Genomic DNA, 113,320 nt, shown 5'->3' on the forward strand with positions numbered 1-113,320 from the left:
AGGCCAAATCAAATGGAAACAATTCAGCTATGACAGGAAATATCTTCTCCATTTAAAGAGGGCATACATCCAGTAAATGACTTTGTAACTTTACTTCATCCTCTTCATTTACATAGGACGTACATTAAGTAACCAATGAAAACCTCTAGAGGGCATTTAAACCCCAGAAAATTCTTAAACAGGTCTCTTGAGTCCGTATGCTCCACTGGCTCCCACCTGTGGAGTGTACTTTCGTTTTCAATAAATCTCTGCTTTTGTTAAGCTTCATTCTTTCCTTGCTTTGTTTGTGCACTTTGTCCAATTCTTTGTTCAAGATGCCAAGAACCTGCACACCTTCAACAGTTAACAGCCCACAGGCAGTAGTTTGCGACTGTAGTAGAGAATGCACAGGAATTTCCATTGAAAATCATTTTTTAAGCCAGTTACGGTGGTTCACGCCTATCATCCCAGCACTTTGGGAGGCCAAGGCGGGTGGATCACTTGAGGTCAGGAGTTCGAGACCAGCCTGGCTAACATGGCAAAACCCCTGTCTAGACCAAAAATACAACAGTAGTTGGGCGTGGTGGCCCGTGCCTGTAATCCCAGCTGTTTGGGAGGCTGCGACACGAGAATCTCGAACCCGGGAGGCAGAGGTTGCGGTGAGCCGAGATCGCGCCACTGCACTCCAGCCTGGGTGACAGAGCGAGACTCCATTTCAAAAAAAGAAAAGAAAAAATCATTGTTCCCTGTGGGCACGGTATAATTAGGATATAATTGTTTCTGGCCACAGATCACATCCCTTCTGGTTAAGTCCAGAAGAATCTGGCAATACGGAGGGCAACCAGGCCAGAAGGCGTTGTAACTGCCTACGATTGACCAACCCTAACGCGGGAGGCGGGACGACGGTCACTGATTTGCCAGCGTGACTCCGGTCTGCGATTGGCCAGTGCCGTCCTGGGCGTGTCGGTAGAACGGGGCTGCGACGGTTTCCCATAGGCTGGTACAGAAAGGGGCGGGGAAACAAGAGTGCAACGTTACCAATGGGCATGCGGGACGTAACGCAATTCTTTTTTCCGATTGGTCCGTGAAGCTCGGGAGGTCGTTGGGAGAGCGACCTTGGGGTAGAACGCCTGCCTTTTATTGGTCAATACTCTTCAGGGCGGGCAATGTGGCTCCCCGAGGCTGCCTGCGATTGGTGAACGCGGCGCGGCTCGGGGCGGACCTGCGGACTGAAGATCCTTATGCGATTGGCCGGGACGCCGGAGGGGCGGGCAATTTGGGATCGACAGTGACTCGCGACTGGTCGGCGCGGCGAGAGCAGAGCGGCGCGCCGGTTCCTTGGCTCCCGAGGGCGATGGCGCCGGGTGGCTGGCGCCGGCTGCGCCGCCTGTTATCCGCGGGGCAGCTTCTATTCCAGGGCCGCGCGCTGCTCGTCACTAACACGCTGGGCTGCGGCGCGCTCATGGCGGCAGGTGATGGCGTGCGCCAGTCCTGGGAGATCCGCGCCCGGCCCGGCCAGGTTTTCGACCCACGGCGCTCCGGTGAGGACGCCACGCTGCTTAGCCCTTCACCCCGGGCGACCTTTGATCCCGACACCCGACTGCGGGCCGTGACCCCTGACCCGTGGCCTCAGTCCCCCGCAGGACCCTTGCACTGACCGCACCTCTCCCCGGGTGTCTGTCTCCCCGCAGCCCTGGGTCTCCATCACCTCCCAACCCCCGGAGGTCTCTGCCCACTACCTAGGAGCCTCTGGAGCCGCGCCTCCTGGTGGGGCTTGTAGTAGAAGAATGCACGGGTGGCCTCTTCCGGTTTTCCCGGTGAGGCTGAGGCTCCGGGATGTCATTGGGCTTACCCAGGTCTTAGCCAGGGAGGGAGGGAATGGACTGGGGAATTTGCCGGCCCGACTCAGCCCCCTGACTTACACTCTTATAGCGAGCATGTTTGCGGTGGGCTGCAGCATGGGTCCCTTCCTTCACTACTGGTACTTGTCGCTGGATCGCCTATTCCCTGCGTCTGGCCTCCGAGGCTTCCCAAATGTCCTCAAGAAGGTCCTCGTGGATCAGCTGGTAGCCTCTCCCTTGCTGGGCGTCTGGTACTTCTTGGGTAAGGAGCCTCCTAAGCCTAGGCTTTGCCTCTCATAGGTCGGGAGGGGTGAAGCCAGCTTTGTGTTAAGAAGGATGCAGAGGTGCATTTCCAATGTGCCCCCTGTTTGGGTGGCCCTGGACTAGGAGCCAGGTCACAGCGGGGACAGGAGAGACTCGGCCGATGTGAACGCTGGCGAGTGTAGGAGGGACGAGGACAGTATCTGTTGGGGCCGCCCTGGGCGGGAGGTTGAGAGCATTTCCCAAAGAAGGGGACCACACTCAGTTGAGACATAAAGAGGGAACCAGCGGGCAGAGGGAACAGCTAATGCAAAGGCTCTGAGGCCTGAAGGAAGAGAAATTGAGGCTAGACTTCATGGGGTGCAAGCGTGCCAGCCCTAGGCTCGGTAAAGACAGCGGTATTAATAGAGGAGTCTCTCATTCTCCACCTCCCAGCCCGGCTTCCTGGTCTGTGATGGAAAAGTAACACAACTGCCTCAACTTCAGGGTGTCTCCATTGGGGCACGTGTTTATATGTTTATAACCTCTCTCCCTCTCACTGGGACTGACTTGCTCTGTTTTGTCCCTACACCAGCTACCCTAATTCTCTGTCCATCCCATCTGAAAGTCCCTGTCCCTCTGCCTGGGGTGGACGGCGCGGGCTCTCGGGGACCCAACCCTGCCCTCTCCATCGTCAGCCCATTTTGTCATCTCAACAGTACTTCCTGGCCTCTAACACTCTCATTTCTTGGTTTCCTTCCCAGGCCTTGGCTGCCTGGAGGGTCAGACAGTGGGTGAGAGCTGCCAGGAGCTGCGGGAGAAGTTCTGGGAATTCTACAAGGTGGGAGCACCTGCCCCTTGCACATGTCCGGCCCCGCCCCCTCATGGCCGCCCCGCCCCCGCCCAGCTCTGGCCCCGCCCCTCATGCCCTACCTCTCCCCGCAGGCAGACTGGTGCGTGTGGCCTGCTGCGCAGTTCGTGAACTTCCTCTTCGTGCCCCCCCAATTTCGAGTCACCTACATCAACGGCCTGACGCTGGGCTGGGACACGTACCTGTCCTACTTGAAGTACCGGGTGAGTGTGGAAGGCATACCAGGCACCCAGGGGACTCCCCAGGGGGCTACACGTGTGAGCTCCAAGTGGCAGTGTAGCCAGCCACCCTGGAGGGTAGGAGTCTCCTGTGCTCCTGACAACCCATACCCAACAGTGGGCTGGCGGAGAGCTCCTCACTAGCAGTTAAGACCCAGCCGTGGCTGAGCGCCATGGCTCCGGCCTGTAATCCCAGCACTTTGGGAGGCCGAAGCGGGTGGATCGCCTGAGATTGGAGTTAGAGAGCAGACTGGGCGATATGGTGAAACCCCTTCTCTACTAAAAATACAAAAAATTAGTAGTACGCACCTGTAATCAGTTACTTGAGAGGCTGAGGCAGGAGAATCGCTTGAACCCAGGAGGCAGAGGCTGCAGTGAGCCGAGATCATGCCACTGCACTCCAGCCTAGGTGACAGAGCGAGACTCCGTTTCAAAAAAAAAAAGACCCAGGCCGGGCGCGGTGGCTCACGCCTGTAATCCCAGCACTTTGGGAGGCCGAGGCGGGTGGATCACGAGGTCAGGAGATCGAGACCGTCCTGGCTAACACGGTGAAACCCCGTCTCTACTAAAAATACAAAAACAAAATTAGCCGGGCGTGGTGGCGGGCGCCTGTAGTCCCAGCTACTCCGGAAGCTGAGGCCGGGGAATGGCGTGAACCCGGGCGGCGGAGCTTGCAGTGAGACGAAATCGCGCCACTGCACTCCAGCCTGGGCGACAGTTCGAGACTCCGTCTCAAAAAAAAAAAAAAAAAAAAGACCCAACCCTTCTCTGCTGTCTGATGTGACCTCAGCCCAGACAGGGAGGGATGAGCCAGGCTTCTGACCAGATGCCTTGTCTTGTGTGGACAGAGCCCAGTTCCTCTGACACCCCCAGGCTGTGTGGCCCTGGACACCCGAGCAGACTGAACTGTCTGCTTCCTGGACCGGATGCAAGACTGACTCCTGGCAGACCACCCCCTCTACCAGAAGGGGAATGGGTTCCTGCAGCAAGCTCGGGTCCTGGGCCACATCCCAGCACCACTCCAGCTCCCAGGCATTGGGCTGAGCTGCCCTTTCCAAGCTCACTTCTGGGACTCAGTTTCCCCAACCGGAACACACCCGTGAAGATGGATGATCATCCCCTAGCCCTTCTCAGCAGGAACCTCATGCGACCTGTGACCAAGATGTCCCATCCTCAGTACAGGGCCCACCCTGCCAACCAGTCTCAAGCACCAGCCCCTCAACACTGCCATCCACCTGGCTCTGGGCCAAGCCACTAATCCAGAGCTCCCTCAGGTCCTGGGACTAAGGCGGGGACATGACCGATCCCCTCAGAGCAGGCTCAGGCCCGGAGTTGGCCCCCAAAAGTTTCACATAGGGCCAGGCAGCCTCTGTGTTTCTTTCCCTGGTCGTGAACTGTGGAAATGCCATTAAATTCTCTCTATAATGTAACAAACTGCTGGCTGGGCGCAGTGGTTCCCACCTGTAATCTCAGCCTTTCACGAGGCTGAGGTGGAAGGATTGCTTGAGGCCAGGTGTTCGAGACCAGCCTGGGCAACATAGCAAGACCCTATCTCTATTTATATTGAAAAATAAAAATAACAAAAGAAAATGCTGTGGATGATCAAAACCAGGGTGGGCAGGGCCCGGTGCTCACAGGGACACACATGGTCCATTCGCTTTATTGGGTGTGTGTAGTGTTGTCATGACATCTCCTAAGGAACTGGGGGGCACGTTTGACACTCATGAGGTCAGAACAGGTCCGGTGGGCGGGAGGGTCCCAGGGTGGTGAATACCCACAGCACACCCCCCCACCAAAAGAGAAAACGGGGAGAGGAGCCTGGCAGGCCAGACTCTGACCCCCATGGTCCGCACAGGGAAACCCCCAACAGCAGCCTCGGCCCACCGCGGCAGAGCCGAGGGGCTGGCAGGCCTGGCCACCTCCCATTGCCCGATCAGCCTGCTTTAGGGTGTCATCTGGCCCCTCTTCACAACTGACAACTGTGGATGGGGGTGAATTTAAAAAAAAGGCGGGGGGGTTCAGGAGGGTGAGCAGTGAGTTCACGGGGCCACGAGACACCACGGTTGAGTGGGGAAAGGGCTATATGTACAGGATGGGCAGGGATTGGGGTGGGCAGGGGAGCCTGGGCCCCTGGGGGACATCTTCAATAAATAAATAAATAGCTACAATAATAAATAAGGGTGACGGGCTAAGTCAGGAGCAGGGGTCTTGTGCCCATGGCTGGTAGGGGCCGGGTCAGGCCCGGGTAGTTGGGGGAAGGTGGGGAAGACAGGGAAGAGGGGAAAGGGGGTGGGGTGGCTCTCAGCAGGCACAGTCCTGGTGCGGTGGCACCTGCTGGTCACTGAGTTGTGGGCCCTGCTTGGCGCCTGTGACCGCAGGGTCCGCCGTGTCCAACGACTCGGACATCTTCTCGCAGATGACGTCCACCAGGCGCTCAAAGGTCTGCTTGACGTTAATGTTGTCCTTGGCGCTTGCCTCAAAGAACTCGAACCCTGTGGTCAGGGAAGGCAGGGATGAGGACCCTGGCCACACCCTATGCCAACTCCCAGAGATGCTTCTCTGAGGAAAGGGAACACCTGGAGATTCCCAGTGCCAAGCAACTTATTGAAGGTACTGACAAATCCCGCAGAGAAGCAACTTATTGAAGGTACTGACAAATCCCGCAGAGAAGCAACGTGGAACTGGGTCAGCTCTGCATTTCCTGCCTTTTTTTTTTTTTTTTTTTTTGAGACAGGGCCTTGCTGTGTTGCCCAGGATGGAGTACGGTGGCGTGATCATAGCTCACTGCAGTCTCGACCTCCTGGGCTCAAGTGATCCTCCACCTCCACCTCTCAAAGTGCTGGGATTATAGGTGTGAGCCAGCGCACCTGGCCTCCTGCCCTTCCTTCCTAAAACTGTGTCTCGTTGTCCTTAGGGACCTGGCAAGACATGCCCTGCAGCATCCAGCCCAGCCCCATGCACTGGCCCTGGAAGGCTCTGACACTCAAATCCAGCTGTGACCTCCCCCTGGTCACACACCCTCTGTGACTCCCTATTGCCCTCCAAGGAGTCCCAGCCTCTCAGCACATGGTTGAGGCCCTCTATGATCGGCCACATTTCCTCCAGCTGACTCTCATATTCCAGTCTTGTGAAATTATTACCAAAGCACACAGGATCTTTCTCACTGCAAGCCTTTGCCCAAGCTATTTCCTCTGCCTGAAAGATCCTTCTTCACTACCCACCACTCCAGGAAGCCTGGCTCCTCTCATGTGCTCCTCCCATCCAGGTCCCTCCCTCCACCTCAGGGGTCCCTCGAAGCACCCCTAGATGCCTCTTGAGCCCAGCAACATCCAACAAAGCGTTGGACGGTGAGTGTCAGAATAAATCCTTAAACTTTCTGCATGGCGAACTCCTACACATCCCTCAGGATCCAATTCAAATGGCTCCTGGATGAAGGCTAGTTTGCAGAAAGTGTGAATTACCTGGCTTAGCTGTAAGACCTTGGGTGTGTGCCCTCCCCTCTCTTAGTGTCCTTTTTCTAGATTTGTGGGTCTCCGGCCCAGCTGGGCACTCACCAAGGTGGTCAGCTAGCTGCCGGCCACGTTCTGATGACACCACCCGCTCATCCTCCATGTCACACTTGTTTCCTACCAGCAGCACCTGGGCATTGTCCCACGAGTAGGTCTTGATCTGGGTGGACCTATAGGAGGCAGCAATGGGGGCAGGTTAGGGCTTGGAGGATCCCAGCTCCACCCTGACGGGCTGATGTGGAGCCTGTGTCCTTGTCCGAGGAAGAAAGACCCAGAAGCTTGGCCCTCCATCCTCCCAACCATCCCTTCCCCCAGTATGCCCCTTGTTCACCCCACTCCAGCCCCCGGCTGACACATTACTGTTTTTGTGTTTTGGGGTTCTTTGTGAGATAGAGTCTGGGTCTGTTGCCCAGGCTGGGGTATCTGCCTGCCTTCGCTTCTCAAAATTTCTTGAGCCACCCAGCCCAGAAATTTTCTTTTTTTGAGATAGAGTCTTGCTCTGTCGCTCAGGCTGGAGTGCAGTGGCGCGATCTAGGCTCACTGCAATCTCCGCCTCCCAGGTTGAAGTGATTCTCCTGCCTCAGCCTCCTAAGTAGCTGGGATTACAGGCATGAGCCACCATGCCTGGGTAATTTTTTGTGCTTTTAGTAGAGACAGGGTTTCACTATGTTGGCCAGGATGGACTTGAACTCCTGAGCTCAAGATCTACCCACCTCGGCCTCTCAAGGTGCTGGGATTATAGGCATGAGCCACTGTGCCCAGCCCAGAAATTTTTTTTTTTAAAGTTATTACTTCTGAGCAGAAAATTGAAATATTTGCAATCTCTAACCTATGCCAACTCTCCTTTTTTTTTTTTTTTTTTTTTTTTTTTTTTTTTTTTTTTTTTGAGACAGAGTTTTGCTCTTGTTGCCCAGGCTGGAGCACAATGGCACAATCTTGGCTCACTGCAACCTCCACCTCCCGGGTTCGAGTGATTCTCCTGCCTCAGGCTCCCAAGTAGCTGGGATTACAGTTGTGCGCCACCACATCTGGCTAATTTTCGCATTCTTTAGTAGAGATGGGGTTTCTCCATGTTGATCAGGCTGGTCTCGAACTCCCGACCTCAGGTGATCCACCTGCCTCAGCCTCCCAAAGTGCTGGGATTATAGGTGTGAGCCACCATGCCTGGCCATGCCAACTCTCCTTATAGTCTCTATATTCTTCACCCTACACTTGCAGATATTTTTTTCTATATGGTTATAGTTTTACTTTTCCATCTGACATCCTTCTCTGACCCCTACGTTTTATTTATTATTTTTTGAAGAAAGTTTGGCTCAGAGACAATGGCCCCAGAATGAGTGCGGAAAGCCAGAAGCGATGGCTCACGCCTGTAATCCCAGCACTTTGGGAGGCCAAGGTGGGCAGATCACTTGAGCCAAGGAGTTCAAGACCAGCCTGGGCAACATGAGGAAACCCCATCTCAACTAAAAATACAAAAAAATTAGCCAGGTGTGGTGGTATACACCTGTAGTCCCAGCTACTTGGGAGGCTGAGGCAGGAGGATCACTTGAGCCCAGGAGGTCGAGGCTGCAGTGAGCCCTGATTGTGCCACTGCACTCCAGCCTGGGTGACAGAATAAAACCCTCTCTCAAAGAAAAGAAAAGAAAAGAAAGAAAACCCTCTTTCAAAGAAAAGAAAAAAAAAAAGAGCAAGTGGGGTACACTCACCAGTCCTGCACTGCATTGAAGGATTCCTCATTGGTGATGTCATACATGAGGATGAAGCCCATAGCGCCCCGGTAGTAGGCGGTGGTGATGGTCCGGTACCGCTCTTGCCCTGCTGTGTCCTAGGGAGGAAGAGATGAAGGTCAGAGAGGACCCGCACATAAGGCCCTCGAAGAGGAAATGAGCTCTGATATCATCCAGTTCAGCCCCCTGGGAGAAGCAGGAGCTTGCCCAGGGGCACAAAGTGTCAGGAAGAGCAGGTTGGGTCACCAGTGCTCAGAATATATGAGTGCTCCATTATTCCAGAGTCATTCACCAAACGTACTGTGCCAGGTGCTGTGGCTCACACCTGTAATCCCAGCACTATGGGAGGCTGAAGTGGGCAGATGGCTTGAACCCAGGAGTTCCAGACCAGCCTGGGCAACATAGCAAGACCCCATCTCTACAAAAAATACAAAAATTAACAGGGTGTGGTGGCTCACACCTGTAGTCCCAGCTACTCAAGAGGCTCAGGTGAGAGGGCTGCTTGAGCCCAGGAGGCAGAGGTTGCAGTGAGGTGAGATCGCGTCACTGCAGTTCAGCCTGGGTGACAGAGTGAAACCCTGTCTCAAAAAACAAACAGGGGGCCAGGTGCGGTGGTGGTTCATGCCTGTAATCCCAGCACTTTGGGAGGCCAAGGTGGGTGGATCACCTGAGGTCAGGAGTTCAAGACCAGCCTGGCCAACATGGTGAAACTCTGTCTCTACTAAAAATATAAAAATTAGCTGGGCGTGGTGGCATGCACCTGTAATCCCAGCTACTCAAGAGGCTGAGACAGGAGAATTGCTTGAACTCAGGAAGCAGAGGTTGCAGTGAGCCGAGATCGCACCGTTGCACTCCACCCTGGGTGACAAGAGCAAGACTCTGTCTCAAAACAACAATAACAACAACAACAACAACAACAAAACCGGGGGCCAGGCATGGTGGCTCATGCTTGTAATCCCAGCACTTTGGGAGGCCAAGACAGGCGGATCACTTGTGGTCAGGAGTTCAAGACTAGCCTGGCCAACACAGCAAAACCCTGTCTCTACTAAAAATACAAAAAAAAATTAGCTGGGCATGGTGGTGAGCCCCTGTAATCCCAGCTACTCAGGAGGCTGAGGCAGGAGAATCACTTGAACCCGGGAGGCAGAGGTTTCAGTGAGCCAAGATTGCGCTACTGCACTCCAGCCTGAGTGACAGAGCAAAAACTCTGTCTCAAAACACAAATAAACAAACATGGACTGGGCACTGATCTTTTCCATACCCTGAACTGGACACTGGGGACACAGTTGTTAACAAGATGGGCAGAAATCCCTTCCCTTGCTAAGTGACACCCAGTGTGGGAAATAGAAAATAACGGTATACATGTATCCTATATTGGAGAGTGACAAGGACCAAGGAGAAAAATCAAGCCAGATGAAGATGGAGAGAATTTAACTCCATCTTCCTAACTTCCTAACTTCCATTAGGTTTAAAAACTAAAGGAAGCTGACACTTGCCTGTACTCCCAGCTACTTGGGAAGCTGAGGCGGGAGGATTGCTTGAGCCCAGGAGTTCAAATCCAGTCTGGGCAACAGAGTGAGACTCTGTCTCTTAAAACTAACAAGGCCAGGTGGGGTGGCTCATGCCTGTAATCTTAGCACTTTGAGAGGCTGAGGTGGGAGGATCGCTTGAGCCCAGGAGTTCAAGACCAGCCTGAGCAGACATAGCCAGACCCTGTCTCTACAAAAAAGAAAAAAATCAGCAGGCGTGGTGGTAGGCGCCCGTGGTCCTAGCTACTCAGGAGGCTCAGGTGGAAGAATGGTTTGAGCCTGGGAAGTCAAGGCTGTGGAGAGCCATGATCACGCAACAGCATTCCAGCCTAGGTGACACAGCAAGACCACCCTGTCTCAAAAAACAAACAAAAAAAGAGAATGGGGACCAAGATCCAGCTGAAACCTCATACATGGAAGAACTTGAAGATGGGGAAACTGAGGGACCAGGATTAGGCGCTTATGGGAGAATGCAGGTGCTGTTTCTGCCCCTGGTACACAGTGGGCACCTGATAAATGCCCAGTGTGTAAGTGAATGACTCCAGTCGGGAAAGAGATAGACGAGGTTGGGGCTGCTTTTCCAAGGACAGGAATCCAACCGAGCCGGGCGGGAGCCCTCCACCTGGGACCCACCCAGATCTGCAGCTTGATCCTCTTGTCGTTGCGATAGATGGTCTTGACCTTGAAGTCGATACCCACGGTGCTGACGAAGGCAGGCGTGAACGAGTCGTCAGCATAGCGGAAGAGGAAGGACGTCTTGCCCACGCTGCTGTTGCCGATGATGAGAATCTTGAACATGTAGTCGAAGTTCTGATCCGAGGACTCCTTCTGCCCATAGCGCGAGTCTGTGGCGGATGCCATCTGGGGATACCGGGTGTAGCAGAGCCGTGAGGGGGGCTCTCTCCATCCTCATGTGCCCAAGCCCAGGCAGAAGATGGCAAGGGCTCCAGAAAACGGCCGGTGCACGGAGAACACCCTTATCCCATCAGGAACCCCAGTATTAATTGGTGGTGCCCCCAGCAGAGGGCAGCCTGTGACCTTGAAATCCTGGGCGTTTCAGAGGAGGGGCTTAGAGGGTCGCCGATGGGGACACCCCAGCAGCCCCCTCCAAGGGGCAGGTGTCCCAGGTGGGGCTGTAACCCTAAACCCAGGGCTGAGCCCGGAGGGGGTGACTGCGGCTGGCTCCACCCCCCATCAATCTTTCATGGTCCTCAGAACCCGATCGCGCGGCCCCACGTGCACCGCGTGCATGGTCCCTCGAGGACGCTCATCTGCAGCCCCCGCTCCCCACAAACCTCCAGGCCGGAGAGCTCCGGCCAAGGCAGCTGCATCATATGATACAGGCGGGGCATGCACACGCTCACGTGCACACAGCCTCTAACACGCTCATCCGTACATACAGGAGTGTGTGAACGCACTGGGGTGCACAGGACAAAGACACAGACACCTGTTTGCACACCGACTCGCCTACAGAAATGTGCAAACCACCCGTGCGCACAGGCCCCTCCACCCATGCAGGCGTGTGCACATCACCCACACGGACACGGATCCCCGTGCTTGTATGCACGGGCCATACATGCACAGGTGGTCCACACGTCTTTCTCCACGCGCGTGCAACACGCACACACTTAGGCCCAGACCCCAACGGGGTCACACGAGCATATCCAGGTACACAAGCAAAGGTGCACACAGACCCGCTGACACAGGCAGGCGCGCACACGCGTGTGCACACCACGCGCACGCGCACGCAAAAGCCTCCCGCGCGCACAGCTTCCCGCAAGGAGCTCGGCTCCCCTCCCCCTCCGCCGCAGAGCAGGAGGGTTGGGGGGTTAGTGGTGAGGATCAGGCAGGAGTGGGGCGCCCGGGCCCTACCCATTCCCAGCCTCGCGACCGCCGCATCCTTCCCCCCATTCAACCCTAGTCAACCTCGTCCCCCACCTCCATCAGCCCATCAGTCAAATGAAGGTTATGCAGGTGCTCGGAGCCTGAGCACACCCGGCTGCCCAAGAACTCACCTTGCCCTGCACCGATGCAACGGCGACCCTAGCGGCGGTGACTTTTTTGGCTATGGCGGTGAAAGGACCCCTATGCGTTGATGTGGGGCTGCGCGGCGGCGTCGGCAGCAGCGGCTCAGGCCCCTGCAGTCCTCGGTGACGTCCTGCAAAGGGAGGGGCGGAGCCTCACATGTAGATAAGTCCGTGACGCCAAACGGAGGCGGAGCCGCGCGGAGAGATGTGGCCCATTGACGCACGCAGAGCCAGATGGGGCGGGGCTCCCGAGCAGATTGACGTGCAAATGGGGCGGGGCCTAGCGTGTGCATCCAGTAGGGGCGGGAGCGGCGCGGGGCCCGACTCCGCCTCTCGTCCGCCTCCTGTCCGCCTCGAGGAGGCGGGGCCCCTCAGCGTTCTCTCACTGGCTTAAGCCCTCGAGCGACGGGCGGAATAGCCAATCAGAGATTGTCTACCCCCTCCTCTTGTCCAATGGTGGCATCTGGGAGATTGAAGGGCCGAGAGGCTGAGGCCTTGGCTGAGCTCCGGTCTTCGAGGGGCGGTTCCCTTACCCGCCCGCACCCACCCCAGGTAGGGGGCTCTTGAGGCCACCGTCTAGTCCAAGGTTCTGTGACCCCTGTTAAATGCCCCTGACTCCCAATTGCAGAAAAGAAAAACCGAGGCCCAAGAGATGTTTTATGCCCTCACATATATGGGGTTCAAAGTAAATACAAAAGAATAAACAGGGGTGAAGAGGGACCCCCGTCCCATTCCCGAGGCGTAAGACCCCCCACTGAGGGAGGGGCTAGTAAAGACTCCACCCCTCCCCCGTTTCTGAGGTTTGAAAAGAAAGAAGTAGAGGTCAAGAGAGCCTTCCCTCCCCACCATTCCCAGAAAAGGAGGAAGGGACTGATGGACTCTCTGGGAACCCCCTCCCCTCCCTGCGCCTCGTCATCAAGAGTCAAATTCGAAGAAAAGGTTTAGCAGGGACAGAGAAGCGACCTGTCCCGGAAACCCCTTAAAGCCTGCGGTAAATGCCCCGGGAAACAGGGAGGGCACGAGCTGAAACCTCCAGCTCTTCAATGCTCGGATTCAAAGACCCGGGGGCTGGGAGACCCCCTCCCTCCATCCTGGGAAAGCAAAACTCAGAGAATGGAGGCTTTTGGGAGCTAAAATGGTCCATCTTTTATTCCTCCAAATCTTTAGGGAAAGAAGTCAGAATTTGGGGAGGGGGGAGGAGCCCGAAACCCCAGCCCCCACTTTGGGTCTCCTGCGCCCTCTACTCCAGCTTTCAAACCCTCCAGGGGTGTGTGGCCCCCAGGAGAGTCCTGATCCCCTAGATTCTCCCCCACCCCTCCCAGTAGGCGGGGCTGGAGCGTGTGGGGGGGGGGGGGGTGACTCGTCCTGTTTATAAAAAGCTCGCCAGCTGCGGAGGCGCCGAGAGACCAGAATAACTTAGCGCCTCGAGGCCCAGCCGCCGCCAACCCCGTCCCCAGCCCGCCCCCAGTGCCCTGGGAGTACTGGGACGCCCACCCCCACGTCCCCGCACCGTTTACATTTGGGAAATTTATTTTTTCTTTTTAGGGTAACAGGTTTGCTCCCTCCTCCCCCACTCGGACTATAAAAGTATCACCAATCCACTGCAGAGAAATTGGGAAAATTCAGAAAAACAAAAAATAAAATAAAAAGAAATCCACCTCCCATTCTCCCCGCCCTCCGCGCCCACGCGGCAGTCCGTGCTCTGTGGGGGGCTCCAGGGCAGCTGGTCCAGGCCCTGGCCTGCCTCCCCCTTGGAGGGGAGGAGGTTTTTCGGTTGCTCAGCTCGCTGATCGCCCAAAGGCACGCTTCCTACATGGGTTGCTCTCTCGGAAATACCTCCTGCCTTTTTTCCCCAGGAAGAGAAAAGTGAGCCACGAGAATGTGCAGAAGCTTCTGTCACTGACTTAGTATTTTAAAGTAAAAATAGCCTGGTGCGGCGGCTTACGCCTGTAATCCCACCACTTTGGGAGACCAAGGCGGGAGGATCGCTTGAGCCCAGGAATTGGAAACCAGCCTGAGTAACATAGGGAGGCCCCATCTCTACAAAAAATTTAAAAATTAGCTGGATGTGGTGTCGCGTGCTTGTGGACCCAACTACTCCCGAGGCTGAAGTAGGAGAATCACTTGAGCCCAGGAGGTCGAGGCTGTGGGAAACCGTATCGTGCCACTGCACTCCAGCCTGGACGACAGAGTGAGACCCTGTCTCAAAAAATTAATTACTTAATTTAAATTTAAAAAGAATGCAAGCCCTTGATTGTCCAGAGCAGCGTTGGGCTCTGGAATTAGAAATGGTTGAGCTGGGGGAGGGGCTGCCGGCTTGGGGCATTTTCTTTGTGGCAGGGGAGACAGAGCTGGTGGGAGAATGGGCTAGGCTTCCAGGCCGGCCCCACTCAGAGGAAAGTCCAGAGGCTTCCCCACAGCCCCACCCTATCGTCTACACTAGACAAATAAAAATAAAAATGTGGCCAGGTGCGGTGGCTTATGCCTGTAATACCAGCACTTTGGGAGGCCGAGGCAGGAGGATCACTCCTTGACCTTGAGGTCAGGAGTTGGAGACCAGCCTGGCCAACATAGTGAAACCCCATCTCTGCTAAAAATACAAAAATTAGCCCGGTGTGGTGGTGCCTGTCCCAGGAGGCTGCTCAGGAGGCTCAGTCATGAGAATCGCATGAACCAGGGAGGCGGAGGTTGCAGTGAGCTGAGATCACGCCACCACTGCATGCCAGCCTGTGTGATAGAAGGAGACTCTGTCTCAAGAAAAAAACAAAAAAAGTATCCCAGATATGGGTCCAGGGGCAACTTCTCAGGCAAGAAGACACTAACTTAAAACCCAATGGGGGGCCAGGCGCTGTGGCTCACGCCTGTAATCCCAGCACTTTGGGAGGCCGAGGTGGGTGGATCACCTGAGGTCAGAAGTTCAAGACCAGTCTGGTCAACATGGTGAAACCCCATTTCTACTAAATATTAGCCGGGCATGGTGGCGGTCGCCTGTAATCCCAGCTACTCGGGAGGCTGAGGCAGGAGAATTGCTTGAACCCGGGAGGCAGAGGTTGCAGTGAGCCAAGATTGCGCCATTGTCCTCCAGCCTGGGCAACGAGAGTGAAACTTCGTCTAAAACAAAAACAAAAACAAAAACCCAATGGGTGAGGCTGGGGGCTGAGGGAGAAGCATTCCAGGTAGTGGGAACAGCTTGTTTGAAGGCCCTATGGTGGGACCAGGCTTGCAGTGTGGCCAGAGTAGATGCAGTCAGTAAGGGGAGAGGGACAAATGCCTTTGGCCCAAACTGAAGGGGAACATATGAATATTCATTTATAAGAAATATGAATATTCTAGGGCCGGGTGCAGTGGCTCACGCCTGTAATCCCAGAACTTTGGGAGGCCGAGGCAGGCGGATCATGAGGTCAGGAGTTCAAGACCAGCCTGGCCAACATGGTGAAAACCCCGTTTCTACTAAAAATACAAAAATTAGCTGGGCATGGTGGTGGGCAGCTGTAATCCCAGCTACTCAGGAGACTGAGGCAGGAGAATCATTTGAACCTGGGAGGCGGAGGTTGCAGTGAGCTGAGATCACACCATTGCACTCCCGCCTGGGCAACAAGGCGAGACTCAAAGAAAGAAAGAAAGAGAAAGGGAAAAGAAAAGAAAAGAAAGACAGAGAAAGAAAGAAAAGAAAAGAAAGAAAAAAATATGAATATCTTTTTTTTTTTTTTTTGAGATGGAGTCTCGCTCTGTCACCCAGGCTAGAGTGCAGTGGCCCGATCTCGGCTCACTGCAAGCTCCGCCTCCTGGGTTCAGGCCATTCTCCTGCCTCAGCCTCCCAAGTAGCTGGGACTACAGGCGCCTGCAACCACGCCCGGCTAATTTTTTGTATTTTTAGTAGAGACGGGGTTTCACTGTTAGCCAGGACAGTCTCGATCTCCTGACCTCGTGATCCGCCCACCTCGGCCTCCCAAAGTGCTGGGATTACAGACGTGAGCCACCGCGCCCGGCCAAAAATATGAATATCTTATAACAGATGGAGAAAAAACTGGAGGGAAATAAGTCAACATACTGCAGATAATCTATGGGTGGAGATACAGCAGAATTTTATTTCCTTCTTTATACATTTCCATTATTTCCAAATTTTTTACAGCGAACCTGTTATTACTTTGTAAGCAGACTGGGGGGAAAAATCTTGAAAAAAAAATTCCCTAAATGTCTGCTTTTTAAAAGTCTGGAAGGAAATGCACCAAGTTCGTGAACCCGGATGACTTTTAGTTCTGGCACTGTGGAATTTTATCATTAACTGTGATGAGATGAATTCTGAGTGGTTATAATATTTATGAACGAAGCCAGCTGCTCTGGAAGCCGAGGGCGGCTGTGATGACGCCTGTATCTTGTATAAATATTCAGGCACGCGAAGAGGGAAGCAGAGGGGAGCGATGGATACTGAGGCTTCCGGAGGCGGGGATCGAACCCTAGGCTTGAGCATGGTGCTGCCCAGTCCGCTCGGAGGGCCGACCAGCAGGACGAGCTCTTCCCGGCGAGGTGCGGTAAGTGGGACCACGAGGGCTGGAGGATGCCGCTCCTCCGACCCACCCCCCAACCCCCGACAAGCGCGCCCCGCCGTGTCTCCCACGCCCGCCACCAGGGGGCGCCGCTGGCTAACATTGGGCGCCCAGATGCTTGACTTTGAGCTGGCAAGAGGACCTCTCTGCGCCTCAGTTTCCTCATCAGTGAAATGGCCAGGACACTCAATTTGGTCAATCGAATGTCTTAAGATGTAAAGATTTTATTTAACCCCAGATAAATGCTCAGAACCCCAAATGTCTAGGATATTTCAGGGAGGTCACAGACAACAACCCCCCACACCCAGTCCGAGTTTATCCAAGTACTAGGATCAGGTTACAGAGGGGAAACTGAGGCCCAGAAGGGGCTATGATGGCAAGAAAGCCTCAGGGGCCTCCCTCCCTCTAGGGGGAGTCTGAGGCAGTTTCAGGAATCAGGAGACTTAGAGACCTGCTAGAGAGGGAAAATTGTGTTTTTGTTGCTGTCCTAGGGAAGGAGGAACATGTAGGGGACCCAGCATGGAGTTCTGAGGACAGAGAAGCAGGGGGCTCCTACATCCAGAGACACCGAAGACAGAAAATAAACCGACTTAAAGCAACAATTGGTGCATAGGTTCAATCAGTCTTCAGAGACATGCTGGGCACAGAGCCCCCTCTTTTTGTTGTTGTTGTTGTTGCCCAGGCTGGAGTGCAGTGGTGCGACCTCAGCTCACCGCAACCTCCACCTCCCAGGTTCAAGCGATTCTCCTGCCTCAGCCTCTCAAGTAGCTGGGATTACAGGCGCCTGCCACCATGCCCGGCTAATTTTTTTTTTTTTTTTTTTTTGAGACAGAGTCTTGCTCTGTCACCCAGGCTGGAGTGCAATGGCACGATCTCAGCTTACTGCAAGCCCTGCCTCTTGGGTTCAAGCGATTCTCCTGCCTCAGCCTCCCGAGTAGCTGGGATTACAGGTGCCCACCACCATGCCCAGCTAATTTGTGTATTTTTAGTAGAAATGGGGTTTCACCGTGTTGGCCAGGCTGGTCTTGAACTCCTGACCTCGTGATCCGCCAGCCTTGGCCTCCCAAAGTTCTGGGATTACAGGCGTGAGCCGCCGCGCCCAGCCTCTAATTTTTTGTATATTTAGTAGAGACAGGGTTTCACTATGTTGGCCAGGCTGATCTCAAACTCCTGATCTCAGGCGATCCACCCCCACTCAGCCTCCCAAAGTGCTAGGATTACAGGCATGAGCCACCTGGCCCAGCTTTTTTTTTTTTTTTTTTTTTTTTTGAGACAGTGCTTGCTCTGTCACCCAGGCTGGAGTGCAGTGGCATGATCTTGGCTCACTGCAACCTCCACCTCCTGAGTTCAAGTGATTCTCCTGCCTCAGCCTCCCGAGTAGCTGGGATTACAGGCGCCCGCCACCACGCCCAGCAAATTTTTGTATTTTTAGTAGAGATGGGGTTTCACCATGTTGGCCAAGCTGATCTCGAACTCCTAACCTCAGGTGATCCACCTGCCTCGGCCTCCCAAAGTGCTGGGATTATAGGCATGGGCCACTGTGCTCGGCCTCAGAGCCCCCTCTCTTTCCTTTCCTTCTCTTTTCTTTTTATTTTTAGGCAGGATCTTGCTTTGTTGCCCAGGCTGGAGTGCAGTGATGCAATCATAGCTCTCTTCAGCCTCCAACTCCTGGGCTCAAGCGATCCTCTTTGTCTCAACCTTCTGAGTAGCTAGGACTACAGGTGCACACCACCATGCCTGGCTAATTTTTTTTTTTTTTTTTCAGAGACTGGGTGGGGGGTCTTGCTATGTTGTCCAGGCTGGTCTCAAACTCCTGGGCTTAAGCAGTCCTCCCACCTCAGCCTCCCAAAGTGCTGGGATTACAGGCATAAGCCACCATGCCTTGCCCACTCCCTCTTTTCTGCTCCTCTTCCTGCCTCCTACCGCAGTTTCGGAAACAAAACTGGGTATGAATGAAGCTTTGGTGCTGAAAATTTCCCCATTTACATTTCCATGCTCTTGCAGAGAGCCGCTTGGTAGAGGAAGATGGGGAGATGCCTTTGGGATGGTCTCCTGACTCCCCACCCCTTGTGCAGGGCTACTACAGAGGCATAAAGCTGGCACGAAGTAGATGGGCACTAAATATTTGATAAAGAAGGAAATAATTAAGTGACAGATGTGGCTCAAGAGTGACCACTGGAGAGGGTGGACTAGAGGCTCCAGCAGACGGCACCTCTCCTCACAGGGATAGAAGCCCAGGAGAAAGACACCAAGGGCATTGTAAGAGGCTGCCCCTTAGAGAGCTCTTTTAGGCAAGTCTGGGGTCAGAGTGGACCCCAGCCAGGTGCCTCCAATTAGACCCTGGGAGCCACCTATAACTAAAAGCTTGATTGTCTCCCTCAATGGGTGGGAAAGTGAAGCAGGAGCCACATGGAGCCTCTTCCTGGAAAGTCTGCCTGCCAAGAGCCAAAGGGCTTTACCATCCACTGCCCCTGCAGTTCACGCAGGGCTGGCCCTAAGTCCTCTGGTTGTCGAGGGGTAAGTCCCCAGGGTCTGGGCCGGCTTCAGGGGACAGGAGTTCAGTGTCAGGCAACTCCAAGGCCTCTTTGTCTAAAGCTGTCTCTTCCCCCTCCTCTTCCTCTTCTTCCTCCTCATCCTCTTCCTCTGCCTCCTCCAGAGTCAGTTCAAACTGGAATCTGTCAGGCCCGTCCCGCTTGGGGTTGGTGAGGTCTGAGGGACTTCGGGGGATCTTGCTCTGGTACCACTCTCGATTGTCCTCCAGCGTGTCCAGCAGGTCCTGTGCGTCTGGGTGGACCAGGTCAGCCCAAGTCTCCCACAGTGGGTGGGCGATGTAGTCAATGAAACCCACCTGTGGCGGGGGGTGGGGCAGGTAGGCATTTGGTAAGTCACAGTGAACCCTAGACTCGATCCAGCCTCCAGATCTTTAGCCAAGTTGTTCCCTCTGCCTGGAATGCCGCTTCCCAACTCCTGCTCATCCTTCAAAACCCTTTTCAAATAACTCATTCTCTAGAATGCCTCCCTTAACCCTTCTGGCCTCCTCCAACCCCAACCCTGACCCCACGGGGCTGAATGTACATGTCCCCCAGACTGGAAGCCCCTCCAGGGTCCCGCATGTAACCTAAAACAGACGTTTCCAAACCCCAGAAGTGCATGTCCCTCTCCCTGAAACCCAGAGAGAATGGATCCTAGGTCTAACTCGGCCCAGACAGCACCCTTCGGCCACACTCCCTGGCTAGCCAGCCAGGGCCAAACCAGGGCTCGTGGGGTTGGCTCAGCCCCGCCCTTTTACTTCCTCCCAGTGTCTACCGGCTCAGCCCAGTCCCCTGCCAACCTGGGACTTCTCCACTGAGGCTGTGTGCTTGTCACACATGGGACTGATGTCCAGGCCCGACTCACGCTCGCGGTCTCCCTGCTGGAAGAACTCGGCCATGATGCGGTCCGTCCACTGGCGGTACAGGGGCAGCGGCTTGGTGGGGTTGCTCAGATCAGCACAGTGCACCAGGTTCTGCAAGACCTACAGAGATCGAGGCTTGGGAGGGCACTGGCGGGGCCCAGCCACACCTAGACCTGCCACCTCCACAGACAGGCTTGGTTGCCATGGACACATTCATCTTATAGGTGGGGAAACTGAGGCCTGAGACTTGAAGAAGTGGTTAAGGGACAGGCATGTGACTCTTGCCATTTCTTCAAGTTTGGCATCCAGTCGGCACTTCATAAATGAAGCTAAATGAGAACTGCAAAAATGGAGGCCCTCTCCAATTTTTTTTTTTTTTTTTTTTTAAATGAGATAGGGTCTCACTCAGTGACCCTGGCTGGAGTGCATGGCAAGATCTTGGCTCACTGCATCCTCTGCCTCCCAGGCTCAAATGATCCTCCCACCCCAGCCTCCCGAGTAACTGGAACTATAGGCATGTGCCACCATGCCCGGCTAATTTTTGTATTTTTGTAGAGACGGGCTGTTGCCCAGGCTGGGCTGTAAACCCTGAGCTCAAGTGATCCACCCATCTCGGCCTCTCAAAGTGCTGGGATTACAGGTGTGAGCCACTGAGCCCAGGTTTTTTTTTTTTTTTTTTTTTTTTTAAGAGACAGGGTCTCACTCAGTTGCCCAGGCTGGAGTGCAATGGTGCGATCACAGCTCACTGCAGCCTCTAACCTCTGGCCTCAAGCAATCCTCATACCTTGGCCTCCCAAAGTGCTGGGATTACAGGCATGAGCCACTGCGCCCAGCCTTCACTCTAAATGTGTAAGAAGCCTGGCTAAAATTGTTTTTGTTTGTTTGTTTTGGTTTGGTTTTTTGAGATGGAGTCTTGCTCTGTCACCCAGGCTGGAGTGCAATGGGGCAATTTCGGCTCACTGCAACCTCCACCTCCCGGGTTCAAGCAATTCTCTGCCTCAGCCTCCCGAGTAGCTGAGATTACAGGTGCCCACCACCACACCCAGCTAATTTTTGTATTTTTAGTAGAGACAGGGTTTCACCATCTTGGCCAGGCTGGTCTTGAACTCCTGACCTCGTGATCTGCCCGCCTCGGCCTCCCAAAGTGCTGGAATTACAGGCGTGAGCCACTGCATCCAGCTGCTAAAGTTGTTTTTAAAGTAAAACCGGCTGGGCGCGGTGGCTCATGCCTGTAATCCCAGCACTTTGGGAGGCCGAGGTGGGCGCATCTCAATCTCATGGAGATTGAGACCATGGTGAAACCCCGTCTCTACTAAAAATACAAAAAAAATTAGCTGGGCGCGGTGCCGGGCACCTGTAGTCCCAGCTACTCGGGAGGCTGAGGCAGGAGGATGGCGTGAACCTGGGAGGCAGAGCTTGCAGTGAGCCAAGATGGCGCCACTGCACTCCAGCCTGGGCGACAGAGTGAGACTCTGTCTCAATAAATAAATAAATAAATAAGTAAATAAATAATAAAGTAAAACCAAAATTTAAAAAGGAAGCCCCAGGGCCCATCCAGCTACACACCTGGATTCGGTCGGAATAGTTGTCCAGGAGGAGGACACCGAGGCTTGTCACTTTCTTGGTCTCCACCATGGTCTTGAGGTCGGCCAGGAGGTTCATGTGTTTGGACATGTCTGTGGCCAGCACCTGGGGGCAGGCAAGGGAAGGTGACAGGCACGAGGACCCTGCCCACCCCGACCCTCACTCCCAACTCCCAGATGCCACTCTGGCTCAGACTCAGCCCTCTGGGCCTCAGCATACTCATCTGTGAAATGGAAGGATGCAACTGCATTCACTGCAAACTCTGCTCAAAAGAGGGGCTCAGTCAGGGGCCCCTATTGGGAGGTTGTTTGGGTTGGCCATGAATTCCACATGTGTGACAGGGTGTAGGGGGGAGGTGATCAAACCTGTGCACCTGGGACTTGTCAGACAGAGTCTCCCACAGTGGGTGGGCAATGTAGTCAGTGAAACCCACCTGTGGGGTGGGTGGGGCAGGAAGGCATTCGTTGAGTCACAGCAAACCCTAGAACCAATCCAGCCTCCAGATCTTTAGCCACGTTGTTCCCTCTGCCTGGAATGCCGCTTCCCAACTCCTACTCATCCTTCAAAGCCCTTTTCAAATAACCCATCCTCAGGCCGGGCGCGGTGGCTCACGTCTGTAATGCCAGCACTTTGGGAGGCCGAGGCAGGCGGATCACGAGGTCAGGAGATCGAGACCATCCTGGCTAACATGGTGAAAACCCCTCTCTACTAAAAATACAAAAAGTTAGCCAGGCATGGCGGTGGGCACCGGTAGTCCCAGCTACTCGGAAGGCCGAGGCAGGAGAATGGCATGAACCCGGGAGGCGGAGCTTGCAGTGAGCCGAGATCGTGCCACTGCACTCCAGCCTGGGCGACAGAGCAAGACTCCGTCTCAAAAAAAAAATAATAATAATAACCCATCCTCTAGGATGCCTCTGTTGACCCTTCTGGCCTCCTCCAACCCCAACTGTGACCCCACAGGGCTGGTTAGGGGCTAAGGTGACTTGTGCCTGAGGACGGTGGGGAGGATGAGTTCTGTGCAAAGGGGCTGGAAGAGTTGGGTACATGGGAGGGACCTAAAAGCGGTGGCTGTGGCTGGAAGAAGTGAGCTCAAGAGAAAGGGAGGCAAGATTGAGGAGACCGAGGGCCTCCGGCAGCTGGGGGAGCTTGTCCAGAGGCTATGGGAGCCACAGGGGAGTTTGCAGCTCACTGTGGGGAGGGATGTGACTTCATACCCCTCAAACTTCCATGTAGCCACCATGTGCCCTGGAGGGCTATTTCTAGGCACAGATGTTTAAAAACCAGATTAACCCAGCCGGGCACTGTGGTTCACACCTGTAATCCCAACACTTTGGGAGGCAGAGGTGGGTGGATTACGAGAGGTCAGAAGTTCAAGACCAGCATGGCCAACATGGTGAAACCCCATCTCCACTAAAAATACAAAAAATTAGCCGGGTGTGGTGGTGGGCGCCTGTAATCCCAGCTACTCAGAGGCTGAAGCAGGAGAATCGCTTGAACCCAGGAGGCAGAGGTTGCAGTGAGCCAGGATCACACCATTGCATTCCAGCCTGAGCGACAGAGCAAGACTCCATTTCAAAAAAAAAAAAAACTTAACCCACCCGTGTGGACTCAGCCCAGCCAGGAGTGACTCAGATGTGGTTCACAGGCTTCTCTGAGAATCAGACAAAAGTCTCAAAACTTCTCCTCAAATCTCTCATCTGTCCCAAATGCTGTCTCCCCACCCTGTGGGTACCCACCACTCAAGACCTCAACTCCACCTCACCAAACGTTTAGCTCTTTCTCACTCCAAGCCTTGGCTTTCTCTAAGCCCTCCCTCCCATGGGGTTCCCTCTGCTGAGAACACAGCCTTCCTCATTTTGCACACCCTGGCTTCAATGTTCCCTCTCCAGGAAGCCCTTTCTGACCTCTTTGGCTGGTCTGGGTTCCGAAAGCACCTTGAACCTTCCTCCTCACAGCTCTGCCTGCAGGTCCCTAGTCAAGGGTTAGAATTTCATAACAGCCGGAACTGTCTTTGCACAGATCAAGCACACAATAGGTGCTCAATAAATGCTTAAGTGAATGAATGAGGCACAAGACCCCAAAACTTACTGATGTGCCCCTACCTAAAAAAGAAAAAAAAAATCAAATGGATAGATGTGCATAATTTTTTTTTTTTTTTTTTTTGAGACGGAGTCTTGCTCTGTTGCCAGGCTGGAATGCAGTGTGCGATCTCCGCTCACTGCAATCTCCGCCTCCCGGGTTCAAATGATTCTCCTGACTCAGCCTCCCGAGTAGCTGGGACTACAGGTGCATGCCACCACACCCAGCTAATTTTTGTATTTTTAGTAGAGACAGGGTTTCACCATGTTGGCCAGGATGGTCTTGATCTCTTGACCTCATGATCCGCCTGCCTCGGCCTCCCAAAATGTTGGGATTACAGGCCTGAGCCACCATGACCGGCTGCTTAATTTTTTGTCTTTCTTTTTTTTGAGACAGAGTCTCACTCTGTTGCTGAGGCTGGAGTGCCGTGGTGCAATCTCCACTCACTGCCACCTCCACCTCCTGGGTTCAAGCGATTCTCCTGCCTCAGCCTCCCAAGTAGCTGGGATCACAGGTGCCCGCCACCAGGCCCGGCTAATTTTTGTATTTTTAGTAAATACAGGGGTTTCACCATGTTGATCAGGCTGGTCTCAAACTCTTGACCTCAAGTGATCCGCCCGCCTCAGCCCCCCAAAGTGCTGGGATTACAGGCGTGAGCCACCATGCCCAGCCCAGATGTGCTTAATTTAAGGCTTAGCAAAAGTTGCACCTGAGACCCCAGAAACGGTTTTCACATCGCCTGTGTACAGCCAGAATCTGCTGGGCCCACCAGAGGGCCTGGGGTTTGGGCAGTCACTGGCCCCAATTTTTTTTTTTTTTTGAGATGGAGTCTCACTCTGTTGCTGAGACTGGAGTGCAGTGGCGCGATCTCTGCTCACTAGCTCACTTCAGCCTCCACCTCCAGGGTTCTAGCAATTCTCCTACCTCAGTCTCCCGAGTAGCTGGGATGACAGGTATGCACCACCACACCCATCTAATTTTTGTATTTTTAGTAGAGATGAGGTTTCACCATGTTGGTCAGGCTGGTCTCGAACTCCTGACCTCAGGTGATCCGCCCACCTCTGCTTCCCAAAGTGTTAGGATTACAGGCATGAGCCACCGCCCCTGGCCCCACTGTTCCGTTTCACAGATGAGGAAGCTCAGACAGAGTGAGGACATGCCTGGGTCTGGATGAACCGCCGGCCATGCCAATATCACCCCACCTTGCTGTCTGCAGATGAGAAGGATGCCCCGCTCCCCTCTGCCCCTCCCGCCCCGCTTACTGCCCTGGCCTTACCATGTCAATGACCATCCTGCGCAGACTCAGTCGCTGCTTGGCACTGAGGTTCTGGAAGATATTGCAGTTCTCTGCCTGCAGCAGTTTGAAGCCTACAGCCAGGTGGTGGTTCTCCAGCACCGAGGCGTCGTTGTACATAAGCGCCAGCTCTGAGTCTGTGAGGGTATGGGACTGAGAGCCCCAAGATCCACCCACCCCACCCACTCTACCCAAAAGCAGCTTTTGGAAATCCTTAGCAAACTCCTACCCATGCATTGAAGGCCCAACTCTAGCATGCCCTCCTGTAAGAAACCGTCCAGGTCCCTGGCCCTTCCCTGACTGCAGGGCTAGGGGTGTCTGTGTTTGGCTCTGCCTACCCAAGACTGGGAAGGCTCCTCACGGACCCACTATGGCCAGAGACAGTGAGTACTCAGTAATGTTTTTTTTTTTTTCTTTTTTAGAGACAGGGTCTTGCTGTCACCCAGGCTGGAGCGCAGTGGTGCAATCACGGCTCCCTGCAGCCTCAACCTCCTGGCCTCAAGTGATCCTCCCATCTCAGCCTCCTGAGTAGTTGGGATTACAAGTGTGTGCCACCACACTTGGCTAATTTTTGTTATTTTTTGAGAGACAGGGTCTCACAGTCTTGCCCAGGCTGGTCTCAAACTCCTGGCTTCAAGCAATCCTCCCACCTCGGCCTCCCACAGTGTTGGGATTACAGGTGTGAGCCATGGCGCCCAGTCTCTCAGTGCTGGTTAAATAAACAACTGCGTCTTTGTCTTATTGGACTCTAGGTCCTTTGAGCGAGGGGCCTCCACTCTCACCCCCAGCACTCCAGGGCTTGTACACAAAAGGTGCCCAATAATTGCCTGTCAACTGAGTTTTTCAGATTCCTCATAGGATCCTAAACTTTAAGATCTTGGTGGAACTGGCCGGGCGTGGTGGCTCGTGCCTGTAATCCCAGCACTTTGGGAGGCTGAGGCAGGCAGATCGCTTGAGGCCAGGAGTTTGAGACCAGCCTGGGCAACATAGTGAAACCCTGTCTCTACGAAAAATACAAAAATTAGCCAGGCATGGTAGTGTGCACCTGTAATCCCAGCTACTCAGGAGGCTGAGGCTAGAGAATCGCTTGAACCTGGGAGGTAGAGGTTGCAGTGAGCCGAAATCGTGCCACTGTACTCCAGCCTGGGTGACAGAGCAAGATCCTGTCTTTAAAAATAAATAAATAAAGGTCTTGGTGGAACCAGATCAGCTCTGCCACAGCTCATTATTCTGTCATTTATTGGCACCTACTGTGTACCCAGACCTGCTCCAAGACCCTGAAGGGAGGGAAAACTGTCGCAGTCATTTCATAGACAGGGAGACTGGGCTCAGGGCAGATGGGAACCCCCTGAGATCACCTGGTGGACAGGGTGGAGGCAGGGTCCGCCTCCCCTCCTGCACCCACTTCCCACTCCTACTTACTGGTGTTAATCAGAAACTGGTTGGAGACCCCAGGATGGTCCACATCATGGATGGCACTTGCAAAGAGGGCAGCCAGGATTTCCAAGTCTGTGAACACAGCCTGAGCAGGCAGAGGGCACAGGCGGTGAGGGGCTGGTTCTCTGGGCCCTGCACCCCCACGCCTGCCTGCAGTTGTGGCGCCATACCTGGAGGGCGGGCGTAGCCAGCAGCACATGCGTGGACTGGGCCACGTCGGCGGCATGTAGGCTGTTGTGATAGGCTACACTGGCGTGGTAGTGACCCTCCAGCATCAGCAGGTAGGTGGCCAGTGTGTCTGCTGGGATCTGGAATGTCTTCAGCAGGTCCCGCTCCTGGTCCATCACAGATCCTGGCTCAGGGCCTTGGCCTTGGGGCTGTAGCACACGCTGTTCCTACCCCTCTCTTCTGAACTCCTATCCATGCCTCAAGCTCCTGCTCCTCTGAGATGCCCTCTCTGCTCTCCTGAACTCCTCCACTCTGTGTTATTTGGTGGTCCATCCCTGACCCTACAGGACTGGGGGTGTCTGTGTCCAGCTCTTCTCTCCAGATTTCTCTCCTCTTCAGGGCCAGGGGCCGGGCCAGGGCTGAGGCTTCTGGACAACGAACTGTTCATCTGAGTGAACTCCTATTCATCCTTCAATACCCTGCTCAAATTATCCCCTTCAGAAATGTCAGGGAGGATTTGAAAAATGAGTGTCCCTGAGGTCTGTGGTAGGAAGCGGTGAAGGAAACCCCAGGAGTTTTTCCTTGGAAGCCAAGGGCAGGGTAGGTACCTGAAAAATGCTGAATATGATAGCTGTGAGGGGCCGGTTCCCACTTAGCTCCGCCACCTTGAACACATCAAGTCCCCACTTGTTGGTGTCTTCTAGCTCCTAAGATGTGAAGAACTGAAGCTTAATTAACCCCACCCCAACTTCCCCAGACTCTAGAGCCTCCATCCTCCCACCCCAGGTTCCACAGTGAGCCCCAACTGCCCAGCATATAGGTGGGCAAACAGGCCCAAGATAGGGCATCCAGACAGAGCCAGGGACCAAACCTTGATCTTGGCATTGTGGTTGGGGACCCACCTTGGCCAGCTGCTCCTCCTGGTCAGTCTGGACCCCAAAGCGTGGGACAGTGGCTGAGGAGAGGCTGGCACTCTGGCAGAGCCCACGTAGGCCACTGATCCGGGACATGGGCTGTGGGGCCTCCTCAGCTGTCACCTTGGGCAGCTCCACCTCAGTCTGCTGGTCTGTGGATGGGCCAGGGTGAGGCTCAGAGAAGCCGATTTCACCTGCTGGGGCCTGGCCTCAGGACCTGAACTTTGCCAAACCCCAGGATCAACCTATTTCCCTTTCTACAGGAACCAAAGTAAGTTCGGAGTAAAGACCCTGTCGGCCGGACGCGGTAGCTCGCGCCTGTAATCCCAGTGCTTTGGGAGGTCGAGGTGGGCGGATCGAGACCAGTCTGAGCAACATGGTGAAACCCCATCGCTACTAAAAATACAAAAATTAGCCAGGTATGGTGGCGGGCACCTGTAACCCCAGCTACTCGGGAGGCTGAGGCAGAAGAATTGCTTGAACCCAGGAGGCGGAGGTTGCACAGTGGCTGAGATTGCACCACTGCACTCCCGCCTGGGCAACAAAGTGAAACTGCATCAAAAAAAAAAAAGATCCTGTCTTGCCTGTAGCTACCTACCCCTCTCCTCTGTTCACAGCTGATCTCAGTAAACCCTTCTGCTAGGCTTGGCCCCTGGGTGCCTGGGGCTCAGCATTTTCCCCCAAACAGCCTAGTGTCCTTTCCATCTCCCAAGCTGGAGTCTGGTTCCCTCCATCTCCTCCTAGGCAAATTTCTACTCATGCTTCAAAACCCTAGCTTTAATGTCCCCTGCTCCTGGAAGTTCCCCTTGTTCCTCCCTCTGATCCAGCCCTGACTCATGGGGCTGAAGGTGTCTGTGTCTGGCTGTATCTCCCCCAGACTGAGGTCTATCATAGAAATCTTTCTTTCTCTTGTTTCTTAGTACTCCTATAATATCGTCCAGGCAGTGACTCAACAAAGCTCACCCAGGAAGGTCCGGGAGATGTACTGGGACACCTGGTTCCCAGAGCGGCTGGTTTCGGACAGGTGGGTCAACTCCCGGTTCAGGATCCGCTTGAACTGGGGCGGAGGGAAGGTGAAGACCGTGATGATGGGGCACCGTGGGCGGAGGCAGGTGAGCTCAGCGATCTGCACCACCTCACCTTGTTGGAGGCCATCTCCCCCACCGAGTGCCGGGTCTGCAGCGTCTCCAACTGATCCAGGCACCAGTCCAGCTCGTCTAGCGTCTCCAATGCCAGCTTCTGCCCCGTGTCCTCTGGGAGCCGAGGCAGTCAGGGGCCTGCCCAACCCCCGCTCAGGGACCCCATGCCTCTCACGCCTTCGTCTCTGCATCTGGACCCTGAAACTGTTCCCACGGGGGCCACCCAGGACTCCTGGACCCCAGTTCCAGATGTGTCCCCCGAGTGCCTGTGTGACCATGAGATCTCTGGGCCTCAGCCTCCTCATCTGTAATATGAGTGTGGTGGGGTCCATCCCCGAGGGCGTTATTGTTTCTTTTTGCAGGGGCGGGGCTACAATTAGCCCCAGTCTAAGGGGCTCATGGAATGGGGAGATCACTATGGAAAGGAAGCTCCCAGCTGTCCTCAGCGGGGGAGGGAAGGAACAGGTACTTTACCTGCAGGCGGAGGGGGCTGATTGCTGGATGAAGGGTTTCCGACGGGTCCCTGCCTGCGGTACAGCAGCCTCAGGCGTGGCTGCTCCGCCCATCTCGCCCCGCCCCCAAGTCCACCAGGCCCCGCCCCTCAAACCCACCTGGAGGCTCCGGAGCCCCAGCCTCAATTTGCAGCCCGCTTTCCGCCAGGCCCCGCCCCGCCCCTCCCACCTTGTCTCTGCCGGCCCCGCCCCTGCCCCGCCCCGCCCTCTACCTACTTGGCTGCTCCTAGGCATTGCAGGCGGGCAAGGGCCGCCACGTTGCTCCGAACGGTCCGCAGACTGGCCAGGACCTGTTGGGAGGAGGTGGTAGGCGATGGGAAGGAGAGGCCGGATCCGGAGGGGGGTCAGGGCAGGGAGGGCGGGGGACACCCACCTGGGCAAAGGGCGTCACAATCATGTCCTCTCCATGTCTGCGAGGAGACGGGCCATCAGGGAGAGCTCTCTCCCATCTTCCAGCTTTTACCCACACCATATGCCCTCAGCTGAGGGGGTCCTGCTCTCAGGACTTCTCCTCCAGGCGCCTTCTTAGTCCCTGGGGTCCCCTCATGCAACTCTCCCTGAAACCCAGCACAGCCCCTCCAACCATTCGCTCACTTTATCGGCATCTCATAAATGGGGAAACTGAGTCCCAGGGGCAAGTAGGTATTTCCCTTTTCATTATGCCCACTAGGAAGCTCAAATCAAAGTATTTCTTCATTTGCCACTAACTGGCCTTAATGTGGTTTTTTTTTGGAGGCAGAGTCTTGCTCTTTCTCCCAGGCTGGAGTGCGGTGGTGCCATCTCGGCTCACTGCAACCTCTGCCTCCTGGGTTCAAGCGATTCTCGTGCCTCAGCCTCCTGAGTAGCTGGGACTACAGGCGTGAGCCACCACACCTGGCTAATTTTTGTATTTTTTAGGTGTGACAGGGTTTCACCATGTTGGCCAGGCTGGTCCTGAACACCTGACCTCAGGTGATCCGCCCACCGTGGCCTCCCAAAGTGTTGGGATTACAGGCGTGAGCCACTGTGCCCAGCCAACCTTAATGTTTTTGGATTACCACCCCTACCCCAGCAAAAGGCCAAGTTCTCTACACACTTGATTGAATAAATGAGCTGTCTGGCAAACTCCTACTTAAACTTCAAAACCTTCCTTAAATGGCTATTTGAAGGAGCTTGCTGAATAGAGGAACAAAGGAAGGAGGGAGGGTAGAGGCGGTGTCATCCCACCAGCCCCAGACTCACAGGTCGCTGGCCACAGAGGAGTTCCGAGACATGGCCTTGGGCGAGAGTTCATAGTCGCTATCTGAGCGGTACAGGAAGGACTCGCGCCGCTGGCTGTGCGGGACTGGAGCCTGCATAACCCGGCCCAGGCCAGGGCTGGACTGAGGGTCCAGGGCCCTCCTCCCGCACGAGAGCCCATTTTCCAGGTCAAAGCTGAAAGGAGAGAAGGCATGGTCAGAGACGAGGGTCATGACAACTGGGTGCCGGGTCGTGGCCACCTTGCCTGGTGCGTCCTCCCTGGGGCTGCTTGGCAGTCAGGCAAGTGTGGTTTCCAGCCTTTTCACCTGCCCCTAGCTACACCCTCAGGAACCCTGTACCCCTCACACTTTGGTCTTTGAGTCTACCCTGGACTCCAGGACCTCAGTTCCAGATCTTCCTCAAAGTGGCTGTGTGGCCATGGACAGGTACTGACTTTCTCTGGACTTCAACCACCCTGTTTCTTTTATTTTTTTTCTCTTTTTTTCTTTCTCGTTCTTTCTTTCTCTCTCTCTCGCTGTACCTTTCTTTCTTTTCTTTCTTTTTTTTTTTTTTTCTGACAGGGCCCCACTTTGTCACCCAGGCTGCAGTGCAGTGGTGTGATCCTAGCTCACTGCAGCCTCAATCTCCTAAGCTCAAGCATCCTCCAGCCTCAGCCTCCTGAGTAGCTGAGACTACAGGAGCATGCCCCAACACTCGGCTATTTTTTAAATTTTTTGTAGAGACCAGGTCTCACTATTTTGCCCAGGCTGGTCTTGAACTCCTGGCCTCAAACAATCCTCCCACCTCCGCCTCCCGAAGTGCTGGGATTACAGGAGTGAGCCACCACACCCGGCCTCCCCGTTTCTTTTTTTTCTGTTTTTTGGGGTTTTTTTGAGATGAAATATCGCTCTGTTGCCTGCACTGGAGTGCAGTTGTCCACGCTGGAGTGCAGTGGGGGCACGATCTCGGCTCACTGCAACCTCCACCTCCTGGGTTCAAGCAATTTTCTTGCCTCAGCCTCCCAAGTAGCTGGGATTACAGGTGCGCACCACCACGCCCGGCTAATTTTTTTTTCTTTTTTTTTTGAGACAGAGTGTCACTCTTGTTGCCCAAGCTGGAGTGCAATGGCATAATCTTAGCTCACTGCAACCTCTACCTCCTGGGTTCAAGCGATTCTCCTGCCTCAGCCTCCCGAGGAGCTGGGATTACAGGCGTGTGCCACCACGCCCAGCTAATTTTATATTTTTAGTAGAGACGGGGTTTCTCCATGTCGGTCAGGCTGGTCTGGGATTCCCGACCTCAGGTGATCCGCCCGCCTTGGCCTCCCAAAGTGCTGGGATTACAGGCTTGAGCCACTGTGCCCGGCCAAATTTTTGTATTTTTACTAGAGATGGGGTTTCACCGTGTTGGCCAGGCTGCTCTTGAACTCCTGACCTCGTGATCTGCCCGCCTCGGCCTACCAAAGTACTGGGATTACAGGCATGAGCCACCGTACCCGGCCTCCCCTGTTTCTAACATGTGCTTGATGTAGCCCATCCCTGAGAGCTCTTTGAGGGGGTTACAACCGAACATCCAAAGACTGCGACTGGATGACCATATTGCAAAGGGACAAACTGAGATCTAGCTCACATGGTGGACACGTGGACTGGAAACAGCTTCTTGGGCTCTTCTACCTGGAGGAGGCCGGGGTTCTGCCTAGCTCCTGCGTGCGCCTTAGTCTAGAGAGACCCCACTCCCAGCCACCTTGACCACACCCTTGGCTACCTGCCACGCCCCCAGCGTTCCAGGCTCCACCCTCAGCCCATAAGGCTCCAGCCCACGGCCGTCGACCACGCCCCCAGCTAGGCGGGTCCTGCTGTAGGCTCCCCCACTCCTCCACTTCATCTTCACCCTGAACGTTCCGCCTGTTCTCTTCCACCTCCGGGTCTTTGCACAGACCGTGCTCTCTGCCCGGAGCAGCCTCCTCCCTCTCCACACTACCTGTCCCGTTCTACCCTCAAACCCTGTCTTTCCTTCTGGCCACACCCTCTTGCCCCTCCTCTTTGGGGTCAGAGGTCACAGAAAGGGCGTAGGGCAAGAACTGGGGCGCTAGAGAAGGCGGTGACCTGGAGGTGGGGTTTTCAAGAAGGGCAGGCGGAAGCGGCACCGACAGGAAGACAACGGGGACCGCCCGAGACTCGCTCCTGGCCGAGGGCCAGTGTCCGGCTGGTCCCAGCCATGACTTTTGGGTCAAAGGTCATCGTATCCCCGTCCACGAGCTGGGTTGGCACCCCCGCGTAGGCTCAGATCTGGGTAGAGGTGGGGGATTTGGCAGCATTCGGTCCAAGTATGACCGGGTCTGAGTTGGGTTTGATCACGTCGAATTGGACTTGGTCTCGAAGAGTTCGTTCGATGAGTTCGGGAGAATTCGGCTACGTCCGATTGAGCTCGGGAGAGTTCGGATAAGTTCGAGCTTGCTCGCCTAAGTCCGGTTACGCTCGGTCTGCTTCGAACAAGTCCGGGTGACGCTCGGGCCGGGTCGGGCATGTTCGGTCACGTCCGGCTACACGGGGGCTAGTTCGGGCATCTCCGACTAAGACCGGCCGCGCTCGGCCTGTTCCGTCCGACTCCAGCGGGTTTAGCAGCACCGGGATGAACCCCATGGCCAGCCGAGGGGGCGGGGCTTCTTAACCCTTCCTTGGCCAGTCTGGGGTGCGCCGTGGGCGCTGTGGCGCAATGGGAGACGCTCTTAGGGGCGGACTGGAGGCGGCGGATAACCCAGATCTGCCCCTCGAGGGGGAGGCATGCGGATCGCGACCCCCTACCCCTCTCTCAGCTCTCCCCAAGGGTTCCAGAAAAGCTCGTCTATGGACAAATAGGGAAACTGAGGCCAGGAGCGGCCACAGGGCGTGCAAATCCGGATCCTGGGCGCGGAGGGTTAAGAGCTGGGCCCGGGTTTTCTTGGGGCGGGGGAGGCTGTTTTTCTTTCTGCTCTAAACTTAGCCGGGAGCGGCGGGGTCAGGCTGTGGTTCCATGACGCGGGCGGTGCGGGGGTAGGGCCCCCCGGCTGTGGGAACAGCGCGGCTGCCCATTGGCCAGGGGGGTAAACTGAGCCAGGGAGACTCGGACTTGGGTTCGGGTCCGGCCTGCGCGGGGCCCGCCCTCGTTCATCCTCACTTCTGAGTACCCGCGACGCGCCCTCGACGTCCCTGCGCTCTCTCTAGCGCCTTCAAAAGGGAACGTGCTTCACTAGTGTTTGGTGCCCCGAGGTCGCTCTCCAGGACACGGAACCCCCACTCTCCCACTCCCTGGTTGAAATGGAACCACCAGGAACCACGGTCATACCTTCTCCCTCCAACCCCAGCTATGACCTTGCAGAGGGACCTCCCCTCTCAGCCTTTGGGTACCAAACTTACCAAGTGGGTGCCAATTCGGCGCGGACCAAGCGCAGGATGCCAGCCACAGTCGGCGCCCACAAGCGCCACTCCAAACCCCAGCCTTGCCCCCATCCCTCCCCACGAGGTCACAGTCGTTTCTGGAAAGGCAGGGATTCGAACCCAGAGGGGTGGACCGAGTGCTTAGAGGATGCAGCGCAAGCAGCTGCCGGGCGCAGGCGCGCGCTCAGCCTGGGACTCCCGCACGCCCTGCCTCGAAAACCCCCTCAATTCAGGTCTTCCTCCGTGGACACCCAGAGTTCATTGTGAGGCCCCCAGGGCATCTCTTTGCTGGCACTGGGACAGGATGCTGGTGGGAGGGGGCACCAAGGGGAGGAGTGCCCCTTCCCCCTCTTCCCACTGCCAGGACGCACAGCCTGCCTGCCCCAGGCCGGCGAGGGTCAGGAGGAGACGTGAGCCTCAGCCCGTCCCACTCTGGGCCTCACAGCTGGAAGGAGACAGACGGCTGGTCCCCTGGGCCTATATCCAGGCGGCGGGTGGAGACAGGCAGAGACAGAGAGAGACAGAGTCACCAACTGCGAGACAAAAGTAGGGTAGGGTAGGGTAGAGGGAGAGAGATACAGAGAAAGCGAGGGAGAGGCAGAGCGTCCATGCCCTGACTCTGGCCCCGGCCCCAGCTGTCCCTGCCCTTGTCCCTGTCCCTGCCCTTCCCACCTCCACACCGGGCGTCCCGGTGACCCCGCCAGGCCCTCTGTCCAGCCTCACCACAGCGGATGGGCCACCGTGAAGCGCCGCTGCAGGCGGATGCTCTGATTCACCAAAAGCTTCCTGAAGAGCCCGGGGGAGCCGCGCGGGGATCCCCGAGGGGAGCCGGGTCCCGGGACCGGGGCGGGCGCGGGGGGGCCCTGCATCGCCAGGACTGCGTGGAGGCTGGACCGAGCGCCGGCTGCGCGGGACCTTTTCTGGACAGCTGCGGGGGCGGGGCCCAGCGGGGAGGGGGCAAAGGGCGCATCGGCCCCGCCTCGCGGCCGGCGGCTCCCTGACGACCCCCGGGACAAACGGGGAAACTGAGGCACAGAGTCAGACGCAACTCTCTGCTCCTTTCTTTTTTTTTTTTTTTTTTTTTTGAGACAGGATCTCGCTGTGTTGCCCAGGCTGGAGTTCAGTGGCACAGTCCTAGCTCATTGCAGCCTCAACCTCCTGGGCTCAAGGGATCCTCCTACCTCAGCCTCCCGAGTAGCCGGGACTACAGATGCACACCACCACGCCCGGGCTAATGTATTTTCTGGAGAGATGGGGGGGGGGGTCTCCTTATGTTGCCCAGGCTGGCCTCGAACTCCCGGACTCAAGTGATCCTCCTGCCTCAGCCTCGCAAAGTGCTGGGATTATAGGTGTGAGCCATTGCGCCTGGCCCAACTGCACTTCTTTAGGGGGCTGCCCCTAAGATCTCAGAGCCTGGATCTTACTCAGCCTTCCTCTGTACGCCCCTGGTTAGTGCAGCTTGCTGGGCCAATAACTGCTAAAAAGTGTAGAATGAGGGAGTCAGAAAGCAAGGTGCCCAGAGAAACAGCTGTCCTGCCTTCCATTATTGAGGGCATCACCGAGGTATAGAGTTTGCCAATGTCCGATCCCACGCAATGTTTCTAATCCTCCTCCGCCCATTTTCCAGATGGAGAAACTGAGGCCCAGCACCACCAAACAGCGCACCAGAAACTACAAACCCTTAATCCTTTGCCAAGTGGGGAAACTGAGGCTTCCATGGAAGCGGTCATGGTCATGGGTCTTTGTTGCAGAAAGCGAGACCCAAACTCAGGTCCCCGTCTCCCAGCACCCCTCCACGCGAGTCCCCACGTGATCCCCCACCTGCTCTGACATTCCCCAGGCCCTGTCTCTGGATGCCTTCACCTCTCCTGCTGTCTCCTCCTAGACAAACATCCGCACATCACCTCTGCCAAGTCTTCTGTCCTGCGAAGCCTCAGCCGCCCACCCCTGCCCTCTGAGGGACCTCACTGTCCCAGGACTGGGGGGGGCCTCTGGTGTCTGGGAGGATTCCCAGAGTCTGTACCAGGTGCTCTACCCTTGGAATGCTGGAGTCAGGCTGGCCTTGTTCCACTTTACAGAAAAGGAAACCAAGGCTTAGCATGTGTCACACAAGGAGGAGGGACCTAGAAACAGCCATGTCACAGGCAGAGGCCCAGGGGACCTCCCAGCAACTGAGGCCTGATCGTGCCCCTTGCTGGGCCTTCCCCCCCGGGGTGGCTGCCTCAGTCTTGGTGTCCCCAGACATGGTACCCATGTTTCTGGCAGTCCTGGAGAAGCCCGTTGATCAGGGATCCCATAGGAGATCCTGAGGCAACCATGCTATGGCCAGATACATGAGAGTCTCCCCATTCTACAGATGAGAAAACAGTGGCTCAGAGGAGGAGTCACACAGCCCAGAAAGACAGAGAGCCTCAGGTATCTGGCCAGGAAGCCCCCCTAACCCCCGCAGTCTTGCAACCAGACACCTGGTGGGAACCAGACCTCGCTGTCCCCAAGACAAAAATACCATCGTTGTCTGCTGGGGCCAGACCTAATTATAGCCATCCCTAGGGGACACAGGCTGCTAGGATTGGCCTTGTGGGGACACTGGAGCCAAGGTCTCAGCAGTCTTGACACCACCTCCCCGCCACTGTGAGAGAAGTGACAATAGTTACATGTCCCCAAGGAGAAACCGAGGCACAGAGATTCAGCCCCTCCCCCAAAATCACAGACATAAAATAGGAGGCTAAGACTAAACAAAATGATATAAACTGAGTGCTTCAAAAACATGCAGCACTCAGCCAACAGCAGTGAAGGGAAAAGTCAATGGATTTTCAGACGAAACCTACAAAGTGTGGACTACTATTCCCATTTCAAGGATGGGGTTACTGAGGCACAGAGAGGCACAGTAATTTGCCTAAGGACACACAGCCATAAGGTGCAAGACTGGGGTCATCTGCACCCGGGCAGGCGGTGTTCTTCCCAGCCTGGGTCCTCCCGCACTGGATGCGTTAACTCATTTCATCCCCTCTGTAGTCCCAGGGGCGAGTCTCACATTAATATTTTATCAATAGTTTTACTATTAATGTTTCATTCATATATTTAATTTTAAATATTTTATTAACAGTTCTAACAGGAAGGTGTTAATTAATAGCTGTTTGGATGGAGAAAGAGTCACTGCAAGGGGTGGCCACAGAGCCAGGACTCAGCATTCAGAGCCTGGCTCCTACCTGGCCCTGGGAGGCTCTCCAAGCCCCGCTGGGTAAGGGACAAAAGCTGAAAGAGGTTTGGACAGAAGCACCCCTACCCTGACTCCATCCCTGCATTACTGCATCTCCTGTAGAGGTGCCCAGTAGTCTCTGGTGCCTCTATTATTTTATTTTATTTTATTTACGTATTATTATTATTTTTTGAGACAGAGTTTTGCTCCTGTTGCCCAGGCTGGAGTGCAATGGCGCAATCTTGGCTCACTGAAACCTCTGCTTCCTGGGTTCAAGCAATTCTCCTGCCTCAGCCTCCCAAGTAGCTGGGATTACAGGCATGTGCCACCATGCCAAGCTAATTTTTTTTTTTTTTTTTTTTTTTTGTATTTAGTAGAGACGAGGTTTCACTATATTGGTCAGGCTGGTCTGGAACTCCTGACTTCAGGTGATCACCTGCCTCGGCCTCCCAAAGTGCTGGGATTACAGGCGTGAGCTACTGTCCCCGGTCTTACTTTTTTGAGACACAGTTTCACTCTGTCGCCCAGGGTGGAGTGCAGTCGTCCAATCTTGGCTCACTGCAACCTCCACCTCCCGGGTTCAAGCGATTCGCCTGCCTCAACCTCCCAAGTAGCTGGGATTACAGGCATCTGCCGCCATGCCCAGCTAATTTGGTATTTTTAGTAGAGACAAGGTTTCACCATGTTGGCCAGGCTGGTCTTGAACTCCTGACCTCAGGTGATCCGCCTGCCTCAGTCTCCCAAAGTACTGGGATTTGAGCCACTGTGCCCATTCTGATGCCTTTAGCACACCACTGCCTCAATTTCCCCCATTTGAATGTCCCTTCTCTGGGCAGGCACTTTTCTCCACTGCCCACCAAGTGGCCCCAGAGAGATTTTTTAAATGGGTGTTTTTGCCCATTTTACAGATGACTGAACTGAGACGTGGAGAGAGGAGATGACTTGCCCAAGTCCCCACGGAGGAGTCAAGCAGAATGAGCAGGATGGGGGCCGAGTCACATGTGTAGATGCTCAAATGGGTCAAATCACACACTCCTTTGCTGCAGACCCTCCCATGGCCCCCTCATTGCCCTCAGATCTGAATTCACACCTCCCCAGAGGTCCCATGTGGCCCATCCCCACCTCACTTCTCTTGACTTACACTGTTCCAGTCTCTCCCCACTCCTCACTGTTCCCTGAATCAGCCAGGCTTATTTCCACCCCATGGCCCTTACCTGAATGCTTGTCGCCTGCTGATGCTTTGTCTTTTGGGTTACAGTTAGAGAGTCACCTCCTCCGAGAAGCCCTCCCTGACTAGCCAGGTAAATGCCTCAGAGCACCCTCCAGCCATAGGTACAACTTCACATTTATTGTCATGATTATTTGCCTGTGAGTCTCTGGAGAGCAAGGCCAGGTCTGCCTTGTTCCCTGCTGTTCCCTCAGTACTTGGCACTTAGTAGATGCTTAGTAAATGCTTGTAGCGGCCAGGTGTGGTGGCTCATGCCTGCAATCCCAGCACTCTGGGAGGCCACGGTGTGGGATCACTTGAGTTCAAGAGTTTGAGACCAGTCTGGCCAACATGGCGAAACTGTCTCTACTAAAAATACAAATATTAGCCAGGTGTGGTGGTGGGCACCTGTAATCCCAGCTACTGGGGAGGCTGAGGTAGGAGAATCACTTGAATCCAGGAGGCAGAGGTTGCAGTGAGACAAGATTGTGCCACTGCACCCATCCTGGGCAACAGAGTGAGAGACTCCATCTAAAAAATAATAAATAAATAAATAAATAAATGCTTGTAGCATAAACAGAGAGCCTCTCCTTCCATCCTCCAGCCACACTGATCCGTTTTCAGCTCCTCACATGCCTGATCCTCTTGAGTCTGAGGCTTTACACATTCTGTTCCTTCTACTTAGAATACCCTTCTTGCACTCACCCTAGCTGACCTCTTTCCTCCTGCAGGCTAAGCTCAAATGTCACTTCTCCCAAGCAGTCCTCCCTGACTCCCACCCCACTGCTGGGTCTGGAGCCTCCTCTGGGCTTGTTCTCTGATCTTTCCCCATCAACCTGTGCCTTCTCCACCTGGTATGAGTGTCTCCACCATCAGCCTTAGGGGACACAGCTTCTTGTCCATGGTTGTGTCTCCAACACAGGGCCTGCCATCCAGTAGGTGCTTAAATGCCTTGTCAGCAAAATGCTTAGACCCTCCCATACCCCTGTGATCCATCTGGGGCTGTGGGGAAGCACATTCCCCCAACAGTTTCTAGGGCTGGGTAAAGAGCCACAAGCTGGGGACCCAGTGTGTACCAGGCTCAAACACAGAATAGTCATCTCTCTGATGAGGAAGCTGAGGCTCCGGGAGGCACCACGGCTTGCTCAATACCACACAGCAGGTTGGCCTTGGGGCCTGGCCTTGAACTCAGTTTCTCTGGGCTTCCCCCTGGGGTGAACCCCTACCCTCATATCAGCACAGAGAAGCACAGTGGGCCACATTGCATGCTCATCCACATATGTGTGACTGCAGTGCATACGATGCGCAGAACGACGTGTGTGTGCACACACACGTGCACAGGGACACTCAATCCACCGCTCCTGCCTCCCAGAGCCAAGCGGGGGCTTCCCCTAGAAGAGCTCATACCAAGGCTCTGTTTGTTCTTTCTTGAAAATGGAAAATCATGAGTCACCAGAAGGGATGGGGCAGGAGGAACTAGAAGCCGGGGCGGGAGAAGGGGCTCCTGGGTCACCTGAGAACAGCTCCAACCCCTCTGGGCTGTGGGAACCATCTACCCCAGATGCCTCCCAGGCTGCTGGAGGGCCAGGCTGGGGGCCAGAGGCCAGGCTTGCTGATGGAGTCAGAAGCCAGTGGCCCCTAGGGGGTCCATGCACCAGGACGCAAGAAAGCCAAGCTCCAGAGCAGGGAAGCAACCCATCCAAGGCCACCCAGCCTGGACTGAAACCTGGGACTCTGGTCCTGCTGACTTGGTTCCCCCTCCAACCTAAGGAGGGCTTGGAGTTCCTGGACCCTCCTCCCTGGCCCTGGAGCCTCCACCTGGTAGCTGGAGACCCTCATGTAGGGCCCCCTGAGGATTCTACATTACCTTTCTATGAGTCTCTTCTGTCTCTGTCCTAACCCCACCCCACTCAACTTACACGAAACAGGAGAAGCAGCCCCTCCTTACTTAAGTGAAAGAAACTTCCTGTGCACGAGCTTCCCAAGGGACTTCTCTTCCTCCTACAGGGGAGCAGGGTGGGGTGAGGGAGTGGGGGCGGGGGAGGTAGCAAGAGAAGGCTCCTCCCCCCAACACTGGTGGCAGCCTGCCCTGGCTCTTATATATCTATGATATATTAAACAGGCCGGGTGCTGTGTCTCACACATGTAATCCTAGTACTTTGAGAGACTAAGGCGGGAGGATCACTTGAGGCCAAGAATTCAAAACCAGCCTGGGTAACATGGCAAAACCCCGTCTCTAGCAAAAATACAAAAATTAGCCAGGCGTTGTGATATGCACCTGTAGTCCCAGCTACTCGAGACTGAGGTGGGAGGATCGCTTGAGCTGGGAGGCGGAAGTTGCAGTGAGCCATGATCAAGACACTGCACTTCTACCTGGGCAACAGAATGAGACTCTGTCTCAAAAATAAAAACGTGTGTGTGTGTGTGCGCGTCTCTGTGTGTGTGTATTTATATCCAAGCACCCCAGGGTTACCTCGGGTGCTTGAGGTGGTCACAAACTTCCCCCACAGGCCTGCGGACATTCCACAATCCCGAAAACCTTCGGACCCCCAGCTGTGTTAGCACAAGGACAGTCACTCAGCCACACACCTACAGGCACCACAAGGGGAGACACACCGGCACACCCACAACTACCTGGGACACATGGAATCATACCCAAGCATGAACGTACAGGAGCACCCCAAACACATCTGGTCACCCCAGTCTCACGCGCGCGCGCACACACACACACACACACACACACACACACACACACACTCTTTCAGTCCCAACCGCACGTGGGCACACCCGGTCACACAGACCCACAAGCCATGATGACACCAGCACCCTCAGCTCCACCCCTACATAGAAATAGCTTTTTCCTTCCAGGCGCCAGCCTCAACCAAGCAGCAGAGACCCCCGCCCCCTGGAGAAGCAAGGACCCTCCCCCACTCCCGCCAGGCCCCGCGCGCCCCTCCCCCGCGCTGCAGGAGGCCCCTGCCCCAGCCACCTACCGCCTGCAGGAGGAAACGGGCCAGGAGAGCCGAGACTTCCTGAGCTCGGGCCGCGGGCTCAGGTCGCTCTCGCGGCAGCCCGCGGACTTGTCCGGATCCGAATAGAAGCGCTGTTGGATGCGGATGGGGCGCCGGGGTTGCCGCCACAGGTGCTTCGGGGCTCTGGTCATGCTGTGGCGGCCGCGAGAGCGACTCAACCTGCTGCACGCCTCTGCCCCTTCGCCGACCCCCAGGTTCTCCATGCTCCAGAGAAAGGGGTCTGGGATAGCAGAGAGCAGGACTCGTCCCCGTGAGCGGGCGCCGGGGAGCGTCTGCTCCCGGGTCCGGCCCAGGGCCGGGAGTGGAGGCGACAGCGAGGAGCTGTCCGCGCCGGAGGTGCTGAAGCGGTAGAAGGTGGAACAGGGGCTCAAGGTGGGGCCGACACCGAGGAGCTGTCGATGCCCAGATGGTGCTGAAGGGTAGAACAGGGGAGAAGAACCTGGCGAGGGGGTGTTGAAGCTAGGGGCTTAAGAGACCCCCCCTCCACCAGCCCCGAAAACTGTCTGCCGTCCCCTATAGCGCTGCATGGAAAAGAACCAAGACAAGGACTTGGAGTGGAGAAGACAGAAATTGTCCACTGATCGCTGCTAAATGGAGGGCAGGGAGACAGGGTCTCAGGAGACCCCCGGAGCCGAGACGCTGTGCCTCGCACCGTGTTGAAAGAGAAAAAGGTAGCTTTGGGTTCTCCGGGTGGATGAGACAGCGAAGAGCTGTCCGCGACCTGATGGTGCTGAAGGCAGGGGAGGGAGACCGGGGTTCAGGAGCACCCCCAGACCAGGGCGTCATCCGCCCAGAAGGTGCTGAAACATGAGCAGTGACGGTCCCTCAACCTTCCCCAGCAACAATGGCAACAAGGAGTCTGGAAGCAGTCAAGGTTCTGGTCTTCGGAGGTACGTACAGATAGCAGTCTTTCTGCCAAGCCCAGGAAGGTAGGCTCCGCGGTTCAGCCCCAGAAGGGGTCTCTTTGGAGCCCTAAAACCTCCACCCATGCCAGGCAGGGATATGAGAAGGACAGGGAAATTGGCAAGGCTGTGACGGGGCTCCCATGTCTGGGATGGGCACACAGAGGCTACCTCTGGCCAGAGCTCCAAACAGCTACCAGTAGGGATGTGCAAAGAGGGGAATTCAGATCTCTCTAAGAAACATCCTAGTTCTGCTTCTAAGACCCTCCCCACCCCAAAGCCATGCTGCAGCTGAATTGGGGGAGGACTGGCAGAAAACCCACCTTTTGTAGAAGCTCAGGACAGGCAGGAGGAGTATCTATGAGACTCTCGTGCTTTTAAAGCCACACCAACACTCAGACCCTCAGTGGAAATGGCAGGATCTCATTCGCCCTGAGAAAGGCCCAGGCCCCACCTCACAGCCACGATTCCTGCCCTCAAACCCCAGGCCTGCCCCTCCCTCCCAGTTCTGGAAACTCAAGTCCCCACCCACCAGGCATCTTAGTCTCAGGGGTAATTTCCTGGGAAGTGCAAGGATGAGTGAGAACATTTTCCATCATGGTTAACTGAAGTAGGCATGAACAGCAGCAGGGCTGGGTGGGTGAATGTGGTGCAGAAAGAGGTGAGATTTTGTACTCCCAGGGTCATGACTTGGTGGAGGCCTCCTGTGGGCTCTGGGCTTGGGCAGGGAGGCATTTAAGGCCATTAGGGTGCCTCTTGCTGCATCAGATTTGGGAAGAGCCCCGATGTTTTTGGAAGTCTCAGAAGCACTCAACAATGTCTTTCCCATGGAGACCATCTCCCAGTGACCCCAGCCATGTCCCCAGGTTGGAGAAAAGGAAAACATTTGGGCCAGGATGTCAGACAGACTGAATTCAAGCCCCAGTACCATCATGTCTTGCTGTGTGATGCATGACAAATGACTCCCTCTCTGTTCTATGCTTGGGTGGTTCAGTCCCTGTTCTCCACCCCCCCACCACCCCCAAGAACTGACTGTGGGAGACAACTTGGCTCAATGGTGAGGGACATGGTCACTGGCTGGCTCTGTCACTTCCCCTCCCAAAGCCTTTTTTTTTTTAAATATTCTGGAAAAGAGGAATAATAATGGTGTCTCCAACTCTTGGCATCATTGCAAGGACTAAAAGTGATGCCAGATGTAAAGGGTCTGAGACCAGGAACTGTGTATACCGGTGCCCCCTCTCCCCAGCTCCTGCTAGCATCCACCAACAACTGGTGTGTCTAGTTTGTTTGTTTGTTTGTTTGAGATGGAGTCTCACTGTGTCACCCAGGCTGGAGTGCAATGGTGCAATCTCAGCTCACTGCAACCTCTGCCTCCCAGGTTCAAGTGATTATCCTGCCCCAGTCTCCCAAGTAGCTGGGATTACAAGCACTAGCCACCACACCCAGCTAATTTTTGTATTTTTAGTAGAGACGCAGTTTCCCCATCTTGTCCAGGCTGGTCTCGAACTCCTGACCTCAGGTGATCCACCCGCCTCGGCCTCCAAAAGTGCTGGGATTACAGGCGTGAGCTACCACGCCCAGCCCCGGTGGTGTGTCTGCTTTGTAAATGTCATCCAAATCTCCTCACTTCTCTCCAGCCCATGGCTCCCACCCTGGTCCAAGCACCAGTATCTCCTGCCCAGACACTGCCCACGCCTCCTTCCTAGTCTCCTTGGTCTCCTTCCATTCCTATCCCTGACACTCAATGCTCCACAACAGCAACCACGGGGAATTTTTTAATGCCAATATTGACCAACTCTCTCTCTGGAAAACACACCTCTCACTCTCCAGGGCACCCCCATGAGGTCTGATGTGTGGTTTCAGCTCCTGCCTGCTTCCCGGGGCTCCCCTCCCACCCTCCAGCCACAATGATCTGTTTTCAGCTCCTGACACACCTGATCCTCTTGAGTCTGAGGCTTTATACATTCTGTTCCTTCTGCTTGGAATGCCCTTCCCTGCACTCCCACTGGTTGACTTCTCTTCATCCCTCAGGCTAAGGATTTGTTTTGCTGTTTTTTGTTTGTTTGTTTGTTTGTTTTGTTTGTTTTGAGACAGAGTCACCCAGGCTGGAGTGCAGTGGTGCGATCTCAGCTCACTGCAAGCTCTGCCTCCCGGGTTCACGCCATTCTCCTGCCTCAGCCTCCTGAGTAGCTGGGACTACAGGCACCCGCCACCACGCCCGGCTAATTTTTTTGTATTTTTAGTAGAGACGGAGTTTCACCATGTTAGCCAGGATGGTCTTGATCTCCTGACCTCGTGATCCACCCACCTCGGCCTCCCAAAGTGCTGGGATTACAGGAGTGAGCCACCGCACCCAGCCTGTTTTTATTTTTTTAAGACGGTGTCTTGCTCTGTCACCCAGGCTGGAGTGCAGTGGTGCAACCTCGGCTCACTGCAACCTCCACCTCCCGGGTTCAAACAATTCTGCTCCTGAGTAGCTGGGACTACAGGTGCGCTCCACAACTAATTTTTGTATTTTTAGTAGAGACAGGGTTTCACCATGTTGACCAGGCTGGTCTCGAACTCCTGATCTCAAGTGACGGACCGGCCTTGGCCTCCCAAAGTGCTGGGATTACAGGCATCAGCCACCATACCCAGGCCCTCAGGCTAAGTTTAAATGCCACTTCTCCCAGGTAATCCTCCCTGAGTCCCCTCCATGCGAGGTCAGGAGCCTCCTCTGGGCTCCTCTGGTCTTCTCCATCACAGCATGATTACTTTGTCTTGTCTCTGCCTGGTATGATCTGACTCCACCATCAGCCTGTGGGCACCTCCTTGTGCATGGCTGTGTGCCCGCTGTGTGCCCACTGTGTGCCCAGTACAGGGCCTGGCACACAGTGGGTGCTAACTTAATAAATGCTTTCTGGATAAGGTCAAGAAGGGTTCAGATGGACGAACTGCTCTTCCTCTCCTGGGGCCGGCCCCTTTAATCCCCATCAGCCTTCTCACCTATCTGGGACCACGCTGTCTTTTCTCTGTCCCTTAAGCCTCAGTGGTGAACACCACATGGGTACTGGGCTCGACCTCTCCAGGTGGCACAAGGTGGCCCAGCAGCGATGGCAGCAATGGGGTCCCCGAGAAGCCTCTCCGGATGATACCACCACCAAGGGGGCTCACAGGGGCCAAGCCAGAATCCACCAACTCCCAGACCCACTGGAAGAAACCAGAAAGACACGAGCAAGTTCTTGGTCATGGGACCTCTCTAGGACCCTGAAATGCCCTCACCCAGACACCTGGACTGGCCCAGAGAGCTGTATCTCAGTCCTACTCTCCTGAATGAATTTACCTCTCTGAGCTTCAGTTTCTTCATCTGTGAAGTAGGGATCTCAAACGTGGGGGGATATAAATAGTGCCTGGTCCGGGCCAGGCGCTGTGGCTCGTGCCTGTAATCCCAGCACGTGAGCCACTGTGCCCGGCCGAGACCCTGTCTCTAAAAATAAAAATAAATAAAACAGTATGTTTATTTTTATAACATATTATATGCTATATAATGCTATTTATTATAATGCTATGCACCATAATGATATTCTACCATATATTTTTTCTTACATTTGAGATCCCAATATATTATTTATTAAAATATAAAAGTAAGGCCCAGCACAATGGCTCATGCCTGTAATCCCAATACTTTAGGAGGCCAAGGAAGGTGGATCACAAGGTCAGGAGTTCGAGACCAGCCTGGCCAATATAGTGAAATCCCGTCTCTACTAAAAATACGAAAATTAGCCGGGTGTGGTGGCACGCGCCCGTAGTCCCAGCTACTCAGGAGGCTGAGGCAGGAGAATCACTTGAACCCGGGAGGCGGAGGTTGCAGTGAGTGGAGACCACACCATTGCACTCCAGCCTGGGTGACAGAGCAAGACCCTGTCTCAAAAAAAAAAAAAAAAGTAAAACAATAAAACATGCAGTAAATAAGCAAATGAATAATAACGATAGTACTAATGGCTAACATTTTCCACACAATCACCGCGTATAAATGCTGTTCCAATAGTACATGGATGGGCTCATGAAGGCATAATGAAGCCATTTAGCACCATTATTTCCATTTAACAAAGGAGGAAATGAAGGCTCAGAGGTTAAGTAACTAGAGCCCAAGGTTGCAATTCGTAAATAAAAGCAATTCTGAGCTTCAGTGCTGAGTTCCTTGAAGGAAGGACTGAATGGGAGAAACTAAATGAGATGCTGTTTCCAAGCAGGCTCTGGGTAAATGCTGGATACATTTTAAGAACAGGCAGAATCAGGCTGAACGGATGCGTTGGGAGTGTGAGCTCTTCAGTGCAACAGATCTGGGTTCAATCCAGGCCACATGGTCTAGGGCAAGCGGGCCTCAGTTTGCCCATCTGGGAAATGGAGACGAAAGTGGTACGAATCCCTCAGAGGTGTTGATGATCAAACAATGGGAGCCACGTGCATCAGACACAGGCTGTGTGCTGTCCGCGGTGCTAACCCCAGAATGGGGCACAAAACTGGAACTCACAGCTTTGGGGTAAGGGGATCAGAGAAGACAAATGTGGAGATGGGAGAGGTGGGGTTCAAAGAGATGGCCCAGTCTTCCCCTACTGTCCTCCTGAGCCTCACCAATGAGCCTATCTCCACCACCAGTCTGAGCATTAAAACTGGGAAACTGGCCAGGTGCGGTAGCTCACGCCTGTAATCCCAGCACTTTGGGAGGCTGAGGCAGGCAGATCGCTTAAGGTCAGGAGTTCGAGACCAGCCTGACCAACATGGTAAAACCCTGTCTCTACTAAAATACAAAAATTAGCCGAGCATGGTGCTTTGCACCTATAATCCCAGCTACTCGGGAGGCTGAGGAAGGAGAATTGATTGAACCCAGGAGGTGGAGGTTGCCTCCTGGGTTCACACCATTCTCCTGCCTCAGCTTCCCAAGTAGCTGGGACTACAGGCACCCGCCACCATGCCTGGCTAATTTTTTTGTATTTTTAGTTGAGACGGGGTTTCACCGTGTTAGTCAGGATGGTCTTGATCTCCTGACCTCATGATCCACCTGCCTTGGCCTCCCAAAGTGCTAGGATTACAGGCATGAGCCTGCAGTGGAAAGATCTGGGCAACAGATCTGGGCAACAGCACTCAGGCTGGAGTGCAATGATGTTGTCTCCGCTCACTGTAACCTCTGCCTCCTGGGTTCAAGTGATTCTCCTGCCTCAGCCTCCCGAGTAGCTGGGACTACAGACACATAGTCCCCATCTCAAAAAATAAAAAAGTAAAAATAAAAACAAAAAAGCTGGGAATCTGCCAGGCATGGTGGCTCATGCCTGTAGTCCCAGCACGTTGGGAGGCTGAGGCCAAAAGTGAGTTCAAAACCAGCATGGGCACCCTGTCGCTACAAAACATTTTATAAATTAGCCCGGTGTGGTGGTACATGTGCCTGTAGTTCCAGCTCCCAAGGAGGCTGAGGCAGGAGGATTGCTTGAGCCCAGGAGGTTGAGACTGCAGTGAGCTATGATTGTGCCACTGCTCTTCAGCCTGGCTTACAAAGGGAAACTGTCAAAAAAAAAATGGGGCTGGGCACGGTGGCTCATGCCTATAATCCCAGCACTTTGGGAAGCCAAGGTGGGTGGATCATGAGGTCAAGAGATTGAGACCAGCCCAGCCAACATGCTGAAACCCCATCTCTACTGAAAATACAAAAATTAGCTGGGCCTGGTGGTGCGCACCTGTAGTCCCAGCTACTTGGCAGGCTGAGGCAGGAGAATCACTTGAACTCGGGAGGCAGAGGTTGCAGTGAGCCGAGATCATGCCACTGCACTCCAGCCTGGTGACACAGCAAGACTACGTCTCAAAAAAAAAAAAAAAAAAAAAAATGGGGAAACTGAGGTCCAAGACCATGCCACTAATCAGGACCAGAGCTAGGGCAAAGTGGGGTGGGAGGTAGAGGGTGAGGAGAATGGATGTGAGTTGAACTTGAATTTCTGTGTGTGTAAGGGATGCAGCATAGCTCATTTCCTTGCCTATGAGTTGGGGGTCCTCTGACTCTCATGTTGTGGAGGAAGACATCAAAGCTTGGAGAGAAAATGACCTGCTTGCTGGAAGTCACACAGCTGGGGGCTTGAGCCACGCTCAGATCTCATCCTTCTAGGACTGTTCCCCACATTGGAGCACAACTCGTCCCCACCCTCTCCCAGGGGCACCTGAATTTGAAGGCGGAAATGCAAGTGCTTTACAAGAGGCCTCCCTCGGGAGAGTTCCTGGTAGCTGGGAGGGTGTATCGGGAAGGAAGAGGGTGGGGTGTGTGGGGACAGTGAGCACCTCCCAAATGGGAGGCCCCTGAGATGTCAGCTGCTCATTTTCTTTTTTCTTTTCTTTCTTTCTTTCTTTTTTCTTTCTTTCTTTCTTTCTTTTTTCTTTCCTTTTTTTTTTTTTTTTTTGAGATGGAGTCTCACTCTGTCTCCTAGGCTGGAGTGCAGTGGCGCAATCTCGGCTCACTGCAAGCTCCGCCTCCTGGGTTCACACCATTCTCCTGCCTCAGCTTCCCAAGTAGCTGGGACTACAGGCACCCGCCACCATGCCTGGCTAATTTTTTTGTATTTTTAGTTGAGACGGGGTTTCACCGTGTTAGTCAGGATGGTCTTGATCTCCTGACCTCATGATCCACCTGCCTTGGCCTCCCAAAGTGCTAGGATTACAGGCATGAGCCGCCGTGCTCGGCCAAGACAGGGTCTTCCTCTGTCACCCAGGCTGGAGTGTTCAGTGGTGCAGTCTTAACTCACTGCAGCCTTGACCTCCCAAGCTCAAGGATCCTCCTACCGCAGCCTCTCAAGTAGCTGAGATTACAGTCACATACCACAACTCCCAGCTAATTTTTGTATTTTTTGTAGGGACAGGATCTCACTATGCTGCCCAGGCTGGTCTTGAAATCCTGGGCTCAAGCGATCCACAAGCCTCAGCCTCCCAAAGTGCTGGGATTCCAGGCTTGAGCCATGGCGCCAGGCTTGTCTGCCCATTTTCCTGCTGGGAAAACAAGGTTCCAGATGGGAGAACTCCCTGCACACATTTCCATTTGTTCACGTATTCATTGAACACATGCAAAAAAATAGTTCACCTCGTGTTAGGAAGAAAAGAAAACTGGACAAGGGTCTGGGAATGAGGGAGTGGGTCATGTTGCTGGGGTGAGTTAGGGAATTTTCTGAGGAGGTGACTTTGAGCTGAGGCCTGAAAGAGGAGAACGAGCTGGCCAGGAGAAAGCTAGGGGAACAGCATACCAGGCAGAAGGAACAGCATCTGCAAAGGCCCGGAGGTGGCAACAAGTTGGTAGGTTTAAGGAATGGGAGTTGGTAAGCCAGGCACTGTGGCTCACGCCTGTAATTCCAGCACTTTGGGAGGCCGAGGCAGGCAGATCACCTGAGGTCAGTAATTCAAGACGAGCCTGGCCAACATGGTGAAACCCTTGTCTCTACAAAAATACAAAAATTACCTGGGTGTGGTGTTGCGTGCCTGTAAGCCCAGCTACTTGGGAGGCTGAGGGAAGTTAATTGTTTATGCCCGGGAGGCGAAGGCTGCAGTGAGCCGAGGTTGCACTGTTGCACTCTAGCCTGGGCAACAAAGGGAGACTCTATCTCAAAAAAAAAAAAAGCCGGGCACAGTGGCTCACACCTGTAATCCCAGCATTTTGGGAGGCCGAGGCAGGCGGATTGCCTGAGTTCAGAAGTTCGAGACCAACCTGGCCAGCATAGTGAAACCCTGTCTCTACTAAAAATACAAAAAAATTAGCCAGGCGTAGTGGCATGGGGCAGTAATCCCAGCTACTTGGGAAGCTGACATAAGGGAATTGCTTGAACCAGGGAGGCGGAGGTTTCGGTGAGCCGAGATCGCGCCACTGCACTCCAGCCTGGGCCACAGAGCAAGACTTTCACCTCAAAAAAAAAAAAAAAGAATGGGAATTGGGAGCCAAGGGACAGGGTGGAGGGAAGTTCGTTGCTTCAGGCGCTGGGTGAGGACTTGGGATTTGATTCTGGGAGAATGTTGAGGTTTTGAGGAATGTGATCTACTTGGGGATTATAGGAAGCCTGCTGTGGCCGATTTGGGGAACAGGGCCTATCCCTGGGGCAGAGGCTAGACCAGTGGCCAGGTGAGATATGGACCAAAGCAGGGCCTGTGAGTGGATCTGAGATATGTTTTGGGGGCTGAAAGACAGGCCATAGCCACGGGGTGTGAGAAAGAGAAGATTCAAGGGTGCCTGGTGAATTTTTTTTTTTTTTTTTTTTTTTTTTGAGATAGAGTTTCGCTCTTGTTGCCCAGGCTGTAGTGCAATGGCACAGTCTCACTGCAACCTCTGTCTCCTATTTTCAAGCAATTCTCCTGCCTCAGACTCCCGAGTAGCTGGAATTACAGGCGCCCACCACCAAGCCCAATTAATTGTATTTTTAGTAGAGACAGGATTTCGCCATGTTGGCCAGGCTGGTCTCGAACTCCTGACCTCAGGGGATCCACCCACCTTAGCCTCCCAAAGCGCTAAGATTACAGGCGTGAGCCACCACACCCGGCCGTGACTGGTGATTATTAAGCATGATTACTTGTTTTTCAGAAAGCCAGGAGTCACACAGTTACCTGGGGAATGGGGCTGCCATTACTTGCATGGGGAAAATTGGGGGGAAGCACCAGGCTTTGGGTAGGTTGCAATTTCCCTGGAGCATCACATGAGTCCCAGATGGAGCCAGTGGAGGCGGCTGAATGTTTAGATCTGGAATTATGGGGGACCTGGCTCAACTGAAGGTGAAACAGACCCAACAGGTCTGGGGGCAGTTGCCAGCATCTGGCTGTTGGTCAGATGCGGGGGTGCTCCCCAGAGCCCTGATTCCTGGGACCCAGCCGGCTATCCCTCCCCCATCTGGAGTGGAATGGGGTAAGGATGGGGCTCCCAGGGACTAGGGATGGGGTATAGGGGGGTGTCCTCTGGTCTCAGCCGCAGCACACATCAACCTGCCACTCCTGATTTTTTATCTTTTATTTTTGAGACAAAGTCTTGCTCTGTTGGCCAGGCTGGAGTGCAGTGGTGCCATCTCGGCTCACTCCAACCTCCAAATCCCTGTTTCATATGATTCTCCCACCTCATCCTCCTGAGTAGCTGGGATTACAGGTGCCCACCATGATGCCAGGCTAATCTTTATTTTATTTTATTTTATTTTATTTTTAGTAGAGACGGGGTTTCACCCTGTTGGCCAGGCTGGTCTCTAACTCCTGGCCTCAAGTAATCCACCCACCTCGGCCTAAAGTGCTGGGATTACAGGCATGAACTGCTGTACCTGGCCCTGCTACTCCTGATTAATTGCCCTCCTCATTAAGAAGCTGGGATGGGGATGGAGGGCCTGATGGGGGGCTCCTGGGTGGGAAAGGCCCTCGTAGGAGACCCAGAGCTCCCTCCCCTTTGTTTTTTGTTTTTGTTTTTGAGACGACGTCTCACTCTGTCACCCAGGCTGGAGTGCAGTGGCACAGTCACAGCTCACTGCAGCCTCAGCCCCCTGGGATCAAGCAATCCTCCCACCTCAGCCTCCCAAAGTTCTGAGATTACATGCGAGTGCCACCACACCCAGCTGAGAGCTCCCTTTTGTTGTTGTTGGGTTTTTTTGTTGTTGTTGTTGTTTGTTTTGTTTTGTTTTGTTTTGTTTTGTTTTTTGAGACAGGGTTTCGCCCTTGTCGCCCAGGCTGGAGTGCAATGACGCGATCTTGGCTCACCGCAACCTCCGCCTCCTGGGTTCAAGCGATCCCCCTGCCTCAGCCTCCCGAGTAGCTGGGATTACAGTCATGCACCACCACACCCAGGTAATTTTGTATTGTTAGTAGAGACGGGGTTTCTCCATGTCGATCAGGCTGGTCTCAAACTCACGACCTCAGGTGATCCACCTGCCTCGGCCTCCCACACTGCTAGGATTATAGGCATGAGCCACAGTGATCAGCCTTTTTTCTTCTTTTTCTTTCTTTCTTTCTTTTTTTTTTTCTGTTGAGATGGAGTCTCATTCTGTCGCCCAGGCTGGAGTGCAGTGGCGCGATATTGTCTCACTGCAACCCCTGCCTCCCAGGTTCAGGTGAGCTTCCTGCCTCAGCATCCCTAGTAGCTGGGACTGCAGGTGCGTGCCACCACGCACTGCTAATTTTTTGTATTTGTGGTAGAAACAGGGTTTTACCATGTTGGCCAGGATGGTCTCGATCTCTTGACCTCATAATCCGCCTGCCTTGGCCTCCCAAAGTGCTGGGATTACAAGCATGAGCCACTGTGCCCAGCCTGTTGTTGGTTTTTTGTTTGTTTGTTTGTTTGTTTGAGACAGAGTCTCACTCTGTTGCCCAGGCTGGAGTGCAGTGGCACAATCTCGGCTCACTGCAACCTCCACCTCCTCGGTTCAAGCAATTCTCCTGCCTCAGCCTCTCAGGTAGCTAGGATTACAGGTGCCTGTCACAACACCCAGCTTATTTTTTGTATTTTTAGTAGAGACAGGGTTTCTCCATGTTGGCGAGGCTGGTCTCGAACTCCTGTCCTCAGGTGATCCACCTGCCTCATCCTCCCAGAGTGCTGGGATTACATGTGTGAGCCACCGTGCCTGGCCGCTTTGCTGTTCCTTAAACCTGCCTCGGGGCCTTTGCACGTGCTGTGCCACCTGCCGGGAACACCCTTCCCCCGGCTGTTAAAATGGCTAGCTGCTTGTTTCCATCCATACTTCAGCTAAAATGTCAACTCCCCGGAGAAGGCCCTCCTGCCCAGCTCGAGCAGTCTCATGAACACTCACCCACCCCCACATTTTCTCTTTTTTCTTGCCTTAACATCTGTCTCATGAGCCCTGTCATTTCGGGGCCTGTCACTGCAGTTCTGTGTCCTACACACTCAGCATGTGGCTTGGCACACAGTGGGTGCCCAAGTGCAGGTGAAATGACTGATTCTGTGAGCTGAGTGTGGGAGAGGTCATCAGAAGGTCCTTTATTTATTTATTATTATCATTATTTTTTGAGATGGAGTCTCATTCTGTTGCCCAGGCTGGAGTGCAGTGGTGCAATCTCAGCTTACTGCAAACTTCACCTCCCAGGTTCAAACGATTCTACTGCCTCAGCCTCCCAAGTAGGTGGGATTACAGGCACCTGCCACCGTGCCCAGCTAATTTTTTTTTTTTTTTTGAGACAGTCTTACTCTGTCTCCCAGGCTGGAGTGCAGTGGTATGATCTCGACTCACTGCAACCTCCGCCTCCCAGATTCAAGCAATTCTTCTGCCTCAGCCTCCAAGTAGCTGGACTACAGGCATGAGCCACCATGCCCGGCTAATTTTTTTGTATTTTTAGTAGAGACGGGGTTTCTCCATGTTGGCCAGGTTGGTCTTGAACTCCTGACCTCAAGTGATCCGCCTGCTTCGCCCTCCCAAAGTGCTAGGATTGCAGGCAAGAGCCACCGCGCCTGGCCAGCTCTGGGTATTTCTCAGTAGCGGGTCTCTGGGATCTCCCCCTGCATGGCCTGGGCCACCCCCACCCCCTACTCACCTCGCTCAGCAGGAAGAAGAGTGTTGTCCTACTGTGCCTCATGCTGCTGGCATCTGTGGCCCTGCGGAGATGGTTGTGAGACCTCCAGACCACTGGGAGCCCAGGTACGGCCCTGTGGGGCACCCCCTAGACAGGAGCTCACTCCCACACTCTCTGCACCCTCCCTTGAACCCCAAGGACATTAAATCAAGGTGGCATGGACCACATCACAGGCACCAGCGTGAGACACCCGCCCGGACTTTGCAGTGGTCCCCATCCAGGGACAGCAGCCAGGTGCCCAAAACCCCTCCCCACACCTGTCCAGGTTCAGCAGCCTGGGTGGGGGCATCAGGACTGGCGAAACAAGGTCTCCCGGTCCCAGACACATGGGAGACCCATTCAGTTCCCAGAGTGGCTCTGATGGTTTCAGGGGGATTACGAGACCCCAGCCCCTCTCCTGAGACCCCCTCAAGCTCAAGAATAAGCTTGCTCCAGGAGACCCAGGCATGTCTGGCACTTACCCCCACTGCGGAGTCCTGCCTGGGTCCCATGACCTCCTGGGTAGTGAGGGAAGGAGGGGAGAAAATGACCTGGCCAAGAGGGAGGCCCAGGGCTCCCTCAACACCCACTCAGCAGAGCCCCTTAACTGTCTGGGCACCAGGCCAGGACATAATCCACACACTTTCCTTGGGTGAGGCTCCCAGTGGGTGGAGGGCAGAGTGTCCAAGAGGGCCTGAGGGGACAAGAGAGAGTGGCCAAGAGGGTGGCCGGGCATGGAGGGGGAGGGGCAGGGGAGGGCAGAGGAAGGAGGGGGGAAGGAGGGAAGGGAGGCGTAAGAGTGAGGAGGCTGGGTGAGAGGTGTTAAGATTAATTGTTCATGTGTTTGCATATGATAGCGTGAGAGAGAGGGCTCGAAGGAAGATGGTGGTAGGGGAGGAGCAGCTCTGGGAATGGGGGGATTTTATCAACTCAGAGTCTAGGATATCTGCTTCCAAGCAGAGCCCATGGGGTGTGGCCTAAGGAGCTTGGGGGCTCCAGGAAAGCTGCTGGCTGCGCTGTGCCGCCCCAGGCAGATCAAAGACCTTCTCTGGTCATTGGCTGGGCGCAGTGGCTCACACCTGTAATCCCAGCAATTTGGGAGGCCGAGGCGGGTGGATCACAAGATCAGGAGATCGAGACCGTCCTGGCCAACATGGTGAAGCTCCGTCTCTACTAAAAATACAAAAAATTAGCCAGGCGTGGTGGCAGGTGCCTGTAGTCCCAGCTACTCGGGAGGCTGAGGCAGGAGAATGACGTGAACCCGGGAGGCGGAGCTTGCAATGAGCTGAGATCGCACCACTGCACTCCAGCCTGGGCGACAGGGTGAGACTCCACCTAAAAAAAAAAAAACAACCCTCTCTGGTTGACCCCCTATCCACAAACTGTTGGGGCTGCAGATGCAGCTGGAAATGGGGCTCCCAGGAGGGTGATGGGGTGGGGTGGGAGGTGGGAGGGGGCTGTGGCCAGGGGAAAGGGGCTAATGTGTGAGGCTGTTGGCCTCCAGCACTGCTGTAAGTTAATGTTTCACCAGCATCGCCAGCTGCACAGGAGGCCCTGACAGCGTCTCCCCTCCAAAGATCATCAAAGCATGACCCAGCCTCAAGCCAGCGTTTGTCCCTCTGTGCTGGGTGACCTTGACCCCGTGGCTTCCCTGAATGTCCATTTCACAGCCAGCCCTGAGGGGGCAGCTCCAGGCTGGAGTCGGGAAGACGGCTTGGGGACACCTCCCAGGACAAGGCACACGACTCACACCCAGCACTGAGCCTCGGTGTCCCCATTCTGATAGAAAAGTCTGGACAGGGGCCAGGCACGGTGGCTCACGCTTGTAATCCCAGCACTTTGGGAGGCTGAAATGGGTGGATCACTTGAGGCCAGAAGTTTAAGACCATATTACCATATTAGCCTGGTTAATATGATAAAAATACAAAAATTAGCTGGGCATGGTGGCACACACCTGTAGTCCCAGCTACTCAGGAGGCTGAGGCACAAGAATGGCTTGAGGCCAGGTGCTGTGGCTCATGCCTGTAATCCCAGCACTTTGGGAGGCCAAGGTGGGTGGGTCACCTGAGGTCAGGAGTTCAAGACTAGCCTGACCAACATGGTGAAACCCCATCTCTACTGAAAATACAAAACATTAGCTGGGTGTGGTGGCAGGTGCCTGTAATCCCAGCTACTTGGGAGGCTGAGGCAGGAGAATCGTGTGAACCCAGGAGGCAGAGGCTGCAGTGAGCTGAGATCGTGCCACTGCACTCCAGTGTGGGCAACAAGAGCGAAACTCTGTCTTATTAAAAAAAAAAAAAAAAAAGAATGGCTTGAACCCAGGAGTCAGAGGCTGCAGCGAGCCAAGATTGCACTACTGCATTCCAGCCTAGGTGACAGAGGGAGACTGTCTCAAAAAAGAAAAAAAGAGAGAGAGATGGGGTTTTGCCATTTTGCCCAATTTGGTCTCAAACTACCAAGCTCAAGCAATTCACCCGCCTCAGCTTCTCAAAGTGCTGAGATTACAGTGGTAAGCCACCATGCCCGGCACCCCCAGTTTTGTTTGTTTGTTTTGAGACAGGGTCTCACTCTGTCGCCCAGACTGGAGTGCAGTTGTGCAATCTCAGCTCACCGCAACCTCTGACTCCCAGGCTCAACCAATTCTCCTGCCTCAGCCTCCCTAGTAGCTGGGATTACAGGCACACACCACCACAAAAATTAGCCTGGCTAATTTTTGTATTTTTAGTAAAGATGGGGTTTCACCATGTTGACCAGGCTGGTCTTGAACTCCTGACCTCAAATGATCCACCTACCTTGGCCTTCCAAAGTGCTGGGATTACAGGTGTAAGCCACCACACCTGGCCCTATTTTTTTTTTTTTTTTTTTTTTTTTTTTTTGAGACGCAGTCTTGCTGTGTCGCCCAGGCTGGAGTGCAGTAGCGCGATCTCGGCTCACTGCAAGCTCCACCTCCCGGGTTCACACCATTCTCCTGCCTCAGCCTCCTTGAGTAGCTGGGACTACAGGCGCCTGCCACCACACCCGGCTAATTTTTTGTATTTTTAGTAGAGATGGGGTTTCACCGTGTTAGCCAGATGGTCTCGATCTCCTGACCTCGTGATCCGCCCGCCTCGGCCTCCCAAAGTGCTGGGATTACAGGCGTGAGCCACCACACCTGGCCGCCTTTTTTTTTTTTTTAATTAGCAAGGCATACTGTCGTGCCCTTGTAGTCCCAGCTCCTCAGGAGGCTGAGGCAGGAGGATCACTTGAGCCTGGGAGGTTGAGGCTGCAGTGAGCCAAGACTGCACCATTGCATTCCAGCCTGGGCAACAGAGCAAGATCCTATCCCAAAGCAAAAAAAAAAAAAAAGTTACCTCCTCAAAGAGGCCTCCCTACCTTCTCAGCAAACCTGGACACCGCAGGTTGGTTTGGCCACAGTCTCAATCTGTGACTCCATGGCCTTCCATGCCACGTGCAGAGATCTCGTGTGATCTCCTGATTCTTTTTCTTTCTATTTTTTTTGAGATGGAGTCTTGCTCTGTTGCCCAGGCTAGAGTACAGTGGGGCGATCTCAGCTCACTGCAACCTCCGCCTCCCCGGTTCAAGCGATTCTCTGCCTCAGCCTCCTGAATAGCTGGGATTACAGGCACCCGCCACCACGCTCAGCTAATTTTTGTATTTTTAGTAGAGACAGTTTCGCCATGTTAGCCAGGCTGGTCTCAAACTCCTGAGCTCAGGAGATCTGCCCGCCTTGGCCTCCCAAAGTGCTGGGATTATAGGTGTGAACCACCGCACCCAGCCAAGTGATCTCCTGATTCTTATCTGTCCCTGCACCTTGAGTGTGTGGATCCCCTGAAAGTAAAGACATGGTCCCCACTGTGACCCCAGCACAGAGCCCAGCACATAGTAGGTGCTCAGTTAATGTTTGTCACACGAGTCCATAACTCAGGAGGCCTTGGATGAATGGTAAGGGCTTTATTTCCTCAGGTTCTGCTCCTCCCCAGGGACCCCAGCCGCATCCATGCCCCCATCTCTGTTGGCTCCTCAGGGCTCACTCCTGGAGGTGGTGGGCAAAGGACAATCTGTCATTCACGGATCCCTGAGGAAGGAACACACAGGGAAGCATTCAGACACCAACAGGCTCTGAAGCCCAGGCTGGTCCTGCTTGGGACGGCAGCTCCCCCAACCCTGCTTTGGCCCCAGGGCTGAGCCCGCAGCCCAGCCCTACCTTACCATGGACACCTCGTCCAGGTTCTCAAACTTGGACTCATCCCGGTGACAAAATCTCACAGCCATGACCACAGACCCGATGAGCAAAAGAGACACCAGCAAACACACGACCACCACCACGCTCGGGTTCCTGTGTAACTCACGGGGCCTAGTGTCACCTGGAGCTGGGGAAAGGAGCTCAGAGTCAGCACTGGGCCCTATTCCCCACAAGCCTAAGACACCCACCAGGGCCCAGAGCCTTTTAAATCTGTTCTCAGGAAGCTGACCTCTCTTCCCTCTCCAGTTGAGGCTGCCACTTTTTAATCATTTATTTTAGAGACAGGGTCTCACTCTGTCACCCAGGCTGGAGTGCAGTAGTGCGATCACAGCTCACTGCAGCCTCTATCTCCTGGGCTCAAGCAATCCTCCCACCTCAGCCTCCCAAGTAGCTAGGATTACAGGCATGCACCACCATGCCCAGCCAATATTTTTTTTTTTTTTTTTGAGACAGAGTCTCGCTCTGTCATGCAGGCTGGAGTGCAGTGACGTTATCTCAGCTTACTACGACCTCCATCTCCGAGGATCTAGTGATCCTCTTACCTCAGCCTCCCCAGTAGCTGAGACTACAAGTGTGTGCCACCACACCCAGCTAATTTGTGTATATTTAGTAGAGATGGAGTTTCACCATGTTGCCCAGGCTGGTCTTGAACTCATTGGCTCAGGTGATCCACCAGCCTCGGCCTCCCAAAGTTCTGGGATTACAGGTGTGAGCCACTGAGCCCAGCCTAATTTTTAAATTTTATTTAATTAATTACTTTATTTATTTTTGAGATGGAGTCTTTTTTTTTTCTTTTTTCCAGAGGTGGAGTCTTGCTCTCTCTCCCAGGCTGGAGTGCAGTGGTTCAATGTGGGCTCACTCCAACCTCTGCCTCCTGGGTTCAAATTATTTTCCTGCCTCAGCCTCCCAAGTAGCCCAGATTACAGGCACCCGTCACCATGCCTGGCTAATTTTTGTATTTTTAGTAGAGACGGGGTTTCCCCACGTTGGCCAGGCTGGTCTTGAACTCCTGACCTCAGGTGATCCTCCCGCCTTGGCCTCCCAAAGTGCTGGGATTACAGATGTGAGCCACCACGCCCAGCCATTTTTATTTTTATTTATTTATTTATTTATTTGTTTATTTATTTATTTATTTATTTGAGACAGAGTCTCACTCTGCCACCCAGGCTGGAGTGCAGTGGCACGATCTCAGCTCACTGCAATCTCTGCCACCTGGGTTCAAGCGATTCTCCTGCCTCAGCCTCCCGAGTAGCTGAGATTACAGGCGTCTGCCACCACGCCTGGCTAATTTTTGTAGTTTTAGTAGAGACGGGGTTTCACCATTTTGGCCAGGCTGGTCTTGAACTCTTGACCTCGTGATACACCCTCTCCCTGCCCACCCCCCCGGCCTCCCAAAGTGCTGGGATTACAGGCTTGAGCCACCGCGCCCCGCCATTTTTAGATTTTTTTGTAGACACAAAGTCCTGCTATTTTGCCCAGGCCCAAATACATAACGTATAACCTGTCTCCCCACCACAGCAAGTATTAGTTTCTCTCTTTGCCCATCGCTGCGTGCCCAGCCGTGACATACACTAGGCACTTAATAAATGCGCATAGCATGAAGGGCTTTAGACAATGGAGCAGAGACAGGAAGCCCTTCCTAGAGCATTCTCGGGGCTGTACCTCCCCCTGGTGGTCAGTTTCCAAACTGCAGCCTGTTACACCCGCCACCTCCCTACAAACACCCAAATCTCTTAATACTCACCTGGGCCAGGGGGCTCCAAGTTCTGGTCAGTGGAGGTCAAGGGCTCCGTTCTGGGGCTGTGGGAAGTGGGGCTCCAGTGCAAGGTCAGGGATTCGGAACTGGGGATGGTGGAATGGGAAGAGGGGGTGAGCTCTGCACTGGGGGAGCCAGAACTAGGGTGCGTGATTATCTCTGGTTGTGGGGAGGAGGGAATCATCCTTGAATCTGTGGAGCTGGGGCTCGGCTGGATGGTAGGGGTTGTCCCTGAATTTGAGGGACTGAGGTGGGTTATGGAGTCTGTCTCCAAACTCATGGTGCTGGAGTAGGATTTGAGGGGTTCCCCTGAACTGTGGGTGCTGTGGGCGAAGGGAGAAGAAATCAGAGAGCTGAGAGGTGATGTCTCCATACTGTTCTCTGAGGTCACAATATCTGGAAAGAAAAACATCATTGGAAACTGGGCGCGGTGGCTCACGCCTGTAATTCCAGCACTTTGAGAGGTCAAGGTGAGAGCATCACTTGAACCCAGAAATTAGAGACCAGCCTGGGCAACATAGCGAGACCTTCTCTCTCTCTCTCTCTCTTTTTTTTTTTTTTCTTTTTTTGAGATGGCGTCTCGCTCTGTCACCCAGGCTGGAGAGCAGCGGTGCGATCTCGGCTCACTGCAACCTCCACCTCCTGGGTACAAGCAATTCTTCTGCCTCAGCCTCCCAAGTATCTGGGATTACAGGCGTGCATCACCACGCGTGGCTAATTTTTGCATTTTTAGTTTCACTGTGCTGGCCAGATTGGTCTCGAACTTCTGACCTCAGGTGATCCATATGCCTTGGCCTCCCAAAGTGCTGGGATTACAGGCAAAAGCCATCGTGCCCAGCCTTTTCATTTTTATTTTTAATTAATTAATTTTTTTGTCCAGATCATAGGGAGACCTGAAAGATTTAGGACACCATGTGAGCACTAAGTGGAAAACTGAAGCTCCCCCTCAAATTCGTGCTCCTGGTCTGAAGTCCCACAGCCCGGGTTCAAGTGCAGATCAGCGTTTCCAGTCCTCTTGGCTGAGAGCTCTATAAGTCCTTTGGATATGGGAAGTGACTGCATCCCAGGCAGTGCTGGGTAGCTCCTTTAAATTTTCTGGGACTCAGTTTTCTTTTCTGTAAAATGGAATTCATGTGGAGTTGGTGCCTCTGACAGTTCATCAGTCAGGTTCATAGTGGGTGTACGCAAGCCAGGTGCTCCCAGCTACTGGGGAGGCTGAGGCGGGAGGATTGCCTGACCCCAGGAATTCAAGGCTGTAGTGCGCCATGATTGCGCCACTGCACTCCCGCCTGGGAGACATAACGAGACCTTGTCTCTACAAAAAAAAAATAAAACAAAAATTAGCCAGGCATGGTGGTGCATGCCTAGTCCCAGCTACTCAGGAGGTTGAGGTGGGAGGATCGCTTGGGTCCAGGAGTAAAGGCTGCAGTAAGCCATGATCATGCCACTGAACTCCAGCCTGGGCAACAGAGTGAGACTCCGTCTCAAAAAAAAAAAAGAAAAAAAAAAAACCCACAATAGAATAGAAACACAGTGGGTGCACAGTGACACTCAACTATAAAGATCCACCTATGAGCTCAGAGAGGATCAGCCCTAATTTTCTCCAGGTACCCCTAGGCTAACCTCAACTTTAATGGAAGACACAAAGACACAGGCGCTGGGAACATGTCTCTGGAACCCACCCTTCTGCGTGTTGGTCCAGCCACTTCGTGGTTCCCATCCCATCCCAGGCATGGAGTCCAGGGACCAGGCTGAGGGCGGGTAAGCAGTTCATGAGCCACCTCCCACAACGACTTCCCACCCAGTTCCAGGTGACTGGGCCTCTTAGGCACTTACAAGTTCATTCATCAACTCTCTGCTCCACCCATCCACTCTGCTCTGGGCCAAACTTTGTGCTTCCTCCTTGACTCACCCTAGGCAGCAGAAATGCGGAAATAACACACAGCACTGGCCCTGAGAGGGGGCTGGGTCCACATGCCACCCTCCCCAGATCTCTGTGTAGCCCCCCAGGCCCTGTGGGGTTGACAGCTGAGTATAGAAGAGGCATGGAACTCAGGCTGGACTTCATCCCCATTTGACAGATGAGAAACTGAGGCTCAGAGTAGCAGAGGGTCTGGCCTGAGGTGACTGGGGAGCTGGGCAGAAGGCCCCTCAAGGACCTTTGTCTTCTGTTTCTGCTGAAATGAAGATGATTCAGAGGCCATAGTGGACCCCAAGCCAAGTCAGAATTCTGGTGAGCTGAGTGCTTAGTGAACTGAGGAAAAGCTGCGGACTTGAAAAAGGAAGAGTTGGAGGACACAAGCCCTGCTGAGTGCCTGGCACTGAGTAGGCACTGGTGAGCTGCTGAAGAGTTGACCGGAAGGTAAAAATAAAGCTGTTTCTAGGCACTGTGCTGGGTGTTTACTTTTCCCAGAGTCTTCTAGACTGGGAGGCTCACATGAGCCTAATCTGGGTCTGGGACAAGCTGGACTGAGCCTCAGTTTCCTGAGCTATGAAATGGGGATAAAAGTGGTGCCTTCTGAATGAAACCCTTCCCTGCAATGAGCATTTCAGCAGCCATGGTGGCCTCTGCTCTGCTATTACAGGTCTGTGAGGTAGGACACCGGTCAGAGAGTGACGACATAGTGGCAGGTAAAGGGCAGAAAAAGGGAATGCGAGAAGCTCAAGGCTCCTCCCCTCCACCCTAGGCACTGTCTTATAGGAGAGCAAGAGGGAATTAAGTCAGACACCCAGAAGAACTTCTCATGGGAACCACAGATGTTTGATGACCAGGAAGTGAGTCCCTGTTCCCTGGAACCCCCATGGCCCTGCGGTCTTCACCATTCTCTCTTTGGGGATTGGCTAAAAGGAACAGATTTGAAAAGGAGCCCCAAAGTAGGTGTGAGGCCATCTGTGGCCTCCAGCAGGTTCAGGGCTCACTGGAATTGCAGAACCCACAGCCCCAGGGCTTGGGAGCAGCGGTGCCTCATCTGTCCTCACAGCTGCTCCGTTTGTTTCTGGGGGAAAGGGCAGCCTTCCTCGGAGGGCTGGCGGACCAGCGTGGCCTGAGGGAGGGGTCCAGAAGCCAGGTGTGTGACTGGGCTGTGCGTCCCCCACCCCCACCCTTCCACTTTCTGGAAGCTGAGCCTCCCTTTTACCAGCTCTTACCTGTAAAGGAAGTAGTACTGTAATTCCCATCAGCTTTCAGCAGCAGCACCAGCACCAAAAGCAGAAGTGGCAGCAGCTGGGGGCATGCCATTCCTGTGCCGGGAGGGTTTGCCACCGGCTCTGCACAGGTGTGTGGCCAGGTGTGTGCCCAGGTGCCAGCTCCTTGCACCTGCGCGTGCGCTCCCTGCTGGCGGAGCGCGGGGCTGTGCAGGGGCGAGGCGCAGGTGGGGCTTCAGGGTGTGGGACCTCCCCGGGGCGCTCCTGTTCCCCCGGGTGCGGTTCTCGCCCTCTTCACCTGGACTCCACCCCTTCTAAACACGACGACCCAGAAGCTCTCAAAGCCAGTCATCCACTAAAGACACCCTGCCCCTGCCGTCCTCTTTCCCGCTGCTCCTGGCTCCACAGCTGCCCAAACCCCTGCTGTCACTCCCTCTGCCGCTCCTCCAGCAGGTTGCCCACTCTGGGAGCACCAATTACTCCCACCTCCCTCCTATCCCTGAACCCACAGGGCTGGGGATGTCCTTGTTCTCCTCTGTCCTCGTCCTCCTCTGTCCTCTGTCTCACCCAGACTGGGGCCTTTTGGGGACATGACTGGAACCTTCTAACCTTCTAGCATTTCTGTTATGGATTTTTCTTTCTTTTATTCTTTTTTTTTTGAGACGGAGTCTTGCTCTGTCACCCAGACTGGAGTGCAGCGATGCAATCTCGGCTCACTGCAACCTCTGCCTCCCGGGTTCAAGTAATTCTCCTGCCTCAGCCTCCTGAGTAGCTGGCGCCCGCTACCAGGCCTGGCTAATTTTTGTATTTTTTAGTAAAGACAGGGTTTCACCATGTTGGACAGGCTGGTCTCGAACTCCTGACCTCAAGTGATCCACCCGCCTCGGCCTCCCAAAGTGCTGGGATTACAGGCATAAGCCACCGTGCCCAGCCCCCAATTTTTCTTTTTTTTTAAGAGACGGGGTCTCACTCTGTCGCCCAGGCAGGAGCGCAGTGGCACAATCACAGCTCACTGCATTCTCGAACTCCCGGATTCAAGCAACCTCCCGCCTCATCCTCCCAAGTAGCTGCGATTACAGGCGTGTACCACCATGCCCGGCTAATTTTTTTTTTTTTTGAGACTGAGTTTAGCTCTTGTTGCCCAGGCTGGAGTGCAATGGCACAATCTTGGCTCACCACAACCTCCGCCTCCCGGGTCCAAGTGATTCTCCTGCCTCAGCCTCCTGAGTAGCTGGGATTACAGGCATGTGCCACCGTGCCTGGCCTTTTTTTGTTGTATTTTTTTTTAGTACAGATGGAGTTTTATCATGTTGGCCAGGCTGATAGCTCTAACTCCTGACCTCAGGTGACCCACTCGTCTTGGTTTCCCGAAGTGCTGGGATTACAGGCATGAGCCACCACACCCAGTCATCCTGTAGGATTTTTTAGGGGTGAGGGACTTGAGGTGAGTGCTCTGGGCCGGGTCCCAGGCACATTTCTAGAGTGCACTGGGGACAGTTTCCATCTGGGACGGGCTGGACACCACCCCACTACCTGTACGTGGATATGGCAGGGGCACAGCTGAGACCACATTGGCAGTGCCTGACCTCCAGGAAAGATTTGGATCCCCATGCTGGCCACAGACCCCAGATGCATACTGCATGGTTGGAAACTTCAGAGTTCTCTTCCCTCTGGGATGTTCCAGATTCCCCTACTATACACAAGCCACTTCCATTAACCCAGAACACATCACCCAAGATCTAGGCTGTGGAGGACTTTATTCATTAGACCCAGAGAGCCATGAGTGCCTCCCACGAAGTCCCCACTGCAGGGATCCAGGGTCCTAGATGCCGGGCCAATGCGTGTACCGTGAGCTGTCCCAGGGGTCTGCTGGTCCCAAGAGCGCCTCTGTGTTCTTCAGACAGCTCCGGGTATGGTGACCTCGCCAGGTGGCTTGAACCATCTTCGCTGCCATTTGCTGCTGCCTCATCTGCCGGCGGATCTTAAAGCCCCTCCAGGCGGACTGGATGGCTGTGGCCGCTTTGTCCTGGCGATGCGGCTGCCTGGGACTCAGGGCAGCCTGCTGGTAGGCGGAGGACAAAGACACTGCCCCGGGGCCCCCAGCGCCCCGGCCCATGCCCTGCACCACGCGGGTGGGCTGGGTGCGTCCACAGGTATGACAGGTGCGAGGGCTGGAGCCCACTAGCATCACCACACTGGGCGGGCTCCCGATCCTGGAGCTCAGGGAGTGGCAGACGCCGCAAGCATGTGCCTGGCAGGACTGGAAGCAGCGATGGTCAGATACTGTCCTGGCTCTGCCATCCTGGAACCAGCTTCGGTCAGACATGACCTCGGCCCGGCCGCCCAGCTCCACCCACGTGACGGAGTGGAGCATCTGCCGGTGCCGGGCTTGGTCCCGGCGGGTGCTGTAGCCGCGCCAGGCAGCCTGGATGATTGTGGTGGCTCTGCAGAGGTGTGCCAGGTTCCGCCGCACACGGTAGCCACGCCAAGTAGCTTGGATGACCGTGGCCCCCCGGTGCCACACCCGGATCCTGCGACGCGCCAGGTAGCCACGGACGCCTGCCTGGATAGTGGTCACTGCAAGGATGCGGATCTCCTCTACAGCCTGCATGGACATCGTCGGCTCCCCGGACCACCTGGGATGCACCACCGCCTTGTTGCGCCGGGTGTCCCAGGGCGCAGCACCCCTGGCTGGCTCCCACGCGCGGTTCCACGATTGGCCACTAGCCACACCAGTGTCCGCGGGGCCCTGGAGTATAGTGGAGTTCAGGGATGCCTTATGATTAACGGCAGGATTCTGGGGGCTATAGGAGTCCTGCAATCCCCACGGTGACTCCTGGTTAAAAAGGGGCGGCAGGGAATCACTCGGGGAAGACTCGTAGCCTAGAGACACCCTCCGAACTCCCGGGGCCCCGGGAGGAATGGCCAAGGAGTGTGTCATCTCCCCAGTGCGGATGACGGGCCTTACCTCTGCAGAGGGCCTATGGGTGGAGTTTGCACCACCTCGGGCTGAGGCCTGGGATGGTTGTCTTTGCACATACTGGAAGGGCCTAACCCTGGCCACAGAACTTTCTAGCAGTTCTGGAACAATCCTACCATGCACGGATCTGTAGGAATTTTTAGGGCCCATGGAGTCCCAGCGGCTGCTCTGAGCCAGGTTTACAGACACTGTTTTCTGGAGTGGATTGGGGACAGCTTCTGTCTGGAAGGGACTGGACGATGCCCTTCTAGCCGAGGATGGATGTGGTGGAACATGTGAGACCATGCTGGCAGTCCCTGACCTCTGAGGAAGACTAGGATTCCCCATCCTGCCCACAGACACTGAAAGCCATCTGAAATCCTCAGTACTGCCACGGGCCAGCTGGGGTGATCCTGAGACTACATTAGAAGCCACTGTACCCTGAGAGTGATTTTGGGGTATGACGTGAATGACAGACCCCTGTTGATAAACTGAGGGGGTCTTAGTGGCTAAACCCGGGGCCTGGAAAGGGACAGGGACCATGCCACTAGCATGGCTGGGAGCCGCCTCCCTGAACAATGGTGTTTGGCCTTGGGGAAGAGACCCTTTCTCAGATAGGGACCTATGATCACGGCCCCCATCAGGTCCCAGAGGACTGGGGTACATCCACGGGGTTGCGCCAATGACCCTGGCTTTGCTGGTTAGGTCATTGGATCCACTTGATCCTGACACTTGGGACACAGCCTCATCCAATTCTCCTAGCTCGGCTTGGTCCCCTGTGGCCCCAGATGGCATTATCCCAGCATCTTGGCTCAATTGTAAGGGTCTTGATAGAACCGTGGGCACTCGGTGTAGACTCCTCACTGTGCCACTAGCTGCCGGGGCTGAGGAGTGACCTGGAGCCAGGCTGGTGGTGTGGGGCATCTGCAAGGGGGCTATAGGCCTCTCCCCAGCCAGGGCTTTGAGGAAAGGAGAGGCAGTGATGTCAATCACCATGGACCCCTTGGAGCAGCTCTGAGCCACACTAGAGGCCCCCATCATTGGCACAGAACCAAGGGGGACAACTGGGCTCACCCCACTCACTACCGAACCTGGGAGCAAGTTTGGAGCAGCTAAGCTATCGGAGGGTCTTACAGATAGACTCGGCTTCTTTCTGTCTGCCATCAGACTGGGAGCCACCCAACTGGACTCAGAGCCTGCGGGAAGGCTCTGACCCATGCCTCGGATGGCGGACCCCGGGGGAAGGCTGGAGGTTATGCCACCAGGCAGAGCGCCTGGGACTGCACCCGTGCTCATCTTACTGGCTATAAAATCCCCTGCCGCACCACAACCAGCTCTGCTCTTCAGAGAGTCCTGCGGAATCACATCTCTCTGCTGGTAACTGGGTGGGACCATGGGTGCCTCAGAAGGGTGCCAGCGGTCTATGTTTTTTGGAATAACCACACTGATCTGGGAGCTGCTGGGGCCAACGCTGTTCAGGGAAAGATTAGACTGAGTCATGGCCAGTCTGTTGGGCGCTGAAGCCAGAGAGGGGCTGGGGGCCATCCCTGTGGTTCCAGAGGGATGTGTCAAAGGGCCACCTGCCTCTAAGACCTGGGATGCAAGGGAAGCCACACCATTGGGCACCTGACATTGACTTTGGCCCATGCCAGTTGCTATGGTTCTCCGGGGGAGACTCCCAGCTAAGCCAGGAGACGTGGTCCCCTGAGACCCACTGAGGAACATAGCACCAGCCAAGGGCTCCTGGGGATGGCTTGTAGCCACACCCCTGAACAGAGGCGTGATTCGCTGGCCTACACAACAGGCCTCCTCATCAGCATGAGAGAAATGTGGTGTTGAAACACTAACCACAGAGGGTGGACACACATGCCTTCCACCAACCCTGGGTGGATGATGGAACCCAAAGGACACGTCGTTGAACTTGAAGTCCGGGGGGCTGGATACCATCTCACTAACCATCAGAGGTTCTTCACATAGGTTCACCCCAGTACCCAGGGAAGGCTGGTTCGGACCCTGGTCCATACTTCCAGCCACAGAGGGATATGGTACACCCGGGCTAACTGAAACAAACGCTGATGGGTGACACAGACACGGGGCTACTGAGTCCACCCTTGAACACTGCAGATTTGAATCCAGCCTAGAGCCCCAGCATGGCTCATTGAGGCCATGACATGTACCACTGACCACAGATGGCTGGGATCGGCTTGGGGCCAACCTAGTGTCCGGAGGTGACTGAGCCAGGCTTAGGGCTTCCGTGTGGGCCATAGATGGTGGGAATAGGCTGGGGGCTATGGCTGGCTCGGCTAGGCTGGAGGCTAGGGTACAGGATGAATATGTCTTGCCTGGGCTGGAGACCACAGATGGTTGGGCTTGCCTTGCGGATACTGCAGTGGTCTGAGATGGGTGGGCTAGGCTGGGGCCCATCCCACTGGCCAAATATGGATGAGCTAGGCTTGGAGACAACCCATGGGGTCCTGACGGGTGGGCTAGGCTTGGAGACACACCAATGGCTTGAGATGGCTGGGCTGGGCTTAAGGACACCACACAGGTCATAGGTCGGTGGGCTAGCCTTGAAGACATCCCTGTGGCTTGAGACGGCTGGGCTAGGCTTGGGGATATACCACAGGCCATAGGTTGATGAGCTGGTCTTAAGGGCATTGCAGTGGCTTGAGATAGCTGGGCAAGACTTGGGGACACCTCACTGGGCATAGATCGATGAACTTGGCTTGGGGACACTCTACAGGTCATAGATGCATGAGCTCGGCTAGGGGACATCCTGCTGGTTATAGATGCGTGAGGTTGGCTTGGGGACACCCTGGAGACCATTGGTGGGTAATCTTGTCTAGGGGACATCCCACTGGCTTGAGATGGCTGGGCTAGGCTTGAGGAAATGCTACTGGCCACAGATTGATAGGCTACACTTGGGGACACCCCAGTGGCCTGAGATGGCCAGGTCAAGCTTGGGGATTCCCCAGTGGCCTGAGGAGGCTGGACCAGGCTTGGAGACTCCCGAATGGCCATAGATGGGTGAGCTAGGCTTGGGGACACTCCAATGGTATGAAATGGCATGGCTAGGCTTGGGGACACTCCAATGGTCTGAGATGACATGGCTAGGCTTGGGGACACTCTGATGGTCAGAGATGGCTGGGTCAGGCTTGGAGACTCCCCAGTGGGCTGAGATGGGTAGGCTGGGCTTGGGGACATCTCGGTGGGCTGAGATGGGTAGGCTGAGCTTGGGGACTCACCAGTGACCACAGATGGGTCGCCTGGGCTTGGGGACACCTCAGTGGGCTGATATGGGTAGCCTGGGCTTGGGGACACCTCAGTGGCCATAGATAGGTAGCCTGAGCTTGGGGACACCTCAGTGGGCTGAGATGAGTAGTCTGGGCTTGGGGACATCTCAGTGGCCATAGATAGGTAGCCTGAGCTTGGGGACACCTCAGTGGGCTGATATGGGTAGCCTGGGCTTCGGGACACCTCAGTGGGCTGATATGGGTAGCCTGGGCTTGGGGACACCTCAGTGGCCATAGATAGGTAGCCTGAGCTTGGGGACACCTCAGTGGGCTGAGATGAGTAGTCTGGGCTTGGGGACATCTCAGTGGCCATAGATAGGTAGCCTGAGCTTGGGGACACCTCAGTGGGCTGATATGGGTAGCCTGGGCTTGGGGACACCTCAGTGGCCATAGATAGGTAGCCTGAGCTTGGGAACACCTCAGTGGGCTGATATGGGTAGCCTGGGCTTGGGGACACCTCAGTGGCCATAGATAGGTAGCCTGGGCTTGGGGACATCTCAGTGGCCATAGATAGGTAGCCTGAGCTTGGGGACACCTCAGTGGGCTGATATGGGTAGCCTGGGCTTGGGGACACCTCAGTGGGCTGATATGGGTAGCCTGGGCTTGGGGACAACTCAGTGGCCATAGATATGTAGCCTGAACTTGGGGACACCTCAGTGGGCTGAGATGAGTAGTCTGGGCTTGGGGACACCTCAGTAGCCATAGATAGGTAGCCTGAGCTTGGGGACACCTCAGTGGGCTGATATGGGTAGCCTGGGCTTGGGGACACCTCAGTGGCCATAGATAGGTAGCCTGAGCTTGGGGACACCTCAGTGGGCTGATATGGGTAGCCTGGGCTTGGGGATATCTCAGTGGGCTGATATGTGTAGGTTGGGTTTGGGGACACCTCAGTGGCCACAGATGGGTATCCTGGGCTTGGGGACATCTCAATGGCCATAGATATGTAGCCTGGGTTTGGGGGCACCTCAGTGGGCTGATATGAGTAGGCTGCGCTTGGGGACACCTCAGTGAGCTGATATGGGTGGGCTGAGCTTAGGGATACCTCAGTGGGCTGAAATGGCTGGGCCAGGGTTGGGTACTCTCCAATGGCCTGAGATGGGTAGGTTGGACTTGGGGACACCTCAGTGGGCTGAAATGGCTGGGCCAGGGTTGGGTACTCCCCAACAGCCTGAGATGGGTAGTCTGGACTTGGAGACACCCCAAAGGCTTGAGATGGCTGGGCCAGGTTTGAGGTTACCCCAGGGGCTTGAGATGGCTGGGCTAGGCTTGAAGGCTCCCCACTGTCCATAGATGGCTGGGCTAAGTTTTGGGACCCCCAGTTAGCCATTGATTGGTGACCTTGGTCTGAGGCCACTCCAAAGGTCCTTGATGGGTGTCCTCGGCTTGGGGACCTCCTAGTCACCACAGATGGCTGTGCTGGTCTTGGTATCACTCTATTAGGCACAGAGGAGTGTGGTAGCCTTGGGGTCACCCAATTACCCATAGATGGGCAGGTTAGCCTTGGGGACACCTTACTGGATGCTATATGCTGGGATAGGCTTGGGGCCAGCCTATTGAGCCCTGATGCCTGGCCTAGGTTTGGGGCTACCCTACTGGCCAGTGTAGCCTGGGACACAATTGGGGCCAAGCTCTTAGCCACAGATGGTGGCTTATATGCAGTGGAGACCACAGTACCTAAAGATAGAGTCCTCCTCAGCTCTGTCTTGACGGTTGCCTGGGACACCTCAATCAGATTCACAGAGCTCTTGCCTAAGGAGAACTTGTGGATCTCAGCCTCTGAGCCCCATTGAACATGCAAGGCCAAGCAGTTAGACACTGAGCTGTGTTGGAAAATGGGCACTTTCTCCGAGGCTGGAGTGGGCCGGTAGGGGAAGTGTAGGCTCATGTACCTATAGCCAGTTTCAGTCTCTTGCGTATCCTTAAACCTCTGGAGTGTCCTCATGGACTCCGGAGGAAAAAGGGACTTCACCGCAAGGTCCCCTTCTAAATTGCCTTCCCATGACTCATCTATCTTGTTGACAGCAGGCAGGCTGGCCACAGACATAGTGGAAAGGCTGAGGGAACTAGAGCTTTGCAGAGAGCTTTCGGAATTGTTCTCCTGCCTGTAGGTCACAAAGCCCTGGGAGAAGCTCCTGGCCAGGTCACTGTCTCGATCCTGTGGCAAACCACCTACTGGCTCACCGAGGATGGATGGCTGGTGGTCTGTTGCTAGCTTCTGGGGGCAGAGCAGGGCAGACACAGAACCCTGTGTTCGATTCCTCCCCTGTCCACAGACAGATGTCTTGGGACGAACTTGAGCCAACGCACTGCCGGGGGAAGCTTGAAACAGACCATGAGTCTTGGATGCCTGAGTTTTGGTCACCATGGTGACTTGCAAGGGACTTGGGGCCCCCTTGTCTATCACCTCCCTAGTACCCAGGGAGGCCTGTTTGTGATTTGGGGGCTGATACCTCCTCCCCAGGCTCTCCTTGGAAGCCCTGGATGCCTGCTGCTGGCCTCTGGCCACTGAGGGTTGGTAGAGAACAGGATGTACCCCTGAGGACTGACACCAAGGCGGGGCCCCACAGTCTGGGTAAGGCTGGTGAACATGGGCAGCCCTCCCACCACCCACGCTGCAAGGAAGCCTACCCGAGGCCACCCTGCCCTCCCCGGTCGATGGATGAGAGACCACCCTGCTGACCACATGTGGCCTGTGGCAGCTCGGGGCCGTGCCATAGGTCACGGAGGGCTGGTTCATGCTTGGGCCCACACAGTTGGCAATGAGAGGCTGCCACAGACTCAGGGGTGGCTGCACGTGGGACAGCTTGAGCAAACTGGGGCCCTCCCCACTCCCCTCGGGGTTAAAATCTGATGCCAATGCGCCAGGCTCTAGGGTCGGGCGTGCTTTTTCCTTCCGGAACTTGGGGCTCAAATCCAGGTTTGAGGAGAAGTCCCTGCTGGACTCCATCTCCCGGGACAGCATGGGATACAGGCCAGTGATCAGGGGGCCCTGGTGAATGCTGGTGATGACGCTGCCCATCACGGAGGCTCCCACAGTGACCACAGATAAGCAGGGTGACTCCCACAAGATGGCCCCATCCCCCATCTCCTCCAAGGGCCCGGCAGGTTGGCCCATGGTGAAGCAACCCCAGATCCCAACCTGGGAATCCCTGACCTTGCTGGTCTGTGGTCTCACAGGGCCCAGGGAGGGCCCCCATGCGGCCGATGGACTCCTCCTGCAGGCCACCTCTGCCGGGGCCGGCGTCTTAGTCACCCCGCTTCCTGTTGATTTCAAGGTGGCCTTGGGGAGGATGGTTCCAGTCCTCAGGGCCACCCGACACCAAGACTGGCTTAGGAGAGCACCCAGCTCACCCTGACACAGGGCCTGGCTCAGAGCCGCCCACTCCTCCTCTGTCAAAGCCTTGCTAAGCACCTCGGCCAATTTACCCTGCGTGACCTTGGTGAGTTCCGCCCGCAGCTCGCCCCGAGACAGGGCTCGGGACAGGGTCAGGCGCAGCTCACTCCAGGACAGCGCCTTCACCAGCGCCATGCTCAGCATGCTCTGGGGCAGGGCTTTGGTGACAGTGGCACCCAGGACCTCCTTGGACAGGGCCTGGTTCAGAGCTGCCCAGACTTCTCCCTGGGAGAGGGCTTTGGCCAACAGAGTGCAGAGATCCTCCTGGGATGCCAGCACACCAGCTACTTCAGCACACAAGGAGGCCAGCAGGGAGCCTACCGTGTCCTCCTGGCAGGGCACCACCTGGCCGGGCATTGATGGCTGGGCATGTGTGGCTCTGCTGTCTCCCCAGGACTCAACATTGCATGTGGAATGTCCGGTGGGTGCCATCAGCGGCACCAGCATACCCTGGACCTCACAGACTGCCGGGCATGGTCCCCCCTGAGTGGTCTTCCCCGGCACGTGTCTGTGGGGCTGTGGCTGGGTCCGTCTGTCCTCTGGCTTGGCCCAGGGTGGGGTGCTGAGGCCACCGAGGTGCTGGCAGGCGTGGTTGGACACCTTGGACCCTGTTAGGAGCACCTGGGAGTGGGTGTTGCTGCTGAGATCAGCAGCCTGGTGCACTGGGATGAGGCACTTGGTTATGTCTGTGATCGGCTGTCCCCGGGACTGCGTCTTGTTCAGACAAGTGGCTAGAGGCGCTTGGGATTGGACCTTCATGGCACCTGTGGCCAGATGTGCCTGGGAATGCATCTTGCTCAGACAGGTGACCAGATGGGCCAGGGATGGGGTCTTGGTCAGCTCAGTGGGCAAATGTCCCTGAGATGAGGCCTTGGTCAGCGGGGCGGCCAGTGGTCTCTGGGACAGGCAGGGTGGATGTCTCTGGGATGAGGCCTTGGTCAGTGGGGCAGCCGGCTGTCCCCGGGGCAGGGTGACAGCCGTGTCCACGGGCACATACATGTGAGGTGGCTTGTCCCCTTCCTCAGCAACTTTTGTCCAGGATGGAGCCCCAGCCATTTCCACTGCCACACTGGTCTTAAATGCCATGTCTTTTTTCACCTGTTTCTGGGGGCCAGTCTTGATTTTTTCGGCTTCCAAAGGAAGCTTAGCTGGAGCCCTGGGGACCCCAGTTCCCGGATGTGGTTGGGCCAGGCACCTGATCTTCCCCTCAGCCAAATAGGAGGCAGATGAGGCTTTCACCACCTCTGCAGCCTGCTTCACATTCACGGTGGCCTTGGCCTTGGATGGGTTCTCATGGATGGAGCCTGGGGTATCGGGAGTTCCGGCTGCTACCGCCGCTTGGGGTGGAGCCTTGACATTTGCCGCTGTTGGAGAGGCCAGACACAGAGTCTTGAGGATGGTGGCCACTGAGCGTAACTGGGCTGGGGTCTTGGTTATCATGGCTGCCAGGCGAGTTTGGGGTGAGGGCTTGGTCACCCCAACTGGGCTCATCTGGGATGAAGTCTTGGACATTGTGGCTGCCAGACATGTTTGCAATGGGTTTCTGGCTGGGGTGGCGACCGGGTGCGTATGGGATGGGGTCTTTGCCATCACAGGCCCTGGGCATACCTGGGGCAGGCTCTTCACGATGGAGGCCAGAAGGGAAACCTGAGGTTGGTTCTTTGCCGTAATGGTCACAGGGCATGTCTGCCTTGGGGTGCCAGTTCTGGAGGCTGTGGGGTGCACCTGGATCTTGGTCATTGTGGGCATGGGGTATGTGTGAGGTGCAGTTTTGGTCACTGTGGGCCCCGGATACATCTGGGCTGGGGTCTTGGTTACTGTTACTTTGGGAACTGGGCTAGTCTTGGGTGGGGTGGTGGTCGTCGTGGACGCTGGATATGTCTGTGGCAGGGTCACGGAGACCACTGGGTATGTCTGGAGTAAAGTCTTGGTGATCATGGGCCCTGGACATATCTGGAAGGGGGCTTTGGCTTTGGGGGTCTCTGCTTTCACAGGGCCCTGGGTTTGGGCTCTGGATGGTCCTGTAACTGCCTGGTCATACCTTCTGGACAATGGTGTCTCCGGAGCCCCGGCTTTGTTGGTCCGGGCAGTTACACGTTTGGTCTTCACTGAGTCACCCTCTATGTGGACGAGGCAGGTGCTTCTGATGGTTCTGGTCAGCAGGCATGGCTGGCATTTTGCATCCAGACTCACTGGGCAGGGAAATCTGATGGTGACCGTCTGGTGTGGCAGGAAGGCCAGCCCCCGGACTCCGGCAGCATGAGGAACCTGCACGCACGGCTCTGGGGTACCCTGAGCTGCTGGGGGCTGTAGGAGGGGCGACAACTGGGGTCTGCAGAGGACCAGATTGTCACAGGAAGGGAACTGGGTCTCCTTGTTCACCATGATGGGCGGGGACAGAAGGCGGTTCTCTTCCGGATGCTGGAAGCGCACCTGCTGTGGGGCGTGATAAGGAATGTCCCCCTCCTCCGCCCTCATTTTCTTTACCAACGGCTTGCTGGAGTGAAGGATGTGTCTCTTGTTGAAGCGCTGCCAGGCCTCCTGGATGGCCTTGGCCGCCATCATCTGGGAAATCAGCTTCTGCCGGAGCCAATAGCCCCTCCAGTTGGCTTGGATGAGCGTGGCTGCGCGGGCGTGCATCATGTCCATCTCGTCTACCAGGATGTTCTTGAAGGCCTGGCTCTCGACCACAGCCCGGAGGCGTGGGATGCGGCGGGACGCCGTCTTGGCTTCGGCAGCCTGTTGCGGAAGATGCTCCTTGGACTTGAGGCCCTCGTGCTGGGGCTGTGGAGGCGCTTTCTCCATTTTGTCCGGGAGACTAGGGGTGGGCGGGGGCTGAAGGATGCACTGCCCACTGGGTGACAACTGGCTTGTGAACTGTAGCTGGGCGGCCGGCTGCATTGCCTTGATTACCGGACAGGTCAGCTCTGCCTGTGGGGGCGGCAGGGGGTGGTCAGAGTGTAGCAGGTCCTGCAGACAAGAGGTCTCCTGGCTGGGGTGGACACTGGCCCCCCAGACCCAGATCTTCTTGCTCCTGGCACCTTGCGATCTTCCGCCTCCCTTTTTCCATCCGTCCCTCTCCCAAGTGGCCTTTGCCAACCTTATATCCACCTCTCATCATCCTACGGCCACTTCATCTTGGCACACAGTGCATGACACCTGAATGCATGACCGCTTACCTGCTTTTCTTTTTTCTTTTCTTTTTTTTTTTTTTTGGAGGCAGAGTTTCGCTCTTGTTGCCCAGGCTGGAGTACAATGCTGTGATCTTGGCTCACCACAACCTCCGCCTCCTGGGTTCAAGCGATTCTCCTGCCTCAGCCTCCCAAGTAGCTGGGATTACAGGTGCACGCCACCATGCCTGGCTACTTTTCTGTATTTTTAGAAGAGACGGGGTTTCACCATGTTGGCCAGGCTGGTCTCAAACTCCTGACCTCAGGTGATCCACCTGCCTCAGCCTCCCAAAGTGCTGGGATTACAGGTGTGAGCCACCGTGCCCGGCCTGCTTTTCAAACTTTATCTTGGATGTACCCCGGGTTTAGCACTGATCACAATGTTTTGGAAATTTCCTGTTTGCCTGTGTGTGTGTGTGTGTGTGTGTGTTTGAAAAAGAGAGAGAGAGAAGTGTGGTGGGGGAGATTATTTGCCTCTCCCCATTGACTGTGAATCCTAGAAGACAGAGTCATTTCTGTGTCCCCATCTCAGTCATAGGGCTTGGTTCCAAGCTGTGAATGGGTAGGTATCGGGTGGGTGGGCATCTTGACTGATAAATGGTGAGTGGATTGGAAGTTGGATGGACAGAACGATACAGGACTAGATACTGAATGGATGAATCAGTCGATGAGTGAATGGTAGATGGGTTGGAAAGACAGATGAAGGTTTGGATGAATAGGTAAATAAAGTGTTAAAGGCAAATTGGCCAGGTGCGGTGGCTCACGTCTGTCATTCCAGCACTTTGGGAGGCCAAGGTGGGCAGACTTCTTGGGGTCAGGAGTTCGAGGCCAGCCGGGCCAACATGGTGAAACCCATCTCTACTAAAAATACAGAAAAGTAGGCCGGGCACAGTGGTTCATGCCTGTAATCCCAGCATTTTGGGAGGCTGAGATGAGCGGATCACAAGGTCAGGAGTTCGAGACCAGCCTGGCTAACATGGTGAAACCCCATCTCTACTAAAAATACAAAAATTAGCTCGGCATGGTGGCACGTGCCTGTAATCCCAGCTACTCAGGAGGCTGAGGCAGGAGAATTGTTTGAACCTGGTAGGCAGAGGTTGCAGTAAGCCGAGATCATGCCACCTCACTCCAGCCTGGGTGACAGAGCAAGACTCTGTCTCAAAAAAAAAAAAAAAAGAGCCAGGTATGGTGGCATGTGCCTGTAGTCCCAGCTAGTCGGGAGGCTGAGGCAGGAGAATTGCTTGAACCCGGGAGGAGGAGGTTGCAGTGAGCCAAGATCGCGCCATCACACTCCAGCCTGGGCAACAAAAGTGAAACTCCGTGTCAAATAAAAGGAAAGAAGGAAGGAAGGAAGGAAGGAAGGGAGGGAGGGAGGGAGGGAGGGAGGGAGGGAGGAAGGGAAATTAAAGAGAGCTGGAGAGACTGGTGAAGAGATAACCCAACAAGAGGTAGACTGATGGGTGGATGGGTGGGTGGGTGGATTTAGGGGATGGATAGGTAAATGGCATATGGAAGGATGGAAAGAAGGAAGAAAAAGTGGTGACTGTGGCTTTCAGAAGTAACTAGGATGCAGAGAGAGCTGGGACACTGTCAAGCCACCCTGATGCATAGCCTGGAGCACAGCACACTTGGTTTGGCAGAAGCCCCTCTCTTCAGGTTGGACTAGCCAGACCCCTTGCCCATAGACCAACTTCTTACCTTGAAGGGTCATAGATTTGGAGGAGTAGCAGGAGAAGAAGGTGCAATCTCAGAAGCCAGCCTGCAAGAGGAGGCAGCCTTCAGCCTTTCATCCATGCAATATGCAGCAACACTGCCGTGGGCTGGCTCAAGACCAACACAAAAAGAAATGTTAAAAGCAAAAACACTAAATTCTAAAATTTCTAAATTCTAAAAACGCTAAATTCTAGAAAAGAAAAGAAATGTGCAAAGATGAGGAAATTTATTCCAGTGTTATTTTGTAGCTAGAAATCAAACAAAACAACTGGAAATAACCAAAACAGTGATTAGTAGAGGTTCTGCTACAAATGAATACAGAAGTATGTTCAGGGATGTTTAACACTGCATTGCTTAGCAGAGGAAAAACTGGAAGAAACCAAAATTATCAATGAAGACAGGCTTAAATTAATCATACAAGGGCATGATATCCAGGCATCAGAAATGGTGTCCAGGCTGAGCACAGTGGTTCTTGCCTGCAATCCCAGCACTTTGGGAGGCCAAGATGGGAGGATCACTTGAGGACAGGAGTTTGAGACCAGCCTGGGAAACTAAGCAAGAACTGTCTCTTTAAAAAAAAAAAAAAAAAAAAAAAAAAAAAAATTGGCCGGGCGCAGCTCATGCCTGTAATTCCAGCACTCCGGGAGGCTGAGGAGGGTGGATCACCTGAAGTCAGGAGTTCCAGACCAGCCTGGCCAACATGGTAAAACCCCGTCTCTACTAAAAATACAAGAAATTAGCCAGGCATAGTGGTCGACACCTGTAATTCCAGCTACTCAGGAGGCTGAGGCAGGAGAATATCTTGAACCCGGGAGGCAGAGATTTCAGTGAGCCGAGATCGTGCCATTGTACTCCATCTGGGGCAACAAGAGCAAAACTCTGTCTCAAAAAAAAAAAAAAAAAAAAAAAAAACTGGCCGGGCACAGTGGCTCATGTCTGTAACCCCAGCAATTTGGAAGGCCAAGGTGGGTAGGTCACTTGAGGCCGGGAGTTCCAGACCAGCCTGGGCAACATGGTAAAAGCCGTCTCTACTAAAAATATAAAAATTAGCCAAGCATGGTGACATGCACCTGTAGTCCCAGCTACTCGGGAGGCTGAGACAGGAAGATCATTTGAGGCCAGGAGGTTGAGACTGCGGTAAGCTATGATGGCACCACTGCAATCAAGCCTGAGCGACAGAATGAGACCCTATCTCTTTTTTGTTTTTAAAACAGAGTCCCACCCTTTTGCCCAGGCTGGAGTGCAGTGTCACAATCTCGGCTCACTGCAACCTCTGCTTCCCGGGTTCAAGAGATTCTTGTGCCTCACCCTCCCAAGTAGCTGGGATGACAAGTGCAAGCCACGGTGCCTGGCTGAGACCCTGTCTCAAAAAAAAAAAAAAAAAAAAAAAAAAGATTGTGATTAAAGAGTAAGTATAAGATAAAAGGAAGCCTGGGAGGCCGGGCATGGTGGCTCACATCTGTCATCCCAGCACTTTGGGAGGCCAAGGCAGGTGGATCACAAGGTCAGGAGTTCGAGAACAGCCTGGCCAACATGGTGAAACCCCATCTCTACTAAAAATACAAAAATTAGCCAGGCACGGTGGCACGCACCTGTAATCCCAGCTACTTCGGAGGCTGAAGGAGGAGAATCACTTGAACCCAGGAGATGGAGATTGCAGTGAGCCGAGATCATGCAACTGCACTCCAGCCTGGGCGACAGAGTGAGACTCTGTCTCACAAAAAAAAAAACAACAAAAACCAGGTGCGGTGGCTCACGCCTGTAATCCCAGTACTTTGGGAGGCCGAGGTGGGTGGGTCACGTGAGGTCAGGAGTTCAAGACCAGCCTGGCCAACATGGTGAAACTCTCTGCTAAAAATACAAAAATTAGCCAGGCATGACGGTAGGTGCCTGTAATCCCAGCTACTTAGGAGGCTGAAGCGGGAGAATCTCTTGAACCCGGTAGGCGAAGGTTGCAGTGAGCTGAGATCATACCATTGCACACCAGCCTGGGTGACTGAGCGAAATTCAGTCTCAAAAAAAAAAAAAAGATAAAATGAAACTCTATGTGGTGCTTTAGGGCTGAGGGAGTATCCCCAAAAAAGAGGCAAATTTGGAGAACATTCAGATTTCCTTGCAGAAAGTATGATCCCGCCTAACAAGTTAACGGAGATAATTGCTGGATCGGCCAAGCCAGAGCTGGTCTGGAGTTGCAGAACAAGCAAAAGGCCCACCCTCCAGGGTGCAGATGTGGGAACAGGTTATCAACAGTTGGTGCTGTGGATGTGCACTGGAAACATAAGTGTTGTTGGGGCAGGAGGCCTTCAATGTGTATGGGCCACCGTGGGGGCTCTGTTCTTTTATTATTTTATTTATTTATGATTTTTGAGACAGAGTCTCACTCTGTCACCCAGGCTGGAGTGCAGTGGCACGCACCATCTTGGCTCACTGCAATCTCCGCCTCCGGGGTTCAAGCGATTCTCCTGCCTCAGCCTCCCGAGTAGCTGGGATTACAGGCATGAACCACCACACCCAGCTAATTTTGTTTTGTTTTGTTTTTGGAGGGATGGAGTTTCACCATGTTGGCCAGGCTGGTCTCAAACTCCTGATCTCAGGTGATTCACCTGCCTCGGCCCCCAAAGTGCTGCCACCGCGCCTGGCCTTTTTTTTTTTTTTTTTTCTTTTGAGTTTCGTTCTTGTCGCCAAGGCTGGAGTGCAGTGGCGCGATCTCCTTTACTGCAACCTCCTCCTCTTGGGTTCAAGCGATTCTCCTGCCTTGGCCTCCTGAGTAGCTGGGATTACAGGCACCCGCCACCACACCTAGCTAATTTTTGTATTTTTAGTACAGATGGGGTTTCATCATATTGGTCAGGCTGGTCTCAAATTCCTGACCTCGGGTGATCCACCCACCTTGGCCTCCCAAAGCGCTGGGATTACAGGCATGAGCCACCGCGCCCGGCCTTAGGGGCTCTGTTTTTTGTGTGTGTTGAGAGGGCTGCAGAAAGGTTTTCACCAGATCAAGACTGCAAAGTCACAGGACCACGTTCTGGACCCAGGGCTCGGGCAGGCTTCACCTGGTGTCTTCACACCTCTATCCCTAATGCCTCACCAGCGCCCTCTATTGAGAATTCTTAGCATTGTGCTCACTTTTTTTTTTTTTTTTTTTTTTTTGAGACGGAGTCTCGCTCTGTCTCCCAGGCTGGAGTGCTCTGGCACGATCTCGGCTCACTGCAAGCTCCACCTCCCGGGTTCACGCCATTCTCCTGCCTCAGCCTCCTGAGTAGCTGGGACTACAGGCGTCTGCCACCACGCCCAGTTAATATTTTGTATTTTTAGTAGAGACGGGGTTTCACCGTGTTAGCCAGGATGGTCTCGATCTCCTGACCTCATGATTCGCCCACCTTGGCCTCCCAAAGTGCTGGGATTACAGGCGTGAGCCACCGCATCCGGCCAAGCATTGTGCTCACTTTAAAGGAGACATAACGAAAGAAATTCCTTTGTTTATCACATATTGAAAGGGTCCATTCGGAGACAAGAGGCAATGCATGGATAATTGACACACATATATTTATTATTTTTATTTTTTTGAGACGGACGGAATCTTGCTCTGTTGCCCAGGCTGAAGTGCAGTGGCACGATCTCGGCTCACTGCAACCTCCACCTCCCGGATCAAAGTGATTCTCCTGTCTCAGCCTCTCGAGTAGCTGGGATTACAGGCACTTGCCACCACACTTGGCTAACTTTTGTATTTTTAGTAGAGATGGGGTTTCACCATGTTGGCCAGACTGGTCTCGAACCCCTGACCTCAAGTGATCCGCCCGCCTCGGCCTCCCAAAGTGCTGGGATTACAGGCATGAGTCACCATGCCTGGCCTAATTATTATTATTATTTTTGAGACGGAGTTTTGCTTTTGTTACCCAGGCTGGAGTGTAATGGCACCATCTTGGCTCACTGCAACCTCTGCCTCTGGGTTCAAGCGATTCTCCTGCCTTAGCCTCCCAAGTAGCTAGGATTACAGGCATGCGCCACCACACCTGACTAATTTTGTATTTTTAGTAGAAACGGGGTTTCTCCATGTTGGTCAGGCTGGTCTTGAACTCCTGACCACAGGTAATCTGCCTGCCTCAGCTTCCCAAAGTGCTGGAATTACAGGCATGAGCCACCTCACCCGGCCTAATTTTTGAATTTTTAGTAGAGATGGGGTTTGACCATATTGGTCAGGCTGGTCTCGAACTCCTGACGCAGAAGAATCACTTGAACCCGGGAGACAGCAGCTTTGGGAGCTGAATGGGCCCATTCCAGGGGCTGAGGTTTCATCAACCAAACGGTGCAGCTCTTTAGAGGAACTCAACCAGAAGGGGTGAGAAACAGGATTGTGGGGGATGAGAAGAACGAACAGGGGCCCCCTGGACAGAGAAGCCGAGCGACTGGCTCGGTAATTTTGAGTAAACCCCTCTGAGCCTCAATTTCCCTATCTGTCACAAGACGTAAGATCACCATCCTCAGGTTGCCAAAGAGACACAACAGGCTCGGCTGGGTGCAGTGGCTCCTGCCCGTAATCCAAGCACTTTGGGGGACCAAGGTGGGAGGATCGCTGGAGCCCAAGAGTTTGAAAACAGCCTGGGTAACATGTCTCTATTTATTTAAAATAATAATAATAAAGAGACATAACAGGCTTTCCAGGATGTCCCCCATCACAGGTGAACAAATCCACCATCAAGGCTTTAGAGGTCCCTCGAGCCCCTGCTCTGAGGGGCCAAGGAGCTGACCCATCATTTGCAGTCACCCAGAAGGGCTCTAAAGGCACTGGGGGCCAGAGGAGAATGACAGGGTCCCCCACGAACCCTCGCAAACAAGCCCTCCACCAGCCCCACTCACCCGCCCCCGAAGCCACCAGCCCCACTCACCCGCCCCCAAAGCCACCAGCCCCACTCACCTGCCCCTGAAGCTGAACCCAGCAGTCTGAACGACCAGTCTTGGAGCCCTGGTGCCGCAGCAGCTTTGTGACTCAAAGCCGAGTTCTGGCCAATCCCTGGCAGCTCTTAGGGGGCGGGGATTCTAGAGGGCACAGCCAGAGGTTGGGGAACAGGATGCAGGGCAGGGCAGGGCAGAGCCAAAGGTCATGGTGGTTGCTACCTACACCGGCTCATCCTGAGTACAAAGGGTTCTCAGCACAGAGGGAATCCCAAATCTCCCCCTCCATGTACCTAGAGGCAGCTTCAGTCTTTCATCCCATGGGCATTTTCTGAGCACCTACTATATGCTGGAATTTGCCCCAGGTCTGGGGATACAAACAACTGAAAGAATTTGGGGGTGTAAAATGGCTAGATGGGAAGGAACCAAAAAGGGGGTACAACGGGCCAGTCAGGGTTCTCATCGACATCTTGGGTCTGGCTCTGAAACTGCGGGCTCCTTGGGGTGGGGCCGGACTTGACATCTCTTGGGATCCCCACTGGGCCCGGCAAAAGTGGGTACTGACCCTGAGCCGCAGCACTGTAACGGGAAGTCAGGCCGCTGTCCTGGGTCACCTCCTGGGGCTGGGCTGGGGCCCAGCATGAGTCACCGCTGGCTGGGCCGAGGCTGACACGCACCTTGGACTCAGTGCAGCTGGCTCCAGCCAAAGCCAGCCTGGCCCAGAAGCCTCCGCCTGGGGAGCCGCTGGGGGTTGCCGGGACAAGAACCAGCAGGGGTGCCTGGCCTCCCTCTGCAGAGATCACCCCCTCCAAAACCTTCTCTATACTGTGGCTGTGACTTTGGACAAAATCAGGGACATGGCACATGGCAGTTGGATGGGGTTTAAATCCTTTGTCTGTTTTTTGAGATTGAGTCTCGCTCTGCTGCCCAGGGTGGAGTGCAGTGGTACGATCTCGGCTCACTGCAACCTCCACCTCCCCGGGTTCAAGCAATTCTTGTGCCTCAGCCTCCTGAGTAGCTGGGACTACAGGTGCACGCTATGGCGCCCAGCTGATTTATGTAGTTTTAGTAGAGATAGGATTTCACCATGTTGGCCAAGCTGGTCTCAAACTCCTGACCTCAAGTGATCCGCCTGCTGCGGCCTCCCAAAGTGCTGGGATTACAGGCGTGAGCCACTGCGCCCAGCTCATCCTTTGGATGTTTCATCAGAACAGGTCCCTTCAGTGCTGTCAACGAGCTAAACACAAACTGGGAGTTTTCAGGGCAATTGGAGGCTGTAGGAGCCCAGTAAGGTGCTGGCCTAGCCTGAGGGTTACTGGGGACAGGCTTCCGAAGACTGTGCAGCTGAGGCTGGGAGGTGGCGCTCAGCTGGATGACTGGGGGAAGAGTGGCTGGTACAGAACTACAGCTGCAGCCGTGCAAAGACCCTGAGGCCAGGAAGGGAGGATATTGGGAATTTGGGTAGAGAGGCTCCTGAAAGGAAACACTGGCCAGCCCAGGGACTGGTGCAGTCAGGACATTTTCCAAAAAGTTTTCAAGTAAGGAGTCAGATCTGTGATTTAGAAAAAACCCTTCACATCACAGCTCATGCGTGCTTGACTCCCCCATCAGACTGGAGGGCTGGCCTCCTGGGAGTATGCAACAACTAGGTGTCAATAAAGGCTGAGGAGGCTGGGCGCGATGGCTCACACCTATAATCCCAGCACTTTGGGAGGCCAAGGCGGGCAGACCGCTTGAGCCCAGGAGTTCGAGACCAGCCTGACCAACATGGCAAAACCCCGTCTCTACTAATAATACAAAAATTAGCCAGGCATGATGACAAATGCCTGTAATCCCAGCTACTTTGGTGGCTGAGGCAGGAGAGTCGCTTGAACCCAGGAGGTGGAGGCTACAGTGAGCTGGGATTGCACCACTGCACTCTAGCCTGAATGAGAGTGAGACCCTGATTCAAAAAAAAAAAGAAAAAGAAAAAGATAGAGGCCAAGTACAGTGGCTCAATACCTATAGTCCCAGCATTTTGGGAGACCGAGGTTGGAGGATCACTTGAGCACAGGAGTTCAAAACCAGCCTGGGCAACAAAGATCCCATCTCTACAAACAAATTATTTAAAAATTAGTAGGGCGGCTGGGCGCGGTGGCTCACACCTGTAATCCCAGCACTTTGGGAGGCTGAGGCTGGCGGATCATGAGGTCAGGAGATCGAGATCATCCTGGCTAACACGGTGAAAGCCCATCTCTACTAAAAATACAAAAAAATTAGCCAGGCATGGTGGCGGGCGCCTGTAGTCCCAGCTACTCAGGAGGCTGAGGCAGGAGAATGGCGTGAACGCAGGAGGCAGAGCTTGCATTGAGCTGAGATCGCGCCACTGCACTCCAGCCTGGGCGACAGAGCGAGACTCCGTCTCAAAAAAAAAAAATTTAGCTGGGCATGGTGGCAGGTACCTGTAATCCAGCTAATCGAGAGGCTGAGGCAAGTGAATCGCTTGAACCTGGGAGGTGGAGGTTGCGATAAGCCAAGATCAGGCCATTGCACTCCAGCCTGGGCGACAGAGGAAGACTCAGTCTCAACACACAAAAAAAAGAAAGAAAAGGTATTTCCTCCACCTCTCTGCAGGGCTCCTCAGAGGCCTCTTGCCTTAGACCACTTGGGGGCAGGCAGGCAAGAGACCTGGGTTTGAATCTCTGCTCTGCCATTTAACAGGGGTGTTGGCTGGGTGCGGTGGTTCATGCCTGTAATCCCAGCACTTTGGGAGGCCCAGGCAGGTGGATCACGAGGTCAGGAGATCAAGACCATCCTGGCTAAAACAGTGAAACCCCGTCTCTACTAAAAGTACAAAAAATTAACCAAGCGTGGTGGCGGGTGCCTGTAGTCCCAGCTACTCAGGAGGCTGAGGCAGGAGAATGGCATGAACCTGGGAGGCGGAGCTTGCAGTGAGCCAAGACTGCGCCACTGCACTCCAGCCTGGGCGACAGAGCGAGACTCCGCCTCAAAAAAAAAAAAACAAAAACAAAAACAAAAAAACAGGGGTGTTGGGCAAGTCTCAAAACCTCCCTTCCCCTTCTCTACTAATTGGGGGCCACAGTAGGTACCATCATTGAGTGCGGTCACTGTTGTCCGTCCCCTGAGCACCTCCCAGTTCTGACTTCTGACCTGAGAGATGTTACGCTGGATGCAAACACGCCCATCTCACAGCACAAGACGTAGAGGCCATCGGGGGAGGAAGACTCACCTGAGATCTCACAAATGCCAACTGGAACCTAAGCTGGGACCCAGTCTCCCAACCAGTGACACTCTGCCCTAGATGTGGTTCTTGGTGTCCTGTGTGTCAAGACACCCCTGCTCTCCCACCTCAGCCTCAGTTCCCTTCAGCAGGTTCCTTCAGGCCCTGCTGAAACGTCTGCATGACCTCCCACAAGGCAATGTGACAGCTAAAAACCAAACCCTGGCCGGACGTAGGGGCTCACACCTGTAATCCCAGCACTTTGGGAGGCCAAGGTGGGTGTACCACTTGAGGTCAGGAGTTCCAGACCAGCCTGACCAACATGGTGAAACCCTGTCTCTACTAAAAGTCCAAAAAAGTAGCCGGGCGTGGTGGGCACCTGTAATCCGAGCTACTTGGAGGCTGAGGCAGGAGAATCACTTGAACCCAGGAGGCAGAGGTTGCGGTGAGCCTAGATGGCGCCACTGCACTCCAGTCTGGGTGACAGAGCAAGACTCTGTCTCAAACAAACGAACCCCAACATAGCTGTTGGTGGCAAGGCCTGACTTTCTCCATGACCAAGGGATGGTGGCCATTCTCTGCAAGTTTCTTCATCTGTAGAATGGGTACAGTTCAGTGGCCCTCCCTAACAGGGCTGGCTAGGTACACATGGCCACCAACCCTACTTGCTGTGTGACCTCGGCCACTAATGTTCACATCCCTCAGGGTCCCCAATGAGTTGGAAGCCCAAAGCGCAGGGTCTTAACAGCAAAGGGCAGAGCAGGCAAGAGAAGCAGGAAGCCTGGGGTCAAGGCTCTGAAAGTGAGGAGTCCAAGGTCGGACTGTCTCTGCACAGTCTCCTTAAAAGGCTGTGTGATGTCAAGCCAGTTGCTCAACCTCTCTGAACCTTAGGTTTCCTCAAACTGGGGAGTAGGATGTTGGGAGGAGGAGGAGAAGCGAACTTCAGGGAGATACTTGGAAAATCCCAGTCCTGGAGGCAGACCTCTTGGGTTAGATCCCACCTGTGTCACCTTCCTCCTGGTACTGGGTCCATCAGCTTGTCCTGGACCTCAGCATCCCCCGATCCACCAAACGAGAAAAGCTTACACTGTAAGCCAAGCACTGCTCTGTAAACATAAACTCTATTAATCGTCACAACTTTATGAGGCAAGTTTTTCGACTGTTCTCCCCATTTTACGGACAGGCAAATCAAGGCCCAAAAGGTTAAAAAGTTTACTGAGTTTCTGTCTCTTCCTTCCTGCCTTGGGCTGGGGTTGTGCCCTTTCCACCTCGAAAACTCTCCTTCCCAAAAGGCAAGGGGGCACTAGCTAGTTCCAAACGCAGATCAAAGACCCCAAGACCCCTCCCCAACCTGGACATCAGCCGGCCCCGCGCCCAGGCGCGTCTAGGGGGCGCTCGCTACGCGCCAGATGTGCGGGCCCCTCTCGGACACCCGCTCTCTGCTCCCTCCCAACAAGGGGAGGAGCTAGGGACAGAGGGAGGAGAGAGAGGCGGGGGTGTAGGGGGGACGCGAACCAGGCCCCGCCCAGCCTGCCAGGCCCCGGCGGGGGAAGAAGGAGGCGGAGAGCCGAGCTGGCGTAACGAGACTTTACTGAAAACAGAAAACCGGGCGAACCAAGGATTACAAACAGGAATGTGGACTCGTAGCAAAACAAAACAAAACAGAACAAAAAGGAAGGGGGGACCGGTCGAAAGAACGGAAGGAGGGAGCGAGATCGAGGAAAGGGGCAGAAAATTTTTTTTTTCTTCTTCCCATTTCTTTAAAAAACCAACACAAGAAAACACACACACACACAACCAACGTTTGTTCCCGAGTAGAAACATAAATAGGGCAGAATCGAACACTCTGTTCTTCTCTCTTCCAAAGGAAAAAAAAAAAAGTAAAAGGAAAGGAAAGGCAGGATTTGAGGCTGCGCCCCCTCGGAGCCCCCTTCCGCGGCGCGGTGTACAAAGGGGCAGCCGAGACGCGCGGGTTTGTGCAACACGGGGCGGCCGCGCGGGGGACAGAGGCAGCGCGAGGGCGGGGGGTCATGCGCTCGCCCCCCCGGGAGCAGGGGGTCCAGCTTGTCGAGTCCGGGGCGCCCCTTCCGAGTCCTGGGCACCCTCGCGGGGGATCCCCGGGGGCTGCGCCCTCTCTGAGTTCCTGGGCACACTCGGGGAGGGGGGTCCCCAGGGCCGCACCCTCTCCAAGTCCGGGGCGCCCACGACACCCCCCCCGCGAGCCCGCCCCTCTGGGAGGGTGGCCGCGCATGCGCCCCGCGCGCGGACTCAGTACGCGGGCACCTGGTGCTGGGGCAGCAGCTGGCAGCCGCTGTTGACGTGGCTGAGGACTTTCTGCTTGAGCTGCGCCACCTGCTCGCGCAGCAGGCTCGCCGTGGACGCCAGCTCCGTGTTCTGGCTTTTGAGGGTCTTCACTTTCTCTTCCAGGCGCGAGATGCGCTCCAGCTTGCGCTTGCGGCACTTGGAGGCGGCGATGCGGTTGCGCAGCCGCTTGCGCTCCGCCTTGATGCGCTCCTGCGTGTCCATGTCGATGGGCGACAGCGGCGGGCTCTCGCCGAAGCTCGGCACGTCGGGCACCGTCTGTGGCTCGTCCTTGAGCGCAGCCAGGCGCGGCGGCCCCAACGCGCCCGGGGGTGGCGGCGGCGGGAAGGGCACAGGTTCGGCAGCGAAGGCGACCGTCGCGGCGCCCCCCGCGCCCCCGGCGCCGCCCGCGTAGCTGCTCAGGTTCGCGTAGACGGGCGCTTCGGGCGCGGCCGCCGCCGGGGCCAGCTCGCCGGGGGGCGCGGAGCCCGTGGCCGTGCCCGAGGGCCCCCCGGCGGCGGCTGCGGCAGCGGCGGCCGCGCCCGCGCCGAGCTGGTTCTGCTTGTGTAAATCCTCCAGGGCCTTGACGAAGCCCTCGGCGAACTCCTGCTCCTCGCTGGCCGCCACCTTGGGGTAGAGGAACTGTGTGCTCGTCGGCGTCGTGGTGACCAGCCCGTTGGACTGGATGATGAGGCGCTCGAGCTCGGGGGAGGCCAGCTTCAGCAGCCCCAGGTCGGGAGAGGCGAGCAGGCCGTCGGGGGGTGCCGCGCTGGGACCGCCGTCGGCGCGCAGCGGGGTAGGAGGCGGCGCGGCCGCAGGCTTGAGCGCCGCCGCCACCTGCTCACTCAGGCTCAGCGTCAGCGCGTCCTTCTTCATCATGCTGCCGGCCGCGGCCGTCGGGGGCGCCCCGGGAAACAGGCGGCCCGGGGACGCGAAGCTGCCGCCGCTGCCACTGGCGCCGCCGCCCAGGCCGCTCAGCGCCTCATCGCCGTAGAAGGGTGTTTCCATCCTCCGCCTCCCCCGCCGCGCCGGCCCGGGGGGGAGTGGCCGCGGCCTCCCGGGGGGCCCGCGCCCCCCCGTCCGCTCGGCCCTGCGCCCGCCCCGGCCGCGGCCGCTGCGCCCGGCCCTCCGCTGGCGCCGGCTCCTGCGCCGCGCCACTCTTGCGCCCTCTTATAGCCTCGGCTCGGCGCGATGAGCTCACCGCCCCCGTTCGCCATTGGGTGCGGGTGACGTCGCTCATTTGCATGGAGGGGCGGGGCCAAGCCACCGGCGCCCGCCCGGCCGCCGTTGCCCCGGCGACGCGCGGTAAACGGCACAACAGCGCGCTGCCTTGTGGGTTGACGTCATGGGGGCGGCCGCGCGCCCGGGCCGGGTCACCCCGCCCCGGGACCGCTGTGTACGACCGATCTCCCTGGCGCCGCCTCCGCCAAGGCACGTCCCGAGTGGCGTGATGGGCCCGGGCCACCAGGCGCCCGCCCGCCCCGAGGCCCCGCCCCGTGTCCGCGCGTGGGGCCCCGGCCGGGCGGGGGCGGGGGCGGGGGCGGTGCCGGCCTCCGGGGACTGGAGGGGGATGGGGTCCCGCATGGATAAATAACTCCTTGGCGCCTCCTGTTCTGCTGTGCCGCCAGCGCCTCCCCTAGCGCGCTTTCTGGAGAGGCTTTGTGCGGACTCGGGGCTGGAGGCCTGGTGGGGTTTTCGGGGGCTCGCCGGGGGTGTGGGGCAGGTCTGCGTTCCTCACCCTCCCTCCCTCCACCCTGCGTGTGATTGCTCAGGGAGAGACAGGGGAGGGGAGAGGAGGGTCGCCAGAAGTTGCTGGAAGCGCTTGGATCCTGATCATTTTCACTGAGTGCGTTCTAGAACCAGGAGTCCGACTTCCTGCCTTGACAGATGGGAAACTGGGCTTAGAGAGGTGGAGTGACCATCTCCCGAGAGTTAGTTAGGAGTCACAGCAGGGCCAGGGCTGTGATTAGGCCTGAGTTCTCGTCCACCCTTAGAACCCTAGAACCTGGGAGTCCAGGCCCCTGCGCAGCCCTTTCCTTCTGCCGCCCACGTTTTAACCCTAGGTCTGTCAGGGCTGTGATGTCCTGGGAGAGGGTGCCCAACTCCAGGGGCTGGGCTGATGAGGCAGGAATGCCGGCTATAATTATCACATGCTTGTTATCACTATCTTGGCTGTTAGGGCTTAATGGGCCACTATTAAGACTGGCTGGGAAGGGGGTGTGAGGGAGGAGAGATGGACCCACCCTAACAGTACTCACAAGGGATCCTTAGGACATCTGGATCTGACCTACAGCCTCTGCATGCACCCCTCCAGCTCCCCACCTCTGTCTGAATGGAGCCCACACCCTCCTTTCCCTGACCTCCTTCCCCTCAGTCTCTCTGATCCTTGGCCTCCCAGTTGCAGGACTAATCGTACCTCTGGGCCTTTGCACGTGCTATGCTCTCTGCCTGGTACTCCCTTCCCCCAGTGCAAAGATGTGTCTTCAGGAAGTGCCTCACCCTCAGACTTTATTCCTTTATTGTAGCCTCTGAATCTGCCAGAATGATGGAGTGGATCGTAGTCCCTGAAGGTCAGGGACATTGCCTATGTTGAGCCTGCTGACAGGGCCTAGTATAGAATGGATGCTCAGTATTAAAGGTGAATGCGGGGCTGGGTGTGGTGGCTCATGCCTGTAATCCCAGCACTTTGGGAGGCCGAGGCAGGCAGATCACTTGAGGTAAGCAGTTCAGGACCAGACTGGCCGAAATACAAAAATACAAAAAAAAACAAAAAACAAAAATAGCCGGGTGTGGTGGTGTGCCTGTAATCCCAGCTACTCAGGAGGCTGAGACATGAGAATCGCTTGAACCCAGGAGGCAGAGGTTGCAGTGAGCTGAGATTGTGCCACTGCACTCCAGCCTGGGAGACAGAGCGAGACTCCAGTCTCAAAAAAAATAAAAAATAAAGGCGAATGCAACAAAAGGTTGCTTGTGTGGGTGGTCTCTAGCCTCAGTTTGTCTGCCTGGCCTTACTCCTTTTCTATCCTCCTTACTCACCTGCCTCTGCCCCCAACTCGGCCCTGGGGCATGAAGGCCATAGGGGAGGCTGTCCTCATCACCAAGAAGGTGGCCTGTCGGCCACGCGCGGTGGCTCTCGCCTGTAATCCCAGCACTTTGGAAGGCTGAGGCAGGCATTTGAGGTCAGGAGTTTGAGACCAACATGGTGAAACCCTGCCTGACCAACATGGTGAAACCCTGTCTCTATTGAAAATAAAAAAAATTAGGCCGGGTGCGGAGGCTCACGCCTGTCATCCCAGCACTTTGGGAGGCCAAGGCAGGCTGATCACGAGGTCAGGAGATCAAGACCATCCTGGTTAACACGGTGAAACCCCGCTTCTACTAAAAAATACAAAAAAAAGTAGCCGGGCGTGGTGGCAGGCGCCTGTAGTCCCAGCTACTCAGGAGGCTGAGGCAGAAGAATGGCGTGAACCCGGGAGGCGGAGCTTGCAGTGAGCCGAGATCGCGCCACTGCACTCCAGCCTGGGCAACAGAGCAAGACTCCGTCTCAAAAAAAAAAAAAAAAAAAGAGAAAAGAAAAAAAATTATCCAGGTGTGGTGGCAGGTGCCTGTAATCCCAGCTACTCAGGAGGCTGAGGCAGGAGAAACGCTTGAACCCGGGAGGCGGAGATTGCAGTGAGCGGAGATTGCGCCATTGCACTCCAGCCTGGGCAACAGAGTGAGACTCCGTCTCAAAAAAAAAAAAAAGAAAGAAAAAGAAAAAATAATAGGCTGGGTGAGGTGGCTCACACCTGTAATCAGCACTTTGGGAGGCCGAGGCGGGCAAATCATCTGAGGTCAGGAGTTCGAGACCAGCCTGGCCAATATGGCAAAACCCTGTCTCTACTAAAAATACAAAAATTAGCCAGGCATGGGGAGCACACCTGTAATCCCAGCTGCTCTGGAGAAAGTCAGGAGAATCACTAGAACCCAGGAGATAGAGGTTGCAGTGAGCTGAAATCATGCCACTGCACTCCAGCCTGGGCAACAGAGCAAGACTCCATCCTAAAAATAATAATAATAATAATAATAATAAAGACCTGGCCGGGCACGATGGCTCACTCCTATAATCCCAGCACTTTGGGAGGCCGAAGCGGGTGGATCACGAGGTCAGGAGATCAAGACCATCCTGGCCAACATGGTGAAACCCCGTCTCTACTAAAAATTCAAAAATTAGCTGGGCATGGTGGCGCATGCCTGTAGTCCCTGCTACTTGGGAGGCTGAGGCAGGAGGATTGCTTGAGCCCGGGAGGCGGAGGCAACAATGAGCCAAGATTGCACCACTGCATTGCAGCCTGAGCAAAAGAGTAAGAATCCGTCTCAAAAATAATAATAATAATAGGCCAGGCGCGGTGGCTCACACCTGTAATCCCAGCACTTTGGGAGGCTGAAGTGGGCAGATCACCTGAGGTCAAGGGTTTGAGACCAGCTTGGCCAGCATGGTGAAACCCTGTCTCCACTACAAATAAAAAATTCGCTGGGCATGGTGGTGCATGCCTGTAATCCCAGCTACTCAGGAAACTCAGGCAGAAGAATCGCTTGAACCCAGGAGGCAGAGGTTGCGGTGAGCCAAGATTGTCATTGCACTCCAGCCTGAGCAACAGAGCGAGACTCTGTCTCAAAAAAAAAAAAAAAACAAAAAAAAACCATCTCTACTAAAAATACAAAATTAGCCAGGCATGGTGGCACATGCCTGTAATCCCAGTTACTCGGGAGGCTGAGGCAGGAGAATCAGTCGAACCCAGGAATTGGAGGTTGCAGTGAGCCAAGATTGCGCCATTGCACTCCAGCCTGGGCAACGAGCGAAACTCTGCCTAAAATAATAAAATAATAATAATAATAATAATATTAAAGACCTGGCCTGGCAGGCCTGGGATCTGAATTGCCAGGGCAGGGAACTGGGGGTGTGGGTTTGTTTTGTCTCTAGATAGGTTAGGAAGGTGTCTGTCTGCCTATTGGAGTGTGTGTCTGTGTGTGCACCTGTGTCTGTCTATATTTGTGTTGTATAGACAGACGCAGGTACACACACACAGGTACATACTCAGATCTGTGGGTCTCTGTGCTCTCTAGCCCAGGTCTACCCTGGACAAAGAGATCCCTAGTGGGACAAGATCCAGCCCCCAGACCTGTAGCCAGCCCTGCCCTGGGAACCCCTCTCTGGGCCCCGTGCAGTGTGGCCAGGGTGGAGGAGATGGGGTCATGCCTCTCCCTAAGGCAGGAGGTGAGTGGGCGGCGCACAGAGGCCCTGCCCTGAACTGGGGCCTCAGCCTTGGCAGCTGGGGAGATGGTCTGGTGAACTGTAGGCTGAGACAGCCTGAACTGAGTGGAGCATTTTCCTGGAGGCAGGCAGGTGAGATACAGAGGCCTGTTACCTCTCTAAGCCTGTTTTTCCTTCACGAAAATTGAGCAAATAAACCTACCTACTTCGTGGAGTATCGCGATTTTTTTTTTGGAAATGAAAGGCCTCACATATTTATTACTGAACCCTGCCAATCCACGCGTTCATAACAGATTCAGAGAGGAAAACACGTCGAACTCTCCAGATAGTGGTGACACTTTCAGCTTGATATGGTAACGTGATCGTGAGCTTCAGACAGCACGAATATGTGTGCCATCGCATGTGCAATTTCTTATAGACCCAGCTTGGTTCTTCTCCAGTGACCTTTTGGAATTGTACCTGATTTTAGTTCCAGTTTTCATCCAAATCCACTGGGAAATGGGACGATTTTGCTTTTGTTTCTTGGCCAGGAATCGCTTAATCCTGAAAATCTTGTGAGAAGACATGGTGAGAAGCGGAGTCAAGAACACACCACGATGGCGGAGAAAGGAAAAGCATTGCGATTTTTATTGGATTTGAAGAAATAGTAAGGGGTCAGGCCAGGCGCGGTGGCTCACGCCTGTAATCTCAGCACTTTGGGAGGCTGAGGTAGGTGGATCACGAGGTCAGGCGTTCGAGACCAGCCTGGCCAACATAGTGAAACCTTGTCTCTACTAGGCCGGGCTCAGTGGCTCATGCCTGTAATCCCAGCACTTTGGGAGGCCGAGGCGGGTGGATCACGAGGTCAGGAGATCGAGACCATCCTGGCCAACACGGTGAAACCCCGTCTCTACTAAAAATACAAAAAATTAGCCTGGCGTGGTGGCGGGACCTGTAGTCCCAGCTACTCAGAAGGCTGAGGCAGGAGAATGGCGTGAACCTGGGAGGCGGAGCTTGCAGTGAGCCAAGATTGTGCCACTGCACTCCAGCCTGGGTGACAGAGGGAGACTCCGTCTCACAAAAAAAAAAAAAAAAAAAAAAAGAAACCTTGTCTCCACTAAAAATACAAAAATTCTCCCGGCGTGGTGGCGCACGTCTGTCGTCCCAGCTACTTGGGAGGCTGAGGCAGGAGAATCACTTGAACCCAGGAGGAGGAGGTTGCAGTGAGCCAAGATCACACCACTGCACTCCAGCCTGGGCAACAGAGTGAGACACCATCTCAAAAAAAAAAAGAAAAAAGAAATAGTAAGGGGTCAATAAATGCTTTCTATGATTGTATTATTTGGCCAAACGTAACTGCAGTTCTTTGGTTTTGAGTTCTCTCAGCTTGGAATACCCTTACACTCTTGGCGAACTCCTACTCATCCTTCAAAACCCACCACCTTCTCCAAGAAACCCTTCCTGACCATGTCCCCTAGGACCGCCGTCAGTCCTCTCCATCTGGCTAAGAGCTGTCTGTCCCCTATCTGTGTCTTGTTCTGTCTCCTCCATAGAAGGGGAGGAGAGGTCTTCAGGGCTGGATGGGGAAGTCCTCTCCTGGCCCCTAAGTATGGGAAGCTGCCTTTGCCACCCACAAGGGCTCCTTTTTTCTTTTTTCTTTTTTTTTTTTTTTTTTGAGATGGAGTCTCGCTCTGTTGCCCAGGCTGGAGTGCAGTGACTTGATCTTGGCTCACTGCAACCTTCCCTTCCCGGGTTCAAGCAATTCTCCTGCCTCAGCCTCCGTAAGTAGCTGGGATTACAGGCACGTGCCAACATGCCCGGCTAATTTTTTTGTATTTTTAGTAGAGATGGGGTTTCACGATGTTGGTCAGGCTGGTCTTGAACGCCTGACCTCATGATCTGTCCGCCTCAGCCTCCCAAAGTGCTGGGATTACAGGCTTGAGCCACTGCTCCTGGCCTCCCTTTTTCTTTCTCTTTGCATTTTCTGTTGCTCCGCCTCAATGCCTTTTCCTACCCTCTCCTTCCTCCTCCCAGCCAGAGAGCCCTCTGGGACACCCCATTCCTGTCCTTCCATTTGTCCCAGCCCTGACCCCACAGCAGCTGTTGGTCCAGCTCTGTCCTCCCAGAGTGGGGGTTCCTCCGGGGCAGATCTGAAGCCACTTTGGACATATGGGCAGAGGGTGTCTCTAACGCCATCAGCTAGTCCCACGCAATGAACTAGAGAGAACTTTCATTCATTCAATCCACATACACTAAGCCCCTACTGTAAGCAGGGGAAAGGGCACACATGAACAAGACCAACATCTGCACCTTTGTAGGCCCCCACACAAAGGGAGAGCCAGACCAGCGCAGTTTTCAGTAGAATCAATGGTGTCCCCGCCATAGATGGTAATGGAGGGGGTTGATATTTTAGAGTTGGGTAATCTGGGAGGGGTGGCCCAGGATGTAACACCAAGTGACAGACAAGCTGGACCTAATTGCCAATTATTGGGGGATCAGAGTGTTCCGGTAATAGGAACAGCCAGTTCAAAGGCCCCGGGGCAGGAACCAGTTGGACACATTTCTAGAAGGTGGGGAGGTAGGTGGGACTGGATTGGGAAGCCAGTGAGTGCCAAAGGAAGAGAAGGGGAGTGCTGACGCCTCCTCTGCTCAGGAGGGATTTGCCCCCAAGGCAGTGAAAGTTGCAGGTGAGGTTGGGGCAACACTAGGGCTTGGTCCGGGACTCTGCATTTTCACCTTTATCCCAGCAGCAGCTCCACGAGTGGTGAGGGACGTTATCCCACTTCTCAGGGCAGTGTCTGGAGAGGGCGCGCAACGTGCCCAGAGTCGTACAGGCCAGGCCAGAGAGAACCCTGCCCTCCAAGCAGAAGCTGAACCTGACGCCCCGCTGCCGCCGGGGTTTGAATCGTTGCGGCTGTAGTCCTTCCCCAGCGCAGAGATTTCTTGTTTAAAGCAACCTGCAGGCCGGGCACAGTGGCTCACACCAGTAATCCCAGCACATTGGGAGGCCAAGGAGGGAGGGTCGCTTGAGCCCAGGAGTTTGAGACCAGCCTGGGCAATCTAGTGAGAACTCTTCTCTACAAAAATAAAAAAGTTAGCTGGGCATGGTGGTACACGCCTGTGGTCCCAGCTACTTGGGAGGGTGAGGTGGGAGGATCGCTTGGGCCTGGGTAAGTTGAGGCTGCAGTTTAATTTTTAGTCTTTGTTTGAACACCCAGAAACCAAAAATCACCTTGATAAATCGGAAAGCCCCAAAGAAAACCGAGTTAAGCAGGCAGCCGAAGGGGTGAGGTGGAGCCAGGCACTCACGACCCCACAGCGGGGAGGTGGGGCTTGTGAGGACCCTAATCCGGCGCTTAGGACCCTTAGGCTCGCAGAGGCAGAACTTGCAGGGAAAGTGCCCCGACGGCCGGACCCCCGCAGGGCGGTCGGGAGCGGGGGCGCCAGACTCGGGCTGGGGGCGCTGTCTGGCCCGCACATTCCTGAGGATCAAGTTACCCGAGAAGGCTGAGGCCTCTCTGTTCCCCTCCTGCCAGGCTTCCGCCCTCTCCAGGAGCAAGAACCGCAGTCTGTCCCCAGTCCAGCGCAGGTGTCTGCCCAGCCTCTCGGAGGGGACTCAGGCCCTGCCCTCTGGACTGGCACCGGATCCATCCTGCCTCATAAAACCATTTTACACATGAGGAAACTGAGGCACAGTCAGCCCCCCTTCAGCATTGATGCAACCAGATTGAACCTGGCTCTGCCAGCTTTATGACCATTTTTACTAACTGGGCAGGCCTAGAAGAATGGTTCAGTCAAGTGTTTGTTGATTGACTGACCATCTAGAATCAGTCTCCAAAACCTCTTATTATAGCACAAGGAGAAAAGAACTTCCCATACCACTTACCCTCCTACTCCACCCTAGGACAGACAGGACCCCTGCACTTATCCAGCATGCATTTAATGTGCACTTCCTGTATGCCCAGGCCTGGGTTAGGCCATTTCACAGGTAGATATTGGAGAACCAGAGGGTTTGGGGATCAGAAGGTAGTGAATTTGCTTTCTTTAGACCAACTTCAGAAATTGGTTTGGGCCAGGCAAAGTGGCTCACCCCTGTAAGCCTAGCACTTTGGGAGGCCGAGGCAGGAGGATTGCTTGAGGCCAAGTATTCAAGACCAACCTGGCCAACATAATGATACCCCCGTCTCCAAAAAAAAAAAAAAAGAGGCTGGGCACTGTAGCTCATGCCTGTAATCCCAGCACTTTGGGAGTCCGAGGCGGGTGGATCACGAGGTCAGGAGATCGAGACCATCCTGGCTAACATGGTGAAAACCCGTCTCCACTAAAAATACAAAAAAAAAATTTGCCAGGCGTGGTAGGCGGGCGCCTGTAGTCCCAGCTACTGGGGAGGCTGAGGCAGGAGAATGGTGTGAACCCGGGAGGCGGAGCTTGCAGTGATCCAAGATCGCGCCACTGAACTCCAGCCTGGGCGACAGAGCAAGACTCCGTCTCAAAAAAAAAAAAAAAAAAAAAAGATAAATTGGTTTGTAGTCTGAGCAGGGTGGCTCATGCTTCTAATCCCAGCTCTTTGAGAGGCAGAGACAGGAGGATCTCCTGAGCCCAGAAGTTTAAGAGCAGCCTGGGCAACATAGCAAAAACCCATCTCTACACAAAGATAGAAAAATTAGCTGGTTGGGAGGCCGAGGCGGGCGGATCACAAGGTGAGGAGATCGAGACCAGCCTGGCCAACATGGTGAAGTCCCATCTCTACTAAAAATACAAAAATTAGCCGGGTGTGGTGGTGCATGCCTGTAATCCCAGCTACTCAGGAGGCTGAGGCAGGAGAATCGCTTGAACCTGGGAGGCAGAGATTGCAGTGAGCTGAGATCGTGCCACTGCACTCCAGCCTGGGTGACAGAGCGAGACCCTGTCTCAAAAAAAAAAGGCTGGTTTGGTTTTTTGTTTCTTGGTTGTTTTGGGCCAAACTCACATACCATCATGCATCGATTCAACCATGCTTCAACCATGCTTTTTTTTTTTTTTTTGGAGACAGAGTGTTACTCTGTCTCCGAGGCTGGTGTGCAGTGGCACGTTCTCAGCTCACTGCAATCTCTGCCTCCCAGGTTCAAGCGATTCTAGTGCCTCAGCCACCAGAGTAGCTGGGATTACAGGCACATGCCACCACACCAACTAATTTTTGTATTTTTAGTAGAGACGGGGTTTCTCCATGTTGGCCAGGCTGGTCTTGAACTCCTCACCTCAAGTGATCCGCCTGCCTCGACCTCCGAAAGTTCTGGGATTATAGGCATGAGCCACTGCACCCAGCTACCATGCTCTATTGAGTGCCCGCTGTGTGCTGGGCAGGTGGGTTCTCACCGCCCGGAGGTGATGTTCTGGCGGACTGGAAGCAAGGTCATTTTAGAGAAGCATGCTGTAGGTTGGTCTCACGATTTTCCTTTAAGTTGGCCCCCTTTTCTGTTTTTACTTCAGTAAATATATTTCAAAAGGGAACCTTCATGTCACCACCAAGAATGGAAAACCAGTTTCTCTTGCTATAAATAGAAGGAAACCAAAAAACTATGAAATGAGAGCAAAGTCAGGCATTCCCGCCTCAGGAACACTCAGGGCTGGGGCTGGACTTCGAATGTCTGAGTCTTATCAAAGGCAGGGAAGTCCCAAGCAGAAGGGCAGGAAGGGCCACAGGGACCCACTTGGCGGATGCTCCAGTCCCGTGGGTCCCAGCACACAGTAGGCGCTTGATGAATGTGGGTTGATTTGTTAACATGCAACCCATTATTGTAGGTGCCCCCCTCCAACATGATGTGTGGGTTTTGACTGCATCCGACCACATACTCGTGGCTTTTCCAGGTACTGAGCCATTTCCCCGCTGACAGACTGAGGGCAGGGTGGTGCCTGAATGGGGAGGGGTGGGGGAGGTGGCAGGCAGCTGCCTCTTGGGCAGGGGACCCCACAGGGGCCTCTCTGGGGAGGCTTCGGTTTGGTTTGGTGACATGCCAGGATGCAGCTCGGGGCAAACGTTTATTTGCAGCCTTGGGGCTGTCCCCACCCACGGTCCTGTGGGCCCCTGACGTCTGTCCACACTGCGATGTGGGCCCCTGTGGTCTGCTGTCCTCCCTGGCTGTCTGTGGTGTGTGAATCAATGAATGAGTGAATGAGTAAAGAAATGAATGCAATAAGTAGCATAATGGATGAGTTCGTAGAATAATGAATGGATGAGTGAATTAATGAATGAGCGGAAGTATTCATGCTGCCAAGATGGGAAACCCATTCTCCAGGTTTTTTTTTTTTTTTTTAAGACAGAGTCTTGCTCTGTCGCCCAGGCTGGAGTGCAATGGCACTATCTCGGCTCACTGCAGCCTTCACCTCCTGGGTTCAAGTGATTCTCCTGCCTCAGCCTCCTGAGTAGCTGGGATTACAGGCGTGCGCCACCACGCCCGGCTAATTTTTGTATTTTTGTAGAGACGGGGTTTCACCATGTTGGCCAGGCTGGTCTGGAACTCCTGACCTCAAGCAGTCCGTCCGCCTCGGCCTCCCAGAGTGCTGGGATTACAGGCGTGAGCCATCTAAATATGCTTTGTCCCCTTTTTTCGGATGGACAAACTGAGGCTGTCAGCCAAGAAAGGCTTCAGTATGTAGAAGGCAGATTCAAAGCCAGCTGGCCCTGCACACCGTGGGCTGCATTTCTGCACCAGGACTGGGGGTTCCTAGAGCGAGCTTAGGGGTCCGGAATGGTACAGAGGGGGTGCTGGACCTGACCCCCAGCCAGCGGAAGGAATCTGGGCCCCAGATGGGGAGCAGATGGAATTGGGGGCAAGGCAGACGGCAGAGGGGTGGAGAAGAGGCCGCTGCCCCAGGCTGCGGGGATGGGGAGGCACCGGCAGGGTCCGCGTTGATTCAGAAAGGACCCCAAGGAAGGAGCAACTTTGGGGGACCCCAAAGTTGTCTGAGTGGTATCAAAGGCCATGCACATGGGGCCCTTAAGGACCACAGCAGGGGTAATAGTGGTGAGACCCCCCGCCTGCTGCACCCGAGGCAGATTCCCTCAACTCCCACGCCTTCCCCCCTCCCGCTGCCCCCGCATCCCCTTCCTCCCGCCTCCCCCCTGCTCCTCGCCTCTCGCTCTCCCGGGGAGGAAGTGGCGAGAATGTGGGGGTGGGTGCCCTATTCTCACTTCCCCTGGGGAAGGGCGGGGCCTGCGGGGTCCTCTCCGCCGCCGGGAGACTGGGCACCCCCGTGTACGGGGTGGGGGCGGGGAGTCCCAGGAGCTGGGCAGGCGCTGCTCAGTCCCTGGCCAGGTGACATCCATAAATTCCCTGGTCTTCGATGGTTCTCGATTGAAAAATGGGGGGAAAGACATTGAGTTGGAAACAGCGAGTTGCTGGGGAGAGAGGACCCCACCCCGGGCCGGTACTAGCAGCCAGACACGGACACGCCCTGCCCCGGAGGGGTCAGGGCCAGGCCGAAGGGAGGGAAGTCGCAGTAAACACGGGGTTGGGTTGGGGCGGGAGGCGCATTCCAGGCGGAGGGAACGGCGCGGGCAGAGGCCTGGAGGCTGGTCGAGGCCTCCTCCCTCGCCCAGCTGCGGGGTCCTCAGCGTGTGACCCCTCCCCTAATGGAAGGGGGGAGAAAGGATCGGGGGGAGGGGTCTCGGCGCTGTCCGCGGCAGTGGAAGAGTTAATTTCTCGGGGCTGCCGGACCCCGCCGCGAGCTGGCTGGTGGCGTCAGCGCAGACGTCAGGGCGAGGTGGTGCCGCGTAGACGCGGACGCTTCGGCCGCCCGGCCCCCACCCCACGCGGCGCTGGAGGCCGCGGGGAGGGGGGAGGGGGCGGTCGGCCCTGCAAGCAATTTACTGGGCGCTGTGCAGAGAGGGAAATTGAGGCACGGGAACGGCCGTGGCTTGGCTGGTGCTAAGCCCGCTAGTCCCACACTGCCGCCCCCTCCCAGCTCCTCCAGGTCGCCGGACGACCTGGAGCTGGTTTGGGCTTGTTTTCCATTGCGCAAATACCTGCGAATAAACGTTTGCCCCGAGCTGCGACCTGGCACATCACCACCTCTGCATGGCCTCAGTTTCCTCAACCGGATAATGGGGAGAGTTGACATTTAGTGTGGGCGCTGGGCTCGGCCTTGAAAAGGGGGTGTAGGAGGGGACTCCACCCCAAGAAAGAGGCTGGAGCGGGGACACCTGCGAGGCGGGCTGTGAATCCCGGGCTGGTTCCCCAGCCCCCTCCTCTCCTCCCGTCCCTCACTCCCCTCCTCTCCCTCCCCTTCCTGCTTCAGCTTCCCCTCCCCTCTTCCCTATCCCCTTCTCCCTCCCGTCTCCCCCGATCTCCTCTCCACCCCCTCTCTCCCTTTCCCCCGCCCGCCCAGCGAGGCCGCCCCGCCGGACTGCTAATTAAAGGCAGAGCTGGGGGGAAGGGACCGCGCGTGGTTAACCCCTTCCCCGCCGGGGCCCTGAAGCGGGGATGGGGAAGGGTTTCCGCCACCGGAATTTCCTTCCCCCCAGGGGCAGGCCTTAAGCTCTAGGACAAGCCCATTTGTTGAGTGGGTATATCGAGGCTAAAGGAACGGCCCCAACGTTCAAGGTGAGGCTATACTAAATCGGGCCTCCTGATTGGAGGGTCAGAGCTTCGAGATAGCGGAAGAGAAAAGCAATATCATGGCTTGGAAATAAACCAAGAGAAAAAAAAAATGAGTTGGAAGGAGAGACAGCGGGAGAGGGAGGGTGGAAAAAAATCTAGGAGCAAGACAGAGACAGAGAGACAACCAGGTAAGAGAGATGGAGCCCCGGGTGTGGCCTGGAGGCACCCAGGCAGGCTCCCAGGAGGCGGCTTCCTGGAGGAACCTGTGGTGGAATAACTCCTGGCCCTGGTGTTAGCCTCCAGGCCTGGCTCACCCACTGACTGCTGACTTCTGACAGGGCCTTGTGGCCTGAAAGGAAGGTCATGCCTGCCTTTGGAGCCATCGGTCAACCCAAGTCCCCGCCCTGTCCCTGAAACTACAGAGAGGGGCCCAGCGAAGCGAAGTGTGGGCTGTGTGCTGTGAGGTGACTCAGTGGCCCCTCATTCTTGGGACGGGAACAACTGAAAGAAATGAATGATATAAAGTCAGGTGGTGAGAAAGCAAATGACAGCAGGCAGAGGGAGTGTGGGGTGGGGGGGCCAGAGGATCCACGATACCAGCAGCAGGGCCACCATGAGGATGCCCCAGGAAAGGGTGTTCCTGAAAGCTGGAGTAGCACGTGCAAAGGCCCTAGGTAGGAATTTGAGGTATTTGTTTGTTTGTTTTTTGAGGAGTCTCCCTCTGTCACCCAGGCTGGAGTACAGTGGTGTGGACTCACTGCAACCTCCGTGAGGACTCACGGAGTCCTCACTGCAACCTCCGCCTACCAGGTTCAAGCGATTCTTCTGCCTCAGCCTCCCGAGTAGCTGGGATTACAGGCGTGTGCCACGATGCCCAGCTAATTTTGTATTTTTAGTAGACAGGGTTTCACCATATTGGCCAGGCTGGTCTCTACCTCTTGACCTCGTGATTCGTCCGCCTCAGCCTCCTAAAGTGCTGGGATTACAGGCGTAAGCCACTGTACCCGGGCTGAATTTGAGGTGTGTTAAGGAAACATCCAGGAGGAGGCATGGCGCGGGGTGAGGAGAGATGGGGGATTACAGGGGCCTCCAGATCCTAAGCAGGGAGTGTTGGGGGTGGCTTGAGTCCTTGGCCAGCCCAGGTGGAGCCTGTGACTGCTCTCCCTGCCTCAGTTTTCCTACCATTATCCATGCTCCAGAAGCAGCAGGGGAGGCTTTGGGGATGTGGAGGTTGGCCAGAGTCACAGGGACCCCTGTTGTGCCCTCTGTCAATGCCCCCTCTGGCCTCCCCACACCCTCTGTAGCTTCCTGCTGTGGCCAGTCTTCCCCATTATCGCCCCGGCTCTCTTCCCTCCTGCAGTCCAGCCACTCAGCCCTTGTACATGTCCCTCATCTGTTCTCACAGTGCCCACCCCAGGTGACAACATCTCCCCAAGTCCCGTTCAGGAGATGGTGGGGCTGACACTAACAGGGGAGGAGGTGTAGGAAAGGTGAGCACCCCGGCCCCTGAGTGCTGCACACAAACTGTGTAAAAATAACTGCTCCCCCTGCCCCTGCCCCCTGTGAGGAGGCGGCTGTGACGGTGGTGGCTGCAGTGACGAGGATGTGCCCAGAGAAGCATCCGGCAGGGCCAGTTGCCATGGTGATGCTGACTCAGCGGCAGAGGCAGGTAGCGGCATCTGGTACCCAGCCGGCACGCCCCTGCTTGGCCTACGCTCATAGCACCCTGTCCAGCCCCAACTTTCCAGCCTCCACCCTGGGGGTGTCTTCTGAGGCTGCCCAGGCGTGGGTGAGACCTCGGGCAGGACTAGACAAGTTCCTCCAGCAGACACCACTCAGTCATCTGCTGGAAGGTAGGAGATGCTGCTTCTCATGGAGCGGACCTCAGTGTCAGGTCTTCCTCCCTCTGTCAGCCATCCGCCCATCTACCCACTCACCTATCCATCCACTCATCCACCATCCACTCATCCCCCATCCATCCACCATCCACCCATCTACCATCCATCCACCCACCCACCCATCTATCCACCCATCCACCATCCACTCATCCCCCATCCATCCATCATACACCAATCAGTCCATCATCCACCCATCCATCCACCATCTACCCATTCATCCATCCATTCCTCCACCTAGCTGCCATCCATCCATGCACCATCTACCCATCCACCATCTGCCCATCCACCATCCATCCATCTACCCACCATCCATCCATCTACCCACCCACCCATACATCCACCATCCACCCATTCACCATCCACCCATCCACCATCCATCCACCATCCACCCATCCACCACTTACCCATCCACCATCCATTCATCCACCTGTCCACCCACCAACCCATCCATCCACCATCCACTCATCCACCCATCCACCATCCATCCACCCATCCACTTATCTACCCACCCACCCACCCATGCATCCACCATCCACCCATTCACCATCCACCCATCCATCTACCATCTACCCATCCACCATCCATCCACCATCCACCTACCATTTACCCATCCACCATCCATCCACCATCCACTCATCCATCTACCATCTACCCATCCACCATCCATCTATCCACCTATCTACCCACCCACCCATCCATTCACCATCCACTTATCCACCCATCCATCCACCCATCCACCTACCCACCATCCACCCATCCACTCATCCACCCATCCGTCCACAATCCACCCTTCCATCCATCCACCCGCCCACCCATCCATCCACCAATCCACCTATTTATCCACCCATCCATCCATCCATTCCTGTGTTCATCCATTCACTCAACATTTTTGGAGCACTTACCATGTACTGACATCCTTCTGGGCACATGGTGGTTGCCACTGTTGATGCAGTCAGGGTATCAGAGAAGGTCTGGGGTGCAGGGACTTGGGTGAGGACAAGGCCTCCTTGGCTACTTGGAGCCAGGCCTTGAGATGCTGAGGCCCTATCTCTTCCTTGTTCTCCCAGTCTTGCTCCCTCTCTCTTCCTGCATCTCTCAGTCTCTCTCTGTTTTCCCATCTGAGTCCATCTTAGATCCTTCCCCATACCCCCAGGCCCCCCAGCAGGTGCCGTCTATTCCCCTCTTCCTCTCCCCACTCACGTGTTCCATGCCAGCTTTCCCTTGAGTACAGCTATGTATTCCCACCTCGGGGCCTTTGCACATGCTGTTCCCACTGTCTGGGAGACTCACTCACCTGGAATTGATCATATTTAATTCTTGGCTGGCTTTCTTTCTTTCTTTTTCTCTCTCTCTTTTTTTTTTTTTTGAGATGGAGTCTCACTCTGTTGCCCAGGATGGAGTGCAGTGACGCAGTCACAGCTCACTGCCCCCTCCATCTCCCGGGTTCAAGTGATTCACCTGCCTCAGCATCCCAAGTAGCTGGGATTACAGGCACACAGCACCACACCCTGCTAATTTTTGTATTTTTAGTAGAAACGGGGTTTCACCATGTTGGCCAGGTTGATCTTGAACTCCTGACCTCAGGTGATCTGCCCACCTTGGCCTCCCAAAGTGCTCTGGGATTACCATATTTAATTCTTGCCTTCCTTAGTGTCTGCCTCTATCCCCATCCCCAGAGTATAAAGGCCAAAGAGCTGACCTGTGGTTCTTTCAGGGACCTGTTTGTGCCTTCATTTCTCCAACTACGAAATGGGTAAATGGGCATGGTGCTAACAGGATGACCTCATAACTGGGGCAGGGGTTGGGAGGAAGCCCTTAGACCTGTGCCCACTGCAGGTTAAACACTCAGTAAACTCCCTTCCTTGGAAACAGCCCAAATGTCCATCAGCTGATGAAGGATCAACAAAATGTGGTCCACCCACACAATGGAATATGATGAAGCCACAAAAAGGCATGAAGCAGGCCGGGCACAGTGGCTCATGCCTGTAATCCCAGCACTTTGGGAGGCCGAGGCGGGCAGATCATGAGGTCAGGAGTTCAAGACCAGCCTGGCCAACATAGTGAAACCCCGTCTCTACTAAAAATACAAAAATTAGCTGGGTGTGGTGGCGCACATCTGTAGTCCCAGCTACTCAGAAGGCTGAGGCAGGAGAATCGCTTGACCCGGGAGGCAGAGGTTGCAGTGAGCTGAGATCACGCCATTGCACTCCAGCGTGGGTGACAGGATAAGACTTAAGACTCCATCTCAAAAAAAAAAAAAAAAAAAAAGGCATGAAGCAGTGATCTGTGCTACCACGTGCACGAAACTCGAAAACATGATGCTGAGTGAGAGAAGCCAGGCATGAAAGGCCACACAGTGTGAGATTCCATTGATATGAAATATCCAGGACAGGCAAATCCACTGAGACGAGAAGCAGCTTCCTGGTTGCCAGGGGCTGGGGGAAGGGAATGGGGAGTAACTGCTGATGGGGACCAGGTCTCCTTTGGAAGGGATGAACATGTTCTAGAATTAGACAGAGGCGATGGTTGCACAACAGTGTGGGTGTATTAAATGCCCCTGAATTATACACTTTAAAGTGGCTCATTTTATGTTACGTGACTCCTGCCTCAATTTATTTTAATTTTTTGAGACAGGGTTTCACTCTGTTGCCCAGGCTGGAGTGCAGTGGCATGATCTTGGCTCACTGCAACCTCCGCCTCCTGGGATCAAGCAATTCTCTTGCCTCAGCCTCCCAAGTAGCTGGGATTACAGGCGTGCACCACCATATCCAGCTAATTTTTGTATTTTAGTAGAGACGTGGTTTCACCATGCTGGCCAGGCTGGTCTTGAACTCCTGGCCTCAAGCCATACGCCCACCTCGGCCTCCCAAAGTCATGGCTCCCATGAGCCACCGTGCCTGGCCTTCAATTTATTTTTTAGAGACAAGGTCTTCCTCTGTCATTCAGGCAGAGGTCAAACCGTGCAGTGGTTCGATCTTGGTTCACTGCAGCCTGGTCTCCAGGGCTCAACCAATCCTCCTACCTCAGCCTCCTGAGCAGCTGGGACTTACAGGGGCCACGCCACCATGCCAGGCCAATTTTGTTTATTTTTTGTAGAGATGAGGTTTCACTATGTTGCCCAGGCTGCTCTCGAACTCCTGGATTCAAGCGATCCTCCTGCCTCGGCCTCCCAAAGTTCTGGGATTACAGGTGTAAGCCACCACCACACCAGGCACCTCAAATTATTTATTTATTTATTTATTTATTTTTTGATACAGAGTTTCACTCTTTTGCCCAGGCTGGAGTGCAGTGTTGCGATCTCCACTCACTGCAACCTCCGCCTCCCGGGTTCAAGTAATTCTTCTTCCTCAGACTCCTGAGTAGCTGGGATTACAGGCATATGCCACCACACCTGGCTAATTTTGTATTTTTAATAGAGACGGGGTTTCTCCATGTTGATCAGGCTGGTCTGGTCTCGAACTCCTGACTGCAGGTGATCTGCCGGCCTCGGCCTCCCAAAGTGCTGGGATTATAGGCGTGAGCCACTGCACCCAACCACCTCAATTTTTTTGTTAAGTACATTAGGTAAAAACAAAGGAAATCTGAATAAAGTAGGGAATTTAGTTATTACAAAAAAACAAAACTGCTTCTTAAGTGGTTCAGGGAGGTTGGCTCTCTGAAGGTGTCTCTAGGTTGACTCATCCTCTCTAAGGGAGAACAGAGGGCCAGGGAGGACTTCACATCTACAGTGTGCCAGTCCTTGCCCGGTACCCTCACCCTTGCTTTTTGTTTTTTTCGAGATGGAGTTTCACCCTGTCACTCAGGCTAGTGTGCAGTGGCATGATCTCGGCTGACTGCAACCTCTGCTTCCTGGGTTCAAGCGATTCTACTGCCTCAGCCTCCCAAGTAGCTTGGACTACAGGCATGCACAGCCACACCCGGCTAATTTTTGTATTTTTAGTAGAGACGGGGTTTCGCCATGTTGTGGCCAGGCTGGACTCGAACTCCTGACCTCAGGTGATCCGCCTGCCTTGGCCTCTCAAAGTGCTGAGATTACAGGCATGAGCCACTGTGCCCGGCTCCCTCGCCCTCACTTTGCTCGCCAGCCAGCTGACTGCCTTTTCAACACACCCAGCACGCTCCTTCTTCAGTGCCTTGACACCTGCCATTCTCTCTAATTGGAAGCCTCAGGTGATCGAGAAACGCTGGATTCCACCCCAGCAGGCGGAACCGAGGTACAGTTCTGTGTGCTCTGTTTCCCCCACCTTCCTTAGGCCACCAGAAAGGTCAAGGTGCTTGGTGGTTAGGACAAAGTTGACCGCACCTTGGGGCCACAGAGGGCGTTGAGTATGACCAGGGAGGCTGAGAGCCTGAGATGACAGCAGAGTGTGAGGGTATCTTGGAGGGCCCAGTGCACACCCCTCTCCCACCCTGGGAGGGAGAGGACCCTATAAGCTAAGTGGGGTCTTGAAGCCAGTGGGAGGGTGAGGAGGTGGAATTCAGACCAGCTGGGGGCTCTGTCAAAAGGGCCTGCTTCTGGCTGCCTCAACAATGCAAACAGCAAGAACCTTTTTTTTTTTTGGTGGGGGGTTCTTGCTTTGTCACCCAGGCTGGAGTGCAGTGGCGCAATCGTGGCTCGCTGTAGCCTCAACCTCCCTACTCAAGTGATCCTCCCCCTTCAACCTCCTCAGCAGCTGGGACTACAGGTGTGTACCGCCATGCTTGGCTAATTTCATTTGTTTTTCATAGGGTCTTGCTATGTTGCCCAGACTGGGATCCTGGGCTCAAGCCATCCGCCCGCCTTGGCGTCCCAAAGTGCTGGGATTACAGGCCTGAGCTACTGTGCCCGGCCAAGAACCATTTTTAAATTTAATTATTATTATTTTTTTTTTTTGAGATGAAGTTTTGCTCTTCTTACCCAGGCTGGAGTGCAGTGGCGAGATCTCAGCTCACTGCAACCTCTGCCTCCCGGGTTAAAGCGATTCTCGTGCCTCAGCCTTCTGAGTAGCTGGGATTACAGGTGCCTGCCACCACACCCGGCTAATTTTTGTTTTTTTTGTTTTGTTTTGTTTTTTTTGAGACAGAGTCTCACTCTGTTGCCAGGCTGGAGTGCAGTGGCGTGATCTCGGCTCATTGTAACCTCTGCCTCCCAGGTTCAAGCAATTCTCCTACCTCAGCCTCCCGAGTAGCTGGGAGTATAGGTGCATGCCACCAGGCCCAGCTAATTTTTGTATTTTTAGTAGAGACGGGGTTTCACCATGTTAGCCAGGATGGTCTCCATCTCTTGACTTCATGATCCGCCCGCCTTGGCCTCCCAAAGTGCTTGGATTACAGGTGTGAGCCACCACGCCTGGCCAATTTTTATATTTTTTAGTAGAGACGGGGTTTCGCCATGTTGCCCAGGCTGGTCTCAAACTCCTGACTTCAGGTGTTCCACCCACCTCAGCCTCCCAAAGTGCTAGGATTACAGGCATAAGCCACTGCGCCTGGCCCATTTTTTTAATTTTTAATTTTTTTTCCCAAGACAGTCTTGCTCTGTCACCCAGGCTGGAGTGCAGTGGCGTGATCTCGGCTCACTGCAACCCCCACCTCCCAGGTTAAAGCAATTCTCCTACCTCAGCCTCCCGAGTAGATGAGATTACTGGCGCTCACCACCACGCCTGCCTAATTTCTGTATTTTTAGTAGAGACTGGGTTTCACCATGTTAGCCAGGCGGGTCTTGAACTCCTGACCTCGTGATCCACCCGCCTCGGCCTCCCAAAGTTCTGGGATTACAGGCGTGAGCCACCACCCCCAGCCATTTTTTTAATGTTTAAGGAAAACTGCTGGGCAGTGAAGGTCTCCCCAGACAATGTCACTGAGCCCTGGCCTCCCCAACTTGGTAACTGAGATTTCAGGGGGTTCAGAAGAGGCTGACCTTCGAGAAGGCTCTGGGGCCAGGATGTCTGAGTTACTTGATGCTGGAGGGGTCGGGCATGGAGGGTCTGGCCCTGGTGGTGCAGAGGAGGGGAGATGAGGGAGGGGAAGATGCTTGAAGAAGTGAGGAGTATTTTTAGGTGCTGAACGCAGCCCTGAAATATTTCCACGGCCACTCCCGAGAGCGAGCTGGGTGACTATTTCGGTGCCTGGTTCCAGTGGAGGCGGGGCAGGGGTGAGTCACCGCCCGGTGGCCGCAGAGGCCAGGCCCAGGCTGGGAGGCAGCTCGAAGGGCAGGATCGCAGGCTTGCAAGGTGAACGGTCACTGGCCTGGGGCCAGGCTTCCTAAGCCAGCCTCCAGGGCACAGAGGACAGCGGCCTTTCTATTCCCCATGGCACAGGCCAATCCAGAGGGGCCACTGCTGGGTCCCCTGGGACAATGAGCTGCTCACACCAACCCCATAGCTGTAAAGATGGAGGGTCCCCCATGAGGTTCTGGACACCCCACAGGTGCTAGGCGAGATGCCACTCTTAGGTTATTTCAAGCATTTATTGAGCACTTGCTGTATACCAGGCCGGTCCTAAAATGATTACTGGCATCCTTCCTTCATGCAATCTGCCCAACAACCCCCATGAGGTAGAGCTGCTGTTATCCCCCCGACCAGGGAGGAAACTGAGGCACAGTAGGGTTAAGCCCTCCAGGCACCTAACTTATGTGCCTCAAATCCTGTCCCTCAGCTGATGTTACAATCAGGGGAGTGAGTTTTAAAGCAGCAGCCGATCTTGCTTACCCCCCACACCCTATTCCCAACCAATTTTGGGGTCCTGACTGTGCCTGAGCTGGGAGAAGGTCAATGGATCCTTCAAGTTTAGGGAGGCAGTGGAAAGAGGAGGTCACCATCGCTGTGTGACCTGGGACAGGTTCCTCACCCTCTCTGTGCCTGAGCAGTGAATGACGCTGCCACCCTATGGGTGAGTTGCGGAGCTGCCTGGCACACATTCATGATAGATAAACAATGGTTGGCTGAGCATTGTGGCTCAGGCCTGTAATCCCAGCACTTTGGGAGGCTAAGGTGGGAGGATCGTTTGAGCCTAGGAGTTTGAGACCAGCCTGGACAACATGGTGAGACCCCTACCTGTAAAAAAAAATAAAAAACAATGATCGGCTGTTGCTTGGATCGTGTGCCTGTCCTGAGCCTTCATTTCTCCATCTGTGAGGACCCTTGGAGGTGATGGGTTGGAAGTGGCTTTGGAAACCCACGGGGCTGAGCAGCAAGGCTGAGTGGGAGCTCGGGGAATCCTCGCCCTCACTTGAAGTCTCCTTGAGAAGTGGCTGATGCTTGGCTGGGTGAGGTGGCTTACGCCTGTAATCCCAGCACTTTGGGAGGCCGAGGCGGGCGGATTGCCTGAAGTCAGGAGTTCGAGACCAGCCTAGCCAACATGGCGAAATCCCATCTCTACTAAAAAATGCAAAAATTAGCTGGGCATGGTGGCGGACGCCTGTAATCCCAGCTATTCAGGAGGCTGAGGCAGAAGAATCACTTGAACCTGAGAGACAGAGGTTGCAGTAAGTGGAGATTGTGCCACTGCCCTCCGGCCTGGGCAACAGAGTGAGATTTTGTCTCAAAAAAAAAAAAAAAAAAAAGAAGTGGCTGATGCCAAGCGTCAGGTACAGATCCCTGCAAGTGCTCACCCCAGCTCCTGTAGGGGCTTCTTTTTTTTTTTTTTTTTTTTTTTGAGACGGGGTCTTGCTCTGTCGCCTAGGCTGGAGTGCAGTGGTGTGATCTCCGATCACTGCAAACTCCGCCTCCCGGGTTCGCGGCATTCTCCTGCCTCAGCCTCCCAAGTAGGGGGGACCACAGGCGCCCACCACCACGCCCGGCTAATTTTTTGTGTTTTAGTAGAGACGGTGTTTCACCATGTTAGCCAGAATGGTCTCGATCTCCTGACCTCGTGATCCGCCCTCCCCGGCCTCCCAAAGTGCTAGGATTACAGGCGTGAGCCACCGCGCCCGGCCCTGTAGGGGCTTCTGACCTGAGCCCTGACCCCACCTCTGCCCCTTCCCCACAGAAGTTCAGAGGCTCCGCGCTTGCAGTTCCTCCACCTGTTCCAGGCTCTCTCTGCGTGGCTAGCAGCTTCTTGTCCACTCGAGACTTGGTTTGACTGCACCTCCTCTTAAATTTTTAAAAAATTTTAAATTTATTATTATTATTATCATTTTTTTTGAGACAGACTCTTGTTCTATCGCCCAGGCTGGAGTGCAGTGGCGCAATCTTGGCTCACTGCAACCTCTGCTTCCTGGGTTTAAGCAATTCTCCTGCCTCAGCCTCCTGAGTAGCTGGGATTACAGACACATGCCACCACACCTGGCTAATTTTTGTATTCTTAGTAGAGATAAGGTTTCACCTTGTTGGCCAGGCTGGTCTCATACTCCTGGCCTCAAGTGATCCGCCTGCCTCGACCTCCCAAAGTGTTGGAATTACAGGCATGAGCCGCGGCACCCAGCCGGCCTCCTCTTGCTCTGTGGAAAGGAGGTGCCACCTCGGGGTCCTGCACTTCCTGGGCAAGGCCAGCTGGTCAGCCTAGGCCCTGGCAGCCTCCTCCTCCCTGCTGTGAGCCCCCAGCACTGCCCCCTTCCTGCCCTCCCAGCTTCCACCCCTGCTTCTGACTGTTCCAGAACGCTCTGTGGCTGCTTCTCGTGTCGCTCAGGGCCCACATCCTCCCCATTTCCTGCCCTTCTCTTTGCTCCTGTGTCCCCTGGGCACAGGGCCTTTGCACGGGACTGTCCTCCTGACCCCTGCTGGTCCAGAATGTTCTTTCCCAAGGTGGCTGGCTCCCTGGTCTCTCAAGCCCTTCCTGAATCTTCAATGTCCTTCTCTCACCTTCCCTGACCACCTCTTCATTCACCTCCTCACGAGCCCGCCCTGTTTCTGGTTTCTTTTTCTTTTTCTTTTTTTGAGAGAGTCTCGATCTGTCGCCCAGGCTGGAGTGCAGTGGCGCGATCTTGGCTCACTGTAACCTCCGCCTCCCAGGTTCAAGCGATTCTCCTGCCTCAGCCTCCTGAGTAGCTGGGATTACAGGCTTATGCCATCACATCCGGCTAATTTTTGTATTTTTAGTAGAGATGGGGTTTCACCATGATGGCCAGGTTTTGAACTCCTCATCTCGGGTGATCCGCCCACTTCGGCCTCCCAAAGTGCTGGGATTACAGGCATGAGCCACTGCGCCTGGCCTGGTTTCTTCTTTTTACAGCATTTATGCATTTGACATGCATATGCTTGTGGCCGGCTCACTCCTGTGGAAGGGAAGGACTGCCGGGGCTGTGTCACCAGCACCTGGGTCAAGGCAAGTGGCCCTAGTGCCAGGCTTGTGCCAGGCCCTGGGCTCCAACAGAAGGAGGTGGGGAGGGAGGTGACAGAGACACAGGCCATCTGGGGGTGGCTGTCAGAGTAGCTCTGGGAATAGCAGGTGAAGCCCAGAGGAGGAGGGAGAGGAGGAGGAGAGGGAGGAGGGGGATGGGGGATGGGAGAGAGAGATGAGTGGAGGAGGATGGGGGGAGGAGGAGGGGGATGGGGGAGGATGGGGAGGAAGATGGGGAGTGAGAGGAGGGGGAAGGGGGAGGAGAAGGGGGAGGAGGAGGAGGGGGAGGAGGAGAGAGGGATGCCTTCCCACAGCTGCCTCTCAGGGGCCACTGCCCAAGGCCAGCCTCTGCACTTTTGTCCCTGAAGTGGGTGTTTGGCTCCAGGATGAGGTGGCGTCAGCAGCCGACCTGGGCCTGTCGCACTCTGGCGGGGGACTGTGGGCTGGCCCTGCAGAGCTCAGCCCCGGGCTGAGTCACAGCACAGCGCCAGGCGTGGGCCTCCCTAAGAGAAAGCAAACTCCAGGCGAGAAGGTCTGGGGGTGGGTGGGGACCATCTACAATAAAGGCAGCCCCAGTTGGGTGAGGAAGGCACGGACCCTGAGCCCAACAGACCATCGGAGGGACAGAAAGACCTGGAAGCCTTGGATTTAGGAACTAGACTGGTGCTTTTGGTTTCTTTTCTTGTTGAGGGAGCTGAGGATGAGGCTTTGTGAAACCAGCCAGGAAGAATGAAACACAGAGCTGGTCCGACACCCA

The 113,320-nt window shown here is 54.9% G+C and overlaps 6 protein-coding genes and 1 long non-coding RNA gene across 9 annotated transcripts; 2 read left to right on the forward strand and 5 right to left on the reverse strand.

Annotated features, from left to right (window-relative positions):
* Positions 1-1,245: 1,245 nt before the first annotated feature.
* On the forward strand, positions 1,246-4,739 carry MPV17L2 (MPV17 mitochondrial inner membrane protein like 2). Its single transcript, XM_002828917.6, has 5 exons — positions 1,246-1,520; positions 1,912-2,082; positions 2,825-2,901; positions 3,006-3,134; positions 3,998-4,739. Exons 1-5 carry the CDS (start codon positions 1,334-1,336, stop codon positions 4,052-4,054), a joined length of 621 nt encoding a protein of 206 aa, XP_002828963.1. The 5' UTR covers positions 1,246-1,333; the 3' UTR covers positions 4,055-4,739.
* A 34-nt stretch (positions 4,740-4,773) lies between these two features.
* On the reverse strand, positions 4,774-12,168 carry RAB3A (RAB3A, member RAS oncogene family). The gene is made up of 5 exons (XM_024238434.3): positions 11,930-12,168; positions 10,548-10,775; positions 8,365-8,483; positions 6,704-6,828; positions 4,774-5,641 (listed from the first exon to the last, which is right to left on the reverse strand). Exons 2-5 carry the CDS (start codon positions 10,773-10,775, stop codon positions 5,451-5,453), a joined length of 663 nt encoding a protein of 220 aa, XP_024094202.1. The 5' UTR covers positions 11,930-12,168; the 3' UTR covers positions 4,774-5,450.
* A 4,356-nt stretch (positions 12,169-16,524) lies between these two features.
* Positions 16,525-34,535, reverse strand: PDE4C (phosphodiesterase 4C). Of its 3 annotated transcripts, XM_063719368.1 has the most exons (16): positions 34,367-34,447; positions 33,623-34,176; positions 30,231-30,422; positions 29,383-29,419; positions 29,226-29,299; positions 28,972-29,024; positions 28,499-28,611; positions 28,322-28,415; positions 27,347-27,510; positions 27,053-27,151; positions 26,447-26,611; positions 26,262-26,361; positions 24,822-24,976; positions 21,449-21,571; positions 19,820-20,002; positions 16,525-19,336 (listed from the first exon to the last, which is right to left on the reverse strand). In XM_063719368.1, exons 3-16 carry the CDS (start codon positions 30,344-30,346, stop codon positions 18,983-18,985), a joined length of 1,830 nt encoding a protein of 609 aa, XP_063575438.1. In that variant the 5' UTR covers positions 30,347-30,422; positions 33,623-34,176; positions 34,367-34,447; the 3' UTR covers positions 16,525-18,982. The 3 variants fall into 3 exon arrangements, with proteins under 3 accessions (XP_063575438.1, XP_009251252.2, XP_054395900.2); XM_009252977.4 differs by lacking the exon at positions 33,623-34,176 and having other exon boundaries at positions 34,367-34,535; XM_054539925.2 differs by lacking the exon at positions 34,367-34,447 and having other exon boundaries at positions 33,623-34,286.
* Positions 34,536-53,213: 18,678 nt separating this feature from the next.
* On the forward strand, positions 53,214-61,898 carry LOC134760630 (uncharacterized). The gene is made up of 2 exons (XR_010138439.1): positions 53,214-53,598; positions 61,129-61,898. It is a non-coding gene; the product is annotated as an uncharacterized LOC134760630 (long non-coding RNA).
* On the reverse strand, positions 57,408-62,749 carry CIST1 (colon, intestine and stomach enriched 1). Its single transcript, XM_054539926.2, has 4 exons — positions 62,659-62,749; positions 59,500-59,907; positions 57,722-57,882; positions 57,408-57,587 (listed from the first exon to the last, which is right to left on the reverse strand). The coding sequence occupies exons 1-4, from the start codon at positions 62,747-62,749 to the stop codon at positions 57,540-57,542; spliced, it is 708 nt and encodes a 235-aa protein (XP_054395901.2). The 3' UTR covers positions 57,408-57,539.
* Positions 62,750-64,393: 1,644 nt separating this feature from the next.
* IQCN (IQ motif containing N) lies at positions 64,394-86,761 on the reverse strand. Its single transcript, XM_054539927.2, is given in 5 exon segments — positions 64,394-65,404; positions 72,062-75,124; positions 75,126-75,232; positions 77,170-77,291; positions 82,100-86,761. Coding segments are annotated over 4 exon segments (4,110 nt in total). The 5' UTR covers positions 77,183-77,291; positions 82,100-86,761; the 3' UTR covers positions 64,394-64,477.
* A 109-nt stretch (positions 86,762-86,870) lies between these two features.
* Positions 86,871-88,745, reverse strand: JUND (JunD proto-oncogene, AP-1 transcription factor subunit). The gene has a single exon (XM_009252983.4). It carries the CDS (start codon positions 88,604-88,606, stop codon positions 87,566-87,568), a length of 1,041 nt encoding a protein of 346 aa, XP_009251258.4. The 5' UTR covers positions 88,607-88,745; the 3' UTR covers positions 86,871-87,565.
* Between the last annotated feature and the right edge of the window lie 24,575 nt (positions 88,746-113,320).

This window comes from Pongo abelii, chromosome 20 (genome assembly GCF_028885655.2).
Source record: "Pongo abelii isolate AG06213 chromosome 20, NHGRI_mPonAbe1-v2.0_pri, whole genome shotgun sequence".
Taxonomy (NCBI): Eukaryota; Metazoa; Chordata; class Mammalia; order Primates; family Hominidae; genus Pongo; species Pongo abelii.

Coding starts and splice junctions, on each gene's coding strand:
- MPV17L2 (XM_002828917.6), top strand. CDS start 1,334: ATGGCGCCGGGTGGCTGGCGCCGGCTGCGCCGCCTGTTATCCGCGGGG. Junction 1,521..1,911: donor TTTCGACCCACGGCGCTCCG/GTGAGGACGCCA, acceptor ACACTCTTATAG/CGAGCATGTTTGCGGTGGGC. Junction 2,902..3,005: donor AGTTCTGGGAATTCTACAAG/GTGGGAGCACCT, acceptor CTCTCCCCGCAG/GCAGACTGGTGCGTGTGGCC.
- PDE4C (XM_009252977.4), bottom strand. CDS start 34,512: ATGCAGGGCCCCCCCGCGCCCGCCCCGGTCCCGGGACCCGGCTCCCCT. Junction 30,423..34,366: donor ACGGTGGCCCATCCGCTGTG/GTGAGGCTGGAC, acceptor CTCTCCTTTCAG/CTTTGACCTGGAAAATGGGC. Junction 29,420..30,230: donor TCCTCTGTGGCCAGCGACCT/GTGAGTCTGGGG, acceptor GTCTCCTCGCAG/ACATGGAGAGGACATGATTG.
- CIST1 (XM_054539926.2), bottom strand. CDS start 62,749: ATGGCATGCCCCCAGCTGCTGCCACTTCTGCTTTTGGTGCTGGTGCTG. Junction 59,908..62,658: donor CAGTACTACTTCCTTTACAG/GTAAGAGCTGGT, acceptor TTTTCTTTCCAG/ATATTGTGACCTCAGAGAAC. Junction 57,588..57,721: donor ACCTGGACGAGGTGTCCATG/GTAAGGTAGGGC, acceptor TTCCTTCCTCAG/GGATCCGTGAATGACAGATT.
- RAB3A (XM_024238434.3), bottom strand. CDS start 10,775: ATGGCATCCGCCACAGACTCGCGCTATGGGCAGAAGGAGTCCTCGGAT. Junction 8,484..10,547: donor GGATCAAGCTGCAGATCTGG/GTGGGTCCCAGG, acceptor CTTCCTCCCTAG/GACACAGCAGGGCAAGAGCG. Junction 6,829..8,364: donor TTCAATGCAGTGCAGGACTG/GTGAGTGTACCC, acceptor TGCCTCCTATAG/GTCCACCCAGATCAAGACCT.
- JUND (XM_009252983.4), bottom strand. CDS start 88,606: ATGGAAACACCCTTCTACGGCGATGAGGCGCTGAGCGGCCTGGGCGGC.